The 143,666-nt window shown below is 43.6% G+C and overlaps 5 protein-coding genes across 9 annotated transcripts; 4 read left to right on the plus strand and 1 right to left on the minus strand.

Moving 5' to 3' along the window:
• The first annotated feature begins 3,249 nt into the window (after window positions 1–3,249).
• SPATC1 (spermatogenesis and centriole associated 1) lies at window positions 3,250–31,078 on the plus strand. The gene is made up of 4 exons (XM_036741080.1): window positions 3,250–3,448; window positions 3,731–3,811; window positions 4,200–4,339; window positions 30,733–31,078. Exons 1-4 carry the CDS (start codon window positions 3,250–3,252, stop codon window positions 31,060–31,062), a joined length of 750 nt encoding a protein of 249 aa, XP_036596975.1. The 3' UTR covers window positions 31,063–31,078.
• A 4,303-nt stretch (window positions 31,079–35,381) lies between these two features.
• On the plus strand, window positions 35,382–39,687 carry LOC118833495 (sphingomyelin phosphodiesterase 5-like). The gene is made up of 8 exons (XM_036740853.1): window positions 35,382–35,924; window positions 36,059–37,135; window positions 37,232–37,304; window positions 37,886–38,026; window positions 38,118–38,207; window positions 38,475–38,538; window positions 38,624–38,759; window positions 38,981–39,687. Exons 2-8 carry the CDS (start codon window positions 36,263–36,265, stop codon window positions 39,128–39,130), a joined length of 1,527 nt encoding a protein of 508 aa, XP_036596748.1. The 5' UTR covers window positions 35,382–35,924; window positions 36,059–36,262; the 3' UTR covers window positions 39,131–39,687.
• OPLAH (5-oxoprolinase, ATP-hydrolysing) lies at window positions 39,148–76,200 on the minus strand. Its single transcript, XM_036740852.1, has 27 exons — window positions 76,120–76,200; window positions 74,809–75,086; window positions 74,003–74,194; window positions 72,731–72,830; window positions 72,260–72,383; window positions 71,802–71,997; window positions 71,251–71,416; window positions 70,810–70,948; window positions 68,725–68,792; window positions 68,219–68,484; window positions 67,269–67,381; window positions 62,397–62,567; window positions 62,006–62,143; window positions 61,777–61,915; window positions 60,775–60,887; window positions 60,340–60,491; window positions 42,785–42,945; window positions 42,471–42,572; window positions 42,010–42,184; window positions 41,582–41,766; window positions 41,147–41,293; window positions 40,843–40,977; window positions 40,531–40,680; window positions 40,291–40,448; window positions 40,047–40,207; window positions 39,675–39,772; window positions 39,148–39,385 (listed from the first exon to the last, which is right to left on the minus strand). The coding sequence occupies exons 2-27, from the start codon at window positions 75,004–75,006 to the stop codon at window positions 39,239–39,241; spliced, it is 3,894 nt and encodes a 1,297-aa protein (XP_036596747.1). The 5' UTR covers window positions 75,007–75,086; window positions 76,120–76,200; the 3' UTR covers window positions 39,148–39,238.
• A 40,810-nt stretch (window positions 76,201–117,010) lies between these two features.
• Window positions 117,011–123,305, plus strand: EXOSC4 (exosome component 4). Of its 2 annotated transcripts, none has more exons than XM_036749945.1 (3): window positions 117,011–117,201; window positions 121,245–121,451; window positions 122,909–123,305. In XM_036749945.1, the coding sequence occupies exons 1-3, from the start codon at window positions 117,067–117,069 to the stop codon at window positions 123,266–123,268; spliced, it is 702 nt and encodes a 233-aa protein (XP_036605840.1). In that variant the 5' UTR covers window positions 117,011–117,066; the 3' UTR covers window positions 123,269–123,305. The 2 variants fall into 2 exon arrangements, with proteins under 2 accessions (XP_036605840.1, XP_036605839.1); XM_036749944.1 differs by having other exon boundaries at window positions 117,011–117,194.
• An 8,461-nt stretch (window positions 123,306–131,766) lies between these two features.
• Window positions 131,767–141,374, plus strand: GPAA1 (glycosylphosphatidylinositol anchor attachment 1). 4 transcript variants are annotated; one of them, XM_036740761.1, is made up of 13 exons: window positions 131,767–131,847; window positions 133,915–134,008; window positions 134,578–134,757; window positions 134,950–135,061; window positions 135,472–135,619; window positions 135,849–135,950; window positions 136,442–136,638; window positions 137,442–137,638; window positions 139,082–139,235; window positions 139,426–139,518; window positions 139,914–140,113; window positions 140,249–140,425; window positions 140,616–141,374. In XM_036740761.1, the coding sequence occupies exons 2-13, from the start codon at window positions 133,935–133,937 to the stop codon at window positions 140,857–140,859; spliced, it is 1,878 nt and encodes a 625-aa protein (XP_036596656.1). In that variant the 5' UTR covers window positions 131,767–131,847; window positions 133,915–133,934; the 3' UTR covers window positions 140,860–141,374. The 4 variants fall into 4 exon arrangements, with proteins under 4 accessions (XP_036596656.1, XP_036596658.1, XP_036596659.1 ...); XM_036740763.1 differs by having other exon boundaries at window positions 131,775–131,799; XM_036740764.1 differs by having other exon boundaries at window positions 131,781–131,822.
• Window positions 141,375–143,666: the final 2,292 nt, after the last annotated feature.

Consider the following 143,666-nt stretch of genomic DNA (forward strand, 5'->3'; position numbering starts at 1 on the left):
GATAGCTTGTTCAAAGGCACAGATGTGGGAGACATAATCCTGGGTTCAGGGAACAGACTTGCCCAGGATCACACAGCATTAAGTGTCTGCAATCAGCTTCAAACTGAGGAAGATGTTTTCCTGATTCCAGGCCCAGCACTCTATCCTCCCAGCTGCCCTCAGTGCTGTGGATACAAATATGAAAAGGAAAAATTCTCTGCCCTCAAGAAGCTTACAATCTAATAGGGAAAGACTACACAGAAAAGGAAGCTGAAAAGTGAAGAAGGGGAAAGGGAAGGTACCCAACTTGGATAGAAAAGTCCAGAGTATAAGATCTTAAAAAATGAATCTTCCTGACTCCAAGCTGGTCACTCTATCCACAGCGACACCTAGCTGCCCAATTAGTATCCAACAAACCCAAGGAAACCAACCCCAGGGTTAAAATATTCTATTTGACAAAAACTGAGAAAATAGGAAAGCAGTTTTATACTATTTACCACAATTAGCTCCAAATGAATGCATGTCCTAATATAAAAGGTCAATTAATTTTTTTAAAAGTGGGAGAGAGGAAGGAGATAACTTTTACAATTATGGAGAAGAAAGAAAATTCTTACCTAAAACCAGAGATAAAGATGATCATAAAAGATAAGATGTACAATTTTATTACACAAAACTGAAAAGTTTCTGCACATGAACAATAAAATGCAGTTAAAACTTGAACCTTTCACTGTAGTTAAAAATTTAAAAAAAATAAGGAGAAACAATTAGGAAGATCTTTAAATTTCTCTGATAAAGGTCTAATATAATAATAAAGTTCTAGCATTTATAGCATTTTGCATATGCTACCTCTTTTGATCCTCACAACAACCTTATAGAGTAGGTGCTGTTATTATCTCTATTTTACAGATGGGGAAACTGAGGGTGAGAGAAGGTAAGTGACTTGCCCAGGGTCACACAGCTAGTAAGCATCTGAGGCCAGATTTGAACTCAGGAAAGATGAGTCTTCCTGACTCCTGGCTGGTTCTTCTCATTTCACTTTGCATCAGTTCATGTAAGTCTTTCCAGGTTTTTCTGAAATCTACCTGCTCAACATTTCTTATTGCACAATAACATTCCATTACATTCATATACCACAGCTGTTGAGCCGTTCCTCAATTGATGGGCATCCCTTCAATTTCCAATTTTTTGTCACCACAAAAAGAGCTGCTATAAATACTTTTGTGCATGCATAATAAATTTTCCTCCAAGGTTTGCTTTGGCTACATCCCTAAAGTTTTAGCTCTTGTTGTTTGTTGGTGTCATTGTTCAGTCCTTTCAGTCATGTTTGACTCTTCGTGACCCCATTTGGGGTTTTCTTGGTAACCTTTCTAAAATCTTATTCTAGCCTATAATTTCTCTTGAATACTTTACATGTGGGTTTGTTTTTTCATTTGTTTGTAACCTACTAAGTTTCTGTGAGTCTTTGAGTCCACTTTCTATGTCATAAAATAAAGGCTGCCCTATAAATCCATTATACATTTAGTACCTTGAACTATGGAAGCTTGGGATTCCTTTACCCACCTTTGGGGAGATCCAGATACAAACTACAACATGAGTATAATAGATTTCGCATAGGGGAAGCGTGTTACAAGTGTTAGTAGATTTTCCTGGAGCATTTCTAAGTTGGAGGGAATGCAGGGAATAAGCCAAAAGAGGAAAAAATGATCTTTTTTTTAGATTGACCCTGTATATCCAAACTGGTCCATGTGAACTTTCATTACATGATTGTTGTTGCTGCTGTTCAGCCATTTTCAGTCATGTCCGACTCTTCGTGACCCCATTTGGGATTTTCTTGGCAAAGATTCTGCAGTGGTTTGTCATTTCCTTCTCCAGTTCATTTTTCAGTTGAGGAAACTGAGGCAAACAGGATTAAGTGACTTGCCCAAGGTCCCACAGCTAGTAAGCGTCTGAGGCTGATTTGATGAATCTTCCTGACTCCCGACCTAGCATTCTTTCCACTGTGCCACCTAGATGCCCATATACCCATTACCTATAGCAGATAAACTCTGCTCTTCAAGAGAGTATAGTTGAGATATTCAAGGGCTGAGGATGAAGTGTAGCTAATCTCTCCATATGTGGTAGGAGAAAGGCAGTCTGGGTTAAATAGGAGGCAACCTCTGGAATTTTATCACAGATTCCAGCCCCTACCCAGAGATCTGAGTTCTCACTAGCTTCTTTTTGTTTCTACCCAGGTGTCTTTCCATCCTCAGCCCAGGAATCAACACATGGATTGGATGAGTTAGGAATCCTAACCTCATTGGCTGAAATTTTGAATAACTCACAGTCCAGCACTTTGGCCAGCCCTGCATCCAGCCCTCTGACCGGTCCTTTGCCTCGTCCCCTAAATAATACAATCCCTGGCTCTGTGGCTGTTCTTCCAAACAATCCATTGTTCAGCTTCATAACTGGCACTCTGAATAATCAACTGCCTGGTTCTATAGTTGTATCTCCAGATGGCTTACTGGCAAATCCTTTGCCTTATTCCACAGCTGCCGCTTCAAGCAACTCAGTGATAAGCTCTGGAACTCTCCCTACTTCCGGCAGCCCACTGACAGGTCCTCTGTCTGACTCTAGTAACAGCCCACCAGCAGTCAGGCCTAGGACTGGCCCCACAAACAGCCCTCCTAAGGGCCCCAGCTCCCCAGCAGCCTTTGTAGGCAGTCCACTAACCAGTTCAGTGGCCATCCCTCCAATCATTACACTGTCAAGCTCACAGCCAGGCTCTGCGGATGCTCCCATGGCTCTCCCTCCAATCACTTCCCCGTCTGGCACATTAACAGGCTCTATAAGTAACCCTCCAGGCAATTTGTTGTCCAACCCTATGGTCAACAATGCGCTACTTATTGACCCCAATCAACCCCGCTCCCCTCTGGATACAGCACATCACAGCTCCTCTAGTCCTAAGTCCTCAGCCAACATTCCTGCTTCCGCTACCTCGGTCCCTAAAGGTAACAGGTGTGTGGGGGGAGTGCCAGGGAAGAGTGATTGAGGTTGGTGGGGGAGAGGGGACAGGAGCTGGGAGACAAGAAGTCATGGGGACAGATTGCTTTGGTACTGAAGTAAACATAACCTGTTTTCTGATCCCACTACCTATTCTGACCTTATTCCTTGCCCTAATCATTATCACTCTTCCGATACTTTTCTAAATCTCACCTTACTTTAATATTCTGCCTTACTCTGCCTTATCTATGCTTACTAGTCATCATTACCACTGATGATAACAAAATAGCAATGGGCTTGGAACCATCTTCAGATGTGCAGCCCTTCAACATGACATTTGTGGGCCAGCCAATCCAGACTTCCACCCCCATTGGTACCACGACTGTTGGGACCCCCACCACAATCTTCTTTGGACCCTCAGAAGCCTTGACACAGTACAATACCTCTATTCCTGCCACGTCTTCAGTTTTGGCCAGGGTCTCCGAAGCTGGTACTATTCCCACATCTGCCCTTCCAGTTCCTGTTGCTACCTCTAATTCCCAACCTACAGTAGATGCCACCTCTCTTCACCGAGGTGCTCCCAATCTTAATGCAGGTATTTGCCAAGACACCTCCTATACCTCCCAGCATAATAGTCCACAGCCTTCCCTGGCACATACTGCCCTTGCCCCACATATTTCCCTTTCTCCTCCACATCCCCCCACTTCTCCACTACCACGTTCTTCCACCTCCTCTTCCTCTGCCAATAATGCCGGAGGACCCTGTTCCTCAGAACCTACAAACAAGAACCTCCCGGCGATAGAGAGGAAGATGGCCCATCGGAAGACCAGTAAATACAACGAACCTCCCAGAGGTCAGTGTTCCACCCCTACAGCTCATCTCCAAGGTGCACATGATATAAGCTCTCAGTAAATCTCTTTCTCTCTCTCTCTCTGTCTCTCTCTCTCTCTCTCTGTCTCTCTCTCTCTCTCTCTCTCTCTGATATGTAGATATATATTTTTACCATGAACCATTCCTTTTCCCCCAGTGCCTTCAGAGACCCCACCTTTTGAACTTCTTTCAATTTATTAGACTTCTAACCTCTCCTTTCTCCTTGTTAATCACTGACCCTTTACCATTATTTCCTTATTCTCCCCCTGCCCAACTCTAGCCCTGTTTTGTTTGCTTCCCTCCTCTTCTGTTAACACTCTCCTTTTCTGGAAGTCTTCCTCTTCTGACATAGTCCTCTTCCTTTTCCTCAGACCCTAAGCGGCTGACACAGGAGCGTCTGGTTGGGGAGATTGCCTTCCAACTTGACCGTCGAATACTCTCCCATATCTTTCCTGAGAGAGTACGCCTCTACGGATTCACGGTCTCCAACATCCCTGAGAAAATTATTCAGGTCTGACCACAACCTCAATCCTTGATCTCTGACCCCTCCCCCATAGGTTTCACTAGCTCTTGCATCTCAGACCTTGGCTCCCTAACTTCTTCCCCTAACTTCTCAGTAGATGGTAAAAACCCCTCAGGCCTAGAGCTACCCAAGTCACACCCTGGGCTACAGACCGTCAGCTAGTGTAATCTCATTGTTGGGTATGGACTAGCTGTTTGTGGTACCAAGCGAGGGCTATAAAATTTTAGTCACCAATCCAGGTTACAAGCAGTTTGACACTATGGACAAGATGAGTATAGCGGTTAGGGCAAGCTGGACTTGGTGACTTGGAAGTCAAGTATCAGGCAAGGGAGAAGAATCAGAGTATTTAGACCAAGATAGTACCCAGGAAGTCTCCAAGGTAGCATCAGGAGGTGGGATCACAGGATTAGTGAAACATAGAACTCTTCACTGGATCCAGGAGAGTTCAGTAGTAATATTTATTCTAAGTGTATCTGCTGCCTTCTAAATTGAAGTGGTTCAGATCTGGTGCTCAGCCCCATACTCCTTTTCATTTGCTTCTGACAAGTCTTAGTCACTGTCAGTATCCTCTTGTAGGACTGCTGTCTTAGGAAGAAAGGTAGGAATCTGGACATCCAAGGGGCTGGGTCTGAGACGCCCTGCTACCTTCTCATCATAAGACTGTGAAAGCGGATCAGGGGCCCTAGTTACAGGAACTTTGACACCCTTCAGATTTTTCTGGTCCCAGATTAACTTATTTCTTTTTTTCTCTTACACTTCAGAGGCTGGCATATTTCTCAGCATCTTTTGCAATCACCACTAGTTTGTTGAAAGGAAAGTAGCATTTTTGTAAATGAAAACATTAAAGAAATGTGAGCATCCTCTCTTCTCTCGCCCTTTGTGGATCAAGCTCATTGCCAACTTAATCTCTACTGTTCTATTCATGAAGTACATTCACAGACCTTGCAAAGTTAGCAGTTTACAGTGAACAATATAAAGGAACAAAGGAGAAACTATAGTTATCAAAGTATCATAGAAGAGCTACTCTTATCTTCACATTATGGGCTAATCCATAAATGTAATTTTCTTTCTTGATTCTCCATCTCAACACTTATTTATTCTCACTTTCTAGTTCAGCTATCAAATGCCATTTTTAAAAATCAGTCTGGGGTGCTTATCTCTCCTCCCTGTGCTGGAAGAAGGGGTTCTTTGCATCTTCTACCATTTCGTCGATCAACTCTGACATTAGATTATTAGATGAGGAAAGAACTAACATAAGAATCATTTGTATCACAGTAAGAAATCCTTTTCCCTCGGAATCTCTTAATTGCCTTTTTCTTTTTTTCTTTTTTTTAATTTATTTTTTATTTTTAGTTTACAACACTCAGTTCCACAAGTTTTGGAGTTCCAAATTTTCTCTCCCTCTCTCTCCTCCCTCCTCCCCCGCAAGACAGCATGTAATCCAATATAGGTTCTACATATACCTTTGCCTTGAGCTTATTTACATAATAGTCCAGTTGTAAAGATAAATTATAACCAATGGAATGAATCATGAGAAAGAAGAAACGAAATCAAAAAAGAAAGGAAAAAAAAAAGAAAGCAAATAGTTTGCCTCAATCTGCATTCAGACTCTATAATTCTTTCTCTGGATGTGAATAGCCTTTTTCCATCACGAGTCTTTTGGAGTTGTCTTTGAACCTTGCACTGATGAGAAGAGCCACCACGTCTACCAAAGTTAGTCCTTACGGATACCGTGTGTCTGTAATTGTGTATAATGTTCTCCTGGTTCTGCTCCCCTCACTCAGCATCAGTTCATATAAATGTTTCCAGGTTACAATGAAGTCCATCTGCTCCTCATTTCTTATAGCACAATAGTATTCCATTACATTCATATACCACAATTTGTTTAGCCATTTCCCAATGATGGGCATCCCCTTGATTTCCAATTCTTTGCCACCACAAAAAAAGCTGCTATAAATATTTTTTGTATACACTGGTCCATTTCCCACTTGTGTGATCTCTTTGGGTTACAGCCCTAGGAATGGTATTGCTGGGTCAAAGGGTATACACATCTTTATAGCCCTTTGGGCATAGTTCCAATTGCTCTCCAGAATGGTTGGATCAGTTCACAACTCCACCAATAATGCAATAATGTTCCAATTTTCCCACATCCTCTCCAGCGCTTATCATTTTCCTGTTTTGTCATGTTAGCCAATGTGACAGGAGAGATGTGCCTGAGTTGTTTTGATTGGCATTTCTCTAATCAATAGTGATTTAGAGCATTTTTTCATCATATGACTATAGATATCTTTAGTTTCTTCCTCTGAAAACTGCCTGTTCATATCCTTTGACCATTTCTCATTAATTGCCCTTTTCTTTCACAAAATAACATTACTCAAGGCATCAATCTCACAAGTTCTCCCTCCCAACTTAAAATAGAAAACGTAAATTCTTTATGTTAACATCTTCCCTGAAGGTCTGCGGATGAAAAGTCTTAAGCAGCAGCAAGAGAAACTGTCAAATGCGAATCTCTGAATTGGAAACAAACTGTACCAAAATAGGAATCTCCTTTAATGCCCAACAAGCATCCACTTGGAACTCTACAGTGACCAGAAACCCAGAACAGCCATAGATGACCAGTTCTGCTTCTGGAGGTCTGATTGATAGGAAACTTTTCCTTACATCAAGTCTAAATATGCCTCTCTATAACTTCTGTTCCTGTTCTAAATTCTACCCTCTGGGACTGAGTAGGGTAAACTTAATCTCTCTTCTACATGAGAGTCCTTCAAGTAATTTGAAGATAACCAATTTGGATCCTCCTTAGCTCTTTTTCCCTCTAAGCTAATCATCTTCAGTTCCTTTCAATGAAGATGCTCTTAAGACATAGTCTCCTGTCCTCTCACCATTCTGGTCTGGATGAGCTCTGATTTATCAGTAATCTTTGCAAAATGTGGCACCTATGACCAAGCACTATATTCCAGATGTGGTCTGGCTAAGGCAGAGTGCAACCATACTTTCGGCTCCCTTATTCTGCTCTTCCTCTACTGGTCTGGCCTAAGATTGCATTAGCCTTTTTAGCTGCCATATTAAAATTGTTGACCCATCTTGACTTTGCAGTTGATTAAAACTTCCATAACTTTTGCTACATGAATTTTCAAGACATGCATCATCTATCCTACATTTATTCAGCCGACCTATGAACCCTGGCGTAAAATTTTTCATTGATCTCTATAAAATTTCACTTACTTAGAGCAGTCCACTCTTTTAAACCGTTAGGTTCTTTTAATGTGCTAACTATATCATCTAAACTGTTAGCTTTCCCTTCCATCTCTGTATCACCAGCAAATTTAAAAATGATTGATTTTTACTCACATCATAGATTCTTTGGATGGGACCAAAGTAGAGATTCTTTGGATGGACCAAAATCAAGATTATTTGGCACTCCACTGGAGACCTCTGTACAGGTTGACATAGATCCATTAATCACTCTTTGGGACTAGTCATTCGGCCAGTTCTAAATTTATGGAATTATACTAGAATTCAAGCCACATATCTCCATCTTTTCCACAGGGATATAAGGCTTTGTCAGATGGCTTTCTAAAATCCATATACTCTGTCTACAGAATCTCTCTGAACTGCCAGTCTAGTGAATATGCCAAAAAAGGAAATAAGATTAGTTTTGCATATCTTGTTCTTCAAGAAGTCATGTTGGTGTTTAGCAATCACTACTTCCCCTTTCTAAGTGCTCATCAACTGTCTCTTTCACAAAACTTTTGTAGCAGGTGTGCCCACATGTACTGCTGGAAGGAAGGCCCTCTTTGTCCTCTCTCTCCTGAAAAAAGGTGTGATATTACCTGTCAGCTCTGACAAGGCATGATGTCACCTTATTTTGGGTATGTGTTGCCTGTGGACACTACATTGTTAATAAAGTTCATGGCTAGTTCATACACTTTAACTACACAGCACCCCTAATGTAGAGAGAAAGACTATTTACAGAGATAAAGATAGTTCTCTAGAGAGGAAGAAATTGTGCCAGGTGGAGACAGTAATGGAGGAGCTCCTGAACCAAACTAAGGACACAGATCAAGCCAGGAGCTGGAACCCAGGGAGCAGCTCAGCATAGAGCCATGACAAAGGAGCAAACCTAGGTCTTGCCCTTCAGTAATACTGTGATACATGTGGAATGTATAGCTCCAGGAGAAGGGAATTGATCCTCTAGTGACCCCAGCTTCATCCTCCTTACTGGGGACTTCTACCCAGTATAATGCATTGTAAGTCTAGGGGACTGTATAGCTCCTTGAGAAAGGTAGGGCTTGTGGCAGATAGGTGGCCTAGTGGATACAGCACTAGCCCTGGAGTCAGAAGGTCCTGACTCCCAATCCTCAGATTCTTACTAGCTGTGTGACCCTGAACAAGTCAGTTTATCCCAATTGCCTCTAAAAAGAAAAAAAAAGTAGGGCTTACCATAGAGGAGCGTTCTTTGCTTCTTAGGCAGTTCTTTCCCCTTGCAGAGGGGAGAAGGAGGATCACAAAATAGTATTGTAAGTACTATAGTACTTGGGTAAGGTAAAAAAGGAACGGAAATTGTTTTTACTGTTTATGGGTCATTTACGTTCTTTTGTAAGATTTGATAAAACCTTGACATTCTCCAGCTCATCAATATCTTCCTTAAACCATAGAACCCAAGAATTAACACAGTATTCCACGTGAGGTCTGATGGGAGCAGAGTAGACAAGAACTATCACTTCTTTATTCCTGGAAGTTAAACCTCTCCTAAGGCAACCCAAGATTGCATCAGCCTTTCTGACTGCTATCACATTGATTCGCTACAACTCAGTGAGCTTGCTGTCCACCAAAATCCCAAAGTCTTTTTCAGAACAACCACTATTTCTCCCATTTTGTACTTGAGAAATTAGGTTTTGTGCACAGTGTAAGATTTTACACTCATCCCTATTGAATTCCATAATAATAGATTCAACTCAATGCTATAGCCTATCAAGATCCTTTCGGATACTGACAGTGTGTTATCTATCCCATCTGGACTTATGTCGTCTTCAAATCTGAGAAGAAGGACATCTATACATCCACGTCATTGATAAAATTTGGGGGTTTTTATTTTAAATTTTTATTGATATTTCTTGTTTCTCCACATCACCTTCATCTATGAATGTATTCTGCTCTCCACCCCTACTTAGCAAGTCATTCTTTGTAACAAAAAAGGAGAAAAAAAAGGGGGGGTTTTGGCCAAACTAACCAACCCACTGAGTCTAACAGCATATGCAATATTATATATCCATAGTCTTCCATCTTTGCCAAAAAGGTAGAAAGGAACATTTTTTTAATCTTTTTTAGGACCAAACTTCTTGGTTATGATCATTTAAAGCATTCAGTGTTTGTTGTTATTGCTAGTGCTGTTTCAGACATTTATATATATATATATATATACATATATATATATATGTATATATATATATATGTATATATATATATATGTATATATATATATATATACACACACACACACACACACATACACACACACATGTATATGTATATGTATATGTATATGCATACATATATTGTTTTCCTGGGTTGTTTTGTTTCATTGTGCATCAGTTTATACTTTTCCCCATCTTCAAATTTATTGTTTCTTGTAACAAAGTTATATAGTCAAATTCAAATTGATAAAATTATTAAGCAACATGGGGCCAACTCTAGATCTCTAGGGAACCCCACTGTAGATCTCCCACACTAACACTGAAACATTAACAACAACTCTTGTAAATACCGCCAGGGATGTGACACGGTCAGAGTTGTGGCAGAAGACTGTTTTTGTCAGTCGTGCAAAGGATGTATTGGAAAAGAGAGGAGCAGGTATCAGACCAGTTAGGAGGCTCTTGTAACGATGATGATTTTACTCAAGTCATACATTCTTGATGACGGCAAGAAGTAATGCCAGACAAAACTAGAGTGGTGACCATAAAATTTAGTGAAGGGAATAGATATAAGAAATGTTGAAGAGATAGATTCAGAAGGACTCGGAAACTGATAGATGTAGAAGTAAGAGAAGGAAGAAACAGAAATGGCTCCCAGGTTACAGACCTAGGTAATTGGGAAGGCCCTATTGCCCTCCACAGAGATCACAAAGTTTGCACCGGTTTATTAGGGGAAAGATGATGCAGCCTTTATTGATCCCCCAACTCCTAGTACCCTCCCTCCCAAATTTGCATGGTATTTATTGTGTGTATATTTATGCACATACACACATGCATACATATATACATTTTATACACATATGTGTATATATATATACATTCATATGGGCGTGTTGCATCCCTTAAAAGAGCATACTCCTTAAAAGCAAAGGTGGTTTTACCTTTATCCTTGTATCCTCCAGCATCTGGTACATAGTAGGTGCTTAATAAATGCTGCTTGTTTGATCTATTGAATTCAATTTTGAACTTCTTGGGCTTTAGATACTGATATTGACATCTCAATAGATTCAGAAAATAGAGATACACAATTGAAGTTTATGAGAGAGGTTAGGGCTGGACATAGGAGTAGGGCTAGATTTAGCAGAAGGTTTGGAACAGCCACATCAAGGGATGTGATAGGAAGTCATCAGGGTAAATAAAATTATCATCATCACACCTCAGCGATAGTCCTGTTGAATTTTGATAATACAATTTTGTTTTGTGGTACCGTCTTGCTGCTCCAGAATTTCGAAAGTAACAATGGAGAAGGGGTGATCCAATACTGATTGTTGGCAGAGAATGAACAGTGGAAGGAAAGGGCTACAAAGGATTCAAGGTTGGAGGACAGTGCTTAGTTAACTGGCTAACTATAAGATTAAGATTAAAAGAAGAAAAGTGAGGCCAGACATGGGTACTGGACTGGGGGAACAGAGAAGTATGGAGTTGACTACCAGTCACTGAGCAAACAAAGAATAAGTTCAGGAGCCAGACAAAAGGAAATAACTAAAGGCAGCCAAGTAGTGGATAGAACATTGGACATGGAGTCGCTAAGACCCAAATTCAAATCTCGCCTCAGACACTGGTTGTGTGACCATGGTCAAGTCACTTAATCTTGGTCTGCTTCAGTTTCCTCATTTGTGAAATGGAGATAATAGCACCTACCTCCTAAGGTCGTTGTAAGAGTCAAATGAGATAATATTTGTAAACTTTGCAAACCTTAAAATAAGGATAGAGTACTGGGCGAGGATTCAGGAAGATCTGGGTTCAAATCCAATCTCAGACACTTATTAATTGTGTGACCCTGGGCAAATCATATATCTTCTACTTGCCTCAGTTTCCTCAACTGTAGAATGGGGACAACAACCCTACCTACCCTGCAGAGTTGTTGTGAGGATTCAAAGACATAATATTTCTAAAATGCTTAGCACAGTGCTTGGCACATAGTAGGTGCTTTATTAATGCTCATCCCTCTCTCCTCATTGTACAACAAAGATATATTTTTCAATAACAATAATAATCAGCTCAGCATATGGGTTTTTTGAAAAAGAGTGCCATCTCTGGTGTGAGGGTCTGCTGAGCCCTTTTCAGGGCTGCTCATCCACCTTTGGTGTCTACCTGATTCACCCGCCTCTCACCTGTGGCTCCAAGAAGCTGTAGCATGCATAGTGGCCATACCCTGGCAAAACCGTCTCAGCAAACGGGCTAACCCAGGTTGAGGGAAACCAATAAGCTTCAAATCCGTTTGTGAAGGAGGAGGGCATCTTCCCCAAGCATGTGAAGACTTCCCTTGGCGGAATGGGCGGATGAGAACAGTTTGTTCCAATGGTCGTGAAGGTGACCGAAGCAGGCAATGCAGAGGGCTCAGAGCTCAATCAGACATCAAGGACTTGAAGGTCATTCACTGCATCCGAGTCGTCACCAGTCATCTGGACTTCTGTCTTGCCTCTATCTACACTTTGATGACTCTGGAAGAGAGGGGGAGGCTGATGACTTTGTACAGCTCTGCCTCACTTAAATCCAATTCATGAGCAAATCAAGACTAGCAAATGCTAGCTAGTATTATTATCGTCATCATTATCATTATTATTATGAGAGAGAGGAATATCAAGCTCAGGATCATGGACACAGAAAATTTGAGGGAGGTGGTGAGCTCTAAAATATGACCACCCCTATACGAAGTGGCTGCATCAGAGTGAAGTTGTAAGCCAAAGGAGCAAGAGGTGCTGATTAACTTGGGAGAAGGTCAGATGTTTCCAATGAGACATCTACCTCAATATTGAATTCCCTTAGGACTTAGGAAGGAGTCAAAGTAGAAAAGAAGCCTGCGAGCTAGATTCTGAATTCCTTGGGAGATGGAGAGTAACCTAGAGGCTGATAGTTGGATCATCATCATCATCAAGATGGATTTGGACAAAGTGATAAGAGCAGTTGGGTTGAACCTAGAAGGAAGAGGGGTTGCTAAAAGATTGTGGCAGAGGGAAGATCTGTAAATGGCAGGAAGGGAGCAAGGAATATGCTGACTCCTCCTCTTGCCCCAACATGGCAAGTGGTATGAGAAAAAGGAGTGGCCAAGACTAGAGGGGTATGGTAGCATGAAGTCTCTTCCAGAAGAATCCAAATTTCCTTGAGTGACAGCTTAGAGGAGTATAAAAAGAAGAGTGTCAGGATGAAAGGGAATATGTTAACAATTAGGAGGAAGCTCCAAAAACATAATAGAAAGACAAATTTGAGAGGATAATAAGAAAGAGATGGGGAGAAGTTCAAGGGGAGTAGGATTGCCATTTGGTTGGATGGTAGCACTAAATAGTCATAGAAATTAAAAGAATGGGGGTGGAGCCAAGATGGCGGCTAGAAAGCAGGGACTTGCGTGAGCTCCCCACCACGTCCCTCCAAAAACCTATAAAAATGGCTCTGAACAAATTCTAGAACTGCAGAACCCACAAAATAGCAGAATTTGTTCAGCGTGGGAGGCAGCATAAAAGTGGCAAGAAAAAGTGGTTCTCTAGGAAGGGAAGAGGGGGCAGGTGAGGGGGAATGAGTAAATCTTGCTCCCATTGGATTTGACCTGAGGAGGGAATACCATACACACTCAGTTGCATATCTTACCCCACAGGAAAGAAGGAGGAAGAAGATAAAAAAGGGGGGGACAATAGAAGGGAGGGCAGATGGGGGGAGGAGGTAATCAGAAACAAACATTTTCAAAAAGGGACAGGGTCAAGGGAGAAAATTCAATAAAGGGGGATAGGTTAGGAAGGAGCAAAACATAGTTAATCTTTCACAACATGAGTATTGTGGAAGGGTTTTACATAATGATACGCATGTGGCCTATGTTGAATTGCTTGCCTTCTTAGGGAGAGTGGGCGGGGAGGGAAGAGGGGAGAGAATTTGACTCAAAGTTTTTAAAACAGACGTTCAAAAACAACAACAGAAAAAAGAAATTAAAAGAATGGGAAATGGGAGTGTACTAGCCATAAGGCAAAAGATAAACCAGTTGACTCACGTGACTGGATTCAGGTACAAAAGAAGAAAGGCAGCTAGTTGGCACAGTGGATAGAGGAGTAACGAAGACTTCTTGAGTTCAAATCTGGCCTCAGATAATTACTAGCTGTGCGACCCGAAGCAAGTCCCATAACTGTTTGCCTCAATTTCCTCATCTGTAAAATGAACTGGAGAAGGAAATGGCAAACAAGTCCAATACCTTTGCCAGGGAAACCCCAAAGGGGGTCACAAAGAGTTAGACATGACCAAACAACAACAACACAAGAGGTGAATGGCATTAGTGGCCAGAAAGGTGTTGTAGGAGAGGAGACTACCAATCCTGGGTAATCCACAGCAAGGACACCCACTAAACATGTTCCCACAGCTTTGGGGGTTATTTCTGTTTCTTCAGAAATTATGATGTTCTACAATTTGTAGTTCTATAGCATCTCTGAGAGAATAATGTGTGGATTTTTGTGGAAATGAGCTCTTTGAGATCATTGAAATTACTATGAGATTTCTTATCCAATATGATTTCCTCGACGTATGATGAGCTATCTGTCCATTTGGCTACTTGTTATAGTCTGAGCATTATCTGTCAATGTGACTCTTTAGATCAATCTCTTTGTCATTGTCCTGGATTTCATTGAGTAGGCTTTGTAGTAATCTGGGATTTAGAATAATTAGCAGTAATAACTTGCACTTAGATAACTCTTTGTCATCTGTGAATAGGAATATTTGGATAACTTTACCATGAATAGGGAATCTTTTTTGCTTTGACTCTGTGCAGGATATCTTCCATGCCACTGGAGAATACCTTAGGTGAGCATGTCTCCTACCTTTATAGCTAACATGGTGTCAATGCTCAGGGGTTTGTAGGATAAAATTATCTCTGTAGTTAAATCTGTTGTAGAGTCTCATATAATTTTAATGTTTGCTTGAGAGAGCCTTCAAACTGCATTTTGTTTTACTGAATCAATGTTTGTTGAAATCTTTTTTTAAAAGAACCCCTAAACAGTAGACATGGCAGGACCTTATTTTCTACACCTCTCAGTCAACTGTAAAGAAAAAATAATGTGATGGAAGAGAGGAAGTGTGGATAGAACTGGAGGTGAACCCTGGTTCAGGGAAGGCAAATTTTTAATTCATTAAGAAAATGACAGAACCCAATAACCTAAAATGCTACAAGGGAAGTTAGTTCAAATTGTTGGAAATATTTTAGAATAAAATTCTGATGACACAAATAACCAACAATTATGAAGAAGAAAAGAGGGAACTAAAGAGACTCCTGATGTGAATGATAGGAAACTAATTGGCCCATTTAGATTTTCAAAAGATATGTATTGAAAAGGAAAGCAAGGCAGCTACTGATTCATATAAAAGAGGGGCATGATCCTATAAGAATCATAATCCTCTAAGAATAGTGTCAGGATCAATAAAGCTCTGAATAAACTAAGGTTACCATTGAACACTAGCTAAAACAAAGAGGCAAAGCAGCAGGTAGAATGGAAAGTGGTATATTTAGAGTCAAAGGACCTGAGTTTCAGTGTGACCCTTGGGCATATCACTCAACTTCATTGGACCTCAGTTTCCCCATCTCTAAAGTGAAGGAATTAAACAAGATATCGTCTACGGGCTCTTCCAACCCTAAATCAATGCTCCTATCTGATGAACTAGAAATCCCGGGGTCCTGAAAAACTGACGGACAATAATAATAATAATAATAATAATAATAACAATAACATTTATATAGTGACTACCATGTGCCAGGCACAGTGCTAAGTGCTTTTACCATTTGAACCTCAACTACTAGCTACATCCATTCTGAGCCAATCAGGGCACAAATAATTCTGTTTTGGCCAGAAATCCTGCAGTTCTTCTCCCAGATCTTTTTTTAAGAGGTCTTTCTTTGCCTCTTTCTCATTAAACCTTAATCACTGAATAGGCTTTGCCTCAATCAAGCTGAGACCTATTAAAGACTTTAGCTTGAAAAGGCCCAGCTGCACTGTAGTCCACTGTATCCTGGGCCATCTCCAGTTGCCTGATCTATATCTTGCCACTGGACCCAAATGGTTTATGAGGTGAAAGTGATGCTGGTTGACTTGTCACTTAAATTTAATTCAATTGCATGTCATGGCATCACCTTCCTGATGTCATGGTCCTCTTCAAGAATGAAGGACAAACAGCAGCAGACTTTGAACCTCACAACAACCCTGGAAGGTAGGCCCATTTTACAGATGAGGAAACTAAAGCAATCAGAGGTTAAGTGACTTGCCCAGGGTGATATAGCTGGTAGGTATCTGAGGTTGGATTTGAACTCAGGTCTTTCTGACTCCAGACCCAACCCTCTATCCACTGTGCTACCTAGCTACCTCAAAGATAAGATTCCTGTCACTGTCATAATGGCTAAAAAGTGGTTACAATGTCATGGTGAATGATAGGGGCACCACAAGACTGGAGAATGTCAAATGTTGTCCCCATTTCTTTTTTTCCATTTGTCATTTCCTTAAAGCATAATTTTATTGATGTCTAATGTCTTTATATCAGAGTCAATTCCTGACTCCCCATTTCAGATTGAAGCCTCCTTTGTGACAAAAAAAATAAGCAAAACATCCAATATGGAGACTGCCTCTGACAGTATATACAGTATTACATCCTCGTGGTCTACCACTTCTCTTCCATGAGAAAAGGGGATATGTTTCACTGTCTGTTTTCTAGGAACTTGCTTGGTTTTTCCATTACTTATTTTGTGATACCCTAATACGGTATAATCAAAATTATGCACTTTACACCTTCTGTTGTTCTCTATCTCTTGTTTGGTCCTAAATTCTTCCCTTATCCATAGATCTATTCCATGCTCCCTTAATTTGCTTTTGGTATCATCCTTTATGTCTAAATCATGTACCCCTTTTGACCTTATCTTGGTATATGGTGTGAGATATTGGTCTATACCTAGTTTCTGCTAATCACAGTGGTCTTTTTTGAGTTGAGCTGATATCTTTGATTTTTCCATTCTTTTAGAATCTCTTTTAAATATCTTGAAAAATGAATTCCCTGGTGACTTTAAAATTGTTACCTATCTATACATACTATAATTGGTCAATGTCACTTGATCTTCCCCACTTTATCTTCATAAATGCCAGTTGCTATATCCTCATGTAATATTAGGATAATAGATATTCAGTTATATGATACCCCTAGACACCTTCTTTTAAGTACAGAAACTGAAGACAAGCTCAGTTGTAAGCCATGATTCAGATAGAAAACAGTTGGTCGATTACAATCTTATTTTTTTCATCCCACTTTCTCTACCCTGGTACCAACTTTGTGGGAGTACTTGCAACCAAATTACAAACCTGAGCAAGACAAACAATCTTAAACACAGTCCTACACACTGTGATTATGGTACAGGGGAAAGAGACCCGAGGCCAGTGCTGGGCTATACCATTGGTCCTTCTTACATATATATATATATATATATATTCATTTACTCACTGCTCTTGCACTTAAACACTCAGATTATGACAATGAGTAACTCCTCTTAGCACTTTCAACATCTACCACTTTTCTAGATCTAATAGCAGTTTATATCCAAAAGCTCCTAAGAACTGCCTATGCTCCTAGAAATTGTAATTGGTCACACTCACCTCCCCAGTCATCACTTCAGTATAAGAGTTGTACAGGAAATCTTCCTGGGCGAATGGCAGCATGTGGAATTCTCTGCCCCTCTCAGCCCTGTGGGGTCCCAGTCTCTTGCTGGTAGAGTTCAAATATGGTAGATTCATTACTCCTCTCTACTAAGAGACTTTGTGCAAAAATCACAGAATATCCAAGTTGGAAAGGAGCTCAGAGACCATCTAGTCCCACCCATTCCTGAATTAGGGTTCTCTCTACAATATAACTCAAGAAGGCTTTTTTTCTGAAAGATCTCTAGTAAGAGGGAACCCACTGCCTTTTAGGACAGCCAGTGTTAAGTGACTTGCCCAGGGTCACGCAGCTTCAACTCTTCCTCTTTGCAACTTGTACCCAGAGTTCTTAAAGAAATTCATCCTTCTGAGGCTGAGCAGAGCAAATCTGATTCCTTGATAGCCCTTCAAATATTTGGAGAATGCTTATATACCACCCCTAAATCATCTTCTCATGGTTGAATATCCCCAATTCCTTTAACTGATCCTTCTATAATTTCTGTAAGATAATCCTTAACCATCCTGGTTTGCCCTCCTCTGAACACACTATAGCTTCTCCATTGTACTTTTTAATATGTGGTTTTCCAAACAAACCCTAGCACTCCTGATATGGTCTGGTAAAGTCAGAATACAACAGGATTATCAGCACCCTAATACTGAACGCTGCACCTCTACATGGAGTTAAACTTTATTTTTGACGGAATTAAAGTCTGCCTTCTTAGAGACAGATAGACTATCCTGCTGGTAAACCCTGTGGAGGCCTCATTTTTCATTTAGCAGCTTCTGAATTTTCCCATCATTTAAAAAAATTATCTCTACATAATCTAGCCTAAGATTGCATCGACTTTTTTGGCTACCACATCATACTGTTGTTTTAAACTGAGTTTTGAAATCTACTCACCTCCCCAGATCTTTTCCAATGAATTGCTCTCTAGACACAATTCCCTTATTTTCTATTTGTGAAATTAGATTTTTTTTTAGAATGCAAGTTTAAAAGTATGCCATCTAGCATATTAGCTGTTCCTCTCAGCTTTATGTTTTTTGTCTGCAAATTTTGTGAATTTGGTCTATACCTTTCTCCATAGAAGATGGAAGTATCTGATCCCAGGAACTTCTCATTATCAAGTATAAGGTCACAATTAGTTTCATTCTCAGAGGTATGAACAATTTTCTAACATGATGGTACAGTTCATTGGGGGATATCTTCATTCAAGGGCCTAGACAGGTAACGAGGCTGGTTGCTTCTGCCTTTGTTCACAAACTTCTAATAGAATCTCACCATAGCTCTGAAAGGAGAAGCTGCAAGTCAGGGAAAAATGATGGTTAATGCTGGGAATACAAATAAAAGAAAGCCAGACAACCTCTGCCCTTAAAGAATTTACACTTAATAGGGGGAAACAACACATATAGGGGAGATGAGGCCAGGGAAAAGGGAGGAGCATTTTGGATAGGGAAGTCAGAGGGAATGATGATTGGCAAATGATGGACGCAAATGGTGATGTTAATTAGATAACTTTTCTACCAGCTGAGCCAGAGTTGGAAAGGAGGATGGAGGTGGGCAATGGGAGGCAAGGGATTAGAGAGCATGGCAAAGACATTGTGAGGAAATGGTATTGATGGGTCTGTGACCAGGACAAGACTCACTAAAAACAGTCAGGATCACAAGAGTGGAATTTGAATTCTAATTAGAGATGGAAGATGGAACTGCAAGTAGCAGGGCATGAAAGGGGCTAAATCCTTCCCATTAATTCTGTTTAGATTGTCACCTGTCGTGGTTTACAGTTGTGTTAGACTATGGACCAGGGCAGCACCTGATCAAACTGTGGAGCTTACCTAAACAACCGGGTAATAGGAAACCAGAGATGAATGGAGGCAATGGGCAGGCTTGTTTCCTCTCCCCCTCCCTGCCCCCCTCCCCCTCAGATTTTTTTCTTATTTTATAAGGTGCTATACTGAAGAGGTTAAAAGAAGCCAGAAACTCTCATTTGCAAAATATTCCAGAGAGGATGATGGAAGATAGGTGTTTCGTGGTGACCTTTCTCTGCATGTTGAATATTTCTACTCATCCTTCAAAGCCTAACTGAACTCAACAAATACTTATTAAATGTCTTCTCTGCGCAAATCATAGTCCCTGCCCTTGAGCTGGGGAGATTAAAATATATATATAAATATATAATATATATTATAAGTACATATAATATATATTATAAATATATACATAGTATAAATAAAAAGAGGGTAATTTGAGGAGAGAGTAGTAACAACTGGGATGATCAGTGACGTTAGACAAATCACCTTAACTCTGAGATTTCATTTTTTTTTTTAATCTATAAATGGAGGGACTAAATAGCTAAGCTTCCTGCTCTATGATTCTATAGTATTCTATGTGTAAGGGTGAACTAGGACCGCTAGGTGGCGCCATAGGGCATAGTGTGCCTGGCCTGGAGTAAGGAAAACTCATCTTCCTGAGTTGAAATCTGGCCTCAGACACTTACTAGCTGGGTGACCCAGGGCAAGTCGCTTAACCCTGTTTGCCTCAGTTTCCTCATCTGTAAAATGAGCTGGAAAAGGAAATGGCAAACCATTCCAACATCTTTCAAGATAACCCCAAATGGAGTCATGAAGAGTCAGACATGACTGAAAGGATTGAACCACCACCACAACAACAACGAAGGGGAAACTGGCCACTAAACCTAATCCTTATAAGCATGCCTAGTGATACTGATGCAATTCTCTCCATGAAAGAGGCTGGGAGCTTGCTTCCCCAGAGAGTCATTATGGTGACAGTTAATGGAGGTTCCTTGAGCGCAACTTGGAGCATATTTAGACATTCTGTAACTGGTCTTAGTCTGCTAACCACGTGCTAAAGAAGATGTTTTTCACTTGGCTGGAGGTTTAAATTGTGCATTTAAAATTTAATTAATTTATTTAACTAATGTAATTAATTCATTTTAATTTCATTAATATTAATTTAATTTAAAGTTTAAAATGCACCAGCTGACCATACCAACATTACCTTCTCTTGGTTTGACTGTTCTCTCCATGTGACTTTTTTCTGGATGATAGTTTCTGGTGAGAGGCAAGGCCCCTGAGGCCCTCTCCCTTTGTGGCTAACTTATAACTTGGAAATACAGGCCTCCTATCTTTGCCTTTATATTTGCTCTTTAGCTTTAGGGGAAAAAAAGTTGGAGGCTATGACTAAGGTTCTGAGAGTCTGGGAGTTAAGTCCATGCCAGGTTTTGCACCCAGGTCATCATTGATGAACAAGGAGCAACCTTCAGGACCCAGCCCATCCAGGATATGACCCATGTGGAATTCTCTATTTCATATGATATCCTGTTCTTACATAGTTATTCTATTTTTTGTCCTCAATGGATATTGGTATATAATCTGTCATCACCTCATTAATGATCTTTTACTCATCATAAGCACTGCAAAGAAAGCTAGCCAAAAAAAAAAAAATGAAAAAAACATGAAATGATGTGTTTGGTTACCTTTTTAGCACAGAATGAAACTAATCCCTGTGAACTCCTTTATGTGACTTTTCAAGGAGAAACCGTGAACAACCTTTCAATTTACTTGTAACTTTGTTTTCTGGTTTCCTTTATATTGAGAATGCCAAGATGTATGTAGTTCAGCTCTTCTAGAGGCACAACAATTCGTTGACTATTGGACAAAAATTACATACTGGTTGACAGCCATTAGTCTTTGCAGATGGTCTAAAGTCTGATTCTTAGCACCCTCTGCATCCACCACCATCACTGCAAAAGTGGAAGGAAATTGCACAAAACAGAGAACCATTTTGTACCTTTGTCTAATTCAAAGGGGTTGCCGTGGAGTCAGGAGTCCAAATTTGGCCTCAGACACTTACTAGTTCTGTGACCCTGGGCAAGTCACTTAAGCCTGTTTGCCTCAGTTTCATATCTGTAAAATGAACAGGTGAAGGAAATAACAAACCACTCCAGTATCTTTGCCAAGAAAACCCCAAATGGGGACTCAACAACAACTAATTTCAAGGATTGCTGCTATCATCAAAAATCATCTGGTGGTCAAATTTGTAACAGGTTGGTGCTCTGACAACAGACAGGCTATCACTTTGCCCTTATCTGAAGCCTTTCCGGTTTGATGGAATTTGCTAGAATGTTTACTTCAAGAATTAAGAGTCACTTCTACACTATTCTGAGTAACACAGCGCAAGATTGCTATGACTTCACAGCTCTCCATGTTCACCAAATTCTCCACTTGTGTGAAATAGTAATCCTCGCTGTCAATCACTCTTTTCTCCTCTCTATTCTCTTCTCTCTAGGTTTTCAGAACACCACTCTCTCCTGATTCTCCCCACACCTAATAGATCACTCCTCAGTCTCCCTTGCTGGATCCTCATCCAGGTCACTTCCACTAAATATGAATGTCCCACAGGACTCTGTCTTAGACCCTTCTTCTCCCACTATACCACTTCATTTGGTGATTTCAACACCTCCCGTGAATTCAATTATCTTTGTGCTAATAATTCTCAAATCTACCTATTATCCTGCCCTAAATCTCTCTGCTGACCTCCAGATTCACATCTCCAACTGCCTTTCAGACATCCTGAACTGGATGTCCAGTAGACATCTTAAACTCAGCATGTACAAAACTATCTATACTTGGTAACTTTCCCCTAAACCCTCCCTTTCTCTAAACTTCCCTATTACCATCATGGGCAGGACCACTCTCCCAGTCCCCCAGATTTGCAATCTATGTGCCATCCTCAGTCCTCACTTTTGTTCACCCTTGTAGCCAATCTGTTGCTAAGGTTCACTGATTTCACCTTAGCACCATCTCTTGAATATGCCCCCTTCTCTCTTCTCATATTACCACCACTGTGGTGCAGGCCCTCATCACCTCATGCTTGGGCCATTACAATGGTCAGATGATGAGCGCATTCATCAAGTCTCTCCCTACTCCCATACATCCTCCATTAAGCCACCAAAGTGATTTTCCTAAAACACAGGTTGAAATGTTGAGGGTTGGGGGAGACAAGGTCCAGGAACCCCAAGACTCAAGTTCCCAGACAGGGTAGTTGAGGGGGAGTACCCCTCAAGGACCTGAGTACTGAAGAGAGTCAGGGCTATCTGGAATGAATTCACAGACTCAAGCATTCTTTAAGTCAAGGTGGCAAAGATTTATTACGCTTTTTGGCAGGCAGATGTTCTTAAGGAACCTGCAACCTTAGAGGGGTGCAAGTAAAGTTTATATAGGCCAAATATGTTAATTAGTTGTTTTGGGGTGGGATTGGAGAGTAGTTACGGGGTGGTCAGTTCTTAAAGGAACATGCACTTTTTGTATCTACTGCACAGGTATCTTACCCAGAGTTCACTGGGAAATAGCCCAAGAAGGGGCTACCTGGAGGTGTGGTTTTAGCCCTGAAACATCACTAAGTCAACTAATAGTCAGGGCCGACTGGAAATAAACAGGCTGCTTTCATTAACATCTTGTTAGACAAGATGAGTGTAAGGGAGTATATATATATATGTCTGGGTCTAGCATGCACATGATAGGCCAGTAAGTAGTGAATATCTTTATGACCCAGTACACAGCCAGTTCAGCACGTACACAGGGAGTCCAAACTTAATAAATTCTATAGGTACAGATGGCTGCAGTATCAGGAGGAGAGATAAGTGTTTTGCTAGGGCATGCTGCCCTTGAACTGGAGAGGAACTGCCTGAGACAGTATTTGGAGGCTAGGGAGAGATGTGATTTTAGAACTGGATATGGTTTTGAACTTGGGGTCCAGGCACAGGCACCCAAGCAGAGGCTAATGAGAAATGCGATGTTAGAATTAGGGTCCAAGCACACGCACCCAAGCACCCCATCACAACAATGTCGTTACCCTAATCAGTAAACTCCCTATTGCGTCCACAATTGCATGAAAAATACTGTCATTCAAAGCCCTTCACAACCTAGCCCCACCTCCCCCAACTTCCAATTTTCTCATACTTTTTGCTCTACCCCCATATGGCCTCCTTGCTCTTCCATGAATAAAACATTCTATCTCTCAGTTCTGGGCATTTTCATTGACTGACCTCCATGCCTAAAATGCTTTCCCTCCTCATATCTGCCTACTGGCTTGACTAGGTTCCTTCAAGTCTCAGCTAAAATGCTATCTTCTACAGGGAAAGAAAATTTTTCCCAATACCTTTTAATTCTTGTGCCTTCCCTCTGTTAACTATTTCCTGTTGTGCATATACATACATACATATATTGTATTGTATTGTACTTATTTGCTTGTTATCTCAGCCATTAAACTGTGAGTTTCTCAAGGACAGAGAATGTCTTCTGCCTTTCTTTGTATCCCCAGCATTTAGCACAGTGCTTGTCACGTAGTAGACACTTAAATGCTTATTAACCAACTAACCGAATTATACACACACACACATCCCTATATTCTCATTCTTATAAAATATATATGAGACTAGACCAAGCATATATCAGATGATTTTCTACAGCAGACTGTTTCTTAACAGTCACATAACTGAGTGAACAGCATAAAGGATATGAGATCCAGTGTGCATTGATTACCAAAACAACAACAACAACAAAAAACAAAAAAACTTGATTCAGTAGAACTGAAAAGCCTTAAAGGCTTTCTTCTAACAAGGTGTCTCGCATCTATATGTTAAAATTTTATAAGATTTCTTGATAAATAGAATGATAAGAATAAAATCATTGAATGATTCCCTGGTTACCAGCATCAAAGGAATCATAAAACAGGGAGAAATACTATCAGAGATGCTTGCCAGTATGGGGGGGGGGTGCCTTTTTAGGGCCAAATGGAAGATGAATGGTAAAAATCCCCCAGATGCTACTATTTGAAGTAATACATCATTTGCCTCAAGGTTCCAAATATCAATGACATAGTCATTCAACAGAGAGGTCTAGTAATCTGTACAGAAAAAAATCAAGTGAATAATGAAAGTGGACTATGCTGTCCAGATTATGCCATGCATAAACAGCCCATTAATTTAATCCATTAGCACTTATATCAGATATGTAGACATTAACATAGAAGACGGACAGTGAGCTGGGCCCAGAGGGGAAAAGAAGGAAGGCAAAGGGCTTGACTGTATTTGGGAAACTACACAGTACTACTAATGATTTCAAGTTCTTCCTTGTCACAACAATCCATCTTTTCGAAACTAGAATCCTACCCACAATTTTGTATGATTAAGAATCATGGAACACCATTGTCTCTACAGAATCAAAATTCCAGGTGACCCAAAGGGTAGTAGAGAAGACTCACTGAGGGTGAGAGTAGAGTAAGTAAGAATGTAGCAATGATGATTTTAATATAATAGAACAACAAGGAAATATAAAAAGCTAAGAAAAAAAAGGTGGGCTAGTCATGTAACATGGTTAACAGATATATGAACAACTCCAGTGCTGCACCAAAACCCACACAGTTTTTAAGAGTCTAGAAAGCCTGTAGTGCATTGGGTAGATGCATTGGGAGAATGTGAATGAGCAGGAAAAAGAATGACTCCATTGCATTCTATACCAATGGATGGAGTACCTATATCAGTAAAGATCCATTTCTAAATGTATTAGAAAATGAATCCCTGTCCAATTCATTTTAACTTAATTGATTTTTCTGTACATTTGTTTCTCTAAAATTTCAGAAGAGTTATGGGTCACTGGTGCATTCCTTTATGGAAAAAAGAGTCCTCTTATGGCAGCACAGAGCTGGTCTATGTCTTTTTTTTATTTTTTATTTTGCAGGGGGGAAGGTAGGTCAATTGGGGTTAAGTGACTTGCCTAAGGTCACACAGGCTGGTCTATGTCTTAGGATGCATGTAAGGGCAATGTGGTGTAGTAGAAAGAATTCTGGGGTAGGAATCAGATGATTTATACTTGAATCTTGACTCTAGTTAACGCTAATCTAATCACTCAAGCCCCAATTTCCTCATCTGTAAAAAAATAGGAATAATAGTGTTTGAAATACCTATCACCAAGATTATTATGAGAAAAGTGTTTTGTAATCCTTAAAATTTTATATGAATGAGTTGTTATAACCTTGTTTTGTGTTGTAAGGCTGATATTGATTTTATTTTAACCACTACTAGGCTAAGGTCAAATCAATTCTATACCCCACCAAAGCCAAGATCCCAGGGCTGGAAAACCACCTTGGCACTTCAGTCAACATACTCACCTAGTTGGAATACTCATTTTCCTGAATCTCTATAGAGCACATCTATAGTTTTCTATAAGTCAGCTTGTTCTCCTAGAAGTCCCCTCAGTTCTATTTTCATTATAGAATTGATATCCAAGATTTTTCTTTGTTCTAAGGTACTACTACTTGTCCAACACTGAAGGTCCACCCAAACTGTCACTATACCTGATGCAAAGGCCCACATGAAAATGCCCACTCTGTCCTGCTTTCACCCAGGAATCTAGTGTCATCTCCATCCATTTCTAGGTTTCTCCAAGAACTATATCATTAACACCCTTCTTCAAAAATATATTCCAATTTTCCCTTCTTCAAAATAGTATTATTCATTCATTTCAACATCTCGGACCCCTGTAAACCCCAAAATAAAGAGGTTCATGCCCACCACACACCTCTCCATTGAGTTTGAGATATCTATGTGACATCCAGTTTAAGATGTCTAATAGACAGTTGGTAATATGAGATGAGGTCAAGAGAGAGGTGAGGGCTAGAGAAATAAATCTGAGAATCATCCACATCGATATGATAATGAAAGCCATGGAAACTAATGAGATGACCAAGTGAAGTAATATGGAGGAAGAAGAGGGCTCAGGACAGAGCCTTGGGGGAACATGGTTAATTGGCAGGACCTTGAGAAAGATCCAGCAAAGGAAAATGAGAAAGAAGATCAGTCATACAGGTAGGAAGAGAAGCAGGAAAGAGCAGTGGAAACCTAGAAAGGAGCAAGTATCCAGCACAGGATAGCATCACAAGCTGCAGAGAGGTCACGTAGAATGAAGATTAAGAAAAGGCCATTAAATCTGGCAATTAAGAAATCATTGGTAACTCTGGGGAGAGTAGTGTCACTGTTATTTCAGAGTAGTTCAGAGTGGTCTCAGAAGCCAAATAGCAAAGGGTTTGGAAGAAAGAGGAGAAGAGAAACTAATTATTGACAATTCATTCAAGGAAATTAGCCACAAAAAGAAGAAAGACATAGGATGATAGCTAGTGGGCTCTTAGTAACTGCTTGCTGATTTCATTGATCAATACACTTGGGTTTTCCCATGTGAATAAATAAGACTCTCGAATCCTGAATTTCACTTAGGAAGCTCTACAATTTCTAGAATTTAATGAAATTACCACATTGGCTTTTACAAACAGGAACATTTGAGACTGTGATGTTCAAACTTGAGAACCCTATTGTCCTTGATGGTACAAGAGATTGGGATTGTTTTGGAGTTTTTTAATCTTTGGAGATCTTTTCCATTTCTTATCTGCTTGTTGACATTCCTTAAATGCCCTTGAAACAGCTTTGCTTAGTTGGCTTTCTTATCAAGCTTTCTTTAACCTTGCTTTTCTTCCACTGCTCTTCTCCTTTATGAGGCAATACAGTTCATGATAATATTCACATAAGATTGTATAAATGAGTTTATATTCTTAACCACATTGCTTTGACCACATATTTCTAAGGTTGTCAGAGATAAAATAGTTACTGAGTGAGTCCATTTCTAGGCCTTTTTGGTCCCATTTTATGGCAATTTATTTGCATTGGTTACATTTTTGCAAGAAATTGTTATAATCTGTTTCAAGGCTCTTTTCTCCATTCATTTCCCATTTTTTGGCATCAGTAACTCATTTAAATAGATCAGGTTGGAATTCTTTTACTTGTCATATCTCATCATTTTTTATTCTTTTAATTTTGAAACCATTTTAATCTTTGACCTAACAAATCAGTTGTCTGACTATACACAGACAGCTCATTTAGTAATAATGACCCCCATAGCAATTATGAGCCATTTCTGATCTTGAAATTTCATCATTTTCTTGTTATGTTAATTATAATCTCCATATCTAGCACTTTTTTTTCACCAAGATGGTATTCCGGGTCTATAGATGGGTCTTTGTTGTCACCTATACCAGCCTTTTGACTTTTCTTACTCCTTAATACTGAACCATAACATTATCAGTTTGTTCTGGGGTTTTTTTGGTTTTGTTTTGGAGGGTTTTTTTGGAGGGGGTGGTTTGGCAATCTTCCCCTATGTTCACCTTCCTTTGAATTCACCTATTTTCAAGCCTTTGGTCATTTAATTTGGAGGGTTTTATCAAGTTCTTCCTAAAATTTCTTTAACTCCTTCTCTGCAGCCATGTTAGCACATAAACTACAATTATTTTCACAAAGGTCTTTTTGCACATATTCACTATAAGCACTGTAATACAAGATGAATAAATGTCCCATTTTAATATATTTCTTCTTGCCTTTGCATACACAATAAAGCTAACCCCACTACCTTCTTTAATAACTTTTCCAAAGAGAACCTGTGAGCCATACTTTTTTAGCTGTCCCTTCCCTTCATCTTCAGATTTCAATGATAATGAGAATATCAAGACTGACAATTCAATTCCTCTTATAATATTTCTATTTGTTGATCAATGGACAAGAAGTTTACATGTAATGTAACAACAGATAAGTTAATGTTTACAGATGGTCATAAAATTAATTCTTCGCACCCTCTTTTCTCCCATACTGTCATATTAAAAAGGTGCTCACAGGACTGTGGGCCATTATTTTGTATTTTCCTTTGTTTTGTGGGTTCCCGTAGCTAAAAAGTTCACAAGTCTCTCCATGCTTAGCTAAGCTAGTCCTCAGAAAGCGGGCATAGTCTGTTGCCAGAACCATTCTCAAAACCTTTACACCACTTCCAGAGCTTACTCTCTGCTGGCATAGCCTTCAAAAATTTCGAATCATCTCAAAACCACAAAGAAGCATTGGAGTAGGCCTTGTAGAGGAAACATTGGTTTCTGGTTATTTAACCACTGGTGATTCTGGTTATTTAACCATTTTTCTAGCCACTTGACAGTACCATCATCTAGCCCATATCTCTCCATCTCATCTATAAAGACATGAAAGACTTTATTAGACATCTTCCTGAAGCATGTATACTATATCTATGATATTCCTCTGATCAAGCCAAATAATCAAATTCGAAAAGGAAATGATTACGTGATTCATGCTTGGATTTTAGCAATAATCCCTTTCTAAATGCTCACAAATCATGTCTTTGATGATACATTCTAGAATTTTGCCAGGAATTGAAGTCAAGATCTTTGGACACTAGACAGAATATCCTTTTCATTAATTGGGACATTTGTTACGTTCCAGTCCTGTGGCACCTCTCCCTTTTTCCAGAATTTTTTCAAAGTTCACCAATAGTGGCTCAGCAGTCTTATATCAAATCTTTCATTCCCATAGCCTTCATAGGATCACAGGATTCTAAATTTGAAAAGGACCTCAGCAGCCAGCTCATTTGACTCATGCCTCTGACTGATACACATGACAAGTCATTCAACCTCTAATCCACAAAATGGGGCTAATGATACCCATACTTCACAAAATTGTTATAAGGCCTAAATGAGAGAAAATATATGAAGTTGATTTTCCAAAACTTTGAGTCAACTCATCTAAGCCTGGTACCTGAGACTCATTAAGAGTGGCTAGGTGCTTTCTCACCATCTTTTCCCCTGCCTTGGGGTTTTGGGGGTTCTTTTTGGAGGGGGGAAGGCTTGGCAATTGGGGTTAAGTGACTTGCCCAAGGTCACACAGCTAGTAAGTGTGTCAAGCATCTAAGGCCAGATTTGAACTCAGGTCCTCCTGACTCCAGGGCCGGATTTCACTGTGTCACCTAGCTTCCCCTTGCCTTGGGTTTTAATGTCCCTCTTGTTAACCATTTTTGTTCTGTCCTTCCCAATCCAAAGTTGAGTTGAATAGTTTTGCCTTCTCTCCTTGAAAAGTTATTGTAGTTCCATCAATCCAGAACCAGAGTCCTTATTATTTCTTTTATCATTGAAGCCTTGCCCCTAACCTACCTAGAAAACAAATGAAATATTTTAAAATCCTGCTTATTATGTTAAGCTTTCATCACTGTCTCTACTTATTCTGAATGTAAACATTCCTGACACTCTTCTCAAGCCATGATCCTGCTTTGTTCCTTAGTTCCTTAGCTCTCCTTATTTCCATCTCCCCGACAAATCTTTCAAAAACCTAAGGAATCAGTGAGTTCCTTGTGCATCCACATCGGTCTGCTTAAATCACTTCCCCTCCTCTTCCTTATCACAATCCTTTGTGTTACCAGAATTTCATTTTTGAGGATGTCCTAACTCTTTTGGACCGACTTCTGTAGCATTTTAGACTACAGGAGCCTCCCTATCCTTTCTCTGAATTCTTGGAAATCCACTATTCCAAAATCTAAGTTGGGCATCAGACTAGGACTGGCTTTATCCTCTGTATAAATAGCATATTTTATGGAGTGGTCATATCCCCCCAAAGCTCCCAGCATTTCTACTTCAGCAACTCCTAAACCATTAGAATCAGGTTCAGAATTGCAATTTGCTTCACAACCTTGCCCACTTCTATAGCTTCCTTTACTCGATCTTCCTCTAGGTCATAGCAGTAAGCAAGAGAACCTTCTTCAGCTGACCTTCTAAGACAGTTGTCTCCCTGTTTTCCAACCAAGCAGCTTGCTCAGAGGGGCAGGAGGAAAAAGAAAAGTCTGTCACCTCACCTAAGTAGAGAAATCTAGGGGGTTAAAGTCAGTGGGCTTTCACTGATCTTTCTAAAATTTTCCTGTTTTAGGCCAATCTGTGCTTCCTTCAAATTGAATTCTCAGCTCCTCAAGTTGAGGAAACACCCTACTCTAACAACACTCCTTTCTGCCATATCAGAGTCTAATCTCTTAGGCTTCCCTGTTCCCACAGGCCTCTCCTGTCAGACCTAATGAACTGAAATACAGAAATGTGTCCTTAGAATCTTCTTGTTCCTGAACCCCTTCCCCTCACTCCAAGTCACCCTGAAACCTCCTCTTTTCCCCACTACCAGGCTAACCCAACCTCTTCTTCCCTCAGATTTCCTTGTCTCCTCTCTTCTTCCCTTAGGCCTCCCTGATTTCCACCTCCCTTCAGACTTCCCCTAACTTACCATTCCTTTCTCTCTTCCCAGCCCTCCCTCCTCCCCTTCCCTCTCACATCCTCTAGACACCACCCCTCTGAAGCTTCCCCTTACCTCCTCCTCTCCCCCCTCCCCAGGCCTCTCTGAATACTAAAAATCACAAGTTGGATGAAGAGTTGTGCCAGACACTCACTCAACGTTATGTGAGTGTCATGAATCAGCTGCAGAACCTGGGCTACAATGGGCGGGTCCACCCAGGGCTGACGGAGCAATTGGTTAATGCCTATGGTATCCTGAGGGAACGGCCTGAGCTGGCAGCCTCTGAAGGTGGCTCTTACACCATGGACTTCCTCCAGCAGGTGATCATAGAGACAGTGCCCCCCAGCATGCTCACTGATGCCCTGCTTCTTCTCTCCTGCCTCAACCAACTCTCCCATGATGATGGCAAACCTATGTTCATCTGGTGACTGAAATCTGCTAAGCACCAAGTGCTGGCACCAGCCCCACTTTCATGCTGGTGAACTGCCTGTTAGGCCCTGGGCATGGCCACCTTACCATGGGCAAGATCCCTCTCCCCTGGGTTCCCACACACACCAAGCAAAGCTATTAAAACTATTCATTGCTAGGCAAGGAATCGGTACTCCTGCATTTTTGGTACCCAAATTCTCACTAGAGGCGAGCAAAGCGGACACTGGTAGAGTTACCATCTGTCTCTATCTCTCACCATGCTCTCAGGGTTTGACAATGGGATTGGCTTCAGTGTCTAAAAGGTACTTTTTCCCAAGTTGCCTTTTGTACCATTTTAGGCCTAGCCTAAACCCTAAGAAGTCCCAGGCTTGGGGGATGTTAGTAGGATGGGGAAGACAGGAAATTTTTGTGTGCCTTTGGGCTAGTCACCAGGATATTTACTGGATAAAAAAATCCATCTATACCCTTCTCCCTTCCACCTTTCTCCTGCTCATAGTCCCTGTCATCTTCTACAGCTCTCCAAGAATAAATAATTGCCCCCTACTTTAGACACTCCCATGACCCACATTTCTATGTCATGGAGGGAGACCTTAGAGCTGAGAATTAGACTAGTTCCCCTTCCTCCCAGCTTCTTCAAGCCAGACCAGAACCTAAGAAGGAGTGAAAAGAGAATCAGAACCCAAATTGGCTTCTTCAAAGATTCAGCCCTTTGGGGAATTTATCAAGGCATAGTCACCAGGTAGGCCCAGAGCACTCCAGGCTCACTCAAAACATGAATCTCACAAAACCATATCTGCTAAACACTCGTAGGCTGAAGCATTGACTTTCCCTCCCACCCCTGACTGAAGTGAATGGCGAAAAGGTATTTCAGTTTAGAGGTATTAATTCCTGTTAGGGCTTTGCTTTTCCCTGGGAAAACAAAAAAATCAGAGGGCACTTGAATCACTTTTCAGAGATCTCATGGCTGACAAATCCTAGAGGATCATAAGGCCAGAGGTGAAAGAGATTTTAAGGACTATCTCAACCCATCCCTTCATTTTTTATAGAGGAGATTAAGTGATTTGCCTGAGGTCACCCAGCTAGTAAGTAGCAGTAGCTTTGAATTCAGGTCCTTCAGATTCTAAATTGAGAGCTCTTTCAACTCTACCCTTAAACATTTCTGAGGAGAGATTAAGTCTTTTACTTTGAGGGCTTCTAAGTAGAAGTGACATTCAAGTTGAATCCTAAGGAATGGGTAGGATTTAAATATGCAGAGATGAGAAGCAGGTCCTTCAGAACAGAACGAAAGTGCATTTTCTGTGCTAAAACATAGAAATTAGCAAGAGCTGGGATTATAGAAAAGACCACCTATGATGTAGAGGAAATACGCCTGGAAAGTCAGATGCACCAGACTGTAGGGACCTTGAATAAGAAATGTGGATTCTACTCAGTGGGCAATAGAAAATCATTATTGGATTTTGAGCAGTCAATGTGGTGGCCTGTGGAGGTTGAATTGGAAAAGAAGAGACTGGTAAAGTTATATGAGGAAAGAAAAATAAATGTCTTTGTGTTCTTTCAGGGTCTGGTTGAAATTTTGCAGTGATAGAGAATTTTTACTAATTGTATTCCCTAGAGTCTACCTGCCTAGACGATAGAGTTCCTTTAGACTTTCACTTCTTTTTTCTTTTCTCTATCTCTCTGTCTCTTTCTGTCTGTCTCTATCTTATTCTCTCTCTGCTTTCCTTTTTTCATCAGGGGAAGTCACATAGGATAAACAGTAACAATGGAAAAAGAGCCAGGTGTGGAAAAAACAGATTTGAGTTCCAGCTTTGAACATCACTAACTGTGATTTGGGAGAAAGTCAATTTTTTCTAAGCCTTCATTGCCTCACCTGTGAAATGAGAAAAATTATCTTTCTAACACCCATTTCACCAAGTCGAAAAACATATTCTGTTATAATGTGTGAGATATTTCGTTTGCTTAGTAAATTAGTGAGCTGAAGAATTAGATTTGAAAGATTTGATTTCCTAACCTGGAGAAGGCATCTGAGACTTACGGATTAACAACATCCTTCTAAAGTCTCGAGGGCAGGGATGGAGTATCACTTAAGGGGAAGGGGAAGATAGATTCACCTCCACTGGCTTTTAGATTTCAGCTTGACAAAGGATATTCTGGATTTTGGGCTAGAATGGAATTAAGCAGTAGAACCATCCAGACCCTACTTGAGTCTAAGAGAATCACAGTGGCCTGGACCTCTTATTTCCAGAGAGATTAGTTAATTGGTGGAGATGTGGTAGAAATATTTTTAAACATTTTCAGTCACCTTTTACTTATATTTTGAGTTGATTTTCCCCCCCTCAATAGAGATCCTTACCGAAACCGAGGTGGTTCTGTGGGGGAGAGGTGGCCTACAGAGAACTATAGGTGTCACTGATGATGGCACTGTGATACTGCATCCCCTGACCCATCCAGAGTGAGCTCCTTCAACAGATCCCCTCGTTAGAAGTCAGGCCTGGGCACTTAGTGGCTAAAGCAAATAGAACAGGTCCTTTTCTGCAGACTTGTGCTGGAATCTTTCATAGCAATACATTGTAATAGACTGACCAGGTGGTAAAAGGGCCTTTACCTAGATTCTGGAGGTCGGGATAAAGAGGGGGACAGAAGAAAAAGAGGTTAGAAACACGCTTGGCACAGAGATTTAGGTGTCAAGGGCAATTTGTTATTATTGAGGAATCCAAGGGAGTTGGGCTTATGTCCCTAGCCAGGAGCAGGCTTCACTCTTCTTTGGGAAGAGGAAGCGGGGAATACAGGAGTGAGATCAGCTTTATTCTGTTAGACCTATGCAGTATCAGCACAGTACCTCCCTTCAGAGAACAGATTGGTCCATTCTCCTTCTGGGTTACAATCTTCCTTACACTTCCCTACATGCTGTTCCTTGGTATGTTCCCTCCCCCCCTCAACACACATCCCATGTTCAAAAATGGTGGAAAACTTCTCCCTGTGGGTGTGTAAGGTAATATTCAATTAACCAATTAAGCATGCATGGTAGCCATTTGACCCAGTTCTCTTTTCCACCCTGACTGTTATGTGGCCAGTTTAAGCCAGTTTTGCCTATATCCTGAATTTGTGGTTTCCAGAAAACCATCAGCTATTCTCTGATTGGCTGGGTCCACCTCCCTTAGCTAATTTTTATTCCCTTCTTTGTTCAAGCTGACACTTCATTAATTATTCTGTGGAAACTTAATTTTTACCAATGTCTTACAAAGATATTCTAGAATCCAAATAAACAAGGCTTGGAAACAGTAAATGTGTGAAATGAGGGAAAGGGAGGAGTTTGAGATAATACCACTAAGGTTTCAACATGGATAAAAGTACTGACCAATAGGAAGTCAGCCACCTCCTAGCAACCTGCTGAATTTGAGGTGGGTCAGCTTACAGAAACTCTAAGTGGAAATGTTCTATAGGCATTTGGAAATTTAGGTCTAGAGATCGGGAATGAAAATTTAGGATTCCTTTGCCTAAGTGCCTAACTGGCAGAGGTAATAATTGAAGCTAGGTGAGTGAATGAGATCTCTGTGAGGGAATAAGTAAACAAGGGGATCCCTTCAGCTAGATAAGATCCCTCCAGACAGCTATGATCTCTGCCTGAATCTCCAGTCATTTCCTTATTCATCTTTTATAACCTTTCTCACAGTGTGCTGTCCCTCATACCTGTTTGTATGGCTGTGTTTCTTACCCTGTCCTTATAAGTTTCCTGAGTTCAGGGACTGTCATTCATTTATAAGCCCCCTTCTGCTCCCAACCTAGGGTCGTGCAGAATGGTAAACCTCAATAAATATCTGTGAAAAGAATGCAAGTTAACAGGGGTCAGATCTGTAAATAATAACTCTAGCCACAGCTTAACCTGGCTTGGTTGTTTAACTTTGAGGCGGGGTTGAATTCCGATGCTGTAGGCCTTTGCAGACCTAACTGGTTTCTATTCTCTTTTTTTTTTTCCTTGGCAGGGCTGGGATAGGCAGTATGAGATTACAATTGATAAACTGGGTAGATAAATTGGTAACACCCTCAAACCTATCCCAAGGCTTCACAATTTTCTGAGACTGAAAAGATGGACCAATAAGTTTGCTCCCTGGCTACCTCCAATGCAAGCAGCTTCAAAATCAGAGTTTTTCAGTCCTAGGCTCAAACCACAAAGATCTGCCCGTGGCACAGGCTGGCAGAGGTTCCCAACTAGTTCTTTTTTTTCTCTCCTCAATCCACTCTGGCAGCACCGATTCCTCCTTTCTCCGGTTTTCTTTTATCTGCTGCTGTCCAGGAGGCAGCGCTAGAGACCATCCCCAGTCTTAGCCGCCTGTCAGATGGAATGATAAGATGGCCTAATCGAGAGGGGCCGCTTGAGCCAGCCTTGGAGCCGGGAAGACCTGCTGCGTTTGAGCCCCTCCCATGTCATATACCCTGGGCAAGTTTCTTTACTCCAGGGTTCCAGGGACCTCCCTAAGATCCTTAAGGCGCAGAGGTGATGCCCACTGGAGAGCGGGAATGTCCCGTGGCCGACTGCATCTCGGGTCCAGTACGTATCCACAAAGAATTTCCTTTGCTGCTCTACGTTAAAGGGCTGTTTTTTCCACTAGATAGGGAGGTCTCATAAGCAGTCGCAAAGCTAGACTACAGCGCAAGAACGCCGCGATGCTCGTAGGTGGCCGGGGCTCCCTCCCCTTTCAAGCCTGGGGGATGCCTTTCTACGCCCGGGGCCCCCCGAGCTTCCAGCCTTATCTGGCCGGGGCGGGACCTGCCTGGCCGGAGCGCGGGGGCGGGCTCTCATTTTCACTTCACTTTCCCTTTACATTTTCCGGCTTCCGCTGCCGCGGTCCTCCAAATTCAGGTAAGAAGAGGGATGTGTCCCCGGGACCTTCCCCGACCCTATGCCTCTCCCGCCTGGGCTCTCCAGTCCCCTTCCTGGAGCCCCCTCCTCACGCCTCTCATGCGTTCCACTCCCTCCCTGTCTCTGCTCTCCAGGGCCCCTGGTCACCCTCTTCCACGCTTCTGCCTTGCAGTCTTCTTTGGACAGATGATCGGCCTCCTCCCAGATCCCCCAGCTCGGGGGAAAGATGAAGCCCAGAGGCAGAGCCAAGCCTGGTCCTGAGGAAGGCAGGACAGCCCCTTCTCTGCCTGTGAGACGAGCACCTCCCAAGCAGGCTTCCTCCTCTCTCTCCTTCCCCAATGCACGCTGTGAGCCCTGGTGCACCCCCAGCCAGCTGGCCCCAGAGGCTGGAAGGGCTGCGGTCCTCCCCATTCCCGCACCCTGCTCTGCATGTTCTGCATAGCCTGGCCCGAGCCCTGCTCTTCCCTGCCTACTGGGCCCTGGACAGGCTTCTGGTCTGCTGTGTGCCCACTCCCCGCACTCCATTTCCCCTTTTTACTCCCTTCCCAAGGGGGTTGTATCGTTTTCTGATCTCCCTTCTAGGAGCTTTAGCTGCCCTTCTGCTGTTCCTAGCAGCTCTACCCCTGCTGCTCCTGGGCCTGCTTTTCTGGTTACCTCTGCAATACTGTCGACGCCCTTTCTGCTACCAGCCACCTCCTAGCAACTGGACACCCCCCTCACCCTGGTGTCCCCCATCAGAACCCCACCGAAGCTTTGGCTTTCTCAGTGCCAACCTCTGCTTGCTGCCTGATGGTCTTGCCCGATTCAGCAACCTGCAGCATAGCCAGAAGCGGGCAGAGTGGATGGGTACTGCCCTACTTGGAGGAAGCAAAGGACCAAGCTATGGGGCCACAGGTTCCAGTCCTCCCCAGACTGGTTCCCTGGTAGGGGAGTTGATATCAGCCCTACCAGGTAGCCTGGACTTTGTGTGCCTTCAGGAAACATTCGATGTACGGGCAGCAAGCAGGCTGGCCCACCGCCTGGCAACCACCCTAGGCCATGTGATATATGATGTGGGGACCACTGGCTTCTATTCAGGGCCTCAGCTCAAACTACTGGGTAGTGGGCTTTTGCTGGTCTCCCGATACCCTGTGCTGAGTGCCCGATTCTTGCCCTTCCCTAATGGCCGGAGGGAGGATGCACTGGCCTCCAAGGGATTACTCTCTGTTCAGGTATGCAGTATTCCTAGGGGCCACTTGTGGGTCAAGGGCAGGGGTTAAAGATTGACCTAGGCTCTGGGAGAGATGGCAATGCACATGGTGTTGCAGGTGCAGCTGGGCATGCTGGACAGGAGGAGGATTGTGGGTTACCTGTACTGTACCCATCTGCACGCCCCTGAGGGTGAGCCAGAACCCAAGGTTAGAATGTCTTTTAAGGGGGTCCTCAACTTCCTCTTGCGGCTGCTAGACAAATTAACACACATCAACTGACACAGGGGCTGGCAGTGGTGAGGTGACTGCTATCTGAGTAGCTGTGGTCTTTGCAACTTCCTCAGCTATTTCTCTTCCCTTAACCCAGGTCCCTGCTCCTCCTCCCACCCATCTCCACCTAGAAGGTGGTTTGCCCTTGTTATTCTCCCTCCCATTCTAAGCCATAAGGCTTAGATCCAAGGTCATCCCATCTTTTCTTACCCCCCTGTCCTGACAGTTGTCATCCCTCCAAGCCCAGCCCCTCCCCACAACTGACTGAGTCACATCCTTCTCTATTGTCCTACATGGCCTCTCTGTTTGCCGGCACAAGCTCAGTCCTCTTGGCCTACACACTTTCCTCCGTGGTTCCTCTGTCCTTCCTACCCCTGCCACCCAATTTCCAGGCATAGTTTATTTCTCTACCAAGTCTCCACAGGGTTACAGGATCTGGTTGGGGGAGAAGGGAAGGGGGAAGGGCAGCAGGTACCGTGGCCCATTCCCTGCCTTCCCCAGAGGACTGGGCCATTCGCTGTGAGCAGCTTTCGCTCCTGCTGGGCTGGGCTGAGCAGTTTGAAGCACAGAATAACAAGGATGATGATGCCATTGCCTTCAGTGTGCTTATGGGAGACTTCAATTTTGACAACTGTTCCTCAGGTATGGGGCAAAGACCAAGGGAGGAAGAGGGAAGGTAGTTAGCCCTCTACCAACCAAGCTATCATTCCTTTTCCTCCCTTGTCTCCTAAAGATGACGCCCAGGAACAAGAGCATGAACTGTTCACCTACTTCACAGATCCCTGTAGGTTGGGGCCAGGCCGGGAGCAGCCTTGGGCCATAGGTAGGAAGAGCCAGGGTCTGGATCACCATTCTCTATCTACCTCAGCAGGAGAATCTTAGGACATGAGACATCCTCCCCTTCCACCAACAAAAATATCCCTGGGCAGGGAATTGGGGTCCCCACACCACCCTTTCTCAACTGGAAGAGGCCAAGACATCCCTCTCCTCTGCCCTGGAGCCCCAGGCTTATCCTTCCTTCCCCTGGCCCTGAGGGGACCAAAGGAAAGCAAGGTGTGCTCTGGACCTCATGTTCTTCCCTGGTCCCCAGGAACCCTTCTGAGTGCCCCAACGCTACACTGCCCAGTGGCCTGCTGTCCTGAGAAGCTGAAAAGGCAAGTGTCTTTGGAATGGAGTCTGTCTGCTGCAGCGCCACCTCCTCCCTAATAATACCAGTCCTCCCTTCCTTTATTCTTCTAGCGCTCTGGAGCAGGAGGATGGGAGAAGAATGTACCTTGCAGGTCCTCCCACTGGGACCCTCCCCTCAGCATCCTGGCAGGGCAGAAGAATAGACTACATCATATATAGGAGAGACCCTAATACCCTTCTCATCCCAGTAAGTGCCCGAGGGGGTGCAGAGGTAGCAAACTGAGGGATCAGAGTGATAACAATAGATTTTCCACTTACACTGTGAGGCCAAGGGCAATTTCCTTCCGGAGAATGGGGGAGTTACTCTTTGTTCTCTAAAGTTCCTCCCTCCCAGCTCTCCTGGTCTGTGGGAGGGAGGAGGAAAGGGGCAATCTTCCCTTACGTAGAATTCCACACCCCTCCCACCAGGCTGTAGACCGGGTGACTTTCAGCACAGGCCTGGCTGGCCTCACTGACCATCTGGCTGTAGGGCTACGACTCCAGGTGACCACAGAGTCCAGGGCTACATCAGACGTGGGCAAGGCCAACATACAGAAGGACCAACAGCCTGAACAATGAAAGCAGCAAACTGTGACTTTGGCTCCTCCCTGGCCCCACTCCTTTGGTATGGGGGCAACTTCAGGGATCTTTATTGTTGCCCCAACAGGGTGCTCACCACCCCACCCCTCACACACCCTCCTGTGCCTGTCGGTACTCATAGACGCTGCCTCGTTCCGGAAAGAAGGTTGTACGGGGTGGGGAGCCAGGGGCAGAGGCTGGCTTCTCAGGGTCCCCGTAGCCACCTCCACCAGGTGTCTTCAGGCAGAAGGCATCCTGAAGTGATACAGAAAGAAAAGACTGAGACTAGGGGAGAGAAGATGAACCTCTCTTCCCACCTTTTCCTCCAGTTTTATTCTGGCATCTCCTTTTTATACTCTTCCCTTTTCCTTAATGGAGCCAAATTAAACAATGAACACCAGCAGTCCTGAGGTCTAAGGCTCACTTTGGGGGTGCTTGCGAGTGAGGGTGAAATTTCCCTGAGTCCCTAGGTATATGCTCTTTTCTTGGATTACTGAACAGTCCCGTCAAATTTTATTCCCTCCCTTCCTCTTGAGCCCCTTACCCCAGGGAACACAGTCACAGATGTTTTCCCCCCCAGGCTGATGGTCCGTCCATCTTTTCGAATTAACAGATTGAGTCCAGGGGCTCCGGGTTCTCCCCCTAAAAAAACCACAATAGGGAATTGGGGGAAAGGGAACATCCCAAGACAGGACCAACTCTTGAAACAATAACAAAATCTTTTGTCATAGCTGGGCTTTGCATCACTCTGCAAAGTGTGACCTTGGCTCCTTCCCAGCCCCTCTCCTGTAGTATGGGGGCCCCTTTGGTCAGCCCACCAATGTCACCAATTTAAGGAATGACCCCAAGTAGAATAAAGCTGTGGAACTTGTTGGGGAGGGGGTGAAGGAAAGAGGCTGGAAGGGAGGGGTCTTACCATGGAGCCCATAGGGCTGGAAGGCTCGTCGCTCAGACAGGACAGACAGCTGGGCTTTTTCTCGGAAAACAAACTCTCTTACCACACCATCCCCACCTCGGAAGCGGCCCCTTCCTCCTGAGCCCTCCCGTAGCTCAAACCGCCTAAGAATCACAGGGTACCTGGGGGAACAAAAAGGCTCAGTCTGGTTCTTCCATCTCACCCACCTCTTTGGGGCAGTTACCCCAATATCACACACACTCACCGACTCTCCAGGATCTCAGGGTCAGTGATGCGGGTGTTGGTCATGTGACTATGCACCCCACTGCGCCCATGCCAGCTTGGTCCTGCTCCTGCACCCCCTGCCACTGTCTCATAGTAGCCCATGTGGGCATTCCCTAGAGTTACATTGTTCATGCAGCCCTGAGGAAGGGGGAAAGGAATTTGGTGTGAGGAGACCAAACCAGAGACCCCAGTCCATCCCATTCCACTCCTCATCCCAGACCTGAGAAGCAGCACAGGCTCCAAAGGCAGCCAGTATGACATCCACTACCCGCTGGGAGGTCAGCACATTGCCCCCAACCACAGCTGCATTTGGTGATGGATCCAGGATGGAGCCCGGAGGGATCACCACCTGAACTGGAGCCAGACAGCCCTAGGGGGTTGGGGAGAGGGAGCAGAAGAACTCAATAAGTAAGGAGTGGCCCCCAAACACACCCCTGGGTCAGAAGAATCACACACACACACACACACACACACACACACACACACACACACACACAGAGTTCAGAGGATGTTACACATTCAGGTGACCCACCTGATTCAGAGGAATATCCTGGCCCACCAGACAGCGCAAGCAGTAGATAAGAGCTGACAGCGTGATGGCTCGGGGAGCATTTAGGTTGCCGAACACCTCTGGGCCTGTGCCACTAAAGTCAAAGATGGCGCTGCCCTGGGGTCAAAGGACTATGTGTCATATAATACCCTTACTAGAATAGAACCCAACCAGCCCTGCCCGACCAGCTCTAGCCAAAGCACAAACCCCCCACTTCTAGGCTGAGTCCACACACCTGGCCCTGACCTCAACCTTGGTCCTACCTGACCCTCAACATTGGTCCTACCTGTACTGGGTTGAGCTTCACTAGAAGGCGAATGGGGGAGCCATCATCCATGTGATCCTCTGCGCTCACCTCCAGGGGCAGCCCTTGTGCCTCCCGGGCTGCCCCAAAGGCCTGGAGCATCTCTCGAACAGCCAGCTCTGCATTAGCCTAGGGAAGGTGACATCATTCAGAGAATACCCTATGCTTCCCCACTGATCCCTCCCAGCTATTACCGAAGACAGCTCCTAGCAGATCCTGTGATCCAGCTTCTGCCCAGGTTCTTCTTCCTCCTCCCCTCCCCCAACTTTATAGATCTTAGCACCACCTCCACCTTCTCTCCCAAGTCCCAGGGCCCAGGCCTGTGCAGGTGCTCAGGAAAGGTTTGTCAAATGAATGTAAATGAACAGTACTGGAGTAGGATTCCCTCACAGCCCATATGTCAAGTCCTGCTCTCACCTGGATGTGGGCCATGTAGGCCTGTACGACATCTAGCCCATACTGGCCAATCAGTTCCCCTACCAGTTGGATCCCCTTCTGATTGGCTGCCACCTGGGCCCGGAGGTCAGACAGGTTATCATGGAGATTTCGGGTACCACTGCAGCCAGGAATCTTTCCTGGAGCCCTTAGGATTTCTGTCACAGCTGGGGGGTGGGGGGGTGGGAGTGAGAGGAGGAAAGGGGGTGGGTTAAAGAGGAGGGAAAGAAGCATGGGGATCATTGGCTGATCTGCTCTCTCATCCCTTCTCTAGCACCCCACATTCTTTAGACAATGCGCTTAAGCTCCCTTCTCAAGAAAACACTTCTGACTAGTGCTCTTCAAGTGATCCTTCAACCCTCCACACCTTTCTGGAGGACATCTCCTCACCACCACCACCCTCTCCTCACCCTCCTCCTGGAAGATGCCCCTGTGAACCAGCTTGAAAGACAGAAAGACGGCCCCTTCCTGTTGCAGTTCTGTGGAGTGGGGTGGCATGGAACCTGGTGTGATGCCCCCTATATCGGCATGATGCCCTCGGCTCGCCACATAGAACACTGGGCAGGTCTGACCGGGCCAGAACACCTGGAAGTGGGGAAGGGGCAGGATCACAGAAACAGACTTAGAGCTGGAATAAGACCTCAGGGGTCATCAAATCCAACCTCTCATTTGAGAGATGAAGACTGAGGCCCAGAGGTTAAGTGACTTGCCCAAAGTGACACAAATATAAGTGGCAGAGCCTGGATCTTCCAGGGCAGCCCAGGTCCTCCCATGGGGCAGGTGTCTACCGCACCCCACCCCATGGTAATGACCCTGATGTATCTCCCTTCATCTACACCTCTCCCCACCCCACTGCTACCTCCCCTCTCACCGGAGTGATGACTGTGAGGTCTGGCAAGTGGCTTCCTCCTGCTTTTGGGTGGTTGCTCAGAATCACATCCCCAGGCTGTAGATCCTCACCCAAATGATTGATCTGTAACCAGGCACAGGGCACAGAAAGAGGCTAGTTAGTGAGGTTAGTGAGGGATAGAGTTGATGGGATTTAATAGTAATGGGAGGAGGTCAGAGAAAGGATAGCTGAGACAAGAAGCCATCCAGTCCTTGTTTCTGTCACAGGGATGGGAGACTGGGAATAGGGGCTAAGGGCCAAAGGAGGGGAGGGAAGAGAATGGGGTCTACTCAGACCTGAAACTGCACGGTTTCTTGCATGGCACCAAGATGCACAGGAATGTGGGGTGCATTGGACACCAGGCCCCCATCAGGCCCAAAGAGAGCACAGGAAAAGTCCAGTCGTTCCTTGATGTTTGTGGAGATGGCCGTACGCTGCAGGATGCGCCCCATCTGCTCTGGAAGGGGAGGCAGAGTTATTTGCACTGTCTGATCCCATACTACCTTTCCTCATTCCAACTCCATCACAAAATAAACCCTCAAGAGCATCAGAAAGCATCTAGTTTAACCTTCATCTAGAGTAGGAATTCCCTGGATAGTATCATAGACAGTGTCACCCAGCCTTTACTTAAATGTTATAACTCTCTACTTCCCAAACTAGCTCATTCCATTGTGATAGTTCTGATGGTCGAGTTTTTCCATCATTTTCTCCTCCTGAGTAAACATCTCCTTCCCTGTTGCTTTGTCCCCCCCACCTACACACACACACACACACACACACACACACACACACACACACACACTCTATCTCCTGCTCCTAATTCTGCCTCCTGAGGCCAAGAACAAGTCTAATCTCTCTTGGGTATCTGACCACAGTTTTAATGTTCTAAAAATAAAACCAAGGAAAGCCCTTACATATGAGTGGAAATTACACACTCCAAATTCTATGGGCTCAATGTCTGCATAACATTATGCCCACATGTGCCAGTGAATGGGGACAAATTCAGAGGTAGATGCACAGGCACACTACTCTGGTGTACAGCTTCCTCTAGTCACAACTCTAAGTGAGGCCACAACTGGGTGAGTTTATGGCCCTGGCAAAGAAATGATGCCAGGATGTTCCTGGCACAGAAAGGGCACTAAATCATTGTTCAATCAAGATAAGAGCAACTGGAAATGCAGTCAGGGGAGCCAAAGGAACAGATGTGGTAAGCAGCATCCCCAGCAGAAGCAGGGTAAAAGCCAAAGGCCAAACCAAAGGCTTGAGAGGGCAAGAGATGGGGTTCAAAGTTTGGCCATAGTAGCTTGATGTGCCAAGCTTGACAAAGAGTTTTCTCAACTTGCTGACACCAGAGGGGTTACTCTGGGCCCTGGAGCACCGGTAATGACATATCACCAACTAAAGGTCTCCATCAGTTCTGGAGGATGAATGCATCAAGTTGGCATCAGCCAGAAGGACCACATCCTTTTGGCTCCAAGTACTAGAGATCACCCCTATGTTAGTTACCTGTCATCACTAAGGGGGCAGTCATGAATCCAGCAGCTCTGGATTTCTGGGCCTGGTGTATGGAGCACAGCGAGGGCCAACGAAACAATGGGGTAAATATATATGGAGGCAGGAAATTATAGGCAGGTCACCTGCTCCAATGGATCTGTGATTTCATGGATGGGGGTCCTCCCTCCCACAATGACCCTGCCCCCATCCTGTGAAACTCATGTCTATGTACTCCTGTAAATATGCCACAGAGGGTTCACCCAACCTGGTGTGGGCATTCCTTTTGATGCTGTACAGATATCAACAAAGAACATGAATTGTCCCTCTCCCTAGACTAACAGGCCTTTTTTACCCCCATCATACATTTCTTAGATGACATTCATTTATCACTTCAATAAAATTCTTAGATTGTAAGGTGTTGAAGCCAACCCATGCCCACCTGGTGTTTCTTTTTTGGGGTGATCTTCAACTTAAATCCTTCAGACACTTCAGTATTCTATCACTTATCACCATACATCTCCACCAAAAGAATATTGGTGTTTAAAAGATAGGCATTTATTTCAGGGAGAAACTTGGGGCTATTAAAAGAATGGCCTGATTTCCCAAGAGCATACCAACCCACTTTCCTATTCATTCTGAGTTCAGCTTATCATCCCTTTGTAATGTCTGTCCAAGATATATAATCTGAGCAATAGGCATTCTTCATCCTCTTGGATTTTCCCATGTGGATCATTAGACCAAACTCTTTTAAGTGATTGTGAACCTCACAAGAGGTTCCTCAGTGTTCCAGGGGCTTGATGCAATTCATTGACATTCTTTTGGGTACTTTTCTTAAAGTTAATAAAATCCTAGATTTCCCCCCACACCTTTGGCATCTTCCCTCTTTTCAGACACCTTGAGAACTGATCCTTCAGTGCCTTGCCACGCATATGAAGTCTAGGCCCCAGGCTTTTCTTATCTTTGTTCTCTTCCCAGCCATTTCTGCTTCTTCATGCAACACATCTGGGTTTGTGTCCAAATGTTCCACTGTCCTTGATGGTGAAAGGAGAGATCTTGACAATGCACTTTTCATCCGTTTGTTGATCTCCTTCCAGTTTTGTCTTTAAATGTCCTTGAGATGATTTCGCTTAGTTAAGTCCCTCACCAATATCTCTTTCCCTGACCTTGTTTCTTGCTATTTTTTTAGAGAAATATCACTCATAATATTACACCAGCCCTCTCTGTAAGATTTTTATAAACAAGTTAATATTCTCAGTCAGTGTTGCCCTTGGCTTCCATCTCTCTCCCCCTCCCTCCTCTCCCCTTCTCTAGGTCTCTGTCTCTGTCTCTCTCTGTCTCTCCCCCCTCCTCTGTCTCCCCCCCCCGCCCAAAACGAAAAGAGCAAGTGGTTGCTGGCTGAGAAAATATCCAGGCTCTTCTGGTCTGCTCTTTATGGCAATTAATTTATGCCAGTTAAAATTCTTTAGGAAACAGTTGTCATCTGTGCTGGTGTCCATTCCTCCACCTCTTTTCCACTTTTCAGCATCACTGGCTTCTTCATGTCAAGACGGGGTTTGTTTTAGCTGCTCACCAAGTTGGGTTTTTTTTTCCTCATTTGGACTTTTCTATTGTGAGGATCAAATGAGATATTTGTAAAGAGCTTAGCGCAGTGTCTGGCACACAGTAGGTGTTTAATAAATGCTCGTTCCTTTCCCATATATCAACGTTGAGAGTTGTACTTGATCTTTGTCCCTAAGGAATTGATGGTCTGCCTATACAGAGCCAGCTGATTCAGGGATAACTTGTGCAGCAGTGATAAGGCATTTACCATCAGTTAAGTTATTATTGATTTAATTTTTGTGATATTATTTGATGCTTATTACATATAATGCCTTCCATTTCTTTTCACAAAGCAAGTATTCATAGATATAGAAGAGAGGCTGCTTTGGCCTCTGAACTGTAATTTCCAATCTAATTTTTTTTTTTGCTCTCATTCCCTCAAGCCACCTTTGGATTAACATCACCAAGTATCCAATGATATGTTAAGTTAATTTAGGGAATATTATGGAGCTTTTTGTAGCTTTCCTCTATCTCTTCATCCTCTGCAACAGATGCTGACACAGAAGCTACAATTATTTTCTCAGTGGTCTTTCTACAAATACTTATGTGCCGAAATACAAAATTACCAAGTGTCCAATGAAATATTTCTTGTGGCTTTTGGACAACCAACAAAACCAACTCTGATCCTCCAAGGACCTTTACGATTACAAGGCATATGAGCAAGAAAGATCTGTGCCCTTTCATTTGAGTGGGGATTGTTTCATTCTTTGTTCTTGTGTCCCCAGACCCCAGCACAGCCCCAGCACACAGTAGGTGCTTAACAAATACTTGTTGTTGATTGATTAATTGCCTTAATGGCACCAAATAAGTCACTGAATTGCTAGTATGTCTGATTCTGGAAAGGCATCCTGGCATCTACCCAATGCCACATACCTCCTTGCAATTCCATTGCAATATGCCAAGTGGAACAAAGACCACCATTGTCAGGGTTATGCTAAGCCAGCCATCCAAACCCTAACCTGATGGGAAATATGGTAGATTTAATTATGTCATAGACAACGTATTCCCTGTGTTTCTTGACACGAGCTCATGAAAGCTAACTATCCTGAATCACTGGACTCAGTCATAAGGAATAGCCACCTATGGCTATTCACTACCATTAGTCTTGCCTAGAACTATGGGTTGTTCCCACTGAGTCAACTGTATGCCCAAAAAGTTGGCAGAAGCCCCTGAGGTCACCAGAGCCTGAACCAAGCATTCCCAGACTTGTGATAGTTCAGGTCAGGGAATCAGAACAGGTAGGGAGGACCTGGGGAAAAGAAAAGGGTTTGGGGCCAATGAAGGACCCCTCAATAAAGAGCCCTTATGCTTTCCTACTTCTCTGGATGACTGGCCAGAAACTTGAAGGATTAGCACCCTGGAAGACTAAAATATAACTACACCCCATCTCAGTGTACCAGGTCCATTCAGCCTGTGTCATTTTGGGCTGGACTGCCAAGGAGCCAAATGGCCCCAGCTGCATTGGAAGATAATACCAAGGGGGTTAAAGAATGAGATAGATGGGGCCTTAAGGTTATGTTATCAACCCAGCCATATATTTAGGTACTTCCTGATGTGAGTGCACTATCTGAAGTGACCCTGCAGGGCCTCCTCCAACTTTATCCCCATTAGTTCTTCATGGACTGGTTAGGTCATCCACCAAAGCCAGTCAGGTCCTCCCTCCTATGTCCCTTCACAGGGTGGGGACTTGCCTTCTCCTGGGTTCTTGTTGCCCTATGGATTCTGTCTTTGAATCAGATTCCTAGTTTCAACAAGGTGATACCACATTGGTGATGGAGTTCAGACCTGAGTCTAGACCTAGCATTTAAAAGAGGAGACAGGAGAACAAAGGAATGGGAATGCAGAAGTGGGTGGAGGGGTGGGGAATCTAGAGACACAATGCCTTCTGGAGGCACCATGTACATTGAAGAACTGGTGCTAAGTGAAGACATAGGCCTAGGGGAGTCAGAGATGGGGAAATACACCAAAAAAATGGAAAAGAGTTAGCATGCATGCAAATGAGCGAGTGTACACACACAGAGCTCCTCCAGAAACATTGAAGAGTCTAAGTAGCCATCACTAGATAGAGATGTGAGGAAGAAGGAGGGTCAGCACAGCAGGCAGCAATGATAGGGAATAGCAAACCATCCCTTCACTGGTGCTGTGAACCACATGGACTCTGTTAAGTCCTAAAGGAAAGTGGGCTTTACTGGTTGCAAGAATCGCCAGCAACCCCTAGTTCTTTTCCCAAGCAGGGAAGGGGTAGAGATTTGTCCGGAAGAGTAATATAACACAAACTTTCGTATATAAATAGATATATAATATAAAATGATATATTTCTTATATACAAATACAAAATATATTTATCATATTATTTCATATATTATATAAAAGAAATAAAATAAAATTTAAAATATATAAAAATATATACATATATGTGGGTGTATACACACATATATGTATGTGTACATATCATATAATTTTTATCTTATATATTATAACACAGAAAGACTACATAGCTTCTTGGGCTTGTGGAGGCACGTGGGAGTGGGGATGCGGTGCGTTTGACATTCTTAGTAATTCTTTCATTCTTTCCCTTTAGGTATGCACTATATAAAAACCTGGAAGACTGTAGATCCCTTGAGAAGGAGAAAGTCCCCTGGAAAGAAAAGGTATGTTTCTTTGATTCCCTCCAATACAAAAAGTATTTCCCCTTGGTGGGGGTGAGGGGGAGTCAAGGGGACTCCCCTTATTGTCAATCAATAAACATTTATTAAGCATCTACACTGTTGCCAGGTACTGTGCTGAGGACTGGATATACAAAGAAAGACAAAAGACAGTCCCTAACCTCAAGGAGCTCACAATCTAATGGAGAACCATAAATCTGGAGATCTGGAGAACCTGTTAAGGAATGTTTATATGACTATCCAAAAAGGAAAACAGGCTCTCTTAGGAGATCCTGGCTTCCCCCTCATTAGATGTCTTGAAATAGAGTAGGGATGACCATTTGAAATATATATGGGGGGGGGGGGTCCTTTTCACATATGCATTGGATTAGATGGCCACTAAGGCCCTCTCCAATCCTGGAATTTTATGTTCCTGTGATTCCAATATTCCCAGAAAAAACCCTGGCTGGGAGCATTAGCCAGAAAATATGAACTTTGAAAAAAAAATCATCAAAATTTAATCTTGTGTATATGAGTGCGGAGTCTCAGTAATAATCTGACATGAGTTGTAACAGATCGGCCATAAAGCTAAAGACAAATGTCTTCTTTCATGAACAGAGAAGCTGGACAGGTGTGATATATTAAGTGGGCCTGAAGAGGTCAATCTGTCCACCCCTGCATATATAGTCCTCAGTACCACGAAGCCAAGAAGTAGGAAGTAGGAAGTGGGAACAGGGAAGCCAAACTTTAAACAAAGAAGCAGACTTGAGGATGCAGTTCTGTAGTTCTTGTACCCACTCCCTTGAGAGCCAGACACACAGAAACAGCCAGTGCTCTACTCACTGTACCACCTAACTGCCCTGGTTTTAAATGTCTTTACCACCCTGATCACCCTCTTCTGGATATACCCCAATTTGCCAATGTCCTTTCTAAACTGTAGCTTCCATAACTGCACCTAATATTCACCTGGGCAAAGAACAGAAGGCTAATCACCCTTGTTTGTTGTAGATGCTTTACCTCTATTAACTCAGGTCAGGCAGCGAGTACACACTTAAATATGTTCATTTGGTTCATTGGTTCATTTGGGGTCTTGGCTCTTCCTGGAGGAAATGAATGGAAAACCAGGTTTCCCTCCCTAAAAAACTTTCAATTGACCCTTCCATTTCTTCACGCTATCACTGCCTCCACTTTTCCTTGCAATCTGACTTCTGATGACTTGATCGAAACTTTCTCCAAGGTTACCATCTCTTAATTGCCCAGTCCAATGGCCTTCTGAGTCCTCATCTTTCAGACCCCTTTGGAGCATTTAACCCTATTGACCCCCCTCTTCTGGATGTTCTCTCCTCCCTGGGTTTTTGTTACACAGTTGTCTTCATACCTGTCTGACCACCCTTTACTCTCCTTTGCTGGATCATCATCCATGTCCTGCCCCCATGCATGGCCGTGCCCCAATCCTCTATCCCGGGCCCTTTTCTCTCCCTATATTCTCTCTCAGTGATCTTAGCTTAGAACTCATCTTTCCCCCTAAAACTGTCCTGTCTTCTAACTTCTCTATTACTGTCAAGAGTACCACTATCTCTTCAGTCACACAGGTTCACAAACTAAGTTACATTCAATTCTTCATTCCCTTCCCTCAAATCAGATGCCCAGTGTTCCGTAAACATCCGAAGGGCAATACATTTTCCCTATGTCTGCACATTCACCCTGGCCCTGGCAACTTACCCAGTTCTTGAACTCAGGGTATAGAAAATACTCCATGGGGTAAATGACACCCAACTGGACCAAATTCAAATCAAATAAGCCTCAAGCTTCCTCAAGAGCTTATTTAAAACACATTCCTTAATCCAAAGTGGGCAGGTCCCTCGGCTCTAATAGAAAGCAGACTCCAGGGACATCTCTGGGATTTAAAAGCAAGAGAACTGTGCAAAAGAGGCTATAACTACCTATGGCCATCCAGAGAAGGCTATTTCCTGAGCCTCTCTTTTTGCATTCTGAAATTCAGTCTATGTTAACAAACCAACTGAAATAGTTTCAATTGTCATGCCAGTAGGATCCTTTGACTAGGACCAAGACAACACATCTTACCAGTTCTTCCTTTACTGAATTTCTTCTATCCATTCCCCTTTTCCCCACTTAATGCAGCTGTGGCACTAGTTCAAACTCTGTCACCTGGGCTTTGCTGATTGCCTCCTAATAGGTCTCTCTCTGCTTCTAGCTCTTCCCTCCCCAATCTATCCTTCATACACGTGCTAAACTGATGTTCCTAAGATACAGGTGTGACCATGTTGACCTTCTTCTCAAGAAGCTTCAATGGATCCTTATTTCTTCTAGGATTAAAAAAAAAAACTCTTTCACGATCTGGTTCTACCCTATCTTTCCAGAAGTTATTTCACATAACTTCCTAACCCCGATGTTCTCTACCCTCAAGCCAAAGTGGTCTTACTGCAATTCCTTGGAAGTGATTTTTTCTCTTCCATCCATACCTTCTCTAACCAAGAGGTGCACCATGTCCAGCTCTTGGAACCCCCAGTTCCCTTCAAGGTCCAGCTTAAAGCTACCTTCTACATGAGGCCTTGACCCTCTCCCCCCATCATTACTGCTATCCAACCCTAAGTGCCTTTGTTTTATTTTACTTTGTGTCTAATCGCCATCTCCCTCTAGTAAAATATAAATTTCTCAAAGGCAAGGACTGCTTCCTCTTTGTATCCCTGGCATCGCCTTTCATGTGGTAGGTACTAAAAAAATGCTTGGTAAATGTGAAAATGAGAGAACAGGTCAGGGTAATGAAGGAAACAACCTATATGCAAATTATGTACAGGAAAAGGTGGAGATAATCACAGAGGGAAGGCACTGAGATTAAAAGGGACCAGGAAAGGCTTCTTAAAGATGGAATTTTAAATGAGACTTGAAGGAAGCCAGGGACGTCAGGAGGTAGAGATGAGGAGGAAGAGCATTCCAGGCATGGGGGATGGCCAGGGAAAACGCCTGGAGCCAAGACAGAAGATTGTGTTGAAGGAACACAGCAAGGATATGAGAGCCACTGGATTATAGAGTACCTGGAAAGCAGTAAGGTCTAAGAACACTGGAAAATTAAAGGGTTTAGTTCTAAGGACAACATCTGAAAACTTCATAGGAAAAGTATGATGCAGGGTCTTTCAGAAACACAGCTCTGCAAAAGGACAGTTGAGTGGCTGCTGACCAGGCCCAACCTTGGCTGGCCCTGCTTGACTTTCAGGAATCTCAAACTTGTCCACCAGAATTATATCTTCTGTTCTTTTAGTCCTAAGATGTCTTCTAAGTCTTAACTGATGGGGGAAGATGAACAGAGAGGGGGAGAGGAGAAAGGAGATAACCAAACCATGTCAATTCTACCTTTGCAATATCTCACCTATAGCCCCTTTTCTCCTGACTCTGCCACCACCCTGATGCAGGCCCTCATCAACTCACACCTGGACTATTTGGACCATCTGCTGCTTGGTCTAGCTGCTTCAAGTCTCTCCCCACTCAAGTCCATCCTACATGTAGCTACTGAAAGGATCATTCTGAAGTGCCAGTCTCCCCATTTCCTGACCTTATATAATAAATTCCAATGTCACCTCCCTGAGATTGCCAGAATCAGATATAAAATCTTCTGCTTGGCATTCAGAGCCTTTTATAACCTGTTCCCTTCCTGCTTTTCCAGTTTCCTTTGAGCTTACTGCCTTCCAGGTACTCTACAATACAGTGGCTCTCATGTCTTTGAACAAGATCCTCTATGTCTTGGCTCCAGGCACTTTCCCTGGCTGTCCCCCATACCTGGAATGCTCTCTCTCCTCATCTCTACCTCCTGACGTCCCTGACTTCCTTCAAATTTCAGCTAAAATTCCATCTTTACCTGGTCCTTCTTAATCTCAGTGCCTTCCTTCTGTGATTATCTCTAACTTTTCCTGTACACAGTTTGTATATATGTTGTCTCCTTCATTAGACTGTGAGTTCCTTGAGAGTAAAAATATTTTTGCCTTTTTTTGTATCTCCAGCACTTAACACAATGTCTGGCACATAGGAGGTAGTTAATAAATGCTTCTTGACTTGACTTGAATTCAAGACACAGAATCAAAGAATCTGGAAGTTGGAAAATACCCCAGGGCCATCTATGCCAACCTAAGCCTGAATATGAATCCCTTCATCTATATGCCTAACATGTGCTGGAGGACTTCTAGTGAAGGAGGACCAAATGTCTACCTGCTAAGGTAGGTCGCTTCATTGGGGGATGATTTAATGGTAAGATTTGTCTGTAAATCAAACCATATGCATCCCCTACAACTAGAACTTTATTCTTCCTTCTGGGGCCAAGGAGAACAAATTGAACACATCTTCCTCAAGACAAACTGTCATTTATTTGAATATAACTCTCATGATCTCCTCTAAATCTTCTCTTCTCCAGGTGAAACACCCCAAGTTCCTTCAAATAATCCTCATCTAACATAATCCCTATGCCCTTCACCATTCTGGTTGTCCTGCTTTGCATACTGTCCAGGTTATCAATTTTCTTCCTAAAATGGGACCCCAAGACCTGAACCTAATATTCCAGATGTGTTATGACCTTGAAAAAGTTGTAGCAGGACTAGCCCCTCTCTCTTTCTATATATTATACCTTTTAATACTATCTAAAATCACATTGGATTTTTTTGGTCTATGTGCCATAATGCTAACTTAATCATATTGAGTCTGTAATCCACTAAGACCCCAGATCTTTTCTAAATGAAATAAATCTAGCCATAGCTCCCCCATCTTGTATTTATGAAGTTGATTTTTTTTAACTCAAGCGTAAGACTTTACATTTAACCTTATTAAATTTCACCTTGTTAGCTTTGGCTCAAAATTCTAACAGGTTAAGTGAGACCTTATCAGATACAGTGTCATACAATGCATTAAGTATTCCTCTTAGTTTTCTGTCATCTGCAAATTGACAAGCATATCATCTATGCATATGCCCATATCACTAAGAAAAAAAAGTACTTTTAATTAATAAACAGCCCAGGGCTAAGTTCAGATGCTTGAGAACCTCTACTTGAGAACCTCCTTCCAAGCTGCCATTGACCCATTAATAACTACATTTTGTGTCCAGCCCTTTAGCTAGATCCAAATCTACCTAACTGTAATATGGGAAGTCCAAATTCCTCCAACTTTTACACATGAATAGTATGAAAGATTTTGTGAACTGCTTTGCCAAAATCTAGGTGAACTATCTATGCAGCATTTCCCTGATCTACCCAAATAGTCACACAGTCAAAAAAGAAAATGAAATTAGTCGGGCATGATTTGTTCTTGATGAAGCCAAGCTATGATCACTGCTTCCTTCTCTAGTTGTCTACTAACCATCCCTTCAATAATACATCCTAAAATTTTCCTAGGAACCTAAGTGAAGCTCATTGGCCTAGAGTTTACAGATTCCAAATTCTTCCCTTTTTGAAAATCAGGATTAACATCAGCCCATCTCCAGTCCTGTGGTACATCTCCCATTTTCCACAATCTTTCAAATATAACTGGTAGTGAGTGGCTCCGAAATCACATCTGCCAGTTCTTTCAGTACCTTAGGATGTAGTTCATCTGGGCCTCGTGACTTGAACTCTTGGGTATCAACTCCCTATTAGCCATTTGTGTTCTGTCCTCTCCAGTCCAAAGATCATTCTCCTTAGCAGAGAAAACAGAATATAAGTTGAACAGCTTGGCTTTCTCACCATCATCATTCATGATCATTCTCTCATCCAACCCAAACAATGGTCCTAACCCTTCTTTCATTCTCCTCCTTTTCCCCATGTGGCTCAAAACAAAAAATAAAAACAAACAAAAAACCTTAGTCCTTAGTCTAAGCTTAGGACAATCTGAGCTTTAAACTCTCCTGACATTACTCTCATGTGATGGTATTGTATTCATGATCTGTTTCCTACCTTTTGTGTACTTGTTCTTAAAATTTAAGTTCTTTGATGAATTCCCTGTATAGTCACATATCTCTCTCTCTCTCTCTCTCTCTCTCTCTCTCTCTCTCTCTCTCTCTCTCTCTCTCTCTGCAACCAGGGTTAAGTGACTTGCCCAGGGTCACATAACTAGTAAGCATCTAAAGTCACATTTGAACTCAGGTCCTCCTGACAACAAGAACTGGTTCTCTATCCACTGCACTGCCTAGCTAACCCCACATCAGTTTATTTAGAGTTCTTTTTCTTTTCATCAGAATTATCTCTTTTTGTGTCTTTAAGTTTTCCATTCATTCCAGGCTGACTTTCCCCTACAGAATTTTAGGCCAGAGGATCCTATGTATCCTTTCTCTGTGCACTTTGAAATCTGCTCTCCAAAACTCTAGGGTATGTGTCTGATTATGCCCTGACTTCCTCCCCTGTATCACAGATTCCGAGCCGGAGTGCTCACTTCCCTCCAAGGTTCCCCACCTACTAAGAAGTGAAACCGTCAGGAAGGCAAGTCAGAATTTTCATCAGATGTCCTTGTTTTAATGGAATGAGTAACTGAAGCCCTCCACCCCTACCCTGTTCTACTCTTGTGTCAATTTCGTGTCAATAACTCATCACTCATTTCCTCCACTAGACACACAATCTATAGGACATCCCTCCCATGCTATTACTTCTGTTTCTCACTTCTTTTATTCTTACCTAAATAATCTCCTTGGGTTCATAGATTTCCATACAGGTGTATACCTTCTAAATAGACAGTGCTCACCTACCACCCCCCCTACCAAAACAAGATGCACCCTTGCATTGCTATGTTTCCATTTCCATTTCTATTTCCCTTTGTTTTAAAATTCCCAGAATAATTTGTTCATTAGCCATATTCTGTGGATTAGTATATGAGGTACCTGAAGTCACAAGTACTGTTCCCAAATGTCTGAAATGTCTCCTGAGGATGACTCAAAACCTCCTCGATTAGGGTTCCTTTTATGTAGCACTTGTTATCCCTAGGATTCAGCTTTACAAATTCGTTAGAGAATTTTCCTCCCCTCCCATAGAAACTGCTATGTCGCACAGTAGATAGAGCACCAAGGCTAGAGTTAGAAGGCCCAAGTTTGTTCAAATCTGGCCTCAGAAACCTACTAGCATGGGGCCACTAGGTGGCGCAGTGAGTAGAGCACCAGCCCTGGAGTCAGGAAGACCTGAGTTCAAATCCTGCCTCAGATACTTACTAGTTGTGTGATCCTGGGAATGTCACTTAACTGGTTTACCTCAGTTTTCCTATCTATAAAATGGATTTAATAATAGCACCTAACTCCCAAGGTTGTTGTGAGGAATATTTGTATTGAATATTTGTTATATAAATTTGTAAATGTTATGTAAATTTGTTGTTCAATATGTGGCATTGAATAGTTGTGAGATAATATTGGTAATGCACTTTGGAATCTTTAAAGTGCTATATAAATGCTAGCCATTATTATTATTGAGGGAGAATGCTTTGTAAACTGTAAAATACCCTGTAGATGGGAGGGTCTATAAGGAGAACTCTATTTCAAAATTTCCTGCCTACAGCGTTTGTTCCCATAAGCATGGGGGGTGGCCAGTAGATTTCACAAAAGAGTCTTAGCTGGTTCTGCTGGGCCTTGGATTCATGTTCTTGAAAGCAAAAGCACTTCCTAATTGGTCATGTTATGCCTGTGCATAGCCACTTCTGGGGTCTTGTCAGTCATCCCCACAGGTGAGCTGTGTAAGCAAACAAAAATCTCTTCAGGAAATGCTAACAGCACTTGACTCACATGCTTGAACCTGTCGGTAGTCCTAAGTATGTTGTTGAGGACCAGCCAAGATTCATCTTCACAAGCAGAGTTTCACCCCTTGCTGCAATACAGAGTTTCCCTCTTCTCCTCTCTTCTATTCATCTAAGGCCTCTTAACACTGGCCTTAGTATTCCTCTACCCTCTGGGGATTCTTTTCCTTTTGGATTTCTTCCAAGATATTTCCCCCTATTCTCTCTAGGAACTTTTCATTCTTTCTAGCAAGCCAGAGGCTGGTGTTGTACTACCAGCCATTTCACCTTCTTGTGATCAGCTGTGATTTGGTCCAACCATTTAGAAAAACAATTTGAAATTATAGAAGAAAAGGTATTTAGCTCATGGCCCAGAGACAAAGTCCTGGGTTTCTAAAGATCAGTTCTAATCTTTGGGAGCATTTCACAAATTATTCTGTTTGACTCATACCACAACCAAGAGTTTCCCTTAAGGAAATCAGAATATAGCTCCTGTCTAGGTCTCTACTGGACAGTTTTTATTCTACTAGATACAAAATCCAAACACAAAGGACTTATACTCAAGCCCATGCGAAGTCAAGACAATTTTCTTTCCCTCTCCAGTGAGTCCAATGGTTCCCCCATAAGGGAAAAGCGCACTGGAGAATCAATCCTTTTTACCCTGGTGAATCCAATCTCCTCTAGGGAATTATAAAGTGTTCAAGACTTGAGGAAGGAAGGAAGGATTAATTAAGCACCTACTATGTGCCAGGCACTGAACTAAGTGCTTTACAAATATTATCTCATTTGATCCTCACAATAACACTGGGAGATTTGTTTTATTATTATCATCCCTATTTTGTAAATGGGGAAACTGAGGCAGACATAGGTTAAGTGACTTGCCCAGAGTCACACAAGTAGTATTTTAAACAATGTCTGAAGCCAGATTTAAATTCAGGTCTTCCTGACTCCAGGCCCAGCACACTATCTACTGTGCTACCTAGCTGGGATCTCTAGATAGTTGACCCCTCTGGTTAGACCATATGACACAAAGTACTGACACTGGGTATATATGATCTAGATTTGCTCCTCCATGCTATGGACTTGTCTCTGACTACTCCTTAGCTCTGACTCCTGCTTGCATCCAAAGCTCTTCCACCTGGGCAGCCAAGTCCAGAAACTCCTCCTCTGTGTCAAGAAAACTTGGGCCAAGAACCTGGCATTATCCAGAAAATCCTACTCCTCTCTCCTGGGTTGGCCCTAGAAATCCTCCTTCTGCCCTGCATCTCTTCTGCTGTAGCTCCACTATTCCAGGAGATATGTTCCAGCTGCTGCCATCCACCGTGATCACTATGGTCCCTTCTCCCCTATGAGTTTCTCCACTCTCATTCTTTCTGCTCTATATCTGTTCTTTTTCAAGGCCAAAGCCAAATATGATGTCTCAAGTGTATGACTAACCATGACTCAATCAATTTTCCAGAATGTGTGGTCTTTGTGCCAATACCTACCTCATCACATGATGAGGGGTTTCATCATGGAGTCATTATGGACGCCAGGACAAAGTCTGAAATGCACTGTCAATGGGGGTGTTTATATCTTCTCTAGAAAGACTTTTTCAAATGGTGACTTTGTTAACCTTGACTAGGCTCTTCCTGATAGTTACATTCTATGTGACAAAATTATCCATACCTTTTCAGCCAGCAATCCTACTCTTGGGTTTTTATCCCAAGGAGTCTATTAACAAGAAAAGATCTATCTGCCCTCCCCCGCAAAGTTTTTTTCACTGCAGCACTACTGGTAATTGCAATCAAACCTGAAACAAACCAGATGCCCAACAATTTGGGAAATGGCCAAACAGTGGAATGTGGCCATAATGGAACATAATTGCATCATAAGGAAAGGTAAATACAAGAGACAAAAAGAAAGAGAAGAAAATGTGGATGAAGAGAGGCAGACTGTAAAACCGAAGGAACAATATACACGATTACTACCACTACTTAAACGAAAACTGCATTAAAAAGCACAAATTAAGCTCAAGAAAATGGAGAATCCCCACACTGACTTAAAAAACACACACCTGAGCACATCTTTTCTTCTAACAAACAGAAAACTACCCAAGGGCAAGGCTGCACGTGTTTTTTTTTCCCAATTCCAAATTCTTTTCCTCCCTCCTGCCCCTCCCCTACTCATTGAGAAAGCAAGCAATACCATTACATACACACAAACACACACACACATGAAGTCATCCAAAACATATTTCCATATTAGCTATATTGCAAAAAAAAAAAAAAAGTCAAGAAAAATAAAGTGAAAAAAAATACTCTTCAATCTGCACTCAGTTCATTGCTTCTCTCTGGAGGTGGATACCATTTTTCATCAGAAGTCCTTTGGAATTGTCATAGATCACTGTATTTGATCAGAGTTACTAAGTCTTTCACAGTTGATTATCATTACAATTTTGCTTTCCATTTCTTTGACACCACAAAAAAGCTGGTATATAAATCTCTTTGTACACATGGGAAGGCTGCACGTTCCTCACTGTTGGTCCCGATCACACTTTTACGTTGTTTTAGGTAACCTATGACCCCGAACCCCAGCTCCGGGTTTATATGGACTAGGTTCAACTTTAGGGAGCTTCCCAGAAATCATTCTTTGGCTCAAGTTCTTACCCAGAGTTTCCTTTGGAATTCCCAAAATTGATTCATTTTGTCCTCACTCCAGTAAAACTCCCCTGGGAATGATGGAATATAGCTTATGTCTAGATCTCTACAGATCTGGGTAAAAAGATAATGCTTCCACGCAAGCACACGAGCTCACTATAAATCATATGAAAGTCTTCTTTTATTTCCTTCCACAAAATAAATGAAAAACAAAAAACAAAACAAAATAAAACAGAATCCAAAGGAACCTATAAAGAATTAAAATACCCCTCCTTCCCTTTCCAATAGGTTCTCTCTCCCCTCCTCTCTTACCCCCATCCTCAGAACTTATACAATATTCTAGATTCAAAGCACTGCCATGTAACTGAGACTTATTTGGAAGGAAATGCACTTAAGACCAATAGATGACCCCTCATCCTCGGGTGAGCTTCACCCTCCCCTAGGGACATATATAATCTTTCAGACTTGTAATGCTCCTCTAATGTAAGGTTTAGTGTTCTCTCAAAAGGGATTTTTGCACTTGGGACTGCTAAAAAAAAGTCACCTCCTGGCAAGCTTCTCTAATGTACCCTCATAACCCATATAACCTCCCCACTAATGGGGCTACTCTCAGATTTGGAAGCATCCCTGAAGAACATTTTGCATTTGGAGTTGCTAGAGACCAACTCCCCTTCCAATTGAACCTGCACAGTCCATATGACTCACAGTAGCAGTTGGAAGACAAGGTCCAGGTTTGCTCTTCCAAATTATGGCTCAGTCCCTTGCCACTTGGGTATTCCTTTTTTCCTCCAGAAAGCTGATAACTAGGCATTGTCCAGGAAATCCCCGCCTCCCCTCTCTGAAGTGGAAGCTAGGTGCCCAATGATACTCCCAGCTGCAGTCACTTTCAAGCCATCTGGTCTCCCCCAGAAACTCCTTCCCTATTCTGCCACCACCTGTCCACAGCAGTCACCCTGGGGCAGCTAAGTTCTACCACTATCTTCCATAGCAGCCTTGTCTGTGGCTGAGGGGCTTGCTAGGGAGCTATGAGGATAGACAGGCTTCATCCCACCCTCCAGGGATCCAAGTCCATTCTCTGTCCCTCTGTCAACTTCTTCTATCTCCAAATAACCAAAGTACAACCTTGAAGAGGCCTTAGTCCAAGGGTGGGACTCATATCTACCCCTGACAATCTCTCACCCTCAATAAAATGTCAATGGTCCAAGCCAAAAGGTACTCCTCACAATCCACCAGTCCTCTCAGTGAGGTTATCCACAACTTGTACAGGGAGATATCTTCAGGCTCCTCCTGATGACACCCTCTATATAGAACTGTTTTGGGGGCTTGTACATTATGGAAGATAAAGTATCTATGGTTACACTAAAACAAAATTTATCAATAATTTTTTTAGCTGCTCCTAGGAAGGGTTGTTTTAATCCTAATATAACCTCCTCCTTCCCTCTGCCAGCTATATTTTTGTGATATATTAGTAATTTACAAAGGGTTACTTGCTCCTTTAATGCATATACACAATATCAAAGAAAAACTCCTAACAGAGACCACCCATCACCCCATAGTCGTGCTCACAACCCCTTCACCTTTCCTATGTCCGTGGAGAAATGAAAAATGCTGGGAAATTTTTTAGCGTGGAAACCCAAGAATATCAGGAGACTAAGAGGTTAGGGTCACAGATGATAGGAATGAGGTCAGAGGGGTGGGGGAATGACTACAATAAATAGCCAACAGGAGACCAAGCAGACAGTCACTCACCAGCAATGCTCATGAAACGGTGAGAGAAGATGGACAGTTGAATGGGATCAAGTCGGGAGCTGATCATAGTAGGGGAATGTGCTCCCACAGTGATTCGGATATCACCTGCTTTGGTCACCTCAGCATGGCACTCTGGCTCTACTAAGATGGTACTGAGAAAAAGAAAGAAAGTTACTCTTAGGATCCTGAAGAATTCTGACCTAACCTTTCAGGAAGAGCCCTACCCCCAAAAATATTATCAATTGGAGTCTCGATGTCCCCCAACCTGCTTCTGGTTAAGACTAACAAGGGCTGTGTTGTCACCTGTCTCACATACGTTCTCTCCTCCACTCCTATTTCTATGACCCTCTAGATGTCCACTTTCTCTTCCTCTATCCCTGCATGCTCTCCTCCTTCACCCCACCCTTGTAACTACAACCACAACATCCCCCTGACCTGTTGCTGTCAATGATGAGGCAAGGTCCTGGGAGTCTGTGTCCCTGGCCCAGTTCTCCCAGTTGGTACACGGGAGTATTCTGGTAACCTCCCTCGAAGTAGCACTGGGTTACCTAGGAGAAGGCACAGGGTGAGGACCCTCTCAAGGCCCCATTCTGGACAGGGATAGCAGAGTATGAGCTCCTCCCCTAGCTGAGAGGAAAAGGTTTTTATGGATTGAAATCCTGTGCTGTCCAAGATAACCTTGGGATAGGAGTAAAGGCAGAATTGTAGAATCCCAGGATTAGATGTGGCCTCAGAGGCCATCCAGAATGGCCTATACCTGAATAGCTACATCACTGAAAAAAGCAGTCGTTTGGTGTCTGTTTAAGGACCTCCAAAACAGGGAAACTCACTACCCCCCAAGATAGGCCATTCCTCTAGTACAGCTCTAGCTATTAGGAAGTCATTCTTTATAGCAAGCTGAAACCTGCCTCTTGGAATCATGTTCTTCTAACAGCAACAGTGTGGTACCATATGGCACCTTCAATATCTATGTGATGGTGGAAGCCCTCAGCCTTCATTTCCCTGGGAAGCTCTGAGGCCCATGACCTCTGGTCAGTTTTCAGTGTCCATGTATATTTAGGGTGGTAGTATCAAACAAGTAAGAATGAGGACCACTAAATTGTACGTAAGGATCCCTGTGGGCCCATAGTTTAAAATGCATTACCTATGTATTACTGTATTTTAATTTACTTTGTCAAATGTTTCCCAATGACATTTTAACCTGGTTTGGGCTATAATTTAGACCTGCATATTCTGTGCTGCATGGGCCAGCCACACTTCTGGTTTAGAAAATCTTACCATGGGCATGTGGGGAACAAGACAAGATGGTATCTCATTTTATGCAGGGGATGGTTTTTTGGAAAGTCTCACAGAGTTGCTGTGAGGAAAACACTTTGTCCTTTTTTAAGTGCTATAGCATTATGGACCGCTGGGTTTGGTAGGTTGGCAGAGTCTTACCATGTCAATACGAGGAGGTCCGTCCTGAGCCTGGGGAGGGTATTCTGGTCTGAGGCCACTTTGGCCCATCCCTCGTACTCGCACATCGTCTATTAGGATTGGCCGGTCTGGGATGATGAAGCCAAACTCCTGAAGGTACCTATATCACAGACAGAGGGAAGTTAGTCAAGGACGATGAGTCACTGAGGAAGGGACCCCACTTCCCTGACTTCTTACAGGACCCTGGTACCTCTCTGTGAAGGCTGCCCCAAAGTCTCCTTCATGAGGAGAATGAAGAGTGGGAGGGTGTCGACGAGCAGAAACCATGATAGCACAGTCTGTCCCTTGGTAGCGAAGGTGCAGAAACCTCTCAGTATGGATCTGGGATCTGGGATGAAGGAGAAGGAAAGAGTGAGAGATGCTGAATGGTTAAGAACATGACCATGGGACCCAAAGAGAATTTCTTTGCTGATCCTGTGACCTGTGACCACCCTCATCCCAGCCTCTCAGGCCTGGCCCTACTTTCAGACTTCCCTCATGGGGCCCTGCCCATGTTCCCAACCCACTGTGGACAATAGCCACCTTCCACCAGCCCTCACTAGTTGGGACAACCTTGGGCCCCACACCCTGTGCCCCGGTACCTGGGGAAGCCCTGGGCCTGCAGGGCCTCCACACACTGTTCATCCAGGCGACTGAGATGTTGGTCAATCTGAGGGAAGTTTTCGGGGGTGTATAGCAGGGAACAAGGCTCTTGGGCCTCATGCACCACATCTGCCAGGGCCAGCCCCAGTGCTGAGAGCAGCCCACTGTGCCTGCAGAGGGGGGAGGGTGTGTGTAGGGAAGTCAATCCTAGGGATATCTACCTAGGACACCTGTACTAAGGGCCCAAAAATGATTGGATTGGTAAATCTTGGAGCCTTTACCTCAATGTTTATATAAAAGCAAGAACTTTATCCTCTTCAAAATAGGAAAATTCATGATAGAGGGACGCCAAAGCAAATAGCCTGATGTGGAGGTGAAAGAATGCCTCCGCTGCAGGTTTACCAATCCCTTCAGCATTACTTAGCACCCCTTATCCCTCTTTTCCTGCCTAGCAACCCCTCCGGGCCAGACTCTGCCACCTGAGCCAGGTAAAGTAGACAAGAAATTTACTGAAGATTTTAAAAAGCGCTGTGTTCTTTTTTATTTCCAGGCAGATAAGATGAAGCTGGCAAGGACCAAACCAAGGTTGAGGGGAGGTGGGGTAGGGTATGGTAAGTCTAAGAAGTGCTGAACTGAGGCTCCAGCCAGGCCTGAAAAATGGACTGGCCCCAAAGTACTTAGAGTTTGATCATTTTGGCTGACAAACCAGATCAATTCAGAAAACTAGACTCTGCAGCTCTGCCTTGAGATGACGTGGTACAGTAGAACAAACATTGGACTTGGTGCCAGGAGACCTGGCTCTATCATTTACTAGCTGTAACACAATTGACGGGTGGCAAACTCTGAACCTCAGTTTCCCATGAATGTAAGCTACTACTCTTTTATTCATTTTTTTAATCTTAGTTTCTTAGTGTGGAAGGTATACCTAGCCATTCCCTAAGACTAGGTAAGAAATTCCCTACACAAGGTCTTCCTGATTGCCAGCCAGTAATGCCCTTGTTCTGATATTGATGATGCGTCTCCTTAAAAAGGATGAAATCTCTTTGAAAAGGTTAGCCCTCTGACAAGGTATGAACCCCCTTGTGAATTACTTTGGGCACCAGTGGGTTAACCCCATTTTTCTGATTGTCATGCATACTTATTGCCTATTTGCTTCCTCACTGCTGGTGTACCAACCAAGCTACATACATCCTCCAATTTAGCTCAGAAAACAGAGAAAAAAGAGCTGCTGGTAAGAAACTCAGGAGAGGGAAGGGGAGAGAGAGAGAAAGAGAAAGAGAGAGAGAGAGAGAGAGAAAGAGAGAGAGAGAGAGAGAGAGAGAGAGAGGGAGAGAGAGAAATCTACAGAAAGTAGATTGCACTTCCTGATGGAATCTAGGGAAGATAGCATCTCTGTGCACTCCCTCAAAGATTCTCTCCAGATTCTGCCAAAGATGGCAGAATGGTCAAGTTATTAGACGAAGCAGAAAGGTTGATGGATCAAGGAGAAGTGGGAGCCAAAGAGTAATGAGGAACAGAGCCATTAATGTGGAGAAACAAACCCAGAATTATTCTTCACCAATATTTTGAGTTTGGGTGGGCTGGACAAGTCCAGGGAGGGAGAGGAGTTGACTATCTGCTTTAAGTTCTTTTACCTTTCAAGGGGGCCCCAGCCAGAATAATATAAATCTGACATACTGTATAAGACCCTGGAAAGGTGGGGTTCACTGGAAGGAATGGTTGTTTTACTCCCTAGAAGATATCCTTTCTCTGTGTTCTATCGTCTCTCCTTTTAAAGGCCATATCCAAAGTGGTAATTCAGGTATTTAACTTCAGTAGCAATGAAGGTCACCTGGGCAATAATAACCTAGAACTTCACTGTCAAAAATACCTAACCCTGGGTAACTCATACTTTGTTAAAGAGTTAACTTTGTCAAGGGAATTTCTACCATGTTAAAGACCTTGTCTAAGTGAGGTTGACCTATTATTGACCCTCACCTTTATCTGATCATAATCTTTTGTTATCCCACCTCTCCTTCTCTCTTGCAATCCTAAACCTTGTTTTTCATCCTCATTGTGATCCCCAATCCCCCCACCCTTCAATTCTTTCTCAAGCTGTCATCCCATACAGTCCTTTCCTTTCCCCATTTTGACCATTTGGGGAACCAGTTCAACCTTACACTGTCTTCTCTTGAGTCCCCTGTCCCTTTATCCTATCAAAGATCTAGCCTGACTAAACCTCAGCCTTGGATTTCTCCCAGCATCTGCTTTCTTTACTCCTATGCACATGCTACAGAACAAAGATGGAGAAAATCACAAAACTGTACTAACTGGGTTCACTGCAAATTTGTTACATAGTCTCAACTGGGCTCTCACCACAGCAAAGCAATCCTTTTACACTTTCCTATCCCACTCACCACAGCTGCTCTACTGAACACATTTTCATCCTTCTCAAATCTCCTATGGTTCCTCCTCCTACCACTCTTCTCAACTGAGAACTTTGTCTCCTTTCACTGAAAAAATTGAGGCCATTTGCTATGGGTTCCCTCTTCTCATGTCTTCCTCATCCACATCTACCAGATGCCGTCTGCCACTATCTCCACTCTCACACTCGTCTCACATAAAGAAGTGGCCCTTCTCCTTGTCAAGGCAAACACCCCTCTACATGCATCAATTATTCTATTCCATTTCATCTTCTCCAGAAAATTGTTCCCTCCGTTATCCCAACTCTCCCACTTATCTTCAATCTATCCCTGTCTACTGGCTGCTTTCCTACCACCTCCAACCATGCCCATGTCTCCCCCATTTCCCCTCAAAAAAACCCTTCATTTGATCCATGTATCCCAACCAGTTATCATCCTATATCTCTACTCACTTTCATGGCTTAAGAAGGCTGTCTACACTAGATGTCTCCATTACTTTCCTCTCACTCTCTCAACTCTATAGTCCGGCTTCAGACCACATCATTCAACTGAAACTGTTCTCCAAAGTTACCAATGATCTCTTAGTTGCCAAATCTAGTGGCCTTTTGTCCGTCTTCATCCTTCTTGGCCTCTTTGACACTATCAAGTACTCTCTTCTCTAGGAAAAGATATCTAGGATACTCTCTTCTCTCTCTGTTCCTTGACACTACTTTGTACTGGTTCTTAGGCTCCTTGTATGACTGCTCTTTCTCAATCTCCTTTGTTGGGTCTTCGTTTCCTGCAAACCGGAGCTATGTCCCAAGGTTCGGTTCTAAGTCTTCTTTTCTCCCTCTATACCATTTCACTTGGTGATCTCATCAGATCCCGTGGATTCAATTATCATCTTTATGTAGATAATTAACAGATCTCTACACCCAGCCTTAAGCTTTTCTCCTGACCTCCAGTCTCACTTCTCCAACTACCTATTGGTCATTTCAAACTGGATGTGCTATAGATATTTTCAACTCAACATGTCCATAACAGAATTCATCATCTTTTCCCCTGCACCCATCCCTCTTTCTAGATTTCCTATTACTGCCGAGGGTATTATAATCCTTGTAGCCACCCAGACTCAAAACCTAGGTGTATCATTGAATCCTCACTTTCTCTCACTCATATCTAATCTTTTGTCAACTTCTGTTAATTCTATCTTTGAAATATCTTTTGTATGTATGTCCTTCTCTCCTCTGATGCTGCCACCACCCTGGTGTATCAAGCCCGTCCTTCCCTTCTCCAGTCCATTCTTCAATCAGCTGTCAGACTGCCCTTCCTAAAGTGCACATCCGATTATGTCACCCCCCCCCCATTTGATCAACTCCAATTGTTCCCTATCACCTCCAGAATAAAATATAAAATCCTCTTTGGCTTTTTAATCCCTTTACCACCAAGGTCACCTTCTGCCTTTCCAGTCTTTACACATTGTCGCCACCATCACCCCTTATTCTACAATGCAATGGTATGGCCTCTTTGCTGGTCCTTCAATAAAACACTTCATCTCCTGAGTGTGGCACTTTCACTGGTTGTCCCCCATGCTTAGAGCTCTCCCTCCTCCTCATCTCTATGTCCTGGCTTCATCCGAGGCTCAGCCACAACCCCACCTTTGGCAAGAAGGCTTTCTCAGTCTTCTCTAATCTTAGTACCTTCACTCCGAGATTATCTCTAATTTATACTGTTTATATATTGTTTGTATGTATTTGTTTTCATATTGTCTCTCTTGTTAGACTGTGAACTCCTTGAGAGCAGGGAATGATTTTTTTTCTTTCTATCCCCAGTGCTTGGCACAATGCCTGGAACATAGCAGGCATTTAATGAATGCTTGTTAACCAACTAGCTCCTCTTCCTCAGCTACATAGGGTGGGTGTAAGAGATAAGAATAAAAAGAAAAGTTTCCCATGGAATTATTAAAAAAAAGAGCTGAGGATTTGATTGAACATGAGAAAATGCCAGACTGGGAACTATAAAAGGAACATGGCTAAAGAGGAATGGGGGAAATGCATCTTATAGAATTTGGCAGAGAGCAGGCTAATATCAGTGCACCATGCACCACATTCTGTGTAATTCTTCTGGATCTTTGTATCTCATGTCTTCCCCCATTCCACTCCTCCCCCACCCCATGTGAGTAGTAAATTTTCAGATGATCTAGGGGCTCAAATTTCAGTTTACTGAAGGCAGGCAGAAGCAAGATCAGATGAAGAAGAAGATGGGGTGGAGGACAAGGGAGATTGCACCTTGGAAGTTACTGGTGAGGTGGAGACTTTTCTGAAGTCAGCAGGAAAGAGGCACGGCCTATACAAGCTGAGCTGTCATTGTACCTCCCCAGCAAACTGGCTGCAGCTCAGATAACAGCTGCTGTGCCCAGATACATGTTGGAGGACAAGCAAGCACAGAGGCACATAATAACCCCCCAAACCCACATGCCCCAACAGGTACCTGTGTATATGGACAGTGTCCATGCCCAAGGAACGTGCAATGGCACAGGCGTGCTGCCCCCCTGCACCCCCAAAGCATGCCAGTATATGGACTGATGGGTCATGGCCTCGAGCCTGTGGAGCAGAAAGGAGAGCAGTTAGCAGTGACCCAACATCCATCCTGTACTCCCTGATAATCTCCAGGTCCTCTATTCTCTGAGTACCAGGCCTTCACCATTCCTCCAATTTCAGTCCTATAATCTTCTACCTCCACTAGCCTGGGGGCAAGGACATCCTATTTCCACTGTCCTAGTCTTGGTTCTGAGGTTTTCCTGAGAACCAGGAAAATGATTATCACCATAGTTTAGAGCTAGAATGGGGTAAAAAAAAAAAGGAATGGGACAAAGAAGGTAAATATGATTGTTGTCCTTCATTCTGGAAGAGGACCAAAATAACATCACTGTTACAGTCAAGTTACAATGCACTCGACTGTGGCTGATCAGTGTATCCATGGAGGAATAGTCATCTAAAATTGAGGACACATCAGTCACTGTGATGGCCAGTTGGTGATCAAGGAGTATGGCTGGTCAGTGGTTGAGGAAGCAGCCAAGAAAGAAATGGCCAGTGGCCTTGTGGTTGCTTAGCAGCCAAGGAAGATGGCCAGGAGCATGATGGTCATTCAGAAGCTGAAAATCATGGTCAGATTCCTGACACAGGGTTGAAGGGCTCAGGGTTTAAAAGGAGATTTATTTTTTGGACATGGCCAATGTAAGAATTCGTTTTGCTTGACTATCCATATTTGTTACAAGAATTTTGTTCTTTTGTTTCCCCAACAGGAAGAGGTAGGAGGGAGAAAAAAATAAATTTTTGTTAAAAATAGAATTTAATTTTGAAAAAGAAAGTCAGCAGCCTAGTATGTGTTTGTCAGTGTGTGGTCACAGTGGTGAGTCAGTGGCCAGGGAACGTTCATACCTGGGTAAGAGCACGGATTGGACGGCACATAGCCTCATTGGCCACTCGTATAAAACCCATGGCCACCTCCTCAGGTGTCAGTGGATCAAGCCCGTACGGTCCTTGGGCCTGAAAGTTATTGACCTGAGCTGTCACAGTATCCAGGGCCGCTTTAGAGGCCTCTTTGGAGAGTGGCTGGTCCTCACCCGGACCAAAAATGCAGGGAAAGGAAGAGGGAAGTAGGCGACCCAGGACCAAGTTGGCATCTGTCACTGTTAATGGTCCACCTGGAAGGAGAAAGTAGATGAAAGAATAGTGGAACTCATTGATGAAAGCAAGATAGAAACAGCACTTCAGAGAAGGAGGAAGGATGGAGATTTGGGAGAGGGTATAGGGAGGAGAAAGCAGGGCCTAGGAACTTGGTAGGAGAGAGAGCTAGGAACATTCAGTCCATCCATTTAGAAAGCATCTGAGATGGTAGTACTCAAGTTTGGGAAGCTGTGGTCAGGGTCATAGTCTTTACTGACCTTTTCTATAGCAGGCAGGACCAGGATGAGCGCCAGCTGACTCAGGACCCACCACAAATAGGCCAGACCTGAAGAAGGGGTATATGAATAAGGAGTAGAATTTAAGGAAGGCATCAGGGCCTGGCATGGGATGGAGGGCCAGGGCAGAGAAGGCAATGATAGCAAGGGTTTCCCCTGAAGGTTACTTCATCTCATTACATTACCCTCCCCACCAGTTCCTGTTGCTGTCATCTTCCAATCTCTAGGATATTCCCCACCCACCCCAACCCCATCTCAACAACCTCAACATCTACCTTATAGTTGTCCTCTCTACCCTGGGCCTTGCCATTATCCTCAATAGCTTCAATATTCACAGTGAAGACTTCTTCAAACACCCTGGCTTCCCCATTCATCAAACTTAGTTCCCAGACCCTCTATTTCCACCCTATCTTAGCCACCAGGGGAGCCATCTCCAGTCTTCCTGACCTGTATCTTGCCACAGGACCCAGAAGGCTCCCAAGGAGAAAGTAAAGCTGGTAACCTTGCAAAGCCCTTCCTCAGTTAAATCCAATTCACTTGCAAGTCATGGAATCATCTCGCTGATATCACAATCCTCTTCAAAAATGAAGAACAAAAATCTTAGGCACCCAAAGGGGCAATCACACCTCGCACCTTACTGTCACACTTTCTCAAGTCTAGGCAATCAACAAGACAATAAATCAAGCCCAGGTCTGTAGCATTTGGCAATTTCCAAGGTATAAATGCTCACACTGAAAATTTAACAATCACATGGAGCCAGCTCCAGATCCTTATTGCTTCCATGTGTACGTGGTGTCTCCCTCTTCTTCCCCCTCTCCTATCCCCATATCCATGTAAGTTCTTGAGGTCGGGGAAGGTTTTTTTGTATCTCCAGGACCTAACACAGTTCCTGGTACCTAGCAGACACCCAAAAATGCTTTTTAATTGCTTGGTTTATAAAGTACCCTAAGAAAACTTGAAGGAGAAAATGCTTTCAGCTGGAGGGAAATCAAAGGAGGCTTCATGGAGGAGGAGGTGGCGTGTGAGTTGAGTCAGCTGCCTACTGAACATCTCCACTGGATTTCCCAATAGCACCTCAAACCCAGCATATCACAAACGGGGCTCCCTTCCAAGTCTCTGATTTTTGTTGATGGCCCAAAAGCTCATTGTCATAGATGACACTTTTCTCTTTCCTTTACCCCTCACATTCACCACATCTATTAAATACCTGCTACGGACCAGGCTCTGGGGATACAAAAATAAATATTTGACAGTGCCTGCCCTCAAGGAGCTTACCTTCTACTAGGAGACATCCACATAGTCACCACTTCTGCCTCCACAACATCTGTCATATCCATCTCTTCTCTCCACTTACAGGACCACCTCCCTTAACACCTCACCCCTGTACTACTCTACTGGCTTCTTCACTGGTCTCTCTCCTCTCCAATCTGCCTTCAAATAATTACCAAAAAAAACATTCCTAACGTCCAAGCCTGATCCTTCAATCTTCCAACTCCCTATTGGCATTCAAGGCCCTGTGCAATCTACCTTCAACCTGCTTTTCTCTTCTTACTTCCCTTCAAGCATTCAACATTCCCAGCCAAATTGGACCACTAGTTAGCAGCAACTTGATAGCATCTTCCTGTCCTTTCTTGCTTCCACTCAGGCTTATCTCTATGCCCGAAACGCTTTCTCTTCATTCTCTTTCTTCGAGACCCAACAGAGATGTCACCTCTGCCATGGAGACTTCCCCATGATTCTAGCTGACAGTGATCTCTCCCTCCTCAAATGTGATCAGGACGATTTGTCAGGCCCTTTCCTTGTCTGCTTAATTGGAAACCTAATTCCATACCTCTCATGTCCCTATTCGAGGTAAACTTGAGGCCAGAGATGGAATCATTTTTCATCTCGGGACAATGTCATGCCCAGAGCAGGCATGTGATAAATATGGACTTAAATGAAAAGAATTATAGCAATGGGGGAGATGAAAGGAGCAAGATGTCAGGGTGTGGCCCCAACTTGAAGACAGGACCTGAAGCTCCTAGGTCTGGGAGGAGGATAGGCAGGGAGGGAGAAAGAGATCCTGACCTGAAGAAGAGTCTGGAGCCGCCTCCAGCAGCCACAGTGTTGATGTCCAGCTGTGGAGCCTGAATGGTGATGCCAGCAGTGCTGGCCTCAAACACATGCTCATAGTCACCTGCAAATCGACTGACATCTGTGGAGGTCCCTAAAAGTAGGAAGGATGGGAGACAGTGGATGGGATACAGAGACATGTTGGGGCAGGGGGATGGGTAGAGTCCACACCATATGGGACTCAAGGCCCCTCCACTCCAGTCTCCCCCACTCCAGATATCAGCCACCACCCTGCAGTCCCCTTGACCCCCACGATTTGGAGAATATTTTTTTCTGCGCATTGGGGTGAGGGTGAGGGTGAGAAAGTGTGCCCCAGAGACAAATCAGCTCCATCAATCTCAATGCCCCCCACCCATCCCCCAGCAAAGGGTGGAACCCAGCAATCATCCTCCATACCACCCATGTCAAAGCCAATGACTGGATGTCTTCCCTCAGCAGAGTAGGTAGTGACTGCATAGCCAACAACACCACCTGCAGGGCCTGAGAGCACAGCCCTGGAGCCGCTGAAGGATGCCATGGGCACCAGACCCCCATCTGAGCGCATGAAGAGCACCTGGACATCCTGGGCAAGAGGGGACACAGGCAACAACAGATAAGTACAGGGGCCACCTGGGAGGGGGTACAGAGTCAGGGGAGGTCAGGACACATCAGATGGGTGGGAAGAGGGTGAGCATATTGAGGTTAGAGATTCAGAGACCACAGGTGAGACACCATAGGCGAGACACAGGGAGCCCAGAGTAAGAAGACCTGGGAAGTGAAAGACAGGGTAGGAGTTAGAAACAGCAAGCTAGCACAGGGTGAGTGATGCAAAAGGCACAGAACTGGGTGATTCCGGGTTAAAGGCATAGCTGAGGAGGCACAGAGTCGAGGAGAACAAGGAGAGAGAGGCATAGTATGTCACTTGGGTGAGTGGACACAGGATACAAGGAATAAGAAGGTCTCCTCACCTTCAGGTGGTCCTGGAAGCCCTTGCAGAAGCCCTGCAGGTAGCGGTGGATGGTGGGAGTCAGGTAGGCATCAGCACAGGCTGTGTGCCCTCGGGGAACAATCCTCACCATCGGCATCACCTCCGATGATAGGGACACGTGGGTAAAGCCCAGCTCCTGTGCCAATGCGCCCACCTGCTGCTCATGTTGTGCCCACCTGCCCAGGGAGATATATGATACATTTTGGAGCACAAGGTGAGCAAGGCCCTGGAGCACTTTCAGCCTCCCCAGGTTCCCTCTCCCCTGGACCCCATCTCTAGACCTCCAGTTTCTCATACTAGAGCCTACCTTTGGCTCTTCCTTTCCCTCCTATGTGCCAGATTCTTGCCCACCCCCACCCCTTCCTGATCTGTGACTATGGGCTCCTAAAAATTTGCCCTAGTGTCGATGTCTGCCAGGGTACCCCAAAATGCCCTCACATGTAGGAGTGCATAAGCACCACTGCCAGGCTTCGGATGCCCCGGGCCAGTAGGCCCTCCAGCTTTTTCCGTAAGCTTCCTAGATCCACAGGTCGTTGCACCTCTAGAAGGTCCCCTGTTGAACCTAGGTGGAGAGAAATGACCAAGTGACTGACTGTCACACCAACCTACCTCCCCATCAACCCAAACAGCTTCTACATTGGCACCTATGCAGATCAACTCCGCAGGCTCCAGTCCAGCTCCCTAGCCCCAATTCTGACCCCAGAGTCCACTTTTCAGCTTTCACTTATGCCCACTGGAAGCAGGGGGACCAAGGCTAAGAGGCAGAAATTTAGAGCAGGGAATAGTAGACCAGATTGACTAGACTGAGGAGGCTCAGGAGGGAATGCAGGGTTTGTGAATCACAAGGCAACTGAAACCAGAGTCCCCCAAAAGTTTGAGTTGAAGATCAGGTTAGAGGGAGGCACACACCTGTGATGGGGGTCCCAGCCCCTGGCTCTCTATGATGCAGCACCACCCGCTCATCCACCTCCACCACCTCCTCATACAGGACCTGAGGCATTGGTACTGACTAGGGGGAATGGGATGGGGGGGGGGTGGGAGGAAGAGAACAAGAGTACATTCAGAGGGAATGTTCTCTGGGTTAGCACTTTACTGAAGTCTGACTAAGGTTCCTCTTTGTACTAGAGTGATTGGATGTACAGTTGAAGATGGAAGATGTGGGTGAGAGACATTTCTTACAGACCAATCATGGGTCCCCCAGTAGAAGGAAACTAAGGGAAAGGTGAAGACTATAGAGTTCCGTAAAAAAAGGCAGAAATGGGGAACCCAAATGAAACGAAGAGACTATAGGGCTGAGTACAGACTGCTGTCTCCAAATGGCCTAAGTTCCAAAGGCCAGGGACTGTAGCTGGGAAAAGGCAAGCTAGACAGTTCTGGACAGGGAACAATTGGTCTTTCCTGGCCAGCTGCTGCTGCTAACTTTCTCCTGACCATTGGTCTGCACTTGTCCAAGTTCTCAGCTGGCCCTTGGCCCAAGTTTTCATTCCAGTCTAACTCCCCACCTCCCTCCAACACTCTCCCCTGATGATAGAACCAGTCGGGCCAGTTCTATTCCTTGGAGCAGAGAATAGGCCTCCGGTTAAAGGAAGTTGGGGGTGGGGGGGCGGCTCGAAGTGGATTGCAACACTGGAGCCCGTCAAAAATATCTACTATACAAAGTTTATTGTAAGGGAACTTACCCATACACAGAGAACAAGGGAATGCTACCAGGCTTTTCCTTACACCAAAGGGATAGACAGGGATAAAAAAAAATCCCTTTATTATCATTTTCAAACAGGGATACTTAAGTTTGGTTGTATCATAGACCCTGTGGGGAGTCTAGTGAAACCTATGGGTCCCTTCTCAGAATAATGTTTTTATATGCATAAAATAAACTAAATAGTATTACAAAGGAAGCAATGACATTATAATACAGTTATTAAAAATGTTTTAAGCAAGTTCACAGTTAAGAACCTCTGTTTGAAAATAATTCCATTTCTACACAGCTTTGGTAGGAGCAACGTCACTAAAAGTGAGAGGCACTTCCTATGAGGAAGCTGTCCCATAAAGAAGGGGGAATGGAAATAAGTCAATAAATATTTATTAACTGCTACATGCCAGGCACTATGATAAGCATTGGGCCAAGGGGAGAACTCTCCCAAGTTGCCCTGCTGAGGGGTGAGTTGGTCAATAAGCTCTCACCAGGTCAAAGAGGTCTCTTCGGGCCTGGTTCCCAATGTGAAGCAGGTCTTTGAACCCCTGGGTGACCAACAGGGCCATACGTTCTCCTTGGCGTTCCAATAGTGCATTGGTAGCCACAGTTGTGCCCATGCGGATCCAGGCAATACGGCTGGTGTCCAGGGGCTGGTCCCTGGGCAGTGTCACACCACACTCCTATGAACAGAGAGCATCAGTGTCTGTGCCTCTTACCCTCTTCCCCCTTTACACCAACTCCCCTCCTTTCCTGTGGATTCACGGGGATTGGTGCTCCTCTGGCTCCTGTGGGTGCAGAGGATCAGAGTCCTCCCAACTTTGGTCCCAGAATCAATGCCCGTCAATTGCTGTCTAAAGGCTGGATACCCACCCCTCCCACCCCTCACCCCCCCCACCTCCAAGTTGCCCTCTTTCTTCCCTCCACAACAAAGGCAACTTCTGCAACAGAACTTTGAACCAGGAATGAAAAACCTTCGGCCTGAAGGCCACATGTGGCCTTCTAGGTCCTCAAGTGCAGCCCTTCGACTGAATCCAAACTTCACAGAACAAATCCCCTTAATAAAAGGATTTGTTCTGTAAAACTTGGACTCAGTCAAAAGGTAAAACCCAAGGACCTGGAAGGCCACATGTGGCCTAGAAGCCACAGGTTTCTCCCCCCCCCCCCCACCTTAAACCAAAATTCAGAAGTGCTCCCAGGAGCCTAAGAGAAAGCAGCTGCCCTTATCACTGGTTTCATCATTAATAGTAATGACAATAATTAACATTTCTACCACAATTTCCTGAGGCAGACCCACCTGCTCCAGGATGCGTCGGATGCCCTCAGTTGGGGCATCTTGGTAGTTGGCTGGATCCTCAGACAGTAGCTTGAGCACTCGCACCCGGCCCCCAGGGCACTGAGCAAACACATCTGTAAAGGTGCCACCTCGGTCAATGGCAAACTGAAACTTCCCCTCCACGTTGCCCTCGAAAGCAGTGTTCCTGCGACTGGTCATTGAGTCTGAGGCAGCGAAGAAAGGGTTGTAGGCCAGGACCAGCTGGGTTCGTGCTTCTTCAACCGCTTTTTCTGGAAGAACTGAGAGGCCAGGGGGCAAGGAATCAGGGCGTGTGGGAATGGGGGAGGGGGCAGTCAGGGCAGGGTATCAGGGAGCATGCAGAGGTGAGGAATCAGGGCAGGAAATCGGGGGCTTGGAGAGGGGAGTCAAGGTAAGGAATCAAGAAGCTTGACAGGAGTCAGGGCAGAGAATTGGGGAGCGTGGGGATGGAAAGTGGTCGAGGTAGGATGGAAGCGCACTAGAAAATGCGGACTGACGAGAGGGTGGGGTGTCAAGGGGAGCTGGGCAATAATAGAAGGGGAAAGGAGACAGTACAGCAGAGGGTCTGCTGGAGGAGTATGGAACCGGACAAAATGGACCAAGGAAGGTTGTGGTAGTAGAAAAAAAAGGTAGGTAGGGTGAGGGAGGAGGAAACCTGAGAGATGGGGCAGACTGCTCTGAGGAAGCAGGGAAAGGAGGGTCACACTGACTATGAGACTTGTTACTGGGGATTCTCTCCAGGCTTTGATAAGAAACGGGGTCTCTATTAAATAGGCTTAGGTTAGGCTCTATTAGACAAGCAGTGGGGAGCTGGGGGGAGGGGCGGGTGTCCACGGAGAGGAAAGATTGGAAGGGGGAGTTGAGACTCTGATAGTGGAAAAGGAAAGAGAGGACGGTTCTGATGAGGAGGGTGAAAAAGAAGGTTCTGATAAGGAAAGGGTGAGGGATCTCTGACTTGAGATCAAAGGGATATGGATGGAGGAGAGAGATGGGAGCTCTGGAACAAGAAGGATGGGCACTCTCAGACTCGAGATCAAAAGGGTAAGGTAGTGGCAGAAGTGAGACAGAAGTGAGTACCGGAGGTTTTCCTAGGAACTAGTTGAGACACGAGATCTGAGGAGGAAGGGAGGGGGGGAGTGTTAAGAGATACTGGAGAGAGAGATGGGGCGGACCTGGGGGGCCGAGAGGGGAGGAAGCGAGGTCTAAGACTTGGGTTAGGAAAAAGGTGCGTATATGGGAGGGGTGAAGCGGGATGGAGTAGGGCAGTTAGGGTAGGACAGGGTGGGGACGCACCTAGCCAAGTTCCCTCCAGCTCAGTCAAGGATCGGGATCGGGTTTAGGCTTGGGTTCCGGCTCTGGTTCGGGCTGACCTAGTGCTAGGAGCTCCCCGGCTCCACCCCTCCCCGCCACGCCCCCTCCTCTCCCCTCTCCGCCCTTCTTCTTCTCTCTGCCTGCAGCGGGACTCGGTCTGGCCCTAGGGTCTTTCTGTAGAGGGGCTGGTCCCATCCAGCCAAGTCGAGTCCCGTAGTTCTATCCAGTCCTGCCCTGAATCTCACCCCTCCCGTGCTATCCCACCGTCTCTTACCCCCTGTCCCCATTGGCTCTCCCCTCCTTCAGCTCCTCCTCCCAGCTTTCCCCCCTTCTCTGGCCCCCTCTGTCCTTGGCTACCCATTCCACTCCTTGACTTCCCCCTCCTCTCCCCCTTCTCCCGACTCACTTTAACGCCCGCCTCACTTGGCTCCCTCCTTTCCTTGCCATCATTGGCTCCCCGTTCCCCCCACCCTTCCCCACCTTCCTCGTGGATTCCTTCCATCCCCCACCCCTGCCCTCCTTGGCTCCAGTCTCAGCACTATCTAACTAGCTAATCCCTTCTCTCAGTTACATAACCTTCTGGTCTGGCCTGCCTTGCCCCTCACACAATCCCCTGGGGGGAGGGTGAGTAGTCCTTAGTTAAAGGGCCCCGAAGGTGATCCAGAGGAAGCATCAGCGGGTAGAGAACCCTGGTATCTTGGCTCTCATCTCTCTCTGGTGACTTTCTGTGCATTACTGGGGCGGGGGGTGAGATTGAAAGATGACCGAAGAGGGTGGACCAGGTGGCCTGGGTGGTTGTGAAGAGACTGGAGAAAAACGTAATCTGCCCCTCTTCATAAAGAACTCCCTCACCTCCACTATTACCTCCCACAAGGCTTGAAATGAATGAGCCAGAAGGATTAGGCTAGGCAGTCAGAAGAACTTCCAGCCAGTGAGAGATACGCTGAAACAGGTGAGGGCCAACCAAGACAGGCATTTATGCCAGAGATCTCACAAGCAGAACGAGAACTCCTTGGGGGGGGGGGGGGGGGGGGGGGGGCGGAGTGACAGCAAGATAAACAGGATGGTCTCTAGGGCCTGAAAAGCAACTCTTCAAACATAGGGGGTGGGGGTGGGGGTGTGTGTGTACAGCATCCCTCGGAAGACGTTATATCTTTTCCAAACCAACAACTCCCTTCCCCACCTCCAAAAATGTCCCCGGGCAAACTCCCACTTTAAAGGCATAGAATTTCCTCTCCACACTCTTTCTTTGCCAGTCCACCAGAACAAGATGGGGAAATGCTAGACAGAGAATGGTTGGCATGTGATGTCTCTGCTCTTAAAATAGTCCAAGCCCGTATCAGAAAGTTGGGTTCTCTCCGCCTTCAGTAGAAGCACTGACACTGGCCACCCTAAGGGAAGAATCTCAGGGTATCTTCTTCACAACCAAGGTCCCCAAAACATCATCCCTGCTCCCGCCCTCTAACCCCCACCCCACCCCCACCCTGCAAGGACCAGGCCCCAACATAGTGTCAATAGAGTTCATTCCTTCCTCAACACTCTCTGTGCTCCTTCCTCATGATGGCAGGAGCCGCCAAAAAAGGCAGCTCTCCCTCATCCTAGCATGTGTCTGAGGATTTGAACTAAGAGGACAAACTATTGAAAGGAAAAATACGGTGAATCTCTTTGTAAAGGGAAATCACCTCTTATCTGATTTAAAGTTGAGCTTTTTTTCATTTTGGGTTTTCCTAAAACATCATCTGTCTCTACCCTGAGCTTAGTGTCTCCTACCCTGAGACCCAGAACCAAAGCAGAAAGGTAGAAACAGATACACACAAGAATGCAGAATTATTTGGAAAGGAAAGCCAGAGAAGTTTATAGAGGTCAAAATGGAGAAAGAAGAATGTCATTAAATCTTAGAGTTACATCATAGCTCATCTAGTCCAAACTCTATCTAATGGATGAATCCTTTTTGTTCTTGATTTTTTTTATCTTTTGTTTTTTTAAAGTAATCTATTCCACTTCCTTCCGCCTCCATTGAGCAAATAAAATGAGTAAATCTGAAAAAGAAAGTCCTAGATACTTATAGCTGCCTAGTCCAGCAAAACAAATGCCAACATTAGCTATATCCAAAAATGAATGTCTCTTCTAGTATCTTTAAGTTCATCACATCTCTGTCAGGAGGTGAGTGGCATATTTCATGATTGGGTTTTTTTGGATTCATGTTTTGTGAGTAGATAGAGTATTTAAGGTCTTCCAAAGTTGATCTCTGTAATATAGTCATTGGATAAATGGTTCTCCTAGTTCTACTCTTTGTTCTACATCAGTTTATAAAAAGTCTTCTTTGTTTCTTCTAAAACTGTCCATTTCACCATCTTTTATGGCATAATAAAATTCCATTACATTAATATACCACAATTTGTTTATCCATTCCCCAATACCTGCCTCACCCCTCACCCCACCCCCATCTTAGTTTCTGATTTTTGGCTACCTGTTTTCCTACAACCCCTTCAATATGTGTAATTTTCCTCTTTTGTCATCTTTGCCGATCTGGTAGGTCTCAGATAGAACCTCAGAGTTGCTCTATGTTGCATTTCACCAATAATTAGTGATATAGAGTATATGGTTATTGATAGCTTGAATTTCTTCTTTGAAAACTATCTATCCATATCCTTTGACGATTTATCTATTGGGGAATGGCTCTCAGTCTGATAAATTTTAAGCAGTTTCTCATATATCTTCAATAAGAGACCTTTATCAAAGAAACTTATCGCAAAGATTTTTTCCAAATAACGTGTTTCTCTTCTAATTTTTACTGTTATATTTGCCTATGGAAGAATGTTTTAATTTATATAACCAAAATTGCCCATTTTATCTTATGTGACGGTCTCTACTGCTTATTTAGACGTTAATTCTTCCCCCTATCCATACATCCAATAGATAATTTTTTCCTTGCTCCTCTAATTTGTTTTTGATGTGACCTTTTATATCCAGGTCATGAATTCATTTGGAGTTTATCTTGGTGTATATTCTGCCAGACTACTGTCCAAGTCTCTCAGCAATTTTTTTTCAAATAGTGAGTCCTTCCACCAGTAACTGGGGTCTTGGGATTTGTTGAAGATTACTAGTGTATTTGTTTGATTCTATATGTTGTAGACTTCATCTTAACACTTCATACAGTGCCTCCAGTGCTTAGCACAATGATTGGCATGTAGTAGGCACTTAATAAATGTTGATTGATTGATGCTCCAGAGACTTCTTCCTTTTTGACCAGTACCAAATCATTTTAATGATTGTTGCTTTGTAGTACAGTTTGAGTACTGAGAGGCCTGGTACTGAAAGATCCTCTTCTATTGCCCTTTTCTTTTGTTATTACCACCCTTGATATTCTTGACCTTTTGTTCCTCCAGATGAATTTCATGATTGGATTTTTCTTTAGATAGTCTCTCTCTTGTTGTACTTTGTCTTTGTCTTCTTGATTGTATCACAGAGTTCCCAAGAGTAAGGACTTGCCACTATATAATCCCTGAGGGCATTTTCCCTTCATTTTTACCTCTAATTTTGGTATTCATTTTAATTCTTGCTCCAACAACTCAGATGTACAGTGACAGCTGATTTTCTTCATCTTTAAAATGTTGATAACAATAGCACATAGCCTTGTTGTGAGAGTTAAATGAGATACTATTTGTAAAGTGCTTTGTAAACCTTAAAATACCTTATAATTGCTAGTTATTATTATTGTATGTCATGAGATAGAAGTATACAAGGTTTCTCTTTGGTCTACAAGCTTCTGGCCGCTCTTGTCTCTTTCTTTTCAGCCATGTTTTCCAACATCTATTTTGATGTCCTCCTCATCCTCTTGCAATAGATGCTAGCACATACGCTACAGTTATCTTTAGAATCATTTCTTTTTTTTTGCAAATGTTTATCATGAGCCCTGCCAGATGAAATGAACAAATGTTCCATGAAATGATGTTTTCTGGTACCTTTGGATCCACAATTAAACCAAATCCTTTTGCCTCTCCCATAACGACAGAAACAACAACAAAGAGCTAGCATTTACATAGCACTTTAAGGTTTGCAAAGTTCTTCACATGTCCTCATTTGATCCTCATAACAACTCTGTGAGCTAGGTGCTATTATTCCCATTATATAGATGAGGAAACGGAGGCTGAGAGCATAAGCACCCGGGGGCATCTAGCTAGTAAGTGTCTGAAGGAAGATTCAAACTCAGGCCTTCTTAACTCCAAGTCCAGCACACACTATCCATGGTGTCACCTAGCAGCCTCCCTGAAAGCTAATGAGCTTTCCTTTTCACCCTTTCCTTTAGCCACTCCTTCCTTTTGGCTTCTGGTTTCCTTTCCGTAGGGAAAGTCAGGTGTAATGGGAATCTGGTGCATATGCAGATTCATCAGCTTGATTATCTGCTGCTAGATTCAGTTCCTCTAGTATTATGCCCACTCATTGATAACTAGTATCTCACGTTTATTTAAAGTTGCAACAGTTAAACTTCATGTTAGAGATAGCCTATAAATTATGTTTCTCAGCTTCTCAGCCTGTTTTCTTCTCCATGGAGGAAGAAGAAGGGAACCAAATAGAACCAAGGGATATTTTCTTTTTTTTTTCATTTTTCTTCATAAGATGTCATAACTGAGGAATTTGCCACCTGGTGGCAATAAGCCTCTCCATGTCTAGTGAGGCTGGTCCTTACAAAGCAGTCCCAGTCTGCAGACTGTTTTGAAGCTTTTCCAGGATGGTAGAACCTGTCAGAGCTTGCTTCTTGGCTAGCCTACCCTTGAAGAACCCAGGGTCCCTGAAAAAGGATTTTGTAGAGAGTTCCACCCACATTCCTGCTTACTCTACTTTTTAAACTTCTCCTCCCCCTGGCCTGGAGAAAGACAAAGAAATATAGGCTCAGAGAGCATTCCTGTCACTTCAGAAAGAAAATCCAGCCACCAAGGGAGACAAATTGCTCTGTCAGGTTTTTCCTTCATGCTACCACCTCTATCAAAGGATAGAGAGATCATAGAGATAGAGTGATAGGGAAGGACAGAGATCACTAAATTTTTTAAGGCCATGACTCTCCCCACTACCTTTCCTATAAATTCTTTCCAATTTCAAACACAGATACATATTCGCCTTGTCCAGAAAGTCTCCCCTGACTAACCTTGTCTGGCTTCAATCCCCAATAAGCCAACGTTCTGGGCATAGTCATACTTTGTGCAGATTTTAACTCTTCTGGAAAATTGATCTGATCCTTTGTTCATGGGTAACCCTTGCTTGCAACAAATCTTCCTGTACAATGAGTACCTGTTTTCCCCTACATTTTCCGTGTCTTGACTATGAAATACAAGTGTAACTTCTGCAATAGAATGGCCTTGGGATTGCAGTAAAGGGCACTTGTTGGAGGTTGTGCCTGTACTCTTTGGCTGAACTATTAAATCTGTGAATTGACCCAGCAATTAGAAAGCAGTTTGGAACTATGCCCCCTAAAAGTTGCTAAGCTTCATACCTTTGACTCAACAATGCCCAAGTGAGATCAACAAATGGGGGAAAAGACCTGTATACAAAAAAAAATTTGTAGCACCTTTTTTTGTGGTGGCAAAAAAACCGGAAACTAGGGGGTGTCATTGCTTGGGAAATGGCTAAACAAGTTACGGCATAGGAATTCAATGGAATAACTATTGTGCCATAAGAAATGATGAAGGGGCTGGCCTCAGAGAAATCTGGGAAGACTTGTATGAACTGTTACAGAGTGAAGTGAGCAGAACAGGAACAATTTCTATAACAACAACATCGTAAAGACAAACAATTTGGAAAGACTTAAGATCTGTGATCAATGCAGTGACCGGTCATAATTCCAGAAGACCAATGTCAAAGCATGCTATATACCTAATGACAAGGAGATGACAAATTAAAGACACAGAATGAGAGACATATATTTTTGTACATGGCCAAGATGGAAATAAATTTATTTTGCTTAAATGTGCATATATTTATTCAAATAGTTTTGTTTTTTCTTTCTTTTTCCTTTTTTTGTCCAGTGGAGGGAAGAGAAAATAAATTATTGTTAATTGAAAAACTATAATTAAAATTTTTTAAAATACTTTGTGGCTGACTCTCATGCTTATGGGTGTAGCTGTGATGAGTCAGGAAATGTGTTGAATGGCCTGTGGGAGCATTTCCTGGGACCAATCCATAGAAATAGAAAGAATCAAATTTGCCTGGTGGCTAGCCAATACTTGAGTACAAAGATGGGGTAAGTAAGAGCATGGCTGCCCTCTTGTCAGCTTGAGTTCAAGAAGGCTTGATAGTACTCATATACAAACAAAAGCCTTTAGGTACATCTGTCTTTAACACTTCCCTGCCGTCCCCTCATTTAGGTCAATTCAGAACTGGCTTAATGGCCAGACCCAAAGGACAATTATGAATGATCAGATGTCAGTGTGGGAAGAGATATCTAGTGGAATACCCCAGGAATCCAGGCTGTGGAACATTTTTTTTAAATCAATAGCATAGATAAAGGCATAGATGACATGTTTAGATTTTGCAGATGGCACAAAGCTGGAAGAAAAAGCTAATGCAGATGACAAAATCAGGATTCTCCAAATGTCCACAAGCTAGAATATTGGGCCAAAATTAATCAAATGAAACCAAATGAGATAAAATGTGGTCTTGTGCTTGGGGTGAATTATCAACTACACAAATATAGTATGTGTAAGGTTTGACTAGATAGCAGTTCATTTTTAGTAGACTGCAAGCTTGATAGGATTCAGTGTGCTGTAGCCACCCAAAAAAGGCTAATGAGCTCTTGTCTTGGACTGCAATGAGGGAAGGATGGTGTCCAAGACTAGGGAGCTCACAGTACTCTGCCCTGTTCAGACAACCTCTGGAGTACTGGGTTCAGGTCTGGACACCACATTTTAAAACAGACATTGATAAGCTAAGATGTGGGCAACTAGGATGATAAAGTGCCTCAATATCATGCAATGGGGGGATCAGTTGAAGGAACTGGGGATGTTTAAGCTGAAGAAGAGAAGACAGGAGGCCATGGCAGTTGTCCTCAAGCATTTGCAAGGGCTATCATGTGGAAGGAAGATCAGACTTGTTCTGCCTGACCCCAGAAGACAGAACTAGATGAAGAAAGGCAGATTTAAGCCTTTCTTAATGCCAGGAAAAGCTTCCTAGTAATTAGAGCTAGCCAAAAGTGAAATAGGCTGAGTATGTATCCGCTCAATAAAAGTCCCTGGGCAGAGGGACTTTTTATGACCACTTATTAGGCATGATGTGTAATGTTCTACTCAGGTATGAGTTGGACTCAACGACCTTGGAGGTGCCTTCAAATTCTGATACTCAGTGATTCTGTCTTGTGTCGCCTCCTAAACTGGGAAGTCTTTGAAGGTAGGGTTCATGTCTTAGCTCTTACTTATCTCTTTTTCCCTCAGCAAAGAACACATAGGAGGTAATGTCTGATGAAATGGATGGATGGATGGCCTTTCTTTTCTACTAGCTATCTTGATGAGTCTATCCCTGTCACTCCCTTATACACTGCAAAGGGGGGGGGCATATACATAAGAATCCTGGGAACTTTTGTTCAATATTGTCACCTTTACTGTAACTGCATCATTTAACTACCCCCTATAGCAGCATGCTGCTCCCCTAAAATGCCCTCTCAAAGCCCACCTACCTCTCTCTTGGTCCATGAATTTGACGGTCCTGGGAACCTGTATAGTAGAGTCAGCCCGTATCATGAGAATCCCACTGTTCAATGAGCTGGCCCTCTCCCCTGGGCTCTTGAGTGCTGACTTTGGTTCATGGCTCTCTTGGAGCGCTTTTACCAGCCTCCTCAGCTCCTCATTCTCTTGCACCAGTCGCTCAATCTCACTCCGAAACTCCTCATAGTTGTCGAGGAGTGACATGCCCTGGGCCAGTGGGATGGGTTCAATATACCAAAGGCTAGAACACCTTTAGGTGCCCGGGATGAAAAGGCCTCTTCTCAAGGGACTATGCAAGGATGGCTCTGTGGGACTCCAGGGCATTGTGAGGTCAGAGGCTTCTCTTTCCCACTCCTCCACCCTCTGCTCCAACTGGCTTCCAGTGCACAGAGAATCGAGGCTCTTGGACAGCAGTATAATGACACCCGATGCTGAGAATCCCCCAGAGCTAGATCAGGCCTGCACAACATACAGCCCAAGGGCCACTTGTGGCGTGCCAAAGCAGCTGCAGACCTGTATGTTGTGCAGGCCTGCTTTAGAACCCGTGGCAACTGCCAAGTCACTTCCCTTGTCCTTTTTATTTCTACTTCTGAGCTGCTAGCCCTGACCTCTTTTACCAGGTTCTTCCCTCCTGAGGCTCCTATGAAAGAATATGCTGGCTTCCACTGTGTCCTGTCCTCTCTCTCCTCTCCCACAACAGCATTGGGGGGCAGGGGGAGGGAAGTAAAGGGGGTGGTCCTAAGGCTTTTGTTATTTGTAACTACAGGGGAACTGACTTCAAGGAATCCATGATCTCATCAGTGTGGATATTTTTTTCCACAGTGCACGGGACAATTCCATCATATCTTCTCACCTTGTGCAATTCTCACCCACAAAGATGCTAGTACAGTGTAGTGAGACAGTTCTGGATCTGAAATTGGATGGCATGAGATTGAATCTAGGTTCTTCTGCTTATCCCCTGGGTCACCTAACCTCTCTGAGCCTGGTCCTCATTTGGGGGGTGGCGTGGGGAATGGAGTTGGACTAAATTTCTAAGGGTCATTCTAGCATTGAACCTCTAATTTTTCCATAAATCCTCCATTAAGGTCTATTCAATGTTAGAGGCCTTCCTCTGGGTGGTTTAATCTTGTGGATACCAGTGTAGCAGTGGAGCTGTCCATTTCATACAATCATAGGATTTATAGCAGGAAAATGCCTTAGACATTATCTAGTCCAATAGCTCCATTTACAAATAAGGAAATTTAACCAAGCCATCTCCTTTTCCTGTTATAAATGCCCCCAGTGCTATTTTTTAGGCCACTTCTTGAAGGCAAGTCATCCTTGGTAACATGCAGCAATCAGTCTACACCCACTGTGTGTTTTTCCACTGTCCTTTGGGCCACCTGCCATTCTGATTCTTCTGAAGTTGTGGGGGTTTATGATTTGAAGTCACTCAGCCTCACTAGAAGAATGTTGATGTTAAAAAGTTGGGCTTGGTGACAACAAGCAGCTTGGGGTCACTGAAAACACCGCATGATTTCCCAAATGAGATCCAGCCCACACAAAGTCTTACTCTTGTGCCAATGTAATGTGGGTAATGATGGCAGTTCCCTGCACCCCAGATCTGCCCTGACTTCCCTTTCACCTCACCGTCTGAGCACCACCCATTGTTGGGGGACCAAGGTCCATACCTTCCAGCAAGTCAGAGCACAACATTGGCACCTGCCCCTTACGGTGATCTTCTCTGAGAAATTGTTTCAGTGGTCACTCCTGTGGGATCCAGTCTGGCACCTGAACTCAAAATCTCCAAGCTGCATGAGGTTGCTGCTAAGGTTAGGCACATCCATCGCAGGGTTGCTGTTTGGTGACCTGTCCTCATGAAAAGATGTATGATGCAGAAGAGTCAGTCTTCAACTTGGGGTCCAGTCTCAGACTCACCTACACAGCACATGTTCTCGCTGCCATAGCTGCTGGGGGTAGGGGTTGGGGTGGAGAATCCCATCTTGACCTACTCATGGGAAGTCTGAGGGAGAGCTGTTCGTGTTGAACCTTAAGAAAACAAGACAAACATGAGAGCTGTCTTCAAGTATTTGAAGGGCAGTGATGTGAAAGAAGGACTGGATTGAGTTTGCTTGGCCCCAAAGCACAGAACTAAGAGGAATGGGCAGAAATTTCAGTTAGATATAAAGAGGCAATGTGCTATGTCCAGATATGTGAGATAGTTTCCCTAGGGAGGTAGTGAGTTCCCCTTCACTGGAGGACTTCAAGCCAAAGCAGGATGACCCACTTGTCAGGAATGCTGTGGAGGGAGTTCAATAGAAGAGAATATAGCAAAACTGAAGTCATCCCTCCTTTTAAAGTCTACTGAGTGGGCAGCTCTTCCTGCATAGTAGTAGCCCTTGGGCCAACAAGGGGACTTTGTCATCATTTCAAAATGCAATTCTACAGGGATCAGTAAGAGTTTGCCGAGTCATTCCAAAGCAAAAGTCCTTCATCATAAAACTGGAGAAACATGTGACACAGGAAGGGACCCAAGCACGTGTTCTTCATTAGCTGGAAAAATGTCCCCACTAGAGCAGATGGGGGGGAGAGGCTCCCCTGATTGCCCCATCATCCTGCATCATGTTGCTGGTGCCCTCCCAGGATCTACCATGTTGGAAAACCTTCCAGGACAGCCTCAGCCACAGATTATTCAGCCTAGCTAAGGGCAGAGATGCCTACTCTGGGCAGCTGGTGATGCACTCTTTGACCATAGTAACCCATAAAATGAAGACAAGTACAAAACTGGAACCTCCTTCTGTTTCTGCAGCTAACAGTGGCAGAGTGGTGGGGAAGGGGGAATAAGATGCTAAGAATAGGTGAATAAGTCCCACAGGTTAGATAGGCAGGTATGAATGGACTGCTATCTGCATGAGGGGAGGAAAGGCTCCCAGATCCAATGGAGGGCTGTATCCAGCCTGCTCTCCTTCTCCTATCTGCCACATATAGTCTTAGAGATTTGCATCTGAAAGGTTAAGTGTCTTCCCCAGGATCACACAGCCAGTATGTGTCAGAGGCACAGGGGTTCCTGGCTTCGAGGCCAGCTTTTTATTCATGAGGGACCATGCTACATACACACACACACACACACACACACACACACACACACACACACCCCACATACACAATGGCTATCTATCTAGAGAAATAAAAAAGACAAAATGATAAACACAAGAAAGTTAGAGTTACTGCTGGTATTCACTGGACTGTGAAGGGACCTTGGACTGATCTCTCTTAGCTCCCTTGACTAGTTAGTCTTAAACCTTCCTTCATGGATATGGGTGACTTCAGATGGATGAGGAGGGCAATAAGACAAATACTAGATTTACTCTTTGATATCATTCCTAATTTCTTTTTCCCTGCGAAAATGGAACAGAAGTACCCCCCAACTCCCTATGTCTCCGTGACTTCCAGGCCATATATTTCTGATTCTTCCAGGCCTCAACTTGTACATACTTTCGCTAGACTGTGGGAGAGAAAGACGTTGCTGTTTGTCCTTTGTTTTGGAGGAGGATCAATGATATCATGGGGTGATGTCTTGACTCCTTCATGAACTGGATTTAAGTGAAGCAGAGTTGCACAAAGTCATCGGCCTCACTCTCTCTTCCAGATTAATCAAAGTCGAGTGGCAAGACAAAAATCAAGACAACTGGCAATGCCCAGAATGCAGTGGATGACCCTGGCATCCTCAATGTCTGACCAATCTCTAAGCACTCCACAGCACCTACCTCAGCTGCCTTCATGGCTCTTAAAACAAATTGTTCTCATCCACCCATTCTGCTGAGGGAAGTCTTCGGGTAGACATGCTTCGGGTGGACATCCCCCTAACTCACTGGTAGGTTTTAGGCCCATCAGTTACCCTCAACCTGGTTTAGGCCTTCTGCCAAGACAGCTTTACTGCTGTGTATGCTACAGCTTCAGGAGCCACCAAAGGTGGATAAATGGCAGGGCTTGGCAAGTCCTCACGCCAGAGGTGCTAGTGTTCCTTGAATACCCCTTACACCCCTGAAGAGAAAGATAAACTCAGGAGCTAAAGCTGGATATTTGGTCCTGTAGTAGCAATTAGATTTGAAGATCTTTCTCACCCTTTAATAGGCCATGTGACCTGCTTACGTCACAGGAAGCCCAAGTTACATGGTGGGAGGAGCTTCCTGACAGGAAAAGGAAGTTATATCACAGGGAAATGCTGAGAGAGAGAGAGAGAAAGATGTTATGGCTGCTGATGGATGCCCTCGTGATTGTTAGAACTGAACAGGCTGACTTAGCTGTACTGTGAGTTTTGAGGAAGACCCCAGCAGGAGGTTGGAGAGGTTTTGGGATGGCAAGGCTCCAGGCTGTTATATGGTGTTTTAAGTTCCTTGCTGTTATGGTAAAATGGGCTGACTGGCTGTGGGAGCTGGACATTTGGTTATGGGATATGATTTTCTGGTGTCTGAATAAATGTTATACTTTTATGGAGAGTCTCTCATACTTTGCAATACAGAACTAACTACATAGGCACATTCACGCTTATTGTTGATGTTGTGTTTATTGCCTTATGGATACAGGTCCCCAAAACATTCCAGAGATTCATTCACATCTAAAAGGAAGCCAGACTGTCTCAGAATATCGGAGTTGGGAAGAGCCCAGAAGCCATTTGGTTCAACTCAAAACTGAACAGCAATCCCCCTCCATGGAGTCCCTAATAAGTGGATCATCCAGTCTCTGCCTGAAGACCTCTAGTAAGGGAAAACTACCTCCTGAATCAAACTGTCCAACTTCTAGATACTTCTCATTGTTAGGAACTCTTTTTCTTATCAAAGTCTGAAACTGAAACTTCTGCCCATTGCTCCTAGTCCTATCCTCTGGGGCCAAGCAAAACTAGTTTAATCCTATCTCCTTATCCCCTTTGCCTGGTTGTCATGAAGATAACATAGAAATGCAAGCTATTAAGAGAAGATATTCTCCTAGGAGATTGTTAATTTCTCTACTGGAGCCTACATCTTTTCAGGAGACAGCAAGGAAGGAGCCACATCTCACTTATCTATCTTTGTATCCCCCTAAGCACAGAATAGGTGCTAAATAAATCATCTTCTCATCTTTTTTTTAACATTTGCAATATTTTATTGTAAAGGGTTTACATTTGCAAGGAGAAGTAGCATGTATCACTGCTGGGGAGGTCAGTTGGTGGTCTGGTACCTGAGATGCATGAAGGATGAAGGACCATTTCCTTCATGGGAGACTATTTCTTATGGGTCTACAGTTGGAGTAGTATTTGCTTGTCTGTGGATCTTTATTCCCAGTTCAGCAGGTTGCTACCTAGGACTTGCCTGACTTACTAGAACAGTACACTGGATGTTAGGTTCAACATTTTTGTTTTTCTTTGTGGCTTCCAAGTCAGCAGAACACCACGAAGAGATGTAGTAACAGGCTTGGTTGGTTGGGTGGGTGGTTGTTGTCCTTCATTCTCAAAGAGGACCAACATGACATCACTACGCTAGAGTCAAGTTTCAGTGTGTCCAACTGTGGCTGATCAGACCAGTACCAGCTTGGAATATTCTACCACAGGTCAGGCACAAATAGTCGGTGTGAACATTTGGGGTGGATTCTCTAGATTTGCACATCTTGTGCTTCTTCTGAGCTATTTCAATTCTGCTTTGCTCATAGAGCACAGCACCTTCTCTGATGTGGGCACATCATGCTGAGTGGTCCTGTGCCAGCATCTCCCATGTCATGCAATCAATTCCAAAGTTCTTAGGAGAGACCTTGAGAGTATCTTCGTATCGCTTCTTCTGACCACAATGTGAACGCTTGCCCTGTGTGAGTTCTCCATAAAATAGTCTTTTTGGCAAGCATACATTTTGCATTCAAACAACCTGACCAGCCCATCGGAGTTGCCATTCTCTGAAACAGAGTTTGAATGCTTGGCTTAATAATAAGCTATTACAGTAACAAACAACATAGAAGACAATATTTTGATGTTAGTATACCTATAAGAATGAGTATTTCACAGGCCAGACATCATTGGAGACTACCTGTCGCTACACACACACACACACACACACACACGGCACACACTTGAAACATCAGACATAACTGTGGCCTGTGTTTGACCAAAACTGATCCCAATAAATAGGATATATATGGAAGTGAAAGACCCTTGATGAAAAGGCAAAAATCCCAGCCAATTAGAAATGAAAATGTACTGTTTTCACAGCAATATCTCAAAGAAATTCAGTGGTCATTGTTGGACTGAATTTTAACTTTACTGGTGTTAGTGACCAAGCAGGTTAAGTTTCCTAGGTGGAAAGATACTTTACTAGTCAATTGGGCAGCTAGGTGGCAAAGTGGATAGAGTGCCAGGCCTAGAGTCAGGAAGACCTGACCGGAGATGTGGCCTCAGACTTGTACCAGCTGTGTGACCCTGGTCAAGTCACTTAACTATTTGTCTCAGTTTCCCCATCTGTAAAATGAGCTGGAGAAGGAAATCGTAAGCCACTCCAGTATCTTTGCCAAGAAAACCCCAAATAGGGTCATAAGGAGTCTGAAATGACTGGAAATGACTAAACAACAATTAGTTAATTAGAATTACCTATAAGAACAAGAGAATATAATGAAGGCATGTAACAACAATGTTGCTAGCAGCTGCTGTGGAGGTGAAAGACCAACAGCATAAGCACACAGGAGGGCTGCTAGCAGAAGTTCTTTGATCTGCTTTTCTAAGGAAAGTAACTTTAAGGGGTTAACAACCTTACTTGAATTAAACATACATATGTCATTCACTTAGTTCAGGGGAAAAAGTCAGCACCCTGAACTTCAGAGAAAACACAAACAGAAATTACAAGCAGAAATTATATAAACAGAGCAAATAACACAAATCAGCAGACAGGGCTTCCAACTGTCTGTCCACAGCAATACATACATAATTACCCGAGAAAGAAGCACTCAACATCTGGCTTTTCAAAGCCGGGGGTCAGGGGGCTCCTTAACAGCTACGCAGAATCTCATCTGGCCAAGTCACAGGAATGCTACTCCAATGAGTGAGCCCCCAAAGCAAAATGCCGACCTCAGAGCATGTATACCTGTTTAGGGCCCTGGGGCTTAGCACTTACTTAGAAAAAGGGTGTAGGCCTGAGGCTTAGCATCTACTTAGCAAAAGGGTGTGGGAAAGATCTTTAATCACTAGCACCACATCATTCATAGACAGATAGATAGATAGATAGATAGATAGATAGATAGATATTGCTTCCAATCAATGACTCTTGATTTAAGCAAAGGCAAGACTCAAAGGCACTTGACTGCCTTAGTGCTGACAAGCACTCCAAAACAAACACAGCAAAAAGCCCCACTTTGCTCGCCATTACGAGGCACATCAGTAGGCCTTTCTCACCTGTCAGATTGTCAGTAAGTTAATAAATAAGAAGACCTGCACTGAGCTTGGAAATAGGCCTTAGGACTGGAGGACAGCCATTATGTTTGTCTTGTTAAGAGCAGCTCTTTAAGATTTGCAAAGTGGGGGGTGGAGCCAAGATGGCAGCTGGAAAGCAGGGACTAGCGTGAGCTCCGTACCGAGTCCCTCCAAAAACCTATAAAAAATGGCTCTGAACCAATTCTAGAACTGCAGAACCCACAGAACAGCAGAGGGAAGCAGGGCTCCACCCCAGGACAGCCTGGATGGTCTCTGGGTGAGGTCTATCCCACACGGAGCTGGGAGCTGGGAGCTGGGAACGGAGTGGAGCAGAACCCAGCCTGAGCGGCGTGGACCAACCAGACCAGAAGCCGGGCAGAGGGGGCCCTAGCGCCCTGAATCAGTGAGCTGCCGCAGTTACCAGACTCCTCAATCCACAAACACCAAAGACTGCGGAGAAGGTTAGTGGGAAAAGCTGCGGGAGTGGAAGGAGTTCGCGGTTCGGCTTCCAGCCCCAGGGGCAGCGGAGGTGGGGCAGCTACAGCTGCTGCCGCTTCTGGCCCCAGGCCCACCTGGTGGGAGGAATTAAGTGGCAGATCAGAGCAGGAGTGCACAGCCTGCTGAAGATCTAAGCCCAGTCCAGGTTGGCGGTTCTTGGGGAAGAAGTAGTGCTGGTGTGACAGAGCTGGCACCTCCCCCCCAAACGTGGAACATAGAACTCATTAGTCTACAAGCAGTCATACCCCACTGAAAAACTCAAGGGTCAAGTTAGTTGGTTGGGAATACGGCCAGGCAGTGAAAACACACCCAGATTCAGTCTCAGACTTTGCATTCTTTCTTTGGTGTCAAAGAAGACCAAAACATACAGCCTAAAGAAGTCAACAAAGTCATAGAGCCTACAACAAAAGCCTCCAAGAAAAACATGAACTGGTCCCAGGCTATGGAAGAGCTCAAAAAGGATTTGGAAAAACAAGTTAGAGAAGTAGAGGAAAAATTGGGAAGAGAAATGAGAAGGATGCGAGAAAACCATGAAAAACAAGTCAATGACTTGCCAAAGGAGACCCCAAAAAAAATACTGAAAAATACACTGAAGAAAACAACACCTTAAAAAATAGATTAACTCAAATGGCAAAAGAGCTCCAAAAAGCCAATGAGGAGAAGAATGCCTTGAAAGGCAGAATTACCCAAATGGAAAAGGAGGTCCGAAAGACCATTGAAGAAAATACTACTTTAAAAATTAGATTGGAGCAAGTGGAAACTAGTGACTTTATGAGAAATCAAGATATTATAAAACAGAACCAAAGGAATGGAAAAATGGAAGACAATGTGAAATATCTCATCGGAAAAACCACTGACCTGGAAAATAGATCCAGGAGAGATAATTTAAAAATTATTGGACTACTTGAAAGCCATGATCAAAAAAAGAGCCTAGATATCATCTTTCAAGAAATTATCAAGGAGAACTGCCCTGATATTCAAGAGCTACAGGGCAAAATAGAAATTGAAAGAATCCATCCATCGCCTCCTCAAATAGATCCCAAAAAGAAATCTCCTAGGAATATTGTTGCCAAATTCCAGAGCTCCCAGATCAAAGAGAAAATACTGCAAGCAGCCAGAAAGAAACAATTTGAGTATTGTGGAAACCCAATCAGAATAACCTACTATCTGGCAGCTTCTACATTAAGAGATCGAAGGGCTTGGAATGCGATATTCCAGAGGTCAATGGAGCTAGGATTAAAACCAAGAATCACCTACCCAGCAAAACTGAGTATCATGCTCCAAGGCAAAATATGGACTTTCTATAAAATAGAGGACTTTCAAACTTTCTCAGTGAAAAGACCAGAACTGAATAGAAAATTTGACTTTCAAACGCAAGAATCAAGAGAAGCATGAAAAGGTAATCAAGAAACAGAAATTGCAAGGGACTTACTAAAGTTGAACTGTTTTGTTTACATTCCTACATGGAAAGATGACGTGTATGATTCATGAGACCTCAGTATTAGGATAGCTGAAGGGAATATGCATATATATATGTTTATGTATATATATATAAGTGAATGTGTATGTATGTATATATCTGTGTTTGTGTGTATATATATGTGTGTATATACATATATATATACATATATACATATATATATATATATATATATATATATATATATATATATATATAAGAGAGAGAGCAGACACAGGGTGAGTTGAAGATGAAGGGAAGATATCTAAAAGAAATAAAATCAAATTAAGGGATGAGAGAGCAACATACTGAGAGAGGGAGATAGGGAGAGATAGAATGGGGTGGATTATCTTGCATAAAGGTGGGAAGAGGAAGCAGTTCTGTGGGAGGAAGGGGGAGGGCAGGTGAGGGGGGAATGAGTGAACCTTGCTCTCATCAGATTTGGACTGAGGAGGGAATACCATACATACTCAATTGGGTATCTCACCCCACAGGAAAGAAGAGGGAGGAAGATAAAAAAAATAAAAGGGGGGGATGATGGAGGGGAGGGCAGATGGGGGTGGAGGTAATCAAAAACAAACACTTTGGAAAGGGGACAGAGTCAAGGGAGAAAATTCAATAAAGCGGGATGGGTTGGAAAGGAGCAAAATATAGTTAGTCGTTCACAACATGAGTATTGTGGAAGGGTTATACATAATGATACACATGTGGCCTATGTTGAATTGCTTGGCTTCTTAGGGAGGGTGGGTGAGAAGGGAAGAGGGGAGAGAATTTGGAACTCAAAGTTTTAAAAACAGATGTTCAAAAAAAAAAAAGTTTTTGCATGCAACTAGAAAATAAGATACACAGGCAATGGGGCATAGAAATTTATCTTGCCCTACAAGAAAGGAAGGGAAAAGGGGATGGGAGGGGAGTGGGGTAACAGAAGGAAGGGCTGACTGGGGAACAGGGCAACCAGAATATATGCCATCTTGGAGTGGGGGGGAGGGTAGAAATGGGGAGAAAATTTGTAATTCAAACTCTTGTGAAAATCAATGCTGAAAACTAAATATGTTAAATAAATAAATTTAAATTAAAAAAAAAGATTTGCAAAGTTCTTTACAAACATTATCTCGGTTAATCTTTACAATATCCCTGTAAGTTAGGCCTTATTATTACTCCCATTTTACAGATGAGAGAACTGAGGTTCATAGGTTAAATAACTTCCCCAGGGCCCCACAGCTAGCAAGTATCCGAGGCAGGATTTGAACTCAGGTCTTCTGGACTCCATTCTTAGCCACTTCACCACCTAGCTGCCTTATCATTTTGTCATCTTGTCTTGTCTTGTCATCTCTAGGCTTAATAGCTGTAGTTCCTCCCACAGATCCTCTTATGCAACTGTCTCTACTGACTTGTCATCCTCATCGTGCTCCTCTAAATCAAGAGTTCTTAACCTAGGGTCTTGTAAAATTGTATTCCAATATAATTGGTTTCCTTGGCAATCCTCTGTATTTTATTTTGTGCATTTAAAATCACTTCTCTGAGAGGAGTCCATAGGCTTCAGCAGACTGCCAAAGGGGTCCAGGACATAAAAAAGGTTATAAATTCTTGCTCTAAATGAATTCCAGTGTATCCTAAAGTATAGTATCCAAATCTGGATATGAATATAATAGCTTTCAATTAGACAGTACTTTTTACAAAGCACTCATAATCCTACATGGTACTTATGGTAAAAAAAATAATAATAATACTAGTACAGTACTATATTCTGTGATTTAGGCTCAAATGGCAAAACATTTTTAGTTAATTTAACATTAATCTATATACAAGCCATTTCTAGTGTCAACCTTCAGAGTTCAGTCTAAGAAAGACAAACAGGATTAAGTTGTATCCGTGTTTACTTCTCTCAAAGTGAGCAGCATGCATGCATCCATGCATGGGAGCCAGTCTGGAACTGAGCTCCCATTGGGTTTAGAGTCCACAGTCTATACAGCCTTCCAACAGGGGCTGATGTAACTCCCTCACCCCTGGACAGAGAAAATATCTCTATACCAGACCATGTCAGCCATACCAGACCACTCCCAGTCATACCAGACAACTTCCAGCCTTGGACTATCTAAACTAAAGAATCTGTCTCCACCCAAGCTTGTGTAGAACACAACAGGTTTCCCAACCTTAGACTACATTACTTGCACACTGTGGGGACTGACCAAGATAAGGAGAGTCAATGCAATCTCATTATCAGTAATGTCCTTCAGAAGAAAAACTAAACTTAAAGTGAGGACTTTGGAAGAAGGGGGCCGGGGGAAGCTCTGAATCTCCAAGGTATTGGTTATTAATAATCATTTTTCACACTCCCCCATCTGATTCTAATGAGAGGCATAGCCTCCTCAATGCATCACTAACTGATATGACCACCACTTCATCCAGGGTTTTGGGACGTATAATGCGTAACAATGTATGGGAGCAAAAAAAGGGGGAGAAATTGATCAACACATTGTCAAAACCAAAAGGGGTGGTCCCCTTACAGATAAAAAACACAAAGGAAAAAGTGAATAAAATTGTCCATTTAAGGCTCAGAAGTCTCATCTCATATAGCTGTCTGGTTCTGGGTACACCATCTGATGAAGTTCTCTGCTGTGGGTATGGTGTAAGCAGTTTCCAACTTACTGTCTATTTAGATTCAGGTCACTTACAGAGATCCCCTTTCTTTGTGAAAAATCTCCTACAAAATTGGTCTTAACACAATTTTAAATTACTTTGCCAATAATCAGGTCAAATAATGAAAGTTAACTCAACCCTTATGTCTCTATTATTATAAAATCAAATCTGGAACCTTTTAGACTAGGGAACTTACGTTTTTAGGTTGGCTAATTGTCATGTCGATATATCTAAGAAACTCAGATAAAAACGGAAAATCAGAACCAATTTTTATACTTTGCATTATCCATTCCCTCATTAGGAGTATGAGATTCCACTAAGGAATTAATAACAGAATACTTTTTATAAGAAAATAGACTCCAATACACAAATGAATCCATTTAAAAATTGCCAGACTAACTACCTTTGTAACAAAAGGCTCAGGGCTGGTATACATAAATACATTGAGTAATCAATTTTAAAACAGTACAGATCAAGTAAGTCATTTATAATAAAACATTTCCAACTTCTATCCATGTTCAAATAAATAACCCCTAATTAAAGTGGATGTTTCTTTTAAGGCATTTACAAGAGAGACCACAAATCATTCTTCTTCTAAGATAACAGAATTGAGACAGTTATGATATTAACTAAATATATGGGACAAAAGACCACTGGCTCAAGTAAAAAAAATAGAGATGTCTTGGTTTATCAAGGTAGAAAAAAACAACAGAAGCTTTATTTGATCAAGTCTCGAGAATTGGGCATCTCTCACTACCAGGGCAGAGATAGCAGTGAAGAGAGGCCAGGGGGAGAAGGCAAGCAAGGGGATATATATCGTCGTACTAACAATTCTAAGAAATCCCACCCCAGAGGCTGGACCCCTGCCCCCATTTGCGGGGACAGGTGGCCTCACAATCTAACCAGGAATAAGTTTTACCCAATACCAGCACAGAAACTACAGAATTACCTTATAGGGAAACTTTAATGTTAAGATGGCAATTTGTAAGTAGGCTAGAGGAGGGGGAGACGGGAATATCACCTGATTTCCCTGAAATCATATGATTAACAGGAAAACAAAACTTAGGCCTGGTAAGGTTCACATCCTAACTAAATTTTGTACTATCTCTATTTGAATATTGCCTTGCATGAGTTATTCATAGGGAAGCTTTCACAATCTTATATTCTATTCACAGCTGAGGTGACATCTATAAATCTAAAGAAGAAGGGGGAGAAAGACCTTCCTAAAGGCTAAATAATCAGATTCCCACAGACTCAAATTTATCCCATTTCCCTTTTCTCTAAATATTGATTCTCAAACATTTTAGGTATAAATACATATATACATATATATACACATATACCCTGTGAAGTCTTCACACTTTATTCTCTCACTACCTCACACAATCCCTCCTCTCCTTGACACTATTTTGAAGACTACACACACACCATTGCTGATATGAACTATCCACGCACCTATCTTCTTCATTCATCACACTTTTATACCACATTTTCTTTCCCATCATGCTGGTGTCCCCATTACCCTTTTTAATAAATATCAGAAGGATTGATCAATGTATTGACAAATCAAAGGGGGCAGTCCCCTTTACAAGTACAAATACAGAGATCCAAAAGAAAATAACAATACAATCATCCCTTTAAAATTCAAAAGTCTCTTCCCATACAGCTGTCTGTCAGGGAGCATCAACGAAGTCTTCTGGTCCTAGGTATTTGTTTCAGCCATCCCCACAGTTTATTCTTCTTGGAGGAACCGGCTTTCTGTCCATTCTCCTACAAAATTTACCTTAGCACAATTTTAAGTTACCATTTCTAATAATTATACCCTGATCATCTTTACAAATTCAAAATTGAAACCTTGGCCAATTGCCACGTTTAAGAAATTCACATCAGAACCCAAATTCTCATACTTTACATGACTCATCATTAATTTCCCCACCAGAGGGATGAGATTCCAGTACATACATAAATACATTAAATAACCAATTTTTAACACAGTACATATAAAATCTTAACCTAGTCATGTCATGTTTCCTTGATGGCACTACAAGATAAGCTAAGTCACAGACATTTTTCTTTTTAGCATCATTAATTGTACCAAAATTTTAAACATGCATGATATTAATCAAATAACAAAATAACATTCTCACATTGCTTAAGGAATATTTACAAAGTGAGTTCCAAGTGGCTCATATGCATTTCTACCCTTCTTCATAAAGCTTTACTAAGTTGGTGCAAAAGTCCTTAAGTAACACTAATTCCAAAGCCTCATAACAAACAAAGTTTCTAGTTATTGCAGAATTCTTAGATATCATGAAGTTTTTTCCAGTCAAAAAAGTGTTGTAAGGGAATTTCACATTGGTAGCTGTAAGAGAGCGATCATAGGAAAAATACTACTGCTCTTAAATTCCTTTTTAGACAAAGGGAACATCTTAAAGAGAGTCTTAAGCAGTTTGTTTAAATTTCTGCACATGCCCTAGTTCTAGATAAAAATAATATTATATTGCCCAGTAAGTTAACACAAAAGAGCTCATATCTTTACTGACTACTTGCTCTGATCACAGAAATTTGCTATATAAGGAAAAAAAAAGCAGGGACATGTGACACGCCAAATATGGCAGGATAAAACATCCTTGGCTTTGTTTATAATCCAGATATAGTTATGATTCCTCAATTATGCAGTATCTCTTCCACCTCATTGCTACACTCAGAAATAGTTAGGTGGGAAACTTCCTTTCCAAAGGAACACAGGGGGAAACTGAGGCCAGGAGGATCCCATCCTAGACCGAGACTAAGATTGTCCCCTCAGCTTTTTCCCAAATGCAGATCTCCACCTTTAACAGTATGGATCACATTCCTTCTGAGTAGCTTGTGGCATTTCTCTCAGATACTGATGTAATGTAGACAACTATACCCAGATTCAAACTCAAAACAAAATTAGTTATGGTCCCAAGTGCCTTTTAACCTTAAACAGCAAGTCCTACCAATCACAGCTTAGAGTCAGATACAGAGCTGCAATAAGCAATAGAGATTTACCAGGACTCATATACATAAGGGATTTAATAAAACATCTTTCATTCTCCACTTTAAACTTGTCCTGGTGTAAAAGCCAAATATTAAAATCCTTTCTACCTACTGTACATAAACTTTCAATTTCTCAGCAAGCTAAATCATTGCTTAGGACCTACATAACTTAAACAAGTTCTTTTTCTGGGGCTGATGACCTTGCCCATGCAGATAGTTTCCAGGTGCCTTGGCAATTTTACAAAATAAGGAGAAGTAACATGGACCCCAGGAAGGGGTTAAATAGAAAAACCTTGGGTCTGTTGCTGTTTCTCTGAGCACACTTACTCAAGGTCGAGGCTTTCTAAAAATCATGCAAAGGATTTTACAAAACTTTTCTTCATAAAAAAAATCTCTCTTTCTTAGAAACAGATTATAATTTATCCTGATATTATTATTAATTCCTAAGTGCTAAACAATTCTTAAATTTTGATCACCAAACCTTGTCCACATAATTGAGAAAAAGCCAAAACTAAACATACTCTGGTAAATACTATCTCTAAGCAATAACATCAATAGCTTAATTAACGATCTCACAAATTTCTCAAATGATAGCAAAAAAATTAAAGACAAAATTTGGTAATTTAAGATTTCTTAAATTACAATTCTTAACCTAATAACATTTAGATTATAAAAGAAATTGCTTTTCTAACAACACAGATGATACAGCTGCTTACCAAGGTATGCAATAAGAAAAATTTTAGAAATATAACAATATCATAAACAATTATCATCTATTTAAACTTGAAAACCAAAACCAATTAATTTCCATTTTGGTGGCTTTACCTCAGTCAGATATGACCCCAAATTGCCTGATAAGAGAATCATTCATCTCATCACCAAAACTTCACATTGAAGAAAATCCACATAAAGTTAATGAATATGAAGCAATTATTTTTAACTTGAAACAGTTTACATTCAAATAGCATTTATTTTATGTCAAGCATTGTGCCAAACCCCTTTACAATCATTCAATCTTTGTAATACCCCTGGGAATGCATCCCACCACCATCCCCTTATTGAACAGTAAACTACAATAAATAGAATCTTCTTGGGGCTATATAGTTAATAAATTTCTCAATGCCAAATAATAATATGCACTTTAAAAAAATTATTCAAATATGAATTTCTAAGTTCCATTCACATTTTCTTGGGAAAGTTTTACAAATAGTTTGCAATCACCTATTATAATTAGATTGGTTTAAAATGTGCTGGGCCAGTATTCTAACTACTTCTTTTGCCCTGGGTAAAAAGGAAGCCTAAGAAATTTGAATCATTGCTAACAAGGTATAGTCAGTTTCCCTTCCAGGCAGAGGGGGTTGATAATTAATTGAACAGCAATAATAATAACTCACAATAATCAATATCTTTACCCTAATCAATATCCATATAAGATTTAATAGAACCCACCCACAAATCTAGCCCGAAAGGTGGGTGGACATAATTTCTTTTATCTCTTCAGAATTTTATTGGTTTTTAACATTAAAACAGTAATCCCAAATAACCTAGTTAACAATCTTATAAGTAAGTGCTGGCTGAATTGTTTTAGCTGTGACCTTCCATCAACTACAGGTAAAGTAGAAAATACCTGGTTTTCTAAACAGCAATTAAGGCTGAGAAAGTAACTTAACCAGTTTTACACAATTGTTTTCATATCATTTTTTTCAACAAAATTCAGATTAAAAATTGCTTTGTCTAACACTATTTTTAGTCACTTAAGTTTTACAATATAAGAAAATTTTACTACAATTTAGAAGTACAATAATAGTACAAATAGAAAGATTTCAGATGACATTAATTGCATTCCCAAATCATTACACGTATTAGGCTTACCAAGCATAGAGGCTTTTCTTCTCTCCTCATAGTCGCAGAGCCTGGCTGTGTACTAGGGGGGAGGGGACGGTGCTGGGAAGCTGCAGAGTCCAGCACCTGAATTAAAGGTCTAAGGAATCATTGAGGAGGGTCCCTGAGAGATCTTTACTTTCTAATAGAAGTTGTTGGGTTTGGAAGACTAGGAGCGAAAATTCCAGGTTCCGGTGGTGTGGGAGCAAGGACTTGGGGGCTTGAGAGGAGAGGTTTCTCTGCCACCTGTTGCCTAGAAGTGTGGGTTTCAGGGTGCCCAGGGGTCCAGGGCTGTTGTCAGTGGGGTAATTATTTTGAAAAGGAGCCAACTCTCTATTGTATATTCGCAGCCGAATCACTTTTTAAACTTTCCAAGTAACAAACTTAGGAAAATCACAGTAAGTTAGAAATATCTAAATCTATTGAGATAATTCCTATTCTAGGAAGTATTTTTGTTTCTCAGGAATGTAGTAAGTAACAGTCTTTTGGGTAAAGTATGTTCAGATGGTTCTCATTCTCTGGTCATATTTCTCTGTTTTGGAAGTTTTAAGCCACTTTTTTTTCTCTCAAATTCAAATAGGAATGAGGGTCACTAAATTGCACATAAGGATCTCTGTAATTGTATGTAAAAAAAGTACTTAACTCTATAGATTTATTTAATACCTTTATGTTATTAAATATTTTCCAATTCTATTTATAGGATCATTACTTAAAGTTCTTCATTTTGAAAATTGGAAAACCATAATTACAATGCATTGTAGTACACATTCTAGATTTTTCCCTTTTCTCCTCATCCTGGGGAGCTCAAAGTATCTCTTTTTCAGTCTATGCCTTTTCCAAATTTGCCTTAGTGCCAAATAACATGATAAATTCTGACTTGATCTTAAGCATCAAATTAGAAGTAACACATTTCACTTAAATTTAAGGGAAAAGTTCCCTCTTTCTTTCTTATCTCTCTTCACATTCCAAACTGGCCAGATCTGGAATGGAGGGAGAAAGAAAGAGCATATTTTTTTTTAACAACTTCCCAAAAGTTTCCACCTTGTACTCTCAAAACCTCTATTCACACTGTTTGTGCAGATAGATTATACCTTTCTTAAACTTCCTTCACATGCCTCTTCCCTACATGGTTAAACTTTCTTGCCTTTCCTTTCTGGTGGACTTTGATGAAAGCCCCTTTAAAACTGCATGCACATACCTTATTTCTTTCTAATTCTGACCTGACACTCCTCTTTACCTTGCCTTTTCCATCACATAACTTAAACAAGAAAACATTTTTCTCTCTCTTTCTCTCTCCCCCGCCCTCCCGCTCCTCTGAAGAGACTGGAGTCAGGGAGGGAGAGAAAACCAGATAGTAGACATTACAGGGTGTCAGATTACACACACACAGAAGCACAGACACAGACAGACACAGACCCAAAGATACAGAAATCCAAAAGCTTTTTCGCTTTCCCTGGGAGAGCTTTCCTCAAAGCAGCAGGAAAAACCCATTCTACCCACCTAGGTCAAATATTTTAAGAGCTCTTGTCTATGGCCATTTTCCTTTCTATTTTGCTCCAAAGCAATGGGTTTTAATTGCCCTTTCCCTTTATACTTTTGTTGTTTATTCCAATTTTGCAATTGATTGCCTACAGGTACTTCACACTTGTGCTCTGACTGCACAGACTTAGACTGTTTTTTCCCATAATTTACGAGGGCCGTCACCGCACCCTCCAAGCTCAGAAGAACTTAGCCGAATGGGGAGGGTCGCCCAACTCCCCCAAGTCCCCCGTGAAGTGATCTCGTGAGCGTCCTTGACCTTGGGGTTTCCATCCCACCCTAATTTGGTTGAGAGCCATCATCTAATTCCCCGAGTCTTAGACTCAACAAATAACCCCCAGACCTCTGAGTGCTTACCTCCAGAGAGTATGTGTACTTATTTATGACTTCACCACACTGGCAGGACGGGTTTTTTTACTTTTCACTTTGGAATGTCGGAGCCTAGCACAACTTCTGTTCCTCCGAGTCTCTCTCTTCGGGATTTTGACTCAATGGGGAGGAGCCCCACACCAGGACCAGGAACCCCCAATAAATCTTTTTTGGTGCGCGCTGGATCCTGTTCCCTGGTGAGGAGAACCTCCCAATCGAGGGGAACCCTGGACGAGCCCCCAACAACTGTGTGGGACAAAAGACCACTGGCTCAAGTAAAAAAAAACAGAGATGTCTCGGTTTATCAAGGTAGAAAAAAACAACATAAGCTTTATTTGATCAAGTCTCGAGAATTGGGCATCTCTCACTACCAGGGCAGAGATAGCAGTGAAGAGAGGCCAGGGGGAGAAAGCAAGCAAGGGGATATATATCCTTGTACTAACAATTCTAAGAAATCCCACCCCAGAGGCTGGACCCCTGCCCCCATTTGCAGGGACAGGTGGCCTCACAATCTAACCAGGAATAAGTTTTACCCAATACCAGCACAGAAACTACAGAATTACCTTATAGGGACACTTTAATGTTAAGATGGTGGTTTGCAAGTGGGCTAGGGGAGGTGGAGAAGGGAATATCACCTGATTTCCCTGAAATCATATGATTTACAGGAAAACGAAACTTAGGCCTGGTGAGGTTCACATCCTAACTAAATTTGTACTATCTCTATTTGAATATTGCCTTGCATGAGTTATTCATAGGGAAGCTTTCACAATCTTGTATTCTATTCACAGCTGAGGTGACATCTATAAATCTAAAGAAGAAGGGGGAGAAAGACATTCCTGAAGGCTAAATAATCAGATTCCCACAGACTCAAATTTATCCCATTTCCCTTTTCTCTAAATATTGATTCTCAAACATTTTAGATATAAATACATATATACATATATATATACACATATACCCTGTGAAGTCTTCATACTTTATTCTCTCACTACCTCACACACTAAATAACAGAATCATATCCTGGCTTCACAAGTCTTTGACCTAATTATCCCCATACCATTACGAGGAATTAAATGACCCTAACTTACACAGGAATGTATAACTAGTAACATATCAAGTAGTTGCTGAATATAGAAAAGACTAAAATTCTAGGCCAAATAGTTCAAATCTTATGCTTGCATATTACTATAGCAACTCAGATATGCTTCAGTATTAGCGCATAAGATAAAGATTTAATATTGTGTTCATTCTGATCATCTGACATGATTATAGAAATTTGTCCTAAAAGAATAGGTACATAACAGTAAAGTAAGGGAATAATACTTCCCTAACTTCATGTTGTATGCAAGGAGAATTTTGTTATCCTTTTTAGAGTTTAGTTTCCCAGGATCCATGGCCACGGCAATGTCTAGTTTCCAGGTGTTAGATAATAACTCCCAGAAGAGCCCCAAGGACCCCAGATAGTAATCCCCAGAATCATAGTGACAGGCAGTCCTACTGAGACTGCACAGTGAGACACAGGGATGACTGTTATGGTAATTAGGGTGGGACATTTTTTGCTGTTCTCCTTTGGAATGCTAAGGCCACCAAGTGCCTTTACTGAGTCTTGCCTTCCTTTGAATGGGACCCTTTTGTCTTTTGTTTTGGAGTGCTTCTTAGCACTGAGGTAATCAAGTGCCTTTGATGAGTCTTGCCTTTCAAATGTAATGGCAAGCAAAGTGGGACCCTTTTTGTTGTCTTTGTTTTGGAGTGCTTCTCCGCACTAAGACAAGCGGAGTCATTGATTGGAAACAATGTATATGATGTGGTGCTAGTGATTGAAGAGCTTTCCCACACAGCTAAGCTAAGTAGGCCCTGAGCCCTGAGCAGAGCATATGTGCTGCCTGCTTTGGGGGCACACTCATTGGAAGAGTGTTGGTGATTTGGCCACACGAGACTCTGGATAGCCATTGGAGCCCCACCCCCAGCTTTGAAAACCCAGATGTTGGTGCCTCTCTCTCCAGTAACTATGTAGTTCCCTGATCAGACAGCTAAAGGCCTGTCTGTTGATATCTCTGTGTGTTTGCTCTGTTTATATAACTTCTGCTTGCAATTTCTGTTTGTATGCTCTCTGAAGTTCAGGGTGCTGCCTTTTCCCCCTGAACTAAATAAATGATATATGTATGTTTAATTAAAGTGAGATCATTAACCCCTTAAAGTGCTTTCCTTAGAAAAACAGATCAAAGAACCTGTACTAGCAGCCCTCCTGTGTGCTGGTGCTGTTGGTCTTTCACCTCCACAGCAGCTGCTAGCAACATTTTTGTTACAATGACATAAGTAATACTTACTATTCTTGCACCAAATGATGATATTGCTAAAGTTAACCTGTGAGGCCATCCTTGGCAATATGCCTTCTTTTACTGTTGCCCTATAAAGCAAGTGGTCACTGGTCAGTGAGTGAAGAAACCACATGAAATCCATAGGGGAATCCATAGGGGAACCCATTTGGGATATGGGTAATACATAGAAGAATGCATGTACCTGCCTCAACCGGTCCCCACTGAGGCTTGAGGGGATTTAGCGAAGTGCACAAGCTGTGCCTGTCTTGATTGACCCCATCGAGACATGGAAGGAGCTGCCCCCACTTCTTCTTGGCCACTGCAAAAAGGGTGATTAGGGAATGCTGCAGGAGCTGGTGCTCCCATTATCAGCAACTCCCTCCTGAGAAGACTAGACTAGAATAAAATAAGATTATTAACCCCTCCAAAGCTGTCTTCCTGTTCTTCCTGTCTGACCAGATCAAGAATGAACCTGTTAGAGGCTGAAGTCCAAAAACTCCAGTGCCTCCCTTGTGTTGTTATGTGTGAAACATATGTCAATTCCGGACAAAAGTTACATAGATGGCCAACTGCATTGAGCCAGGCTTAAAGTCAGCCAAGTGGGATATTTTCCATTCCATGAATCATATTGGGGAAACTGAATCAGGAAAATCTTACCTCACCTCATACCATTCTCCTAGCCTTTCCTGTGAAAACACCCTCTGAAAACCCCACAGGATTGCTGGAATCATGAATCATTGGCTCTGTACCATTCCTTGATGATGGTCAGACTCAGAATAATATCAGTTAATAGTCCCATAAGGTCTTGAATAGCAAGTTCCAATAATCAGAGTCCAGCTCTCAAGCATCACATATCTGACTATAATCCCACCTTGGTAACAGTAAGAGATTCATCACAGAAAAATATTACTGCTCTCAGAATCCCTTTAAATAATGAGAATATCTTTTAGATGAGTCAAGTAGTTTGCATTCATTTCTACACTGGTTCTAATTCCAGATTAAATGACAAACAAATCAGATTTCCCATTAAGATAATACAAGATAGCTCATAAGTTACTACTCTTCAATAACATAACTGTCTGTACCGAAATCCTATTCCTTAAAACAAAAACAGGGGGCGGGGCCAAGATGGCGGCTGGAAAACAGGGACTCACTTAAGCTCTCTGCCAAATCCCTCCAAACACCTGTAAAAAATGGCTCTGAACAAATTCTAGAGCTACAGAACCCATGAAATAACAGAGGGAAGCAGGTCTCCAGCCCAGGATGTCCTGGATGGTCACTGGGAAGGGTCTATCACACCGTGCTGGGAGCGGAGTGCAGCCCAGTGTGGGTTGTACCAGGACATATCAGGGTGGAGGAGATGGGGAGAGCAGGTCCTCAGGGCCAGGATTCACTGAGCTGTAGCAGTTACCAGACTTCTCAATCCACAAACGCCAAAGACCATGGACCAGGTCAGCGGGAAAACTACTGGATCTGGGGGAGAGAAGTGCAGGTCTGGCCCCACTTCTACATTAAGGGATTGAAGGGCTTGGAATATGATATTCCAGAGGTCAAGGGAGCTAGGATTAAAACCAAGAATCACCTACCCTGCAAAACTGAATATAATACTCCAGGGCAAAATATGGAATTTCAATAAAATAGAGGACTTTCAAGGTTTCTCAATGAAAAGACCAGAGCTGAATAGAAAATTTGACTTTCAAATACAAGAATCAAGATAAGCATGAAAAAATAAACAGGAGAGAGAAGTCATAAGGGACTTACTAAAGTTGAACTGTTTTGTTTACATTCCTATATAGAAAGATGGTATTTGTAACTCATGAAACCTTTCTCAGTTTTAGGTAGTTGAAGGGACTATACATAAGTATAGACAGAGGGTACAGGGTAAGTTTAATATGAAAAGATGATATCTAAAAAATAAAATTAAGGGGTGGGAGAGGAATATATTGGGAGGAGAAAGGGAGAGATAGAATGGGGTAAATTATCTCACATAAAAGTGGCAAGAAAAAGCAGTTAAAATGGAAGAGAAGAGGGGGCAGGTGAAAGGGAATGAGTGAATCTTGCTCTCATCGGATTTGACTCAAGGAGGGAATAACATACACACTCAATTGGGTATCTTACCCCACAAGAAAGTAGGGGAGAAGGGGATAGGAGAGGGGGAGGACAGACTGGGGGAGGAGGTAATCAAAAACAAACACTTTTGAAAAGGGACAGGTTGACCCAGGGAGAAAAATGAATAAAGGGGGACAGGATAGGATGGAGGGAAATATAGTTAAGTCTTTTACAACATGACTATTATGGAAATGTGTGGCCTATGTTGAATTGCCTTCTCAAGAAGGGTGGGTGGGGAGGGAAGAAGGGAGAGAATTTGGAATTCAAAGTTCTAACAAATGCTCAAAAAAAAGTTTTGGGTTTTTTTTACATGCAACTTGGAAAATCTATCTTGCCCTACAAGTAAGGGGAAAGGGGATAAAGTGGGTGGGGGGCAGAATGGGGTGACAGAATGCAGGGCAGACAGGGGAAAGGGGCTATCAGAATATATGCCATCTTGGGATGGGGGGAGGGTAGAAATGGGGAGAAAATTTGTAACTCAAAATCTTGTGGAAATGGAAATCAATCTTGAAAACTAAAAATATTAAATAGTAATAACAAAAAAGAGGTTCCTGACTAACCTCACTACTTAATAGATTTACATCTTTGTTTCTCAAGCTTGTTGCCCCTTCTCTAATTATACTCAATCTGAAAGAACTACATACTTCAGGAATTGAATCTTATACATGACAAGTTCAAACACTAATAATTCTATCTCTTGCTTAGGCCATGGAATGGCTATAAATCCAGATCAAAACAGCAAGATCTTTCCCATTTACACCTCAACACAGTTATTCAGATGCTTTAGTATTAATCACTAGCCTTAGATCTCTAATGTTGCTTCCACTGAGCTGCTGACTATGACACTGTTTCTCTGAAAACACCTATTAAGGCCGGTCCAAGGACACAACAAAGGAATGAAACTTGGAAATTCACAGTAGATTTGGACATGATTGTTATCAACATCAAATTTATTATCACAATAAATTAACTTGCAAATGAAAATTTAGTAGGCCTTCTAAAAACACATAAAAGAGTTTTTACAAAACATTTCTTCGTAAAAGTATTTTCCTTTCTTAAAAACAACTTAAAATTTATCCTCATGTTAAGAGGAATAACCACTAAACTTCTATGAAGTAAATTAGTTGGAAACTTCTAAAATGATAGATATCTCTCTTTCAATCTTAAAGCAAAAAAAAATCTTTAAAACTGGAATGTATCAAAACTAGGTCATTGAAAAATATCTTTTAAGCAACTTAAATACCCCAACTACTATAACAAATTAAATTCCTAGTTACCTAAATTCTCTAGTCAAAAAGGTATTTGTAATGTGGAAGAGATTCAGTTTTTATAAACTAAGAACATATCCAATAAAAGTAGTCTTATCACAGTAACAATGTTTACCAGGCCTTTAAAAATTTCCTCAAAATATCACTAGAAATCAAGAAAATAATTACATTCTGGTTCATAGTGAATGTAGTACTTCACAAACCTCCAAATTAACGTGTGTGTGTGTGTGTGTGTGTGTGTGTATGAAGCAGACTTGAAAATCACACCCCTATTTTGTGCAAGGATTCCCATTTACTCAGTAGGAATTCCACAACACAGAAAACTCTAGCATAAGGTTGATAAGAATATTTTACAAGGTCTATTCTTTGTATAATTACCTTTATACATACATGATTAAAACAATAACTCCAAATAGCTTGGCTAACAATATCATAATTTTCAAAAGTAAAACATAAAGTAAAAGTAAACACATAATTTTAGGTGAAACTTCCTTTTAAATATAGACGAAATTTGGGAGTCTATGATTTCTTAAATTATAGTACTTCAGAATATACAACACATGGTCAGCAGGTCTGAGAAAATGACCACACTCATTCATTCTCTTTTTTTGACAGTACAATTCTTAATCTAACAACATGTAGATTGTAAAAGAAATTGCTTTTCTAACAACATAGGTGATACAATTGTTTACCAAATTATACAATATAAGAAAATTTAGAAATATAACCATGAATAATATCATGTATTAAAACTTGAAACAAAACCCAATTTACCAATCAGGTGACCTTAATTTAGTTGGATGCACTACCAAATTACTATACATAGAAAATCATTTGTCACATGGTGAGAATTTCCAGCTCCAAATAACCTTTTCCTCTATTTCCTTAAAGAGCTGGAGTCCCTGGTCTCCTTTGCAACTTATCAGATAAAGAGCTGCCCCTAAGCATTCCAGCTCTCCATTCCTGTCCTCCAGGGAATTTCAAGCTGCATATACTAGGAAATACATATAAAGTTTTACAAAGAGTTTGAAATCATACCTGTTATCATCAGATTAGCTTAAAATGTGCTGGGCTAAAATATCCTAACACTCCATAAGTTATACTGCTGCTTTTGGCCCAGGCGAAGAGAGGCTCTAAGGAATTTGATTTAATGCTGACAGGATGTGGCCAGTTTACACAGGCAGAAACCGCTACAGCTTTCAGAGTTACTTAAATAATTTAATAAACAGTTCAAGGGAACATTTAAGATTTTACATAATAATTACAAATCATAAATAACCAATATCTTTGTCATAGCCAGTATTTATGTAGTGTTGTATTTAATAAGGTCTTCCCACAGATTTATACTGAAAGGTAGGTGGACATGGTTAACCAGATGATTAACCTTACTCTTAGGCTATAGCTGGTTACAGACTGATTTCTAAAAATCTCTTCCTTTATCACTTCTACTTCTGAATTAAAGTCAGATCACTGCATCTTAACTACCTACCATGGAACTAGATCCCAAAATCTTAAAATCGTGAGACGCCGTAACTCAGTTACTAATCTGTTACTGTATTATGTTCTTTACAAGTCTTTTAACAATTAAATCAAAGCCCAAAAGAATTAAAGAATTCACATTTCTAACAATCTTTTGTCAATTGCCAGAATCTATTAAGATGTTTTTAGTGATTCTACAACTTTGACTATCTAACTTTATTTTTGTAGTCCCAACTTGGTCAGTGTTGGTACCTCTCCCCCCTCCCCCCCCAAAAAGTCTTATTGGCCTTTCTTAACACATAATCAACCTTGGAAAGCAGGAGTTGGTATAGTTAATAAATCTTTCCAGTGTTCTCTCTAACTACAGCCCTTAGGAGTTTTTCTGGCTGGCTGCATTTTAAATCTTTCAGCACAAACATGAGACAGAGACAAAATGACAAGACAGATACAAACAACAAAGTGCGCAAATCAAATTTTTTTATTGGCTTAGTTTGTTTTTTAAGATAAATCAATTTAGACCAGTCAGAATTCAGTTATCTTTAGTTAGATGACCCATGACTACCAATCCCTTTACACCAGTGCTGGCAATATTAGTGGTCATCAGAATGACTCGCCATGACCTAACTGCAAAAGATATCCATCTACCTTTCAGAGAAGACCTATGCAAGTGGTCTTTGCCCCCAGAGCCAGCTCAGAGAGAAAAAATTCAGACTATACAGATTAGGCAGGAACTGGAGCTTTCAGGAGAATAAGTTCTGGGTGCCTAGTCCCAGCATTGTCAGGGGAAGGATCCAGTCTCCAGTCACTTGTTCTATCCGAGTCACAGAACCAAACTGTCAACCTTCAGTGTTCAGTCTAAGAAAGACAAATGGGATTAGATTATATCAGTGTTACTTTATCTCAAAGCAGGTAGTATGCATGCATCCATGCATGGGAGCCAGTCCAGAACTAAGCTCCCTTTGGGTTTAGGGTCCATAGTCTATATAGCCTTCCAACAGGAGCTGATGTCACTCTGTCATCCCTGGACAGAGAAAGTATCTCTATACCAGACCACTCCCAATCATATTAGACCACTCTGGGCCTTGGGCCATCAAGACAAAAGAATCTGACTCCACCCAACCTTGAAAGAACATAATGGGCTTGAACACAATACCTTAGATTAAATTATTTGAAAGTTTGTTTGGGGGCTGACCAAGATAAGGAGAATCAATGCAATCTCATTTTCAGTAAAGTCATTCTGAAGAAAAACTGAATTTAAAGTGAGGATTTTGGAAGGAGAGGGCTAGGGGAAGTCTGAATCTCTAAGATATTGATTATTACTAATCATTTTTCCCACTAGCTTGGAAAGAGAAATGTCCAGACTGGCATAGTGCCCCATGCTTTCTAACGTGACTCTGCCTCCAACCCAACTTCAGGTCAGAATCCTGAACAAGGAAAAAATATCATAAAATACAATCTGGGGTAACACTGCAGAATTGAGAAACCAAGCAACCTTTCCTCTTGAACCACTCTCCCCAATCCCCAGAGTTAATACAAAGGGAACTCCAGCCTTCCACTGACATCTTCAATCCTTTCTTCAAAGAGAAGAGCGGCTCCCAGCCACTTCAGGTGGGTGGGGAAGACAATGAAGAATTACCCCTTGTTGTCATCCTTAATCCTTTGGGAATCCTCCTTAAATGGAGGTTTTGGAAGGAGCAATCCAATCAGAGGGAATGATGCAGGGGCAGAGGAGGTTTCCAACGTAAAATGAAAGCTATTCCATACCACTTGCTCATAATGTACCTTCCAGTTACCCATAATGTACATTGAGTGCCTGCAAGGGAGATGAGGACTGTTACTGGCATCCACACTTTGAAAAATCTAGACATGATCTATATTTAGATTTTATTTTGAGAATTCCAGATGGTCTCGAGATGCAGAGAGGTATCGACCCTCTTTGGGTGACGTGAACAAACTCTTTTCTCTGATCCTCTAAAATCAGGCGACACTCAACCTTTCCAGTTATCTCATTACTCCCCTCCAGACACTTGACACTGAGTCCGAACTGGACAAACTAGGCTCTCCCACCATTGCTTATGTGTTTCCAAATGCCTGTCCTCCCCATCTCCTAATGCCTATTCATTCTTCAAAGCCAAGTACAAACAGACTCCTTTAGAAAGTTTTTCCTCAGTGAGCAGAACCAGGAGAACACTGTAACATTGTGAGATGATTAACTATAACAGACTTAGCTCTTCTCAGCAACACAATGATCTAAGACAATTCCAAAAGACTCATGATGGAAAACGCTCATCACATTTGGAGGAAGAACAATGCAGTCTGAATGTAGATCAAAGCATACTATTTTCACTGGTTTTTTGTTTTTTCTTTCTTGCGGTTCTTCTGTTTTTATTCTTCTTTCATAACATGACTAATGTGGAAATACGTTTAACATGATTTTATATGTATAACCTATATCAAATTGCTTGCTATCCTGTGGAGGCGGGGGGAATTTGGTACTCAAAATATTACAAAAATGAATGTTGCAAACTATCTTTACATATAATTGGGAAAAAAAATAAAATACCATTAAGGAAAAAAAAAGAAAAAGAAAGGCTTTCTTCTTTTGACCTCACCTGAAACCCTGTACCTCTTTACTAGGGAACATTTTGCATCAAAGTTACATCAAATGAGCTAATATACATAAAGCGGTTTGTAATCCTCTAAGTGCTATGTAAATGTTAGTTATTGTTATTATTGGAGACAACTAATGGCTCATGGGCCTGGAGTCAGGAAGATCTGAGTTTGAATCCAACCTAAGACACTTACCAGCTGTGTGACTGTGGGCAAATCACTTAACCTCTGTTTACCTCAATCCAGAAGGAAATAACAAACCACTCCAGTGTCTTTGCCAGGAAAACTCCACGAGCAGCACGGTCCCGTGAGGTCACACAGAGTTGGACACGACTGAATGACATTATCAACATTGCTTTTATTATTATCTGTTGTTGTCTTATCTTCCTCACTTCTCTGCAGCCTCTGATATTGTCTCCTCCCTAGTCTTGATGACACCATTCTGTCCTGCTTCTCCTCTTAGCTGTCTAGCTACTTCTAGGTCTCCTTTGTAAGATTTTCCTCCAGGTTAAGCTCACTGACCATCTTCTATTCTCCCTGTACACTTTCTCACTCGGATGATCTCATCAGTTCCCAAGGGTTCAATTATCATTTCTATGCAAATGATCTATCCAGTCCTGAGCTTTCTCCTGAATTCCAATGTGGATTCACCAACCCTCACTTGTAGCTCCAAGAAGCTGTACAGCAGCCACACCCCAGTACAACTGTCCTGGCAGATGGCCTAAACCAGGTTAAGGGTAACTGACAGGCCTCAAACTCACCAGTGAGTTAGGGGGATGTCTATGGAGATTCAGATGAAAACAACTTGTTCTAAGGGTCATGAAGGAGGCACCGTGGAGCACTCAGAGCTCAGACACTGAAGATGCCAATGTCATCCACCGCATCCCAGGCAATCATCAGTCATCCTGACTTTTGTCCTACCACTGGACTTTGATGACTCTGGAAGAGAGGGTGAGGCTGATGACTTTGTACAACTTTGCCTCACTGAAATCCAATTCATGCACAAGTCAAGACATCACCCCATGACATCACTGGTCGTCTTTGAAAACAAAAGACACACAACAACTGGAAATCTACTGGATGTCCCTTAGAGATCTAAAAATCTGTGTCCAAAATCTTTTGCTCCAAAACCTTCACTCTTCCAAACTTCTCTATTTTTGTCAAGGACAGCACCGTTCTCCTGGTCATCTAGGCAACCTTCGTACTATGCTTATTTCCTCACTCCACATATCCAATGTATTGTCTTGACATTTCTACCTTCACAACATTTCTCCTATATGTCTCCTTCTCCCTTCTGACACAGTCACCACTCTGGTGCAGACCCCCATCACTTCACCCCAGAACCAGTGCAATTAGCTGTGGTGAGTCTTTCCACAGTCCAATTCATCCTCCATTCAGCCACCAAAGTGATTTTCCTGTAGGTCCAACCATGTCATCACCATCCCCCCACTTCAAATAAATTCCAATGGCTCCCTTTTATCTCTAGGATTAGATCCTGTTTGACTTTTCAAGTTCTTTATAACCAGGCCCCTTCCATCTTCTTACCCTTTCTTACCTTCCACTTATGCTCTAATCTAGCCACACTAGCCTCCCTGCTGTCCCTCATAAGACACTATCTCTTGATTATTTTGGAGATCCCTGACCTTTCCCCAAAATTTACCTCACCTAGACTATCTTACCTTAATGGAGTTGTTGCCTCACCCAACTAGAAAACCTTACATAGAATTTAATCTAAGGTGATTTCTGGCCCAGTGTGTTCCACTCAGGCAGGTTTGGGCAGGGGGGTAGAGCCTTTGTCCAGATTGACAAAGGCTCGACATGATTTGGAAATAAATGGCATGATCAAAGTCGCAGGCCCCCAGCAATCAGAGTAGATTGCCACCCTCAGGAAGACCCACTCTTCCAAGGGCATATGAGCTTCCAAAAAGGGTCTCTGGCATTTGAGAGTGTCACTGATTCCTTTTATTAATTATATGCTAGCATGATTAATAAAATGATTAATTACCCAGAAACTATGTCTCTCGAACTTTTTCTATGTCACAACTCCATACCTCATCACTAGTTATCTCCCTTGTGTAGAATGCTCTCCTTCCTCACCTCTACCTCCTGCCTTCCCTTCAAGACTTAGTTCAAATCCCACCTTTGGCAAGAGGCCTTTCCTCATGTCCCCCTCTCCCTTTTCTCCCCATCTAGCATGTTCCCTCTGAGGTCATCTTCATTTAGCCTGTATGTATCGCCTGCCTATCTATTTGCATGTTGTCTCACCCATAGAGATGGGAGCTCCTTGAGGTCAGAAACAGTGAACTTACTTTTCTTTGTGTCCCCAGCGCTTAGCACATAGAAACCTTAATAAATCTTTGTTGACTGACCATCTCTTCTACTCCTCCCATAAAGACAGGGGACTGTCTCTTGTCTAAACTCTATCTGCCCTGGCTCACTGCTTTGTACAAAACAGTCAATCATTGAATGTTCTTTTTGTCCTCCTACCTATTTCACTTAATAGACAGAGGCAAATCATTTACTATATGGGGGCCTCTGTTAGCTCTTCAGTAACATGAGAAGTTGGACTAGATAACTTCTGAGGTCTAGCATGCAATCTTCAATAAAGTTATACCATTTGGATTTAGGATTTTACTCTACTACACCTGCGTCTCCAATGATCTGGTCCCAGCCTTCATTCAGAGACACAAGAGGATTTATCAGGGTATTGGGCAGGGGGTATCCCTGGCCCTTTTGGGTTGGCCCAGATGCCTCTTCCTCCAACTCTGGATAATTAGGCTAGGCATTCAAGGGGCATTTTTGGTTGCGATTTTACATTATGATTCATACAGTTTATGATCTAGAAACACCTCTCTTCTTCCTCCTCCCCCATACTTTTTACATTAACTAGAGGCAGGCAGGAAGATCTGAATTTAAATCTGATTCCAGACACTTTCTGTGTGACCCTGGGCAATTCACTTAACCCCTGTTTGCCTCTGTTCTCTCAACTATAAAATGGGTATAATGATAGCACCTACTTCCCAGGGTTATTCTGAAGATTAAATGAGATATTTATTTTTTAAAAAGTTCTCAGCACAGCCCTGGCCCATAATAGTCACTATACACATTCCTATTCTCTTCCTTTAAGCAATCTAGTGTAGTCTCTGACCCTGCCCCACCCCCCGATTCCTGGACTTGTTAAAAGCTATTTTTGGAACCCAAATTTAGGACTTCCATCCTTTCATATTAAATTCTTAGTATTAGATTTGGTCGATCATCCCAAACTTGTGAGATCTTTTTGGGTCCTGTCATTTTTTTTAATATCTTAGCTATCACTCATGTCCTGGAGGTACTAGTGTCTGGCACAGGTAGAAGCCCCTGTTACCCCAGTTACTGGAGCCACCCCCCCCAAAATCATCTTGTGCTTACTTAACATGCATACATGTAGCTTATGCCCATTGAATGCCCACTGTATTTGTGTCCTCAGTGCCTGACCTTCCCTTCCACTAATACTCTGCGTGATGCAGAAGCATATCGGCTTTCTTACTGCTCCTTCCTTCAGGACACTCTATCTCCTGATTCAAAATCATCTCCTGATTATGCGCCTTTGCAATGGCTCTTCCCCACACCTGCTATGCTCGGCTCCCCTCTACGCCTGGCTTTCTGGTCCTTTAAAACTCAGCTCAAATCCCACCTTCTGCAGGAGGCCCTTCCTGGTCCTCCCTACTTCCAGTGCCTTCCCTGGGACTAACATTAATTTACATAGTATATACCTTGTAACAGATAGTTTTGGGCCACATCGCTGCATTTCTTTGCACCCCAAGCGCTTTGCACGGTGTCTGAACACATACTAAAGTACTTAATTGATGTTTGTCGACCGACTGACTGACACAGCAGGTACTAGATGGTCCTTCAGGGCTGACCCAATGGTTTCCCTACAATATGGCGGGGTGGGGGTGGGGGGGTGCCAGGCATTGTCTCTCATTTTTCGGATGGTCAATTATCGTATCATCCTGGATCGAGTTTTCTCCAGTTTCTATGTGCCACCGTGGTGGGCACTCAGTCCAACTGCCTCATTTTACAGATGAGAAAACTGAGGACCAGAGAGACGATGCGACTGGTCCGACATCACACAGCTCATAAGAGTCAAGTGGCTGTACTGGACACCAAAGCGGATCCTCTGCCCCCGACCGGTGTTCTTTAAGGCAAGCTGAGGGCGCAGAGCGCCAGGACCGTCATCAAGGAATGTGCACTAGAAGTCCGCGCACGACTGAGGACCAGGGACCGGAAGCTAGAAGCAGCTGCGGCGCAGGGGCCGCTAGGAAATGTAGTCTAGGCCGGAGGGAGCGCTCTTTCCAATCCCAGCCTTGCCCCTTAGCTGGGTGTCGTCCAACAAGTCTTTTTGCCTCTCTAGACTTCAGTCTCTTCCTCTGTAAAAACGAAGGGGTTGGACTAGATGGTTTCTGACGTCCTTCCTTGGTCTAGATCCATGACCCCGTCGGTGTCAGAAAGGGCTGAAAGCCGGAAGCGCGGGCCGCCGGAAAGCGGGAATAGAAGCAGGAAGCAGTAGGGGCCGCCGGGAGTTGTAGTCGGGGTAGGTTAGAAGGGGTTACAAGCATGGCGGGATTGGAGCTGCTGTCGGATCAGGGTTACCGAGTGGATGGGCGGCGGGCCGGAGAGCTGCGCAAGATCCAAGCACGGATGGGCGTCTTCGCGCAGGCCGATGGTTCAGCCTACATCGAACAAGGCAACACTAAGGCGCTGGCCGTGGTCTACGGACCCCACGAGGTGCGAGGTGATCTCAGGATGCTTATCGGCGGGGAGAAGAGGGTAGTAACCTCACCGGTCCCGGACCAATCGCAGCCTTCCTTGAAAAAGAGCTCCCTCTGCATTGGGAAGGGGGCGTGACTTCACAGGGTCCCGGACCAATCGCAACCTTACTTGAGAAAACCGGGAGGTTGCGCTGTGGGTAGGGGGAAGGTGCGGTTCTTTAGGGGAGGAAAGTGTGGAATGGAGAACTGAGGCTGCGGGATTTTGCAATGACGTAATTTCTGAATCTGATCCCCACCCCAGCCCCTCACCCACTCACCCCACACGTTGGTACGAAGTAGTCGTAGCTGCTCCCTGGTCTAAGTGACACTGTATAAGTCTTAGCTCCCTACCCCGCTAACAGGCTCCGAGCCCTCCAGAGAGTCTGCGGGCATTTATTAAGCGTTTATTGTGTGCTAGGCAAGGAATACCAAGAAAGGCAAAAAAAAAAAAAAATCCTACCCAGCTCTCAAGGGGCTTGCATTCTAATGGGCGGGACCACATGTAAATAACCACCACTAAGACACGAGTGGACGTAGGAACTGGAAGGAGCTTCTTCCTTTTGGAGGTTATTGGAGGTGTAGGGACAGACCACTCTGGGGGTGAGGAGCAAATGCAGAATAGGCTATATTGCAGCTGCATCCTAATGTAAGTGGAGGGGAATCTCGAGAAAGAAGGCTGGAAAGGCAGGAAGGGGCCAGGTCGTTAGAGGACTTCACATGCCAAAAAGAGAGCTTTCCATTTGATCCTGGTTTCCTTGAAGACTCAGCTCAAGTTGCACATTCTGTTTAGACAGGTTCCCCAGACCCTAGGCACCCATTTCCTTTCCCCTTTCCCCAACCCAGCGCTTTCCCTCTGGGATTACTTCCCATTTATACCGTGTATATCTTGTATGAACATAGTTGTTTGCATGTTGTGTACACCATTAGATTGTGAGGTCAGAGAGGGACCAGCTGTATGCAAAGTGGGTGGCATGTAGAAAATATTTAATTAATGCTTGTTAACCGACTGATCCTGGAGGGCCACTGAAGCACATTGAGCAGGGAGTTAACATGGTCAAACCTATGCTTTGGAAAGTCTCCCTTTTTGGAAAAGAAAGTTTTTCTATTAGTCCTCACACTGCTTACTTCCCTTGGAAGCCATGAGGACAAGCACAATAGAAATGAGAGGTATATGATTATTATATGTTTGATCCAGCTGAACCTGCAATTTCTTTGATGTATGGGACTATCAGCAAGGAAACTTATCAATTCAGATCTAAGCCTGCTCTGCTCCTTATAGCACATGCCGCCAGGGATTTTCCTTAAGGGCAAATCTGACTACTCAATAAGTTTCAGGAAGCTAAATAACATAGTGGATAGCGTTCTGGGCCTGATACTTCCTAGCCGTGTGACCCTAGGAAAGTTACCCTTAGTTTCCTTAGCTGTTAACTGTGGATAACAATAGTACTATACCTACTTCCCAGGGTTGTTGTGAGGATTAAATGAGATAATATTTGTAAAAAAAAAAAAAACACTTAATGTAGTCCCTGGCACATAGTAGGCACTATTTATTGTAGTTCAGTCATGTCTGACTCTTCATGACTCCATTTGGGGTTTTCTTGGCAGAGATACTGGAGTAGTTTGCCATTTCCTTCTCCAGCTCTTTTTACATGAGGAAACTGAGGCCAATGGGGTTAAGTGACTTGTTCAGGGTCAACAGCTAGGAAGTGTATGAGGTTGGATTTGAACTCAAGTCTTCCTGACTCCAGGCCTGGCCTTCTAATCCACTGCTGCTCCACACAGCCCTCCATCTCCATTCTCTTTGCTTTTGATCTGGCCAACCCCCATGCCTTAAATGATTCCCTCCTCACCTTTACCCCTAAAATGTCTGACTCCCTTCGGGACTCAGCTCAAGCAGCATCTCTTCCTTGAAATCTTTCCTGATCCCCCTCACTGCTAGTGCTCTCTCTCCCTACCTTGTATTTATTCAGCATGTACTTAAGTTTCACTTGTTACCTCTCCATAGAATATAAGCTTCTCAAGTACAGAAACAGTTCTGTTCTTTGTCTTTGTGTGCCTAGCACTTAGAGCCAACCCAGGTAGCTGTAAGTGCCTGCTAATCAATTGAAGAGTTGGCTGGGGCACAGTAACTTTAAGGGTCTAGCCCTGGATCTATCAGTCAGTCAATAAACATTAAACTCTAGGAGGATTACTTGTCTAGAAGGCAATTTACCAAAAAATTTGCTTGATCTTTCAAGGTATTCTTAAATGCTTGTCTTTCTCATATAAGCACCTACTATGTGCCAGGAATGATACTAAGCATTAAGGATACAAAGAAAGGTAAAAGACAAGACAACATGCAAACAACGTTGTACAAACAATATATAAATGTAAATTAGATTTAGTCAGTAGAGGGAAGGTACTAGCACTAAAGGAGATTGGAAAAGGTTTCTTGTAGAAGGTAGGGTATTAGCTGAGTCTTCAAAGAAGTCAGGAGGTCCCAGAGCCAGTATTCGGGAGATGGGATTTGACCCCAGGTCTTCCTCACTTTGAGGAAATTTCCCAGCACTGTCCTCTAGAAAAAGCAGGGGCAATGAAATAACAATTGTGGGGTTAGACGTCACTCTCAGCAGCTGGTCTCCTCTCCAGTCTACACCTGCCGTGTGTCTGCTTCCTCTAACTTAAGTCTGCATGCTCATCTGCTCACATATTGGCCTCCCCTGTCTGGACCCCCAGAACTTAGGCAGAAGTTCCTTCCTCAAGGCTACTGGAACCTGAAAACAAACTGAGCTTTTATGAATACCTGAGAACAGTCTGGCCCAAAAACGACCTTTCATTCCAGGGTGTGTGTGTGTAAACATCCACTTGAGTACACACATACCCATGGGGGTGAGGGATAATATACGATAGTAGACGTAATAATTATCCCCCACTGCCAGACAAAATCAGACCCTTCTGACCCCAGAAGACAAGTTCTGCTCACAGACACTGAAACCTCCTTGGAGGGCATCATTCTATGAGACTCATGTTCTTAGATTGGCCCTGTCTTAGCCTCTTTATGTTAGGTTAGGTTGTTGTTCTTTGTTCTCGAAGAGGACCAAAATGACATCACTGTGCTAGAGACAAGTTTCAACGTGTCTGACTGTGGCTGATCAGACCAATACAAGCTTGGAATGCTCTACCACAGTCGAGCACAAATAGTCCATGTGAACATTAGGGGTGGATTCTCTAAATTTGCACATCCTGCATTTCCTTTGAGCTGTTTCAATTCTGCTTTGCTCATAGAGCACAGCACCTTCCCTGATGTGGGCATGCCATGCTGAGCAGTCCTGTGCCAGTGTGTCCCATGTCACACAATCAATTTCATAATTTACATGAAGCCCCTTTATGTAAACAGAAGCTGAAAGTCCATAAGAAAAGAAGAGCCTACTAGGCCCTTCCTTGGAACAGCCTATTGTAGAAGGGTATAACAAGGAATCCCAGGTGCTTCCTCATTCCTTTGGGAAACAACTATAGGATGAGGATGGTGGAATTAATTCCATGAAGAGCAGGGGTAAGGTTAATCAAAGAGAATTCCATGGGTGTTGATATGCCCGGGATCAATGAGGTGACAGGTCATTATGTATTGAATACGAGTGTTAATGAAAGGACGAGATCATTGATGGGGTAGGGGAGGCTTGAATATTGAAATAAAGACTTTAGGAGGATCCCAGTGTGTCAGGAGATAGAGTATCATAAGAATACAGAATGTTAGACCTGGAAGGGACCTTAGAGGTTATCTACCCTTCCTTCCTCACTTAAAAAATGAGGACTCGTTCCCAGAGAGCTTAAGGAGCTTGCTGAAAGTCCATAAGTTAGTAGGGTTTCTATTTAAAACATGGGTCTCCTTACTCCTTGGGACCTTTCTACTGTAATATGCTGGCTTTGTCACTCATCTGACTAGGAAGCTACTCTCCAGGGCTTGGTAAAAGAGAGGTTTGGGATGGGGGTTGACCCCCACAGCTCCTACTTAATACATTCCTATGTCTCCCCTCTCCAATTTTCCTAGATGCGGGGCTCTCGGTCAAGAGCACTGCCAGATCGGGCACTGGTGAACTGCCAGTATAGCATGGCCACCTTCAGCACTGGGGAACGGAAGCGGCGGCCACATGGGGACCGCAAGGCCTGTGAAATGGGACTCCAGCTGAGGCAGACCTTTGAGGCCGCCATCCTGACCCAGCTATACCCTCGCTCCCAGATTGACATATATGTCCAGGTAAAGGTGAAGATTTGTATTGGGAGAGTAGGTTGGAAGTAGTAGACCTTTGGGTTAGATAAGTGAAGGTCAGGGTGGTGTAAAATGGGGTAGGTATTTGGGAAGGTCTCGGTCTCCTTGAGAGAACCCTGAGTCAGGAGACATGGTTTCTAGTACCACTTCTGACCCTCCAAACCTGGGACAAGTTTCCTCTTTTTTAAGCCTCAGTTTACTTATCTGTCAGATAGGAGTGATAATGCCCTCCCATCTCCTTCACAGGGCTCCAGTGAGGGTGAAACAAAGTAAATCCTGTGAAAGTAGTTAGCACAGCAGAGCATCAGAACCAGGATGTGGGACAGAAGAGGAGAGGGAGTCCAGAGATGGCAGCGACTTGCCCAGGGTCTCATAGGCAGTTTAGTGGTAGAGCTAGACTTGACCCTGGGTCTCCTAACCCTTTGCTAGACGTGGTCCCTGCCCCTGTGAAGCTCAGTGGGCTCTTTCTCCTCCACTACCAGAGTATGGATCTGCCTCTCATCCTCCCCTGGTCCCACTGTAGTCCACATGCCATCACTGAACCCAGACATTCTTCTCAGGAGCAGACACAGCATCAGGAAGAGACATCGCCCTTGCTGGTAGGGCTCCCTGGATGGAATGTGGAAGCATTATTCTCACAAATAACCATAGTATAGAGGCAGCAAGGTGGCGCTGGAGTCAGAAGGACCTGAATTCAAATGTGCCTTAGACACTTGACATTTGACACACTTACTAGCTGTGTGACCTTGGGCAAATCACTTACCCCAATTGCCTTGCCTTCCCTTCTCCAAAAAATAAATAAATGAATGAATGAATAAATAAACAAATAACCATAGTATGAGATGAGGTGTGACTAGGGTTGTGAGTGTTGAAAGTGTACTTTGGGGCCTCAGATGGTGGCACTCCCATCCTGGCCAAGATGAGGAAGGGATCAGGGAAGACTTCCTGGAGGAAGTGACACCTGAACTGAGCCTGGAATGATAGTCAGGATTTCTAAATACGGGTGGAGAGGACAGAAAGGACCCAGTTTGGGGAAAGAGGTGGGAGGTGGGAAGGGAGGAAGGGAAGCATCTATTAAGAGATTATGTGCTAGGTACAGTACCAGGGGCTAGAAAATGAAGATAAAAATAAAACTCTCCCTACCTTTAAGGAGCTTACATTCTATTGTGGGAAATACTTCCACATATAGGTATAAACAGAATAAATATAAGGTTAACTTTGGAGGGAAGATACTGGTAGCTGGGGGGGGAATTAGGAGAGGATTCAGGATATGTCCAGGGAACATGGGTGGAGGATGACTCCAGTGGACAAGGGGATAGGCTCCCTTTGATGCCTTGGATCAGGTACCCCAGGATTCACTTTTTTCCTCTGTAAAATGAAGGGGTTTGATCAAAAGACCTCTTAGATTCCTTCCACCTCTAAATCCTTTTGCCATGTGACCTTAGGTGCTTCAGGCGGATGGTGGTAATTATGCAGCCTGTGTGAATGCAGCTACGTTAGCCGTGTTGGATGCAGGGATCCCAATGAGAGATTTTGTGTGTGCCTGTTCAGCTGGCTTTGTGGATGGCACAGCCCTGGCCGACCTGAGCCATGTGGAAGAGGCAGCGGGTGGACCACAGCTGGCTCTGGCCCTGCTCCCCGCCTCTGGCCAGCTTGCTCTACTGGAGATGGATGCCCGGCTACATGAAGATCACCTGCAGCAGGTACTAGAAGCGGCTTCCCAGGCTGCCCGAGATGTTCATGCCTTATTAGACCGAGTGGTCAGGCAGCATGTCCGTGAGGCTGCCCTGCTCCTTGGAGATTGACCCTGACCCTGCAATAAAGTCTTTCATTGCTTCCCTATGAGGCCAGTACCTTCACTGCCTTCACTCTGCATTTCTGTCATCACCAGATCCTTTTCTTCACAGGGGCAACAGTCCTTCCTCCCTTCAGGGATAGTTGTTTGATACCCAACAAAATGGGCTCCACACATGGGAAGCCCCCTAGCGGTGGCAGTGCTTATTAGAGCAGTGTTTGAGATTTGTGCATGGCCTTTCAATTTAGTAAATGTAGGAAGGTTTATAGGGGTCAATGAAGCTTAGACACCCCTTGACTTGTTGCTGTATTTAATTTGATCACACCCAGTGCTAAAGCAATCCAGGAGCATGGGTGAATAATTTCTTACTAATTAGTAAAATAGGTATCTCATTAATTAGCTCTTGTTCCTGCCTAGTTCATTGAATGCTAATTATTTAATGAACTGGAGAAACTTCCTTTCCCAGTAGCAGTTACTTATTTTTCTATATAGTGAACAAATATTAAAATTATTGAATTCACATAAGTCTTTAACTAACTAAAACAACAACTAATGGAAACATATACAATTATTTACAATATTTTGGCTCTAGGAAAATTCATAGCCAGGATCACCTCAAACCCTCCATATAAAAGTAAATGACTCATTCAATTCCAGAAGTACAGTACCAATACTTAGTTCCAGAAATACAGTACCAACTCTAGATACTGGTTAAAATCTCTTAAGAATTTTCTTCCTATTCCTTCCTAAATTCTCTTTAAAATAAGAGCTAGATTTATTCAGACTCTCAGGAAATAAGTTAGAATCATCCTTTTTCTTTGCTCTCTATTTAGCAATCTTTCTAGACTACACTGTGTTTGTTAGCTTCCCACAGACTCTTTACAGAATTCTCTGTTTCTTTAGAATACCAAGTTTAAAATATTCCAACAAGAAAGAAGTTTCTCCTCATATTCTTCCTCTTTGACTTCTCCACAGACTCTTTATAGAGCAAAAATAAGACACATTCCCTGACTCTGTTAGGAGAAACATCTCATAGAAATACATTTTTCAACAGACCTACCGTCTGCTAGCCCAAGCTGCTTTTTCTCAATATTCCTTTTGGCCTTTAAAGATATAGTAACACTATAAACTCTAAGGGAGAATCAAGTGAAAATGGGTGTTAAATATTAATTAATATATTTACTATTTGCTCAGAGTGGGGCATATGAAGATGAAAATCAGTGCAGTCCCTCTCTTCAGAGAGCTTATAGTCTAATGGGGAGGGGGAGCAGATATGACACATACACAAATAAGTATGATACAAGTGTTAAGAAAAGTACAAGGGAAAAATATATACAAAGTCCTATGAGAAACTTGAGATTTTCAGCCAAGAGGCTGAATGGTAGCAAACCACCCTCCCACATACCTACTCTAGCAAAAACCTGAAATTCACACAAGACTGAATAATGATCAAGAAATCCAGTGAGAAACTACAGTAAGTGGCTTCCCACCCGAGAACTACACAAATAAAAAAAAACCAGACAGAAGTCTGTTGGCAATAGGAAAGCCCCTTCTCACACATGCACACAAGCCCTAGTGCAGTGTAGCCTTCTGCACTCCCAGAGATAGTGAGGAATATGTAAATTGTAATGCTCTCTGCCCCAAAGTTGGAAGAACAGAATTTGCCTTTATCTCTCTCCCCTCTCCCAAGAAAGCCCCAGGGAGTGATAGTGACTACAGTGACAAGGTGGTGCTCAGAGCCGGGCAATATAGGCATCCAAAGGCTATAAACCCCTAGCACTCCTGTCCTGAGATTTTTTTTTCTTTTGAGGGAGGGCAGGACAATTGGGGTTACGTGACTTGCCCAAGGTCACACAGCTAGTACATGTCAAGTGTCTGAGGCCAAATTTGAACTCAGGTCCTTCTGACTCCAGGGCTGGTGCTCTATTCACTGCACCACCTAGCTGCCCCCTGTCCTGAGATTTCTTGTAGGACCCTGAAGACCCATTACTCTGAAACTCAAAGATCTAAGGAGTGGCTAGCCACAGAAGGTGGAGTTCAGTGGAGGAACCCACAGGACCTAAGACAAACCAAACACCACAAGGCAAACCATTCCACCTCATGGTATAAGGCAGAGCCCAACCCTAGCACAAAGCTTCAATTCAAGAACTAAAGCTGGAGAGATGAGTAAATCAAAGAAAACACCGATCAATACAAAAAATTATTGTAGATCTAGGAATCCCAAACAGGAACAAGTAATTTTATAACAAGGGCAAGCTGTGTCTAAATGAAAATGGATATCCCACAATGACTATATAAATACGTAAAACATTAAAAGCTCTGGAGAAAAGAATTTGAAGAATGAATAGCTTAGAAGACAAAGTGGCAAAGTTTATCCAAATAATGGGCTCCCAGAAAACTAAAATAGAATAAACAAAACAATGACTCCATACGACAGCAACAAATAATAGAACAAAATCAAAGGATTGAAAAATAGAAAATGTAAGATCCAGTGGGGTGGAGCCAAGATGGTGGCTGGAAAGCAGGGACTTGCTTGAGCTCCCTACCAGGTCCCTCCAAAAACATAAAAAATGGCTCTGAACAAATTCTAGAACTGCAGAACCCACAAAATAGCAGAGGGAAGCAGGGCTCCAGCCCAGGACAGCCTGGATGGTCTGTGGGTGAGGTCTATTGTGCACGGAGCTGGGAGAAGAGCAGAGCAGAGCCCAGCATGGGTGGCGGCAGGACCAACCAGACCAGGAGCTGGGCGGAACAGGCCCTAGTGCCCTGAATCAGTGAGCTGTGGCAGTTACCAGACTTCTCAACCCACAAACACCAAAGACAACAGAGAAGGTTAGTGGGAAAAGCTGCAGGGAGTGAAAGGAGTTCACGGTTCAGCCATCACCCCAGGGGCAGCAGAGGTGGTGCAGCTACAGAAGTACAGCTGCAGTTGCTTCTGGCCCCAGGCCCACCTGGTGGGAGAAATTAAGTGGTGGATGAGAGCTGGAGTGCAGAGCCTGCTTAAGATCTGAGTCAGGTCCGGGTTGGTGGCTCTTGGGGAAGGAGGAGTGCTGGTGTGGCAGAGCTGGCTGTATAGAAATAGCTCTGAAATCAACGGGGCATCCCCTCAAGCTTGGAACAAAGTACTCTCTACTCTACAAGCAGTCATACCCCAACGAAAAACTCAAGGGTCAAGTAAGTTGGCTGGGAACATGGCCAGGCAGCGAAAACACACTCAGATTCAGTCTTAGACTTTGGAATCTTTCTTTGGTGACAAAGAAGACCAAAACATACAGACAGAAGAAGTCAACAAAGTCAAAGAGCCTACATCAAAGGCCTCCAAGAAAAACATTAATTGGTCTCAGGCCATGGAAGAGCTCAAGAAGGATTTAGAAAAGCAAGTTAGAGAAGTAGAGGAAAAATTGGGAAGAGAAATGAGAACAATGTGAGAAAACCATGAAAAACAAGTCAATGACTTGCTAAAGGAAACCCCAAAAAATACTGAAAAAAATATTGAAGAAAACAATACCTTAAAAAATAGACTAACTCAAATGGCAAAAGAGCTCCAAAAAGCCAATGAGGAGAATGCCTTGAAAGGCAGAATCAGCCAAATGGAAAAGGAGGTCAAAAAGACCACTGAAGAAAATACTACCTTAAAAATTAGATTGGAGCAAATGGAAGCTAGTGACCTTATGAGAAATCAAGATATTATAAAACAGAACCAAAGGAATGAAAAAGTGGAAGACAATGTGAAATATCTCATTGGAAAAACCACTGACCTAGAAAATAGATCCAGGAGAGATAATTTTAAAATTATTGGACTACCTGAAAGCCATGATCAGAAAAAGAGCCTAGATATCATCTTTCAAGAAATTATCAAGGAGAACTGCCCTGATATTCTAGAGCCACAGGGCAAAATAGAAATTGAAAGAATCCACAGATCGCCTCCTCAAAAAGATCCCAAAAAGAAGACTCCTAGGAATATTGTTGCCAAATTCCAGAGCTCCCAGGTCAAGGAGAAAATACTTTAAGCAGCCAGAAGGAAACAATTTGAGTATTGTGGAAAAACAATCAGGATAACACAGGATCTAGCAGCTTCCACATTAAGGGATGGAAGGGCTTGGAATACGATATTCTGGAGGTCAATGGAGCTAGGATTAAAACCAAGAATCACCTACCCAGCAAAACTGAGTATCATGCTCCAAGGCAAAATATGGATTTTCAATAAAATAGAGGACTTTCAAGCTTTCTCAGCAAAAAGAGCAGAACTGAATAGAAAATTTGACTTTCAAACACAAGAATCAAGAGAAGCATGAAAAGGTAAACAAGAAAGAGAAATCATAATGGACTTACTAAAGTTGAGCTGTTTTGTTTACATTCCTACATAGAAAGATGATGTGTATGATTCATGATACCTCAGTATCAGAGCAGCTGAAAGGAATATGCATATATATGCATATATATATGCATATGTATATATATACACACATACGCGTGTATGTATGTATGTATGTATGTAGGTGTATATATATATATATATGGATAGAGGGCACAGGGTGAGTTGAATATGAAGGGACGATATCTAAAAAATAAAAATCAAATTAAGGGATAAGAGAGGAATATATTGAGAGAGGGGAAAGGGAGAGATAGAATGGGGTAAATTATCTTGCGTAAATGTGGCAAGAAAAAGCGGTTCTCTAGGAAGGGAAGAGGGGGCAGGTGAGGAGGAATGAGTAATCTTGCTCTCATAGGATTTGACCTGAGGAGGGAATACCATACACACTCAACTGGGTATCTTACCCCACAGGAAAGAAGGAGGAAGGAGATAAAAAAAAGGGGGGATGATAGAAGGGAGGGCAGATGGGGGGAGGAGGTAATCAAAAACAAATACTTTCGACAAGGGACAGGGTGAAGGGAGAAAATTCAGTAAAGGGGGATAGGTTAGGAAGGAGCAAAACATAGTCTTTCACAACATGAGTATTGTAGAAGGGTTTTACATAATGATAAGCATGTGGCCTATGTTGAATTGCTTGCCTTCTTAGGGAGGGTGGGCGAGGAGGGAAGAGGGGAGAGAATTTGGAACTCAAAGTTTTAAAAACAGACATTCAAAAACAAAAAAAAAGTTTTTGCATGCAACTAGGAAATAAGATACACAGGCAATGGGGCATAGACATTTATCTTGCCGTATAAGAAAGGAAGGGAAAGGGGGATGGGAGGGGAGTGGGGTGACAGATGGGAGGGCTGACTGGGGAGCGGGGCAACCAGAATATATGCCATCTTGGAGTAGGCGGGAGGATAGAAATGGGGAGAAAATTCATAATACAAACTCTTGTGAAAATCAATGCTGAAAACTAAATATATTAAATAAATTAAATTAAAAAAGAAAAAAGAAAATGTAGGCTCCATTAAAAACAACTGACCTGGGAAAAAGGTCATGGAGCGATAATTGAAGAATCATTAGACTCTCTGAAAACCATGATTTAAGAAAAATCTCCACTATGTTTCAAGGAATCATAAATGAAAAATACCCAGATCTATTAGAACCAGAGGGTAAAATGAAGATAGACTCCACCAAACACCTCCGGAAAGGAACCCTAAAAGGAGAAGTCCCGGGAATGTCATAACCAAAATCTAGAGCTTTTAACTCAAAGGAAAAATACAGCAAGTATCCATTAAAAAAAAAAAAAAGTTCGAGTAACAAGGAACCACACCACAGGATCACACAAGATCTGGCAACTTTTTATTAATAATGAGAGGAGATCTTGGAATATGATACTCCAAAAAGCAAAAGATATGATCTTACAACCAAGGATAATTTACCCTGCAAAGCTGAGTATAAGCATAGGGGGCTTGGGGGGTGGGGGGAAGGGAGGGGAAGGGGAGTGGGAAATGGACCATTAATGAAACGGAGTACTTTCAAGAATCTTTGATGAAAACACCAGAGCTGAGAAGGAACTTTGAAATACAAATACAAAATCCAAGGAAACCTAGGTAGGTAAATTTATGTGAACAACTGGAAAAGGCTGATTGATGATGTAGTAATATCATTCTAATAGAGGAGAAACAAGAGCTGTTTCAGAACCTTTATTTCTTTAAAGGATTTTGAGGTAATTTAAGAAAAAACACATCGGGGGGGGGTGGATTGGTTCTGTTCTGTTGAGTTTAAAAAGGGGAAAGAAAAGGAAGGGTCAAAAGGAATATACTAGCATAGAAAGGAGGAATAAGGGAGTGGGATTTTCTACTTCTCCTAACTGGAGTGAACAAGAAGAAAGAATATAGAAAAAGCAGGATAGGAGGAGCAAGCATTAAATAAACCTCACTTAACTGAAGCAGACAAAGCAGGACTGAACACGCAACCTTCTATAAAACAATATTTGATGTAGAAATGTATGACTCAGAAAAAAACCAAGGTTAGCGAGAAAGGCTTAAAAAAGCCATTGAAACTTTTTTTTTTAATGCACAGAATAGAACTAAAGGAAGCATGGGCAACAGGACAGTTTTGGAAATGTGTATGCCTTCCTTTTTTTTTTCCCCAAGGCATGCCGGATGAAGTGGATATTAATATTTTCATATTCAACCCTTGTTTCATGTTATACTGTGTATATGGGAATGCTTTTTTTTTTTGGTGTTTAGGTTCATAAAATTAAAACAGCTGGATAAATAAATTGGTAAAAACATATATGCTAATAGCTAAATTATCTGTTACCAAGTTGGGGGAGTAGTGATCCCACTCTGAATTTCAGCACCTGAGCAAAAGTTCTACTTATCCTTCCCTAGGTCTGGCTCTGAAAGTAAGGTGCACATGATCAGTGAATAGCTAAACGAATTTTAGCCAGTAGTCCGAGTGAATGACTTTAAAGGTTCCTAAACTATCCTAATCAGTTAACATCTCTTCATTTTAATTTGACCTGTATTAATTCCTGCTATGGTCCTAGAACATCTTTGTTCTGCCTTACCTGAGTATATAATGGTATCCTTCTTGCAACATATCCCTGCTGACCCGGGATTGATTAACCTAGTGAGGCATTCTAGACAAAGTCCATTTATCTACGTTGCAATTCCAGCCAAGTTCACCAAAGAATTCTAGATCGATCATTAAACCTTTTGGTGAAAGCGCCTTTTAGTTATACCTACCAATTTAACCACTCACTAGGTAACATCATGTACCAGCCCCAGGAGAGATCACGCGACCCATGGTGGGGAAAGATAGCGTATAACAACAACACCATAGAATCAATCCTCAGTCACCTCCAGCATCCAAAGGAAAAAAAGATTCCAAGAAAAAAAAAATTTTGAAGAGAAAGAGATAGGTGGAAATTTTATGAAGGAAATGACATCTAAGTTGTGCCTTAGGGAAAGGGAAACACGCCAGCAAACGTTTGAGTGTGTACTCTTTGTGAAATTCTGTGCTAGGCACTGGTGAAAAATGACAGCGCCTGCTTCTCAAAGAGCTGACAATCCAATGGGGGGGCGGGGAGAGGGATGTATATAAATAACTGATCTGTGGGGGAAGGGGATACGTGCAGAGAGAAAGCCCAAGCAAAGGGCTCTGAGAGTGCCTACTGTGTGCAAAGCCCTGGAAAGAGATGGCGCCTGAAGGAAGAGAAGGATTCTGATAGATAGACAGAGCTGGGGGTGAGGGATCCATTCTAGGCATGGGGGAGGGGGGCAAATGCATTAAGATGAGTGGCCTGTACAAGATCCGGGAACAGCTAAGTCACTTGGCTGAAATGGAGTGATCAGGGTGAGAAAAGCAGGAAACTTATTTTGGACCCGAATTTTGAAGGAATTTGGATGCCAGGCTAAGAAGCGTATATACTTTAATTGATGGCTTGGAGGGAGCTAAGGGAGGGTTTTGAGTAGAGGAATAACATAAACACAACAACAACGAATAACGTGTTAGTTAAACCAACGTCATGTTGTTGCTGGACACTGGGCATACAAAAAGGAAACAGTCTCTGCCCTCTAGGAGCTTACAGTTCTACTTGGGGTAGAGGAGGGGAGGACGGTTACAACAGGAATACAGATACTTGGTTTGGGAAGGAGGGCAGAAAAGGGCTTGAAGATAGGCAGAGTATAAGGATCTGAGAGGCGGTAATAGTGTGAAGGAATGAATTCCAGACATGGGCTGTGCAAATGCGTGGCAGTGGAATATGCCGTGTTGTAAGGTTCAGGAACAGTTAGCAGGCCAATTTGGCCGGAGGGGAGAGTGTGTGGACAGTAATGTGAAATAAACCTGGAAAAACGGTTTAGGGCCCCCCATGTTGTGAAGCGTTTTGAATGCCTGTGGATTTGTCTTTTATAAAAGAGGCAACAGAGTGCCCATAGGGAGATTACTCGTGCAACTGGGTGAAGGATGGACTGGAGGTAGGGAAGAGAAGGGAATGAGGCCGGGAGGAGTTCGAAGACCAGAGCTCGGAGAGGGAGCATGCGCCTTCTCGGGTCCCCTTTCAGAAAACCCGGCGGAGGTGCCTGCGCCACAGGACTACAACTCCCAACGTGCTCCGCCCGCGCCCCGGAAGTGAGGGAGTCCTGGGCGGAAGTGGGCGTGTCCCGAGGCTGGTGCGTGAGAAGCTAAGGCGGCTGTGAGCTGGGCTAGGGGCGGTGTGGGTGCGTCCATCATCCCTTGTCCTTCATTCATTTTGTGTGTGTAAGTGTGTGTGTGTGTGCGCGTCTGTGTCTGTGTGTGTGTGTCTGTGAGCGCATGGTGCGCATCCGGAGTGGAGGTCTGTGTGTCAAATTGTGTGTATGAGGGAATCTTCATGACTATGTGCCCGAGGCTCCTGCAGGAGAGGATGCTGTGGGTGAGAGATTGTGTGTGACCGTGGGTGTGATTGAGTGTTCAGACGGATCTGGGAGAGGAGAATGCTCTGTGTGTGAGAGTGGTGTGTGTGTCTGTCTGTCTGTCTCTGTCTCAGTCTCTGTCTCTCTCTGGAGCACACCTGCGCACGTTCACATGGTCGTGTTCCCGCAGATCTTGCAGGAGAGGATGCTCTGGGTGTGAGATTCTGTCCATCTGTCTGTCTGTCTGTCTCGCTCTGTCTCGCTCTCTTACCTGCGCATGCTCTTATGCTCCCGTTTCCACGACCTTTCAGGAGAGGATGCTTTGGGTGTGAGATTCTCTCTGTCTGTCTGTCTGTCTGTATCTGTCTGTCCCATGCCCACTCCTGCTCACATAGTTGCGTTCTGCAGAGCTTACCAGGAGCGAATGATCTGGGTGTGAAATTGTGTTTGTATCTGTCGTCTCCGCGCCTGCGCATGCTCGCACAGTTGCGTTCTGCAGAGATTTGCAGGAAGATGCTCTGGGTGTGAGATTCTGTCCATCCGTCTGTCTGCCTGCCTACGTGTGTGTGTGTGTGTGTGTGTGTGTGTGTGTGTGTGTGTGTTACCTGCGCATGCTGTTATGCTCCCGTTTCCGCGACCTTGCAGGAGAGGATGCTTTGGGTGTGAGATTCTGTCTGTCTGTCTGTATCTGTCGTCTCCGGGCCTGCGCCTGCTCACATAGTTGCGTTCTGCAGCGCTTAAGGGAGAAAAGGGTATGGGTGTGAGATTGTGTGTTTGTGTGTATCTGTTATCTGTCGTCTCCGCGCCTGCGCATGCTCACATAGTTGCGTTCTGCAGAGATTGCGGGGAGGATGCTCTGGGAGCGAGATTGTGTTTGTGTGTGTCACTCACACTTGCGCATGCTCACAGGCTCCGGTTGCGCAGTTCTGCAGGAGAGAATGCTCTGGGTTTGAGATTGTGCATGTGTGTACCTCTCCCTCTCTCTCTCTCTCTCTCAATCTCTCTCTCTCTCTCTCTCTCACACACACACACACACATACACACACACACACACACACACACCCTGCGCATGTTCGCATGTTGGGATCCTGCGGGAGAAGATGCTCTGGGTGTGAGATTGTGTGTGACCATGTATGTGATTGCATATGCTGGCTGATTTTGGACGGGAGGATGCTTCATGTGTGAGATTTTGTATATAGGCATGTGGTTGTGTGTTCCTGCAGATCTTGTGGGAGAAGATGCTAGGTGTGACACTGTGTATGATTGTGTGAATGTATGTGATTGCATATGCTGGCAGATCTTGAAGAAGAGGATGCTCTCTGGGTGTGAGACTATGTATGACTGTGTGTTTGGGTGACTGTTCCTGTGGGTCTTGAAAGGAAGGGACTTTGTATGATTATGTGTGTCACTGTGTGTGCCCATAAATCTTGAAGGGGAAGATGCCAGGTGTGGGGAGTGGGGAATTGTATCTATCTGACTCTATACTTAGGTGTGGCAGAATGTGCATGGTATTGTGGAAATGGCCCTGGACTTGGAATTAGAAGACCCGAGTTCAAGTCCTGGCCGTTCCATTTATTAGTTGTGTGGTCTTTGGTGAATCCCTTCAGCCTCAGTTTCCTCATATGTAAGATGAGAAGGATGGACTTGATCTCCTTCCAACTCTGGCATTTATTGCGTATGTGACTGATTATGTTTGACTGTGTGTGTGACTCAATGACCTGGTCATTGAGTAGGATTAGTAGGAAATGTTGGGCAGGTCATTGTATTGGGATGAAGATAAAAGAAGGTCCCTGCTGGGGGTGGAAGAGGTGATGATGAGTGAGGAAGTCAGGGAATCTCAGAGTGGCTGGTGGTGGGAAATGCTGATTGCATTCATCTGATTCCCCTCCCCAGGTTCCCTTCATCCCCTAGCTATGGGGCTCCTGTTGGATTCACACAGGCGTCGGGCCTTGGCACGGTTGCTTTTGCGCCTAAATACTCCACTCTGGTGAGGGTTCTACCCTGCTCAGCCCTCAGCCATCTGATGGCTCCCTTCTTTCTGGCCCCTTGACCATCCATTCCCCTTCCGGTCCTTGCCCATGTCCAGTGTCCCATCCTCACTCCCGCCTGCCTCCCTTTACCTGGGGTTAGACATACACACAATGTGCCATGCATGTGTGTATGTAAAAGATGCTAACCCAAAAGAAATATCAGCCGTCGTCTCCCAGTTCTTTCCCTGCCTCCCAAACCCAGATTTCTTAGTCCCTGGGAATTGGAGGTGGAGCAGAGGCAGGAAAGAATGACTCCCCCAGAAAGCTGTTATATATTAGATGGGGACCTGGGTCTTTGGGGTCAGAGACTATTTCTGCTTCCCATGCCTCAGTGACTTCCCTTCCCCTCCCCTCCTCTTCCTGCTCCCCCGGGTTTTAGAAGGATGAACTCCTTGGATTTGGCATTTACAAGGTGAATGATAAAGAAACCTTTGAGAAAGGATCGGCAGTAATGTCATTCCTTGTGGCGAACTGTGTGACAGGTGGTTGCCAACGTCTCAGTGCCCCTAACCTGTTTCTTTGTCAGTGTGATGAGCTATTTGGCTGGTGTATTTTGGTTCCTGGGCCTGGCTTTTTCACCACTGACCCAGAATACATACATATCGGAGAATGCTATGGGTTCCACTATGGTGGAGGAGCAGTTTGAGGGTGGAGAACATGCCCTCAGCTTTGCCAGAGATTTCATTGCCCAACGCAGGAAAACAGGGTGAGTAGCAGGTCACATAGACAACTATTTGGGACCTGTGGAAGATCCCCTTTTCAATTGTTATGCCTCCGTGGGTTTCGTTTCAGAGGGCAGGTTTGGAGGGTTCTTCTTAGAGGCAACACTGCGGGGATCCACACTTTCTATAGATCTTGTCTGTGGACATCTGACCCACTCCTCTCTTCCCCTAACCAGAAGCTTGCCTGTGGCCTGGCTGGAGCGGACCATGCGTTCTGTGGGACTGGAAGTTTATAGTCAGAGCTTCTCCCGAACATTGCCCTTCCCTGATGAGACCCACGAGCGATATGTACTGCAGGGGCCACTTGGAGGATGGAGGGGATACTGTGGGGTCATCAGGAGAACAGAAGGGATACTATGGGGGGAACAGAAGAACCACTTACAGGAGATAGAGGAGACAGTTTGGAGTCCCTTTGGAATTTAGTGTCTACTATGGATTCAAAAGGCATTGGTAGAGGAATCAAGGGGACCATTCAGAGGAGATACAGGGGAAATATGTGGCACAGGCCATTTGGGGAGGATGGAGGTTACTCTAAGGGCCCACTGGAGTGGGGAGGAGGAACACCATGGTGGGGGTAATCGGGTTCTGACAGTGGGAAATAGAGCAGCAACAGTGTTGGGAGCAGGTCATGAGTAAAATAATCTGTGTCACCATGTGTCTGTTTTCCCACATGGTGACCTGTGTTAGTGCCTCTGCAGATGGTGTCAGGTACCAACGTGTATGGAATCCTACGAGCTCCAAGGGCAGCCAGCACTGAGTCACTGGTACTCATTGTGCCCTCCAGCCCTGAAACCCTCAATGCCCAAGCAGTAGGACTGCTGTTGTCCTTGGCTGCTTACTTCCGGAGTAAGGGCATGGGTGGTGGGTAATGAGGAGGGGGATAAGGAAGTGAGCTGGGGAGAGTGATCCAGGGGTAACTTTCTGGGGCTGACTCTGGGATAGGGGTTGAACCCTTGGGACTGACCCTTGGGGTATGGACCAGGAATGACTCCATGAGGTTTACCCTGGAGGGGCCCTGACCAAGTAACTGACTGCCTCCTACCGTCTCTTCTTTATCCCCGCCCCTTCTGCCCAGGTCAGATTTATTGGGCCAAGGATATCATCTTCTTGGTGACAGAGCATGACTTGCTGGGCACAGAGGCCTGGCTAGAAGCCTACCATGATGTCAACATTACTGGTAAGACCCTCTGGTACTCTTCTAGGTCCCTTTCTCGTATAAGACTCCAACTGACCCCTTCTCTTAATAATAATGTTAAGTCTGTGAGAGTAACCTTCTTGCTCCCTTTATCACATCATGGTAAAAATGTGATCCCTACCACCAGGGAATATAGTCTTAAGACCCAGAGTGAACCATAGAATCCCAGAGCTTGAAGGGAACTTAGGGGTCATCTAGTCCAGCCCATCTCTGAGCAAAAGTCACTCCTTCAAATCCCTCAAAGGCATTCCCCAGTCTCCAACTGAAGATCTCCAGTGAAGGGGAACTGACTCTTTGCTAAGGCAGCCTACATGGTCCACTTTAAGATAGCCCTCCTTGTTAGTTCAGCTCCTTTGTTTAACACAAGAGCAAACTGAGGCCAGAAGTTAAGTGACTTGCCCAGGTCATACAGCTACTCTCAGTTCTGAGTCCCACTGTGCTGATGTCCCCCTTTTCCCTTCTCCTCCCTACAGGGATGCAGTCATCTGCACTTCGGGGCCGCGCAGGAGCCATCCAGGCAGCAGTGGCCCTGGAGCTGAATAGTGATGTGGTCACCAGCCTGGATGTGGCTGTGGAGGGCCTGAATGGGCAGCTACCTAACCTGGACCTTCTCAATCTCTTCCATGCCTTCTGCCAGAAGGAATCTCTGCTCTGCACACTGCAGGGGAAGGTGGTACTGGACCCTGCTCTCCACATAGCTGCCCTGGCTGGGTAGGGGTATTCCTGGTGGGAGATGTCCTGTCCTTCTATCCATCCCTTCTTCCTATAGGTGTCAGTGCTACATAAGATGTTCTGGCTTTCTATCTTTGCCCTCACACCTTCTGACCTGGTATTACCCCTCTCCTTTCCTCCACTCTGTTACCTATAGCCACAACCAGATAATATATCTCAGATGGGAGTCTTCATCCTACACACATTGCCTCCTTCCCCTGACCTTATTGGATCCTGTGGCCCTATATTCCACTGCTGTGCCCTTCTGACTCTCTGCTTTCCATTGCTCCTCCCACAGTTGCTATACTCCAAATGGACTATCTTTGCTGTGGGCATCCTCAACCTCTTTGTGTCTCCCCATAGCCATCATGGTTAGATGGTGTGCCCTTGGTGGGGCTCCCTGACCCTCTGAATCCTTCTGTTGCCCTTGTAATTGCTAGGGCTGGATGGAGCTCTCCTGCTAGGGATATTTATACCTTGGTGCCTTATGCTCCCCTTAAAGGCCCAAGCTAAACAGGGCATCCCAAAGATGGGATGGGGTGACCTAGCCTCTGAGCCTCTATGCTTTACCATAGATACAGCTTCCAAACTGGGTTCCCTGGATCCCCTGGAAGTATTCTAGCCTTCTGACCCAGTGGGCTATCTCCATAGGTACCCATACTTGACTGGGAACTCCCATACCTCTGTACTTCCCTATAGCTGGCCAGGGCCATCCATGTTGGAGGGTATTCTAGGCCATTGACCCCTGTGTTCCTTCCACAGCTGCAACACTCAGACTGGGCATCTCTGGGAGGCTCCCTGCATGGCCTACAGACATTGATGCTCATGGTCCTGCGTCAGGCTTCTGGCCGCCCTCATGGGCCCCATGGGCTTTTCCTGCGCTACCATGTAGAAGCCATCACCCTACGTGGTATCAACAGCTTCCGCCAGTATAAGTATGACATGACTGCTGTGGGCAAGTAAGTAGCTAGGAAGGAGTAAGAGTGAGATGGGCAGCACCCCTTCAGGGGGATAGGTAACCAAAGGAGGTCAGCTGATCTTGGGTAGGCTTCTAGCCGGGCCTCTGTCTTGTCTGATCTTTGTCAGCCTTCCTCTCACCCAGGTAACTAAGGCACTTTTGTAATAATAGCTGACATTTCTAAAACCTTAAGCATTATACAAAGCACCTCTTACAAAAAGGTAATTAATGCAAAAATTCTTCTGCTGTACCAAGAAGTACCTCCTTCCCTTCCTCTCTCTGCTTTTTAGTAGCTGGCTAATCTCACTGTTCTTCAAGAGCTCCTTTGCCCCACCTTAGCCACTATAGCTCCCTCCCATACTCACACACACAGCATAGGGATTCTAGGGTCCAGAGTGTCCTCTCTGTCTCCTCTCTTCAGCCTGGGGCAGAGGTTGTCCTTCCTTTTGTCTCTGGATGAAAACTTTCTTTTCTGTCCCATGGCCTGGTCCTTCTCTCCTCTTCCTTCCGCCTCTCACTATACCTACCCAACAGAAATTTAGTACCCACTATGTGCAGAGCCATATGCCCAAAGCTGGAGAAATACAAAGTTCAGAAAAACTAGAGTCCCTGCTCCTAATGGAGCCAGACTACCAGTCTGGTAGGACGATAAGGCAGCAATGTAGATAGCTCTAGGGCACCATATGGCATGATAAGGGCTTTGAGAATTACACAGCAAAATGCAATGTGTGATGTCTGAGCAGTAAAGTCATTGCCAACTTGGGTGGGGGAGTGGGGAAGAGGAATCAGGAAAGGCTTCGTAAAAGAGTTTTTTGAGTAGGGCTTTAAAAACTCAATAGAGAGAACAATGTGAACCATGAAGCCTATGTGGAGGAGAGCAAAAGGCATATTTGGGGGCCAGAAAGGAATCTGGTTTGGCTGGATTATGGTGTGGAATAATATGAGATGAGGATGGAAAGGGAGATTGGCATTAGGCAATGGAGAACCTACCTGTCCTCTGATTACAGGCCCTGGGCTAACACTTGCAGCTGTCCCTAAGGAGGCTTCCAGTCCTTTTTCACTAGACACCCCTCAGGGATTTACAGAAGGCTACTTTTAAATGCATAAAATAAAAAAAGTAGGATTACAAAAGAAACCAAAGTCACAGATCTCCAGGTAAAGAACCCTTGATCTGGTCCAGACCTCATTTGACAGACAAGGAACCTGCGATGCAGCGTGAGCAATTGACATGGCCAAAGCTGCGCAGTCCAAGCCTTGGGTTTGAGTCCTTCAAGCCCTGGCCCAGCGTTCTTTCCCTTTCATCCTGCTGCCTCTCCGTCTGTCTGGCAGCTTTTAACAGATCCACTCCAGCTCATTCTCATCTTGGCGCAGAGTGCTGTGGCTCCATGTCAGAGGGGGCTTCCTTGGGGGACGGCTGACTAAGTGGATCACCTTCCTTCCCCAGGACCTTGGAGGGAATGTTCCGCAAACTGAACAATCTTCTCGAGCGACTGCACCAGTCCTACTTTTTCTATCTCTTGCCATCGCTGTCACGCTTTGTCTCCATTGGTCTCTACATGCCTGCCATTGGCTTCCTACTCTTCATCCCTGGTCTGAAGATATCCTTCCTTGTGTGTGCAGGTGTTGGGAATGGGGACAGGTGGCAATGGGAGGTTGCCTAGGGACTCAGGGAGTATCCCCAGATGAACGATGGAGAGGGAAAGCAGGACAGGCTGGGAATCATGTGATCCGGTGGGGTGGGGATAGAAAGGATCTCCCCAGTCTTGTCATTGTCCTTGACTGGGTCATGCCCTGGAACTGTGGGTGAAGCTCAATAAGGTGGACTTCGGCCCTGAGGAGCAGTCAGGCCCCAATCACAGCCCTGCCCAGCCTGTTGGACAGGTGAGAGGATAAGGAAAACCCACTGAGGGTGGGGGGTAGAGTTGTTCACAGTGGACAGGGAATAAAGACTAAGTCTAACCTGCCATTGTACTTGGAAATGTAGCACTGAAGGGGAAGAGATCTTGTTCTCCCCAACCATTCCCCTCTGCCTGTCTGACTTGGGTCTTAGAGTTCTGTTACATCCCACCCCCACCCCAACACACACACACCAAGCCTACCCTGGGGAGCAGCTCTGATACTAATTCCCTGCTGGTTCCTCTATTGTGCTTCCCCCTCCCCATTTTGCCCCAAAGTGTAATGCTACTCCCTTGTGATTCTGTGCTACCCCCAGAATATGATTTCACCCCTGTGACTCTTCCCCATGTATATGACTTTGATTCCCTGTGTCTTTCTAGGATGGCCGAGGTGTGGCCCTTACCCCTCTGGTGGCCCCTGTGCTGATATCTCAGGCCACCGGTTTGGCCCTGTACCTCTTGCCTGTCATGGGCCAGCATGTGGCTGCCCAACACTTCCCTGTGGCTGAGGCTGAGGCTGTGGTGCTCACGCTGCTCGCCATCTATGTGGCTGGCCTGGCCTTACCTCACAGCACCCACCGGTGAGCTCCTACAGGGATGGGGCTCATGGCAGCTACTGTTGAAATATAGTGGGGAAGACTCGTGGTAGGGTGGGATGGCTCAGATTGTGTGAGTATGTGGTCTGAAACCTCTGAACCATGTCTCCTTGTCCCCAGGGTCGTGAGCAGCACTCCCCGAGGCCCAGACAGTGGATGGATGGCCCTGAAGCTCCTAGCCCTGCTGTACCTGGCAATACAGCTGGGGTGTATCTCCCTCTTCAACTTCTCCCTGGGCTTTTTGCTTGCTGTTACCATGGTGCCTGCTGCTGCCCTCACCCAGCCTAGTGGACCCAGGTCTGCATATGACATACAACACTTGGGCCCCAATTTACCCTCTACTCCCACCCTAATACTTACACCCTAAGCAGTGTTTTCCTCCCTCCCCACCCCAACTTGGGAACTCCCCATCTCCTGGATTCTCTCTCCCACCCTCTCTACTTGCTGGAAATCATCCCCTGATCTTGCCTCTTTTTCCCCTTCCTAGGTTTCTGTATGCAGCGTTACTAGTGCTGGTGAGTCCAGGGGCCACACTCCTGGGCAGCCTTTTCCTGTGGCGTGAGCTGCAGGAGGCACCCCTGACGCTTGCCGAGGGCTGGCAGCTGTTCCTCAGCGCTCTGGCCCAAGGTGTCCTAGACCACCACCTCTATGGTGCCCTGCTTTTCCCACTGCTCTCCCTAGGCCTCTACCCTTGCTGGTTACTCTTTTGGAATGTCCTCTTCTGGAAATAATGACCCCATCCTCATCCCTCATTATCCCTTGGGCTTACTGAAACCACGAGGGAGCTGGGGAATAGTCCCCTCGTGTCTGTGGTGAAGAATTTTATAAATGTACATACAGTTGGATGGGCTGCTTGAGGTCATCCAGCCCAACCTCATCTTTTAAAGAGGAAAACAGTATTGGAGCAGGGAATAGACAAGGCCACACAGCGAGTTAACAGAGCTGGGACTCTAACTCAGGCCTTACCTGCCAGCCAAGGTTCCTAGGGTGACATTCCCACAGCCTTTGGCAATCCTTACTTTAATACTACCTGGGGACTAGTTAACCCAGGGCCAGTACCTACTGCTGGAAGGAAGTAGGACTGTATGTCTTCTTACAGTGGGGGCAGGGAGGCTGAGGAGGGGAAAGGAAAGTCCACACATGCTCCAAAGCAGCAGTTTGATTGGGTTGCTTTGGGAGGACCTCCCTGTGTGTTTCTCCCCCATCCTAAGGAAATAAACAGGTCTGGGGGGTTTTTGTGTGTGGATTCTGTGGATTTCTTGGTTCCTGATCTTCCTGATCTAATCCTTTGTGGGGGAGTCATAACAGGTGGTGGGTTGAGGTCAGCAGCCCCAGAGAGACCACTTCAGTTCCCAGGATTGGGGGCATGCAGAGACGAGAGGATGGACTTCACTGTGTATCAGTCAGTACCATAAGATTTGGGGATTTTAGTGGACTGCAGGGTTGATAGGAATTAGTACTGTACTAGGTCTACCCAAAATGCTAATAGGACCTTCAGCTACATGGGCAGAAGCCTGGTGTCCAGAACCAGAGAGGTGATGGTCCTAATGCATTGTTACCTGCTCATAATACGTATAAAGCATTATTTCAAGTTCTGAGCACCACATTGCTTAGGGCAGCTAGGCGAGCGTAGTAGGTAGAGTGCTGAATTTGAACTCTGAAAGACATCGGGGTCCTCATCTGCAAAATGGGGAGAATGATAGCACCTACCTCACAGGGTTATTGTGAAGATGAAAGGAGATGAAATATGTAAAGCACTGTACTTTAAAGCACCCTATAAATGGTAGCTGTTATCATTTTCAGACTCTGATAAAGCTCCACAAAAGGTGACTCTTACACCTCATTGTAACAACAATGCTGCTTGCAGCTGCTGTAAGACCCAACAACACCAGGAACGAGAGCTGCTGGCACAGGTTCTTTGATCTGCTTTTCTAAGGAAAGCAACCTTAAGGGGTTAACAGTCTCACTTTAATCAAACATGCATGCATCATTCACTTAGTTCAGGGGGAAAAGCTAGCACCCTGAACTTCAGAGCAAATACAAATAGAAATTACAAACAGAAAATAACAACAGATCAAATAACACAATTCAATAGACAAGCTTTGTCTGATCAAGACATCACAAACATAGTTACCAAAAAGAGAAGCACCAATATCTGGGTTTTTTCAAAGCAGGGGGCAGGGAGGCTCCAGTGGCTACCCGGAGTCTCCACATCAACACTCTTCCAGTGAGTGAGAGCCCCAAACAAAATGCTAACCTCTGAGTTTATATACCCTTCTTAGGGCCCAAAGGCTTCACACCTAATCAGCAAAAGGGTATGGGCCTGGGGCTTTGCACCTAGTAAGACTTAATCAAAGGCACCTTATTACTTTAGCATTCTAAAAGAGAAAACAGTAAAAAAAAGATTCCACCCTGCTTAACATTACACCCATCATGGTGTGGAGGTGACTTCAAGTGCTCTAGGAGGCTGTGCCAGCCCAGTACAAGTTCTATCAGGTGTAGCATGCTGGAAAGGCTTTAAGGATGGGTCTTACTACTGGCCAAGATCTACCTAGCAAATTATGAAATATCCTGGTCACTCCCTGGGACAACCCATGAAGAAAAATGCCAAACAGCCCTCAGTCCTCGGCTGACTGGGTGTTGGAAAAGGGGCAGGGTGCTGAGAACTACCTCATTTCTCCAACTATGTGTCAGCAGTTTAGTTGTTGATCTTCTCAGTGTGAGAGTTTTGCCAGTGCCTGAGAGTAGGTGCACCTGGAGGAACTGAATCACATCGACTTAGAAATTCTCACCGTAAACGAGAAAGCAACAGGACATGGCAGCTGAAGGAATGGAGAGCTGCCGGGTTCTCCCTGGAGAGGCAAGTGAAGGAGTTGGCAGAGTTCACAGAGCTGCAAGGGCTCAGATGACTTGCTCAGATCACCACAGGTCATTGAGGAACAGCTAAAATTTTAGCCCAGATCTTTGATCCTTCCGACTGGATCTAAACCCAGTGTTCTTGTTACTGCAGTACACTGCCTGCTTCTCTGGTTGAGTTTATCATGCATCCAAAGGCATGAAGAAAGATTCCATAGGGTGTCTGGTCATCTTAAATTGTACGATTCATGACAAGTATTGATAAATAATTGTAGGTTATATATCAACTGTTGTAGAAAATGAGGCAGTAGAGAAATTCTGTGAAGTGCTTGATATGACCCTCCAAATTAAATGCACATATTATTTGGATACCTAATGATTTCCATGCAAAGGGGGCATAGAATGGCCCAAAAAAAACCCAAATTTTAGAAAACATGATTGAGTATTTAGAAATGAAAGAGGCCAAATGTTTATAGATTACACAGAAGCCTATATATCATGCACGCTTTAAGATAATAATTACTTTCTTGGACATTGAAAGCACCATATGATATCACCAAAAATGAAATTTATTATACTTTTGACACACAGGAAATTACAATTCTGATATGAGTCATTCCCTAGTCAATCATGGGCATTCCGATTTGTTAGAACAAAGGTCAAGATTGACACTAATAATCAG

This window comes from Trichosurus vulpecula, chromosome 1, assembly GCF_011100635.1.
Source record: "Trichosurus vulpecula isolate mTriVul1 chromosome 1, mTriVul1.pri, whole genome shotgun sequence".
Classification (NCBI taxonomy): Eukaryota; Metazoa; Chordata; class Mammalia; order Diprotodontia; family Phalangeridae; genus Trichosurus; species Trichosurus vulpecula.

Coding starts and splice junctions, on each gene's coding strand:
- SPATC1 (XM_036741080.1), top strand. CDS start 3,250: ATGGGCTTGGAACCATCTTCAGATGTGCAGCCCTTCAACATGACATTT. Junction 3,449..3,730: donor GGCCAGGGTCTCCGAAGCTG/GTACTATTCCCA, acceptor CCTGTTCCTCAG/AACCTACAAACAAGAACCTC. Junction 3,812..4,199: donor ATACAACGAACCTCCCAGAG/GTCAGTGTTCCA, acceptor CCTTTTCCTCAG/ACCCTAAGCGGCTGACACAG.
- LOC118833495 (XM_036740853.1), top strand. CDS start 36,263: ATGCACGCTGTGAGCCCTGGTGCACCCCCAGCCAGCTGGCCCCAGAGG. Junction 38,027..38,117: donor TTTTGACAACTGTTCCTCAG/GTATGGGGCAAA, acceptor TGTCTCCTAAAG/ATGACGCCCAGGAACAAGAG. Junction 38,760..38,980: donor CTAATACCCTTCTCATCCCA/GTAAGTGCCCGA, acceptor CCCTCCCACCAG/GCTGTAGACCGGGTGACTTT.
- OPLAH (XM_036740852.1), bottom strand. CDS start 75,006: ATGACCAGTCGCAGGAACACTGCTTTCGAGGGCAACGTGGAGGGGAAG. Junction 61,916..62,005: donor GGGGCAGCCTTCACAGAGAG/GTACCAGGGTCC, acceptor TCTGTGATATAG/GTACCTTCAGGAGTTTGGCT. Junction 60,888..61,776: donor GACCTCCTCGTATTGACATG/GTAAGACTCTGC, acceptor GCCTTCTCCTAG/GTAACCCAGTGCTACTTCGA.
- EXOSC4 (XM_036749944.1), top strand. CDS start 117,024: ATGGCGGGATTGGAGCTGCTGTCGGATCAGGGTTACCGAGTGGATGGG. Junction 117,195..121,244: donor TGGTCTACGGACCCCACGAG/GTGCGAGGTGAT, acceptor CAATTTTCCTAG/ATGCGGGGCTCTCGGTCAAG. Junction 121,452..122,908: donor AGATTGACATATATGTCCAG/GTAAAGGTGAAG, acceptor ATGTGACCTTAG/GTGCTTCAGGCGGATGGTGG.
- GPAA1 (XM_036740761.1), top strand. CDS start 133,935: ATGGGGCTCCTGTTGGATTCACACAGGCGTCGGGCCTTGGCACGGTTG. Junction 135,062..135,471: donor ATGAGACCCACGAGCGATAT/GTACTGCAGGGG, acceptor GTGCCTCTGCAG/ATGGTGTCAGGTACCAACGT. Junction 139,519..139,913: donor CTGCCCAGCCTGTTGGACAG/GTGAGAGGATAA, acceptor GTGTCTTTCTAG/GATGGCCGAGGTGTGGCCCT.